Source organism: Euleptes europaea, chromosome 17, assembly GCF_029931775.1.
Source record: "Euleptes europaea isolate rEulEur1 chromosome 17, rEulEur1.hap1, whole genome shotgun sequence".
Taxonomy (NCBI): domain Eukaryota; kingdom Metazoa; phylum Chordata; class Lepidosauria; order Squamata; family Sphaerodactylidae; genus Euleptes; species Euleptes europaea.
The window spans coordinates 28,214,626-28,357,725 of record NC_079328.1 but is presented as its reverse complement, the minus strand read 5'-3'; the positions used below and the strand labels follow the sequence as shown (position 1 = coordinate 28,357,725).

The following is a 143,100-nucleotide window of genomic DNA, read 5'->3' as shown; positions in this document are numbered from 1 at the left end:
TGCCTTAATCTCCCCCGCCAATCTATGGAGAGGTGGCAGAGGTTGGGGTTATCTAGCACAAAGATATGCAGGACTGAATATTACAGCAGGGACATGTTAACTCCTCTAGCCCTGGACTGATTAAAAGTTCATCAGCTGCTTGATTAACAAAACTGACATTTTAATAAGGGTCACAACGGTAAACACTGGGAGCCTTTTAGTTACTCCATTTGGTTTCCAGCATACTGGAATGGTAACTAGCAAAATTCTTAAATGTTATGTTCAGCTTTGCATTTTGTTTGCATTGACCAACTCGTCCTGTTTCTATTTTTTGATTAAAACACCACAGTATCCCACACAATCTGTGGTTTAATGTAACTTTCATTAGGCTGCTCAGCAAAGCACCCACAAAAAGGAAGGAAGGGCATGGTTTAAATTCACCAAGAGCAGCCTAGATTTTTGCTAGCCCTGGAGGCAGTAAGGGGATGGGACACACAGAAGAACTCCCATTTTGCAAAACAGTCGGTACAAGTGAAAATCCTTCACCTGATGCTAGAATCTAAATCAAATAAAGCCCAAGTAAATATTCATCCCCAATGTCTGATTCAGCCCAAGGAATTACACTTGGAACGCACACAGGCATCTGTTTGGAAGAGGAGAGTCAAGGCTGGAGATACCCCAAAAGCTACAGATGTCGACATCTGCCCGGAGACAAACACAGATAAGCAATGGAACTACATTCTTCACATTTTTTCAAATGTGATGGAACAGTCTTGGGTGGCCCCTCTCAAGACCGAACTGGAGAGCACCAGGAAAGGGGGATGAAGACTCCGACAGAAAATGTTGTTCCAAATTCTCATGATCTCTCCACTGATCTTTGGCATGTGAGGTGAGCAAGAAACGATACTGAATTCCTCTTCCAGACAGCCAAGTTCGGGGACGCAGGAGCATTTGTGTTTTTAACCATTATGTTTATTAATCCTCTCCTCAACAAGGAGAAGGGCCACACATGTAACCCCCTTTTACCTTAATAACCCCCTGCAAGGTAGGCTATGGCAAAGGTGGCTGGTTTAGGTTTAAAGCAATCCAACTGTACTGTAATCCTAAACAGAGTGACATCCATCTAAGTCCATTAAAAGGAAGGGACTTAGAAGGGTATAACTCTGTTTAGGATTGCACTGTAAGTTTTGAGGCCAAGAGGGGAGGCCAAATCCAGGGCTCCCCGGTTTAAATCCTCCACTCAAGCCATGATGCTGGTTGCAGCCCCCAACAATTGCTGGATTCTGTTGTATTTATAAAATGTATACTTCACCTTTCTGCCATCATCAGGACCACCAAAGTGGCCAACAGATTTTTAAAAATACATAATAAAAACACACCTTTAAAACCATAGAAAACAAACAAAAACACATCATTAAAAGGAAAGCTAAAATATTCATGCAAACATAAACACAATTAAAACAGTGGGCAGAAAGGAGAGATCATTGAGGGAACAGTCAATAAAACAAGAAGGAGGAAGAGGGCAACAGGAAGATGGCAACAGATGCAGACAGATGAATCTCCCTGGGGAAAGTTCCAGAGTTTTTGTGCTAGTAACACAAGAAGGCCCTCTCCCAGGTTGGCACCTACCTAATCTCAGAAGATGACCGCAATGGTCAGGCTCTTAAGGGATCAGGCAGTCTTTCAGGTATGTTGGTTGCAAACCATATAGGGCTTTAAAGGTCAACACAAGCACCTTGAATTGTGCCTGGAAACAGATTAGGAGCCAGTAAACATGGGCCAAGACTGGAGTGATATGGTCCCAATGGCCCACTCCAGTCAACCTCCTGGCAGCAGCCTTCTCCACCACTGGGATTTTCTGAACACTCATCAAGGGCAGCCCTATGCAGAGCGCACTGCAGTAATCTAATCTAGATGTAACCAGGGCATGCACTACAGTGGCCAGATCTTTTCTGCCCAGGAAAGGCCACAGGTGGCCCACAGACTACTAAAAGGCACTCCTGGTCACTGTTGCCACCTGCTTATCCAGCAGTAGGCCTGGATCCAAGAGCATCCCTAAACTATGTACCTGTTCCTTCAAGGGAATTGCAGCCCCATCCAGGGATTTAATCCCAGGGTCAGACCTTCCACTCACCAGTAGTACTTCTCTCTGCAATCATGCTACGCCTTTAATTTTCTGATCCCAAAATCAGAACTGTGGGGTTTTATTCATGTTTTGCCCCAGTAGGTCTATATTACCCAGAGAAAGAGCGCACACGCTGGAAACAGAGTGCACACGCTCTTTCTAGAGCAAGAAAACAGAGTACTGTGCTGTAGAGTTGAGAAGCCAGAACAGAAAACTGTCTTACGGTGGAAAGTTTTGGAAATAGCTGTACCGAGTATGTAGACAAAAGAAATGTCTATCCACTGAAAACATCATTAACAGTTCTGCTTAGATTATGGATTTAATTAAGTGCTACAACTAGGAGGCATATTTGGCTGGAGAGAGCCAGCAGAATTTTAGTTGGAATTCTCCTCCTCAGGGTTTGCATACTTATCTCATTTTTCTGTAGCTGGGAGTGTGTTGCTGGGGAACAGGCTTACCAAACCCCCACTAGTGGCAGGAAACCGGGGGGGGGGGACACATCAACAGCATCTCAATGTGCTGATGTCACCTCCCTGTGCGCCCAGAGGTGACATCAGCACATCGCCAAGGGATGCCTTGGCATTTGGACAAATCTCTGTGGTTTAACCATACAGTTTGTCCAAATGCCAGAATGTCCCTGGTGATATGCTGACATCACTTCCACGTGCACATTACTGCATCACCTGTGATTTCCCCCCCCCACACACACACACACATTTTATTCAATGTATACCCCACCCTCCCCCAACACAATTCAGGCTCATTATGTCCCAAGCGAGGGCCCGTCAGCAAGGTAAGCCTCCTTCTGGCTTAGGGTTGCCAACTGCCAGGTAGTAGCAGGAGATCTCCTGCTAGTTTAGCTGATCTCCAGCCGACAGAGATCAGTTCACCTGGAGAAAATGGCCGCTTTGGCAATTGAACTCTATGGCATTGAAGTCCCTCCCCTCCTCAAACCCCGCCCTCAGACTCCGCCCCAAAAATCTCCCACCGGTGGCAAAGAGGGACCTGGCAACCCTATTCTGGCTGCTAGGGGGACCTGGCAACCCCACCGGGGAATGAGTCAGGATCGTACCAGGACAGCTATGTTCATCCATCACGCAATACTGTAGTTGATACTGTGGTTAACCAACCCAATTCATTCTGGTGTGATGGGCCCTAGCTAACAATAGCCAATGGAGCTGCCTGCATTCAGATACACGATCACGCTAACCGTCATTCGTTTTAATTAAACTGTGGTTTCATGCAATGTCAATTCACATGATACAAAGTCCTTGTAGCTGCCAACGCTTTTGCATTAGACACGAGAAGGGAGAGGAGAAAAACGTAAGCCAGTTTGGGTCCCCATGGGGAGAAAGTCAGGGTATAAATGAAGTAGTAAATAAACACAGAAAAGTCAGAAAGAACCACACCATTTCCAGGGAAGACAGAAAAGGTAAACTAGCACATCCTGATGCTATCTACTTGGGTATGGGGAAGGTGGAAAGAACTCAAAAGGATGAGTTTAGAAAGTCAGGCATAATCACTTGGGAATCAACGGTCCTACAGAAATTGTCTTTCCATTACCACAGCTCAATGCTTGGGCTACAGGGAAGAATCAGAAAGTTGGCATTTCCCAACAGAACCCAGTTTCTCATCTCATTTCCCCTGCCCCTACAGTTTCTCATTTTCTAGAAATAAGTCTTGCTTGAAACATTTGAAGTAAACAGAAGGCCAACAATGGGACTTCCTTCGGCATAAGCTCAGTGAGGGCTGGGTGCTCTCCGTCTTCCCAGGCAGGTCACTCCGTACAAGTCCTTGAACGGATTCTTTTGGCACTTACCAGCTCCACGAGGACAGCCGGGGTGATTCCTCCAGCCTTATTGAACGCCCAGGGGAAGTTGAGAAGTCCTGCTCCCAAAGCCGATTTCAACAGAATAAAGACAGCCCCGGCCGAGGAGAGGTTGGGGCTATCTGACTCCAAGGTGGGTCTGGCTAACAAGCTGATGCTCTCTCTAGCCAGCTCTTCCATGTCTGAAACAGAAAGGAGGGCTGTTTGTTTTATGGGACTTGAAGCAGAGAAGATTCAAGGAGCTATTAAAAGTCAATAGGTTCCTCAGCCAGATCTTCGAAGAATCACTTCAGTTCCATGGCTTTGCAAAGTTTGCAGAGATTCTTCTCACCACCCAGGAAGGACGGGAAGATAAACAGGAGGGGGGCCCACCTTCTACCCTTCATAGACCTTACTGGGGGGGTAAGCAATGAGGGAGAAGAAATCTGAAGGCAGATTAGCCACCAATTGAAGGCCAGGAGAAGGCACAATTTTTATAAAAAAAAGCTTTAAAAATCAGCCAGGGTAAGTTCAGAGCAGATTTCCTCCAGATGTTGCTTAATTCAATTAGCACGTTCAGCTCTGGAGAGGTTTAAAATGAAGTCGCAGCTCTGCTTGAGATTTCGCAGGCGGGCGTCTGCAAACAAACAGAAAGTCAAACACAAGCAACTCCGGAGAGCAGCAAAAGGGGGCAAAAGGTATTGCTACATATAGGGTTGAGAAATACCTGGAGATTTTGGAGGTGCAGCCTGAGGAGGGCAGGGTTCAGGGAGGGGAGGGACTTCAACGGGGCATAATGCCATAGCTTCCACCTTCCAAAACAGCCATTTTCTCAAAGTGAACTGATCTCTGGAGTCACAGGTCTCTTAGAGCTCTCTCAGCCCCACCTACCTCACAGGGTGTCTGTTGTGGGAAGGGGAAGGCAATTGTTAGCCGGTTTGATTCTTCCCTAAGTGGTAGACAAAGTCGGCATATATAAAAACCAACTCTTCTTCTTCTATACCTTGCTGACAATAACAGCAAAACAAAAAACTGTCCCCATGCAGACGAATTTGGGTTTGCAAAACAATGGATTAAATGTGCATTTCCCTGGAAGCCTGGCCAGACACACTGAAAGACGAAAGTTAAATAGCAGAAAGTAATTTAAATGGCTGTGTTACGTATGCTAAAAACGGAGGCTTAGTACAAGCAGGAGCCTGGTGTGCCCACTTTCACAGTGTCAGAAGCAGTATGGATGATGCTGGCTTCCCCATCAACCTGGGCTCGGCAGCAAAACATAAGATTGACCCAGTTTGTTCACATCTTGAAGATGGCCAGTTGGAACTGGACGGAGCGCACAAGAGCCGCTTGTCCACCTCAACAGCCATTGTACTCAAGGACACAAGATTAGCAGCAGATAACAGGGGAATGGGTTTTGCACTCTGTCAATACATGAATTGGAGGTGGAACTCAAGGATGCTGAGAATCCTGTTGCGAATATACATATATACACTGTAAAACTGGGAACCAAAACTCTATTTAAACTGAACAAGGATGACACCAAATGGCAGAATAAAACAGGAAGAGTAACATCAAACTTTTAACACTGGCTTGTCAGAAGAAGAAGAGTTGGTTTTTATATGCCGACTTTCTCTACCACTTAAGGGAGACTCAAACCGGTTTACAATCACCTTCCTTTCCCCTCCCCACAACAGACACCCTGTGAGGTAGGTGGGGCTGAGAGAGCTCTAAGAGAGCTATAACTAGCCCAAGGTCACCCAGCTGGTTTCGTGTGTAGGAGTAGGGAAACAAATCCAGTTCACCAGATTAGCCTCCGCCGCTCACGTGGAGGAGTGGGGAATCAAACCCGGTTCTCCAGATCAGACTCCACTGTTCCAAACCACCGCTCTTCACCACTGCACCACGCACTACACTCTGCTGGTCAGGGCAGAACATGGCCACCACATGAATTGCAGGCGTGTTTATGCCACAACAAGTTCATTAGTCCAAGATCTCCCACAACTGTCAGTTTTTACAGGCAACAAAATGCAGATGCCCAAGCAAGGGTGTAGGCGTTCTAACAGTATCCCAGTTCCATTCGTGTAGGCATAGAACCATTCGTGTAGACATAGAACCAGTAGATATATTAATCTATTTGAGTAAACAAAATTAAAAGCATGGTTTTACCCAAGGAAAAAGAAAGCAACTGCCTTCTATTGAGGGATACCCCAAGAGAAGAGCCTGACCATCTTAATTCATTTTGCATTTCCCAACTATAGGACCTTTTGATCTCAGTAAGCAGGATAAAGAGACTTTAATCAGCTGCTATGGGGAATTATGAATGGCTAATTGTGTCTGTCATCCCAATTATATCTTTGCAGCCTAAAGGTGTTCCTAACCATTTAAAGTGTCCTTTTCGACCCCCATCATCATTAGCTGCCCACAAAAGAATTTGGGCATAATTGGCTTGTATGCCTTAGAAATTAGCCGCTGGGCTGTAAAAGAAACTCAGCCAATGGGAAAGTCTCAGCCCCGGCTGGTGCGCTTTGATACAATTTGGGTCTGGTTTTCAAAGGCTCTGCAATGGTCTCTAATCTTTCATTAGAGACATGGTGAGAAGATGCATCTCTCTTATTAGCAGCGATTAGGAAAAAGAAAGCTTGTCCTAATGAAAGTGCGTGCACATTTCAGAGTAGCTGGTGGATAGAGACTGGGGAGGCGAGGGGGGTCTCAAGTTGCCAACTGGCCATCACTAGCCCCATATTGTGTACCAGATAGACCCCTTTACACTCATTCTGATTCAGACATTCAAGGTTCCCGTTCGCTTTTTAAAGGAAAAGATAACATTTTTGTTAAAATGCCTAACAAGTGAACGAATTCTGAATTGTAAACCAAGCAGAGGTTGAAGGGTTAAACCGTCACACCCTTCTCTGAGCAGCCCCATGGCAAATAGAGGCTGCACAAGCCTGCAGTCTGCATTTTATGGATGGATATACACATATCTTCTGGCATGTCTTGCAGGGCTCTTGTCAGGATACCACTCGATGAGCAAACCCATCCAGTGGCTGCCCCAATAAGGGCAGGTGCTTAGCCATAACGCTGCTCACCTCCAATTCAAAATAAGTGATGAACAAAGTAAATAACACCGGACCCAGTACTGATCCATCTGGGACACCACTGCTCACTTCCCTCCATTGTGCAAATGGTCCATTTATTCCTACTATTTGCTTCCTGTAATTTAACCATTTCTTAATCCACAAGAGGACCTGTCCTCTTATCCCATGACTGCAAAACTTACTCAGGAGCCTGTGGTGAGGTGCCTTGTCAGAAGCCTTCTGGAAGTCCAAGTAGATAATGTCTACCAGATCACTCTTATCCACAGGCCGGATAACCTGCTCTTAAAATCTCCAAATGTTTGGTGAGGCAGGTCTTCCCTTCACCAAACCAATGCTGATGTTTCCTCAGCATTTGTTCCTTGATGCATTTAGTACCAGTTTCTACTAATTTATCTAGGACCAATTTAAGCTAACTAGCCTGTAACTCTTTGGATCCCCTCTGGGGCCCTTTTTAAAAATCTGAACTTGCTGTGCAAAAAAAAAAAAAAAAAGAATCCTAAGAAGAATCCAATAAAGGCAGCATAATGAGTCCCACATAATGGATTTCACAATAGGACCACAATATCAAATAAAGAATACAGTACATCAAAGAAGACTACCTAAAATTTTCACAGGCAATCAAAATTAAAGATCTGTTACTCTTATCTGTAGTTTTCCACATCCCCATTTTAATTGAGCAAGACCCTGGAGAGTACAACATCATTTATTAGGGAGGTTGCTAACTTCCAGGTTAGGGTTGCCAGGTCCCTCTTTGCCACCGGTGGGAGGTTTTTGCGGGGGAGCCTGAGGAAGGTGGGGTTTGGGGAGGGGAGGGACTTCAATGCCATAGAGTCCAATGGCCAAAGCAGCCATTTTCTCCAGGGGAACTGATCTCTATCAGCTGGAGGTCAGTTGTAAGAGCAGGAGATCTCCAGGTAGTACTTGGAGTTTGGTAACCCTACTCCAGGTGGGGCTTTACAACCGACTTCCAGACTATAGAGATCAGTTCCCCTGCAGAAAATGGCTGCTTTGAAGGAGGAACTCTAACACATTATACCCTGCTAAGATTCCTCCCCAGACCCCACACTCCCCAGACTCCACCCCCAAATTTCTAGTGATTTCCCAATCCAGACTTGGCAACCCTACCTTCGGCCCACACATCTACTGGAATGGCTCTCCCAGAATGCTCCACTAAGCTTGATCCGGTCGGCTGATTTGGCATTATCTGTAAAAATTCCATCTTTAGTTCCATGTTGACTAGAAACTGAGCCTTTTTTTTTGTGTTGGCCCCATCTTTAGGCTATGAGGAATGCTCCCAGCTTGTTGATTTTTCAGAGGTGATGTAAGGTGAAAAATTTCAGTGTATGTTTGTTTGGACCACAGAAGAGGTTGAGCCCAGAGAGTTGGTAAGAACTCCAGCCTTGATCCAATATTGGTCGAGTCATGCCCTTTTATTCGGTTCCATATTTTTTATTGTATTTTTATACAACATTCTAACCCACCTTGAACCTTCTGTTCAGGACAGACAGGTTGAAAATGTTGTCATAAAACCAAACCACCACTGTTTTATCACAAAGTCACAGCATCATCCTCAGCAGAGATGCCTTCTAAAGTCCATTGAAGCCAAAGGGCTTCAAAGGGTGCAACTCTGCTTAGAATTGCACTGTTAGTAGACTTCACAGCTGAGTAGAGATTTGAACCCTGATCTCCAAGTCCACCACCATGGCCGCCACTTTCGGCGTGGCTGATATCCCAGAGAACCTACAGGACTTCCAGAAAAGAGATTCGAAACTGCTGCTTCAGAAGAAAAAAAAACCCTCCAAAAACCAAAACTATTTTATTCTACAAGTGCTTTCACGCATCCTGAATAATGCACTTTCAATCCACTTTGCAGCTGGATTTTACGGTGTGAAATGGCAAAATCCACTTGCAAGCCATCATTAAAGTGCATTGAAAGTGGATTGAAAGTGCATTATTCTTCCATTTCTCCCCCTTTAATTGCCCCTGCCCTTGTATAAATTTATCAGTTCAACAAGCGCCTTACAAGGCATTTTGCACCTTAAATTTCTTCTTTGCTGCAACCTGTCTGTACTGAGCGGCTGAAGACTGGTCAAGCTTGCAACATCTTGGATAAATGATTTTTAAACAAAGAATAGAAGTGAACCAGACATATTACTTCCAACTATGGTCAAACAGCTTGGCTGCAGAAGAGCTCGCGCAACGTAGGAAAGGCAAAATCTGATCTTTGCAGCCAGCCGCATAAAGGAAGAGCTTTCTTCTGTCAGCTATTTATAATTGCATCCAGGCGAAGCTTGGTATGCAAAATGTCACCCTGATTTGAGGTCATTTCATGAAATATCTTTTGCCTCCATTAAGCTATTTAACCTCTTTTGTAATCCTCCCCGAGCCAATGACTGCCTGGATAACCTTTGGCAAGTCCCCTGACCTTGCTGATCCGTGGTCAAAGTAGGTGGAAAATTTGTTAAGCTGACTTTTTTTGGCGAGGGGCAGCGGCAGGGAAGGGGCAATCCCACACCAAGTGAACATCGCAGTTTTCTTTATGTACACATTTATAGCATGCCTTACCACCACCACCCCAAAAAAGATTATGGATTTATCTAACATGGATTCAGACTGCCATTTCCACTGAGTTTGATGAAACCTGAACAAAACTGAACCTTTTTACTACATCTTTTTTTAATTAAAATTTATTGGATAATAGCAATAACAATAAACAATAACAGCAACTGAAAGAAGCAGAAAAAAGGTCAATCTTCATGATTTAAAATACAGGATATCTATATACACAATAAGATAACAACAGGATTCCTATGTTACAGCTTATTTCTTTGTCTTCATATTCATCATTCCGTCCTGACTGAGCAAAATTCATTCCCCTTTCTCGCCCTTATTTATAAAATTCTCTATTTTATTTATAGTTTGTGACCATAACTCATCTAAACTTATTGTACCTCTATTTTTCTGATATGCTGTTAGCTTAATTACTTTTTACTACATCTGAGATATTTTATTAATCCAGAAGTATCCCAAGATGTTTATTTCGAAAAAGGTCCCCCCCAACTTTCCCAAGAGCTTTCCATAAAACAGTCTAACTTAAAAATCACAAGATACAAAGGTGAAGAAAACAGAACCAGTTAAATCCAGTACAACCAAAATCCATCGTATTGAGATTAAAAACAGCAGGACAAAAACCTCACTGTCATCACCAACAGATCTTAAGATGAATGGGGCCAGAAGGACACCCCAAGGGAAGGATTCAGAGATTCGTTGCCATCACCAAGAAGGCCCTGTTACACAGCCCTGCAGGGGCAGACTGGAAGGAAAAATGGCCCTGGGAAACGGCTCCCCCAAACCTGCCCTACACCCCCCAAAAGATGGTGAAAGAGTCTGCCCTGCCATCCCCACAAACCTTGGCCAGGCGTCTCCTGGGCATAGTGTGGCTGCATGGTCTCTTCCCCACCCGGCACAGAGTGAGAAGTGTTGGTAGAGGTTGCCACCTGCCGCACACTGGTGAGGGCCACCTCTCATTTGGGGCCAGGGTAGCCTGGGTGGGGACAGCTCCTCAGGCCATTGACCCACCACCACTTTTCCTTAATGGCCAATCCGGCCCTGCATGTCTGCCCAAACCTCTGACAGAAGGAACATGAAGTAAGACCTTTCCCAACCAATCCAAAATTACAGGTCGGTCCATCCGACAGTTAATGCAGCGCAATGGTTTCAGTGTTCTACTGGGAGACTCACGTTCACCCAGGTTCACACCTCCATTCTGCCATGAAGTTTTCTGGGGGACCCTGGACCAGTCATGGTCTCAGCATAATTTACCTCACAGGCAAAGGAAGAATCACACATGCTGAAAATGTACTAGGACTACGATGGAGAAGATTGTTGAAGTTTTAGGATTCTCAGTCAGTTTAGAGATTCTGATGACCACAGCATACAATAAAAAAGAAAGAATCCAAATCACTTAATATTGCAGTACACTCAAAATGAGTTAGGAACAGAAGCTTGCATCTCAGAGATACGTTTAGACTTTTATATGGGCTTCTCTATTCTGTATTTAAAGGACTAGGATACAGCAGGAAGTAAAAGCATGAATATTAAGGATGCTATCCATCACACTGAAATCGTACACTTTTGTTTAAAAAAAGAAAGAACCAGAGCATTTGTTTCATCCATGTTTCGCAGTGGGTGATGGTTAATGCTCAAGCAGGTATTCATCATTATGAGGGGAGAAGGTCTGAGATGAAAATGGCTGGCCCCATTTCCAGCTTCCATATATGCCAGTCTTGATCCTTATAGAGATCGAAATGCATCTGAGTGTATTCCCTGTGCAGACCTGACCTCAAACATGTGGCGACTGAAAATCTACTCACACATGACACAGTACTTGTGCCTGCTAGGGTTGCCAGCTCTGGGTTGGGAAATTCCTGTAGATTTGGGAGGTGGAGCATTGGGAAGGCGGGGTTTGAGGAAGGGAGGGACCTCAGTGAGGGAGTCCACCCTCCAAAGCAGCCATTTTCTCCAGGGGAACTGATCTGTTGTATGAAGATCAGTCGTAATTCCAGGAGCTCTCCGGTCCCCACCTAGAGGTTTCCAGTAGGATTGCCAGCTCCAGGTTGGAAATACCTGGAGATTTTGGGGGTGGAGCCTGAGGACAGCACGGTTTGGAGAGGGGAGGGACTTCAGTGCCATAGAGTCCAATTGCCAAAATGGCTATTTTATCCAGGGGAACTGGAGATCAGTTGTAATAGCAGGAGATCTCCAGGCACTGCCTAGCCACTGCCTAGAGGTTGGCAACCCTAGTTCCCAGGTGCACATTGGCTCAATTTAGACTGAAAATACAGCATGTGGGGAGAGGGGACAAGCCTCCCCCCACAGACATCATTTCCCCCAACAGCCCCGAGGAGCTACTGTTTGCCCTGTGGACGGAGGGACTTCCATGTAGCCATCAGTACAAGGGCAACCCCCAATGGGGCAATCAGTGGCTCCCCAGAGTCAGGTAAATGGGATGGGGGAACTTCAGCCCCCACTCCCCATGAGCCATGGCCCTGATACAAATTGATCCTGATCCTACATGCCTGATCCTACATCCTGATCCTACATGATCCAAATTGATCCTGATCCTACATGCCTGATCCTACATCCTGATCAATTCCAAGCAGGGAACTCCCAGGAGTACAGAAATTTCTTGAACCAGATTTTGGTCCAGACCGGAAACCTCAAGATAAGCTTCTCTCTCTCTCTCTCTAAGCCTTAAGAACAAGCAGTTGGTTTGCTGTGGCTGTTCATTAACATGGAGATTGTGTCATTCTCCTCCAAGCCACATTGCCTTTTCCTCCTCCTGCTGGCAGGGAAGAAAGGGGCTGACGCTAATGTCTAAAGTCCTTGCCGTCATACCTTATACGCTAACTCTGCTCCTGTGGCTAACCAACGCGAGCGCACCTATTAAGGGGTTTTCAAAACCTACGCAGGATTCAATCCTTAAGCAGGCTGTTCTGGATTCTTGGGGCACACTGCCCAACTCCTAACAGCACACTGAGGCTGGCTCGAGGCACATAGTGTTGGGCCTATGAAGGCTTCATTATGCCCAAATCCCTGTTAAGTTAGCAGAGTACACAAAGGCTGTTGTGCGCAGAGAAGCTCATCCAAACCTCTGTGTGTGCCAGTTAAAAAATTGCTAGGAGCCTTTTGTCTATTTAACTCATATACTGCATTTATTGTAGGAAAACCATTGCTGGTTAGGATAAAGTACGGTTGCCTGTCTATTCTAACTAACTAGGATGGAGGGAGAATCCAGGTCATGCGTCCTTCCCTCATGGTGGCAAGATGGAGAAGAGTGCCAGAGTGTGTGAGGAGGTGAGGAAGAAGCAGGAAGGAAGGAAGTTTCCCTAAGAATAGCAATCCTCACATCAAAGGGATAGTTCAGAGCAGCAGAGAAAGGATGACCCAGTGTCTTGTCCCCTCTATCTCTCTGACTAACTAGTCTTGTCCCCCTCTGGAGTCTGAGGTTAAGAGATAACACAAAGTCCTTGACTTCCAACACATAGAAAACGGACTTCCAATGATGGCAAGTGTGGTGTTGGCAGCAATGTGGAAACAAGATGTAATCCCCGAAATAGAAAGATGGAGAGAGAAAATGGCTGAATATGGGGTGATGGCAAAGCTCTCCCATCTAATAAAAAACCACCTATGGGAGAATTTCAGAAAAAATGGAAGCTTTATTTTAACTACGCTCAACTGAACTTTTAACTGTTTAGAATAGAATATATCGAGCTGGAATATTAATTCTGATAGAGCAGGTAATATTATAAGAGCCCTGTGGCGCAGAGTGGCAAGCTGCAGTACTGCAGTCCAAGCTCTGCTCATGACCTGAGTTCAATCCCGACGGAAGTCGGTTTCAGGTAGCCGGCTAAAGGTTGACTCAGCCTTCCATCCTTCCGAGGTTGGTCAAATGAGAACCCGGCTTGCTGGGGGTAAAGGGAAGATGACTGGGGAAGGCACTGGCAAACCACCCCGTAAATGAAGTCTGCCTAGTAAATGTCGGGTCAGGAATGACTTGGTGCTTGTACAGGCAACCTTTACCTTTAGGTAATATTATGAAATTGTTGAAGACTTTCTATTCCTTGGCTCCATCATCAACCAAAAGGGAGACTGCAGCCAAGAAAACAGAAGGAGATTGAGACTGAGAAGGGCAGCCATGAAGAAGCTAGAAAAGATTCTGAAGTGTAAGGATGTGTCACTGGCCATCAAGATCAGGTTAATTCATGCCATCGTATTCCCTATTACTATGTATGGGTGTGAAAGCTGGACAATGAAGAAAGCTGACAGGAAGAAAGTAGACTCCTTTGAAATGTGATGTTGGAGGAGAGTGTTACAGATACCGTGGACTGCCAACAAAACAAATCAGTGGGTTATAGATCAAATCAAGCCTGAACTGACCCTAGAAGCTAAAATGACTAAACTGAGGCTATCGTATTTTGGTCACATTATGGGAAGGCAAGAGTCACTGGAAAAGACAGTCATGCTAGGAAAAGTGGAGGGCAGCAGGAAAAGAGGAAGACCCAACAAGAGATGGACTGACTCAATAAAGGAAGCCACGGCCCTCAATTTGCAAGACCTGAGCAAGGCTGTCAAAGCTAGGGCATTTTGGAGGACATTGATTCATAGGGTCGCCATGAGTCGGAAGCGACTTGACAGCACTTAACACACACACACACAATATTATGCAGGGCTGAGCTTAGAGGCGATTTAACAGAAACGGGAATCAGCAATGCATAATTTGATTAACTATGTATGCTAGGTTAAATCTTTAATACAAACAGGCAATTATTTATTATATTGAATAGTAAAAAGCTGTTAAGAAAACTGGCTCTTAATAATAGCAGCTATCTTATCTTATGAGAGTAATCTACTGATATGCGGCTAGTATGCTGCTAATACTCGACACCCCTTTGGAAGGCTTAATACACTGGATGTACGGATAGTATGTATGTTATATTTCTTTTCTTTTTTTAATTAAAAAAATATTTAAAAAAAGAAAAGAAAGCGGACTTCCAACCTCAGATTCTCTCTGGTTCTTTGCATCCCATTCACCTGGTGGAATCAGACACAGGGGGATTTAAGCCTAGTTCTCCGACAGTTGAGACAAGATCGCACATGCCTAGGTCCGTCTATAAAATGCAGCCTGCAGGCATGTGCAACCTCAATTTGCCTGAAGGCCGTGCAGAAAGGGGAAGATGGAGCTTAATCCTTTAGACCAGTGGTTCCCAAATTTTGCAGGTTACTGCCCCCTTGGTTCCACAAACTCAACCCCTGCGCCCCCTATCTTATAAAAAACATTATTCAAAATAGGGGTTTGCATGACTCACTAAAGAAGATAATAACAACAAATTTTCAAAACAGTAACAATTAATTGCACATCTATTAAAAATCAAATTAAAACTTTTTAGTTGAAATTGATTCAACAAAACTGATGAACTTGATCCAGTGGTACCAGCTCTTCAAAGTCTGGGGGGGGGGGAATTCTGATAGTTTCCACCAAATTTGCCAGCATGGTGCCATAGCTTGATCTATTGTAAATTAGTGAACAACACAGTTGAAGGGGCCCACCTCTAGAGCCCCCTTGCTGCGTCCTTGCCTTTTAGTTTCCCCCTAGATAATCCCACCGCCCCCCAGGGGGTGATACTGCCCACTTTGGGAACCACTGCTTTAGACTTTATAGAGTCTAATTGCTAAAGCGACCATTTTCTCCAGGTGGACTGATCTCTATCGGCAGGAGATCAGTTGTAATAGCAGGAGATCTCCAGCCACCACCTGGAGGTTGGCAATCCTACAGACAAATGATGTTATCCTAGAAGAAATAAAACCTCAAGAAAGACAAAACACTATGTACTGCAATAGATTTAAGGCACACATTTATACCAGATCACTTTGGTGGCAGCATACAAGGGCTTAAAGCACATAATTGTTAAAAATAACCGTAATTAAGTCACAAGGCATTCCTTTAAAAATCCTGCTAATTCTTAGAATCCAGCCCACTGTGATCGGACCAGGAAGCTCTGCATCCCAGGAACTGGGCTCTGAGATTGCTCTTTAGCGTCTTCTAATCCACCAAACTCAGTGACGGCCAATGAACAATTGGTTATTGAATCTTTCTCTGGGTTTCTGTAGGAGCCAAATTATAAGGGGTTCCAGCCACTTACAGACACTACTCACATCTTGATATAAAGTTGAACACTGTTAATTATTGTGACGACCGTCCTGGAGTTTCTCTGCTTCCACAAGAAGCTAAATCTTTTTGTTTAAAGAGAAACTGTGTGTGATGTAGTAGTAGGGTTGCCAGGTCCCTCTTTGCCACCGGCGGGAGATTTTTGGAGCGGAGCCTGAGGAGGGCGGGGTTTGGGGAGGGGAGGGGTTTCAATGCCATAGAGTTCAATTGCCAAAGTGGCCATTTTTCTCCAGGGGATCTGATCTCTATCCACTGGAGATCAGTTGAATTAGCAGGAGATCTCCTGCTACTACCTGGCAGTGAAGCAATCAAAAATATAACCTGTGCCAGTATTAAGAATACTTTAAAGAAGAGGCAGCACGAAGGCTCATAAATCAACATTAGCAATAGCTAATGCCACGGGAGAAACAGGGTGCACGCTTTACAGTCTTGGACTCATAGACGCACATGTTGGGCTTCAGGAGGCATCCGACAGCATGCAGTAAATGTGAAATTGACATACACTCGGAGCCTATAAACATTGAATGAGCTGATGAAGCATAGCGAAACGTGCTACAGCTGGCTACACGTTCTCTTTGTGTTATATTGTTTTGCCTATGGGCTCTCCCTTGGACTTACCTGCACCCTAGAAGGACTAGAACCTTCGGGCACCATCTGGAACCGTCGTGGTCAAGAACGGGTGCAGAAGCGTTTGCATGCCAATCATTTGGACTCTCTCGTGTCGTTGTGGAATTGCAATTCTTTTCAAAATATTGTCGAAGGCTTTCACGGTCAGAGTTCATAGGTTCTTGTAGGTTATCCGGGTTGTGTGACCGTGGTCTTGGTATTTTCTTTCCTGACGTTTCGCCAGCAGCTGGCGGCCACAGCTGCTGGCGAAACGCCAGGAAAGAAAATACCAAGACCACTGTCACACAGCTCGGATAACCTACAAGAACCTATGCAATTCTTTTCCCTTGTATGTTTTGTGACGTTGTTGTCTTAGGTAGATAGGGGATATTTATGTTGTGTTAGTATCGTGTTGAGGCAACAGCATGAAGTAATGCTGGATTTGCCTAGAAATAAAAGACACAAAATGTATATTTACCTCTTATAGATTGTTGATTTATGAGCCTTCGTACTACCTGGCAGTTGGCAACCCTATGTAGTAGGCCATCTTTTCACAAACTTAGGAACATCAACACACAACTTCCTCAAGAAATAATTAAAATTAAAAAATATCCAGTGGTGGGTGGGGTGATCACAGGATGGGGGCAAATAGCCCCCCTTGCCAAACTGGGCCTCTTAAGTCCATTTTTTCATTCTCATATAAAATAAGTTGCCATTTACTCTATGAGAGAAAAGTAAAGGACTATGCGTGGGGGGTGATTTTAACGGATGGGAGAAAATCCTGTCCTGCACACACACACGCAGATTCTGTTGGCATCATGAATCAATGGATACAATTCACACATTACAGGGTACAGAGCTTGGGTCTGGGTAACAGGACACAAGTCTCGGGTTCTCAGCAATTCCTGGATGCATAGGGTTGCCAACTGCCAGGTGGTGGCTGGAGATCTCCTACTAATACAACTGATCTCCAGCTGATAGGGATCAGTTCCCCTGGAGAAAATGGCCGCTTTGGCAATTGGACTCTATGGCATTGAAGTCCCTCCCCTCCCCAAACCCTACCCTCCTCAGGCTCTGCCCCAAAAACCTCCTGCCGGTGGGGAAGAGGGACCTGGCAACCCTATGGATGCAGGGTACTGACTGAAATCAGGACCCCGGCATCTGCAGGGAAGAGGATTAACCCCCGTGCTCCACTGACATTTTCCCAACCCAGGCTTACACATTATGTGGCTGCGCACATAGATTATTAACCTGCGCACTTCGATTATTAATTCCTCAAGGGTTCTTCCAATATACAAACCCCACACTTTCACACATGCTGAATAATGCACTGTCAATCCACTTTCAATACACTTTAACAATCGTTTGCAAGTGGATTTTGCCAATTCACACAGTAAAATCCATCCACAAAGTGCATTGGAAGTGGATTGAAAGTGCATTATTCGGCATGTGTGAATGTGCCCGATGAGTCAATCATTGTCCTAGCACAGGATTATAGGGAAAAATTGTCCTTCATATCCCCCTTTATGCTCGCCAAGGGATCATGCGTTTATTTCATGAGCTAGAAGAGTTAAAGAGAAATACTCCCCCCCACACAACTTTGCTCCAAGTTGCCACACTATGGAGAAAAGCTCAGATGCATACATGCCCGACAGCCACAAAATCACAGTCTCTGCTTCACAAATGGGAAATCGTGGGCTGAACGTTACAAGTGGAGATTTTACTGTGGCCAACTCCCCCTCCCATGTGGAGCAACCTCCAGTGAAATCCCACGCAGAGTTGCTCCAGCCTAAGCCCATGAACTTTACTGGACTTAGCTGGAAGTTAACGCTGCCTAGGATTGCAACGTCACACACACTGCTACCAAGCCTGTATCTGATACTCTAGCATCGCTGAAGCCAACACAAGTTGCAACCAGAACGCAAGCCAGTTCGCAAACCTTTCCAGGTGATGCACATATTGTTTCCAAGGGACACATCTGTGCCTACGGAACGAGCCGAGCCATAACCGAAAAGACAAAAACCATAACATGCCACAGTGAAAGGCACCCAGAGGATTGCCAACAGGCCTGGAGAAAAACACCCTGCACCTCTGATAGAAACTTAACAGGATGCTATTCACCTAATACCATTTACCTGCGTGTCATGACAGCCTTCAGCTGCCCGTTTCCACACATTTAAGCCTCTATTAAAGGCAAAGGAGGATTCTTCAGGCTGCTGGCAGCCCTACCCAGAAACCACGTTATCAACCCAACCCCTGATAAGAGAGAAGGAGAAGGCGGTACCCATGTTGAGGCTGCCGTAGCCGCCACTCGGGATCTCTTCTTGCAGCATCTAAACGGAGAGCGGGACCTTGACGATGAACCTCAGTAAGGAGAGATGCCCCCACCCCCTAGTCTGGCTTCGCTAGGCTGCAGGCAGGCTCTCTCAGGTTGCATCCCAAATTCTGGCTGCGTGGCCCCTCCTCCTTTTCTGCCTTCATGCCTTCTTGGAGGGCCTTGGGGTTGTGCCTCCACTTTAACAACTCCCAGCTGTCTCTGCTTGCCAGCTTAATCCTCGATTAGCCTCGCTCCATCCCCTTCCAGAGCTGGCAACGGGAAGCAGGCCACAGGGATTGGTTTCTTCAGCCAAACTGCCTGGGAGGCCTCACCAGAGGCTGACCCGTTGGGAGGGGGAATCCCTTCAGGTGTTTTCTGAACTCACCTTGGCCACTTTCCGCAGGTGAAGTCTGGGTGGTCTCTGCTCTGCTGTTGCGATTGCCTTGCCCTCTCCTGCTGAAATCCCGGTCTGCCCCCTTGTTTATTGTACGAAATGTGGTTGTTTCACCACCTCATTCTTCTCTTGTTAACGCTACTTTATTGCATGCCTTGCATTGTGTTTTAGTGCGTTGTCTCTTGAAATCCAGCTGTGTTGTTTGTTGCATCATACCGTTCTTATGGTCTTTTTTTTAAAAAAAATGTGATCTGCCGTATCAGCAAGAAAATATACCAATAGGGGAGTGGTACCCAAAGAACATATATACAGAAAAACACATAGAAATACTATCCATACAGAGTAAAAAACTTTGTGATTTAAAAAAAATGTTTAAATATAAGTATATTGGTGTAGAATTATAGGTACAAGTATTCCTATGTTGTAATTTTTGTTTTGAGATATAAGTGTATTTATGTTGTAAATTTTGTTTTAAAATAACAGGATTAGAATCAGAGAGACTAAATGAAGCGGGTCAAGATTCTCCTGTAAATAGCAAGATATAAAGCAACAGACTTCTGACAAAACGAGGATATAATCGCAAACCCTTGTGTGGATAGTTTGCATTGTTTGGACATAAGTATTTTGAATGTTATAAGTGTACGTTTGGAATTATAAATCACCTTTTTGAAATTATATAATTGATCACATTCAGGTGTATAGTGGTATTTTTTTCTGTATATTTATCAGCAAGAAAGGCAGATAGGGTTGCCAGGTCCCTCTTCACCACTGGCGGGAGGTTTTTGGGGCAGAGCCTGAGGAGGGTGGGGTTTGGGGAGGGACTTCAATGTCATAGAGTCCAATGGCGAAAGCGACCATTTTCTCCAGGTGAACTGATCTCTATCGGCTGGAGATCAGTTTTAATAGCAGGCGCTCTCCAGCTACTACCTGGAGGTTGGCAACCCTAAAGGCAGACTAGAAGTAGATAAAGCCTTTTTCTATGGAAATCCTGAAAGGGTCAGGAGGGATATATAAAAATTCAGCTCCTGGATGCTCATGGTTTGGAGAAGGGCCATGGCTCAGTCATAGGGCATCTCCTTGGCACGCAGGTCCCAGGTTTGATCCCTAGTGAAAAGAATCAGATGGCAGGTGAAGTAACAGACCTCTGCCAGAGACCCTGGAGAGCCACTGCCAGTCTGAGTAGACAAGCCTGACCTCAATAGAGGCCTGGGCAGCTTCATGGATTAATTAATCTGTCAATTGCTTACAGGGTTGCCAAAAAACAAACAAACCCTGAGCCAGTTGCCGGAATTCTTTGTGTAAAAACCAGAATTTTAAGCTGCTTGTCAGACATTTTTTTAACCAATATTTTTTTTTCCAGAAGGAAAAGCGAGTAGCTTTATTTGAGAGCTGTTGTGTTATAGCCATTAAAGTGTCCTTCGAGGGTGGGGGAAGACTCAGATTCAAATCCATACTCTGTCGTGGAAGAATGGTCAAAGACTTTGGGCTGCTCGTCCTCTCTCATCCTAATCTACCTCACAGGATAGTCATGAGGATAAACTGAAGGAAGGAGAGGACCTAGGGTTGCTAGCCTCCAGGTGGTGGCTGGAGATCTCCTGGGATTACAACTGATCTCCAGGCAACAGGGACTCTAAGGTGGACTCTATGGCATTCTACCCCATTGAAGTCCCTCCCCTCCTCAAACCCCACCTTCCTTAGGCTCCACCCCAAAAACTCCAAGTATTTCCCAGCCTGGAGCAAGCAACCCTGAGAGGACCATGTATGCTGCCTGAACTTTATAAAGAAAGGGTAGGATTCTTTTTAAAAAAGTAAAAATAAGCATTATCCCTTAGCATTAGGGTTACCAGGTCCCTCTTCGCCATCAGCGGGAGGTTTTTGGGGTGGAGCCTGAGGAGGGTGGGGTTTGGGGAGGGGAGGGACTTCAATGCCATGGAGTCCAATGGCCAAAGCGGCCATTTTCTCCAGGTGAACTGATCTCTGTTGGCTGGAGATCAGTTGTAATAGTGGGAGATCTTCTGCTATTACCTGGAGGTTGGAAACAAACAAACACCTCTGTACTCATACCAAAAGGTTTGGAAATTAGCACAGAACCAAGGTTGTATAACAATGTGCAAAATATATATTAAGTGCTAAATAATACAATAATATGCAGAAGGATTTGTATTCTATTCTAAAATATAAAAAATGCCCTGTATACAATATATAAGTCCTTTAGACTTCGTTCATGTAATTCATCTATATTTCATTCAACAGGTACCAGCATTGAACACACTGCCTTCTACTGAATCAGACCCTTGGTCCATCAAAGTCAGTATTGTCTACTCAGACCGGCAGCAGCTCTCCAGGGTCTCAGGCAGAGGTCTTTCACATCACCTGCTTGCATAGTCCCTTTTAACTGGAGATGCCAGGGATTGAACCTGGGACCTTCTGCATGCCAAGCTGATGCTCTACCACTGATCTACAGTCCTTCCCCTTGTACCATTCAATGTACAAGCACTGGACCCCTGTTGAATGAAATATAGATGAATTACATGAACAAAGTCTAAAGGTCTTATATATTGTATACAGGACATTTTTTTATATTTTGGAATAGAATACAAGTCCTTCTGCATATTATTGTAGCACTTAATATACATTTTGCACATTGTTATACAACCTTGGTTCTGTGCTAATTACCTGGAGGTTGGCAACCCTACTTAGCATGCATGCTTGACATGTGTAGCTCACAAATGGTTCCTAAGGAGCTACGTTTTGTTCTGTTCGGTTCCTACACATCCTTGCAAATGTTGTTGCCCAAGAAGGCACATGCTTCTTCCACAGCCACACTTCACGGGTTCAGTTCAAACAAGGCCAAGAAGGGCAACGTATCAACAGCGATGGGGATGCCTGCTGTCTCCCCTCCCTGTGCAACTAACGCTGCAATCCTAAAGACATTTTCCTGGGAGTAAGCCCTACTGAATAACATGGGATTTACTTCTGAGTAGACCTGCTTAGGCTTGCACTCTAAGTTACCATAATTAATAAGCAGTAATTATTAGTAGTAATTAGTTACTAAGTAGTTACTTAGTAATTAGTTATTAAGTTGCTAGGATACTATAATTGCTGGCCTCCCTATCCCCTTATATATTTTGACAGTTTGGTATGGGGGGTGCCTGCCCTGTGCTTGGCCAATCTGAGTTGATATTGAGGGCCAACTTGGGACTTTGTTGAATTTTAATTGGGTTTTATTGTCTTAAGTTTTTTAATATTATTGATGTAAAATTTTAAACATTGTGACCCACCCTGAGCCTGGCTTTGGCCAGGAAGGGCAGGCTAGAAATCTCTAAATAAATAAAGTCAACCATCAGCACCAGCCACTGACACAAAGAGAAACCTTTTGCCATTCATTCTGCTCTTGAGTAAGGTTGCCAGCTCTGGGTTGGGAAATACCTGAAGATCTTTGGAGTGGAGCCTGAGGAGGGCGAGGTTTGAGGAGGGACTTCAATGCCATAGAGTCCAACGGCCAAAGCAGCCATTTTCTCCAGGTGAACTGATCTCTATCGGCTGGAGATCAGTTGTAATAGCAGGAGATCTCCAGCTAGTACCTGGAAGTTGGCAGCCCTACCCTTGTGGGACCTAAAATTCCTGATCATGTTGTACCCGATAGTTAAGAATTCAGGTAGGTTTTCAAAAACGAATGTCATCTGGGCTGTTTCCAGTGTCAAGGTTGCAATAGCCATCCTTGCTGAATGCCACACTGTCCTTTTTGGCAAGGAAAAAAAAACAGATAAGCAACCATGGTGTTGATAAACAGAAAAAAATATACAGTGCCCCAGCAAACACTGTGAATAAATTCAGGATGATTGTTGCCATTCTTGCAGAGGAATATACAGTAACAAGAGTTACAGACTACAATGACTGAGGAACATCAAATCACATGGTCGCTTTAGCCTCCTTTATTCCCTGTTTTAGTCAGGATCGAACGCACGTTCGGCGAAACGCATGTGTTTGATCCTGGCTGAATCCTGGCTGGAACAGGGAATAAAGGAGGCTAAAGCGACCATGCGTTTTCGCCCAAAGTCACAAATCTGGATGTAGTCCTGCTTCAATGGATTCTTCTTCAGTATACAAATACCAAGTAGACAAAAATGTTCTTCTGACCCCTTAATGAAGAAGAATATACTCAGAGAAACTTCCTTCAAACAAACTCAGACTTCTAAGTCTTCATCTGAACGTGAATAGTCATGCCTCGGACATGGTAATCTTTAAACTAACATATTTTATACATCTTTTATACATAATAGATCCATTTAAGAATTTCAGGAAAAATTGAATGTCTTTTTCAATTATATAGCTAAAAATTTAGCATAGAAATAGAATATGAAAATGTAGGGAATACATGTTTAAGAATATATTACCCGATATGAAAAGATATTGGGAACATAAAGTGTAATTCAAAGAAGTTAATAATTGAAATGTACTTTCAAAGTAAACTCCATATATAATGTAATAATTTGTTTATGTGACTTTGGGCTAGTGAGTGACCTTGGACTAGTCACAGCTCTCTTAGAGCTCTCTCAGCCCCACCTACCTCACAGGGTGTCTGTTGTGGGGAGGGGAAGGGAAGGTGATTGTAAGCCGGTTTGAGTCTCCCTTAAGTGGTAGAGAAAGTCGCCATATAAAAACCAACTCTTCTTCTATGTTTATATGTTCATGTTTATGTTTGATGTTTAAAAATAAAACTGTATTTTAAAAATAGAAGCCATAGATCTTCCATAACCAAAAAAGCCTCAAGTATGTGCATGAGGTGTCATTTCTATTATGCCTAGGAATAAGTTTTAACTTTTCAATATATTTCACTGCAACTTCATGATCCTTGTGCATATTCAAGGATAAACCTAATTTCTTCATTAAATCATCCAGGGCGTGCAGCTTTTCTGGTGAGCTTAAAACTCTGCAGTCCTATACATTGCTACCTTATTCTGAGCCAATTGATTTCCATGAGCTTACACTGGAGTAACTCTGCATGGGATTGCATCACCAGAGGCTTTTCTCATTTTACAAGGAGTCTTTTGGCCAACTTATCAAGAAAACGTAGGGAGCTGGGCGATTTGACACCATCTACTGACAGTCAGGCAGACCTCTAATATTACGTTGTTGCTGTGTTTTATCCCACCCCTCCTCTAAGGAGCTCAGGATGGGATATGTAGTTTCCCGTCCCACTGTATTCTCAAAGCAAGCCTGCTAGGTAGGTTACACTAAGAAATAGCAATGGGCCCAAGATCATCCAGTGTCACAAGCTTCAGGCCAAGTGAACCTGGACCTCCCTGGTCCAGTGGTCTCCAACGTGGTGCACATGGACACCATGATGCCTAACCATGTGTTTCATGATGTCCATTTGCTTCTTGGCTTTCCTCCACCACCCTGAAGAAGAGACTCCCTCAGATTTCCCCAGGAAGCAATACCCTTGGGAGGGTCCATTCAGAAGAAGCTCCCCCACCGTGGCAGGATTCTTAGCTGGGAGCCTCCCAATATTCTGTAAATGCCCCTCCCCAAGGCAGCCATTTTTTGACTGATCCCACCTCTGATGGTTGACTTTTTGTGGTAGCATCAACTACCTTTCTTCAAAATTCCAAAGGCTCGAAAATTCAAGGGACCTCCAGTAAAAGATAGCAGGTGGTAGAAAAGATGTCTTTGCCAGAGATAGAGTACTGAACTATGAGGCAGTTTCATATGTTCTCTAATTCTTCCATGGCTTACTGCCAAGGAATGTGCTTCTGCCTGTACACATTCCCTGGTTCATCTTTTGCATCTTCTGCTAAAATGATCTCAGCCCTGTGACAGTCTGATGAGCCAGTGGTCTGGAAATGCACAAGGCAACTTCATATGTTCACATCATTCTCAATCTCCCACCTCCATTCATGGAGATGAACTGAGATAACCCTATGAGGGAAGGTCTCAGCTTCAGACCCTGCCAACTCCACTAAATGCTCTCAGAGAGCAAGCATACAGGAAGAACTTCCTTTTCCTGAAGCACTGGAGATCCAGACTTTGACTATATAAAAGGCAACTTCATCGTGTCACGTAGTTTTAGGTGGGTAGCCGTTTGGCCCTCATACAAATCACACTTGGAATACTGCGTCCAGTTCTGGTTACCACACCTAAAAAAGGATATTGCAGAGCTTGGGAAGGTGCAGAAAAGAGCAACCAAAATGATCAGTGGGCTAGAGCAGCTGCCCTATGAGGAACGGTTAAAATGCTAAGGGCTGTTTAGCTTGAAAATAAGGCAGTTAAGGGAAGCCAGCTGGGTGGCCCCGCGTTCTAGTATTATGAGAGAGGGAGACAAGCTTCTCCCTGTCCACTCTCTCCTTACCATGCATAATTTTATAGACCTCTATCATGTCTCCCCTTAACCACCTTCTTTCCAAGCTAAACAGCCTTTAGTCTGCAACTCAACAAGGCTGAGTTTCTCCTGTTTGGAATGAAGTTATGGTTATGTACATATGCAAGTGCTATCAAGATGCAACCAACTTATGACGATACCAGCTAGTGGTAAGTGAGAAGCAGAGGTGGTTTGCCATTGCCTTCTTCTACAGTCTTCCTTGGTAGACTCCCAACCAAGTTCCGAGATAGGACTATACAATGCTGTCTTCCCTCACAGTTATGCTTCCCCTTAAAAAAAAAATGAAACCAAAAAACAGCACCACAGATTGGTTTGGACCTAACCCTACAAGAGGATGTTCAAGGGGCATCCGTAGCATAAAGGGCTTCTTATGAACTTGTGCTCATACGCCAGCTATGCCCCCCCCCCTTGAACAGAAATTATCTTGCTCTGGTTACATCTGAGTTCAATTACTTGCTGCCTTGAAATACTATTCAGATGGGGGAGGGGCTGCGGCTCAGTGGTAGATCCTCTGTTGGGCATGCAGAAGGTCCCAGGTTCAATCCCCGGCATCTCCAGTTGAAGGCCCTGGAGAGCCGCTGCTGGTCTGAGTAGACAATACTGACTCTGATGGACTGAGGGTCTGATTCAATATAAGGCAGCTTCGTGTGTTCATATTAGCCAGTCCAATGCCCAGCAGCCAGATTACTGATTGGGGCTAGGTATCAGGAAAACATTCTGAAGGAACTTCAATAACTTCCCGTTTTTTTTCTGGGCACAATGCATTTATACAATGCTAAAATGACCTTGGACCAGGGTCTCTCGAGAACTCCTTGCTTCCATGTGGAGGAGATTGTAAACTAGCTAGTTAAAAGGTAGAGAAAATTGGAACATAAAAACCAACTCTTCTTCTTGTCAACCTCATTTTACATTTGAGAACCAGTGTGGTGTAGTGGTTAAGAGTGGTGGTTTGGAGCGGTGGACTCTAATCTGGAAAACTAGGTTTGATTTCCCAATCCTCCACTTGAGTAGCGGATGCTAATCTGGTGAAGTGGGTTGGTTTCCCCACTCTTCCACATGAAGCCAGCTGGGTGACCATGAGCTAGTCACAGCTCTTAGAGCTTTCTCAGCCCCATCTACCTCACAGGATGTCTGTTGTGGGGAGGGGAAGGTAAGGTGATTGTAAGCCGGTTTGAATCTTCTTTAAGTGGTAGAGAAAGTCAGCGTATAAAAACCAACTCTTATTTCTTCTAATCTGGTAACTGGGTTGGTTTCCCCACTCCTACACATGAAGCCAGCTGGGTGACTGTGGGCTAGTCACAGCTCTCTTAGATTCTTTGTTAAGTGGTAGAGCAAGTCAGCATATAAAAACCAACTCTTCTTCTTCATCATTTAAACATACCTTGGCAGCCACACCTGCTGTCACTCCTCTGGTTGCACCTGTGCCACTCTGGGTACCTGTAAAGACTTCCTGTGCAGATAAACTCCTCTGCCCATATGACTTCTCCGCTCGCATGTTTATATAATACACAAGGGAATCACACACAACCCTTGCTGTCAAGGGGTTTCCTGTCCCTTGTGTTAAACAAACAAAGCAATCCAAGACGAACCACACGGGTGAATGGCACAGGAACAAAGATGGAGGCCATGCAGCCATGCCAGTGAAAAGCACATATACGGGGAAGGGGTTACTAGTTGAACTGAAGTTAAGGCTCATTTATTTAAGTCAACTAGCCTTGGGTGGATTGGGCCTAGAATCTCTAATGTGGTCAACCAATTATGAAACTGAAACCTAGGATTTAGTGCTAGCCAAAGCAAACAAAAGGACTGCAGATATACTATTTGGAATGGCTTAGTTTTCTACTCAAGGGGGGGGGAATTGATTATTTTTCCCCCAGCTTCATTATAGATAACATATTTATTGAAAATTTTCTCCACCAACCATGGTGAAATCATGCCAAAAAATTACAAAAATGTCATGGTAAGTTGCTTTATAAAAATAAATGGAAGGATTACACCTCACTGATTTGTCCCTGCTTTCCTCAAGTGCCAGTTTCTCTCTCATCCTTTACAGGAGGATGGTGCAAATTCTAGTCCTCATTATAATATTTTATATTATATATTTATATAGCTTTAGAAAACTGCATTCCATTCAGAAAAATGGTTCTGCCATCAGAGAAACTGAGGGCCTTGAAGAGGTCCTTCTCCTTGCTCCTCCTACAATAAATATAGAAAATAGCCTCTAATGAAAAGGTTTGGTCAGTTTAAAATAAAAAGGGAAAAAGAGAGAGAGAGAGAGAGATCCTTTTCTCCCATTCTTGGGACACTGAGCAACTGAGCAGCTCTGTTTAAATATATTCCAGCCTTTGGTTGAGTTCAAGCTTCTGAAAAAGTTCATAATCTCTAGATGATCCAATGAGTTCTTGATTAACAGGAACCAAAGACGACATGACAAAATTGCAGGCATCAGTCAACTAACTACCGGGTATTCATCAATTATCCTTTATCGTAGTTATCGTGATTCCATAAAGCAGCCAACGAGAGGAGGTCATCTTTGGCAACGGAGGTCAAACGGAAGGCGTCTTTGGTGGGTGGCCCTGTTGAATAATTTGCGGCCGCTTGACTCTCGGCTTCCTTCTCTTTGGTCTGCTCTTAGCTTTGATCTGCACCACAAAGAACGCCAGGACCACCATGGCACCAAGGAATGCAAAGACAGGGATCGACCCTCCCACGTCCTGGTTGTAGCGTCCGGGCATTATCCCTGTGCAGGAAAGCAAAGGATGCGTTTTCAACCGTTCAAAAACAAGCTACAGAGTTTGAAAGCCACTTTTCTAAGATATTACAGATAGCAACTGCTATTATTAGAACTTTCTGGTGATTCACCAATTTAGTTTAGAGAGCCAGCGTGGTGTAGTGGTTAAGAGCGGTGGTTTGGAGCAGTGGACTCTGATCTGGAGAACCGGGTTTGATTCCACACTCCTCCATATGAGGGGCGGAGGCTACTCTGGGGAACCGGGTTGGTTTCCCCACTCCTACACACGAAGCCAGCTGGGTGACCTTGGGCAAGTTACTCTCGCTCAGCCTCACCTACCTCACAGGGTGTCTGTTGTGGGGAGGGGAAGGGAAGGTGATTGTAAGCCGGTTTGAGTCTCCCTTAAGTGGTAGAGAAAGTCGGCATATAAAAACCAACTCCTCTTCTTATATTCAGAGGAAGCCCTACTTGCTCTGGCTCCTCTTCCTACATTGCTACCAAGGACAGGGCCTTCTCTGCTGTTGCCCTCGATTTATGGAAACTCCTTCCTTCTATCTGTTCTTCTGCTGCCTACTGTTGAGTTCTGGGTGCCACACGAGGACAATTCTATTCCTCTGGACTGCCAGTGAGAGATGCTTTGTTTCATTCTTTTTCCCCTGTGCCTTTGGATCACCCTCTATACTGTGTTGTTTCTGTGGTTAGGTTTGGGGTGGCTTCTTACTTAAATTATATTGCTGATGTAGCCAATTCAGCCTTGAACAGTGTCATGCTGAGACTGAAACTAAAGAAAAAGGAACAATATATTTTTATATCTGTATATAAATAAATATCTAGATAACCAATAACAGAATATTTTTAAATTTTATTTGACTAGGGAAAAACGTGGCAACTGCCTATGTAGTATTTAAATCCACCCCTGCTAAAAGGACCCTCAGATTATCCAATTTGCACACAGGGTCCCGGATAAAAGGTTTTATCCATCTGTTTCTAGCCTCATTGAGCAGGGCACAACTAAATAAAGAATGCTGGAGAGTATCTGTTTGGCCAGAACCACACTGACATATTTGGGGTGCTGCTATTTTAGCAGGTTTTCCATTTCGAAAACGGCTTAGATTAATTTCATCATTTCAACAGATTCATCAGCATTTTTCTGTCATTGCTTTATTATAAGACTGCCTCTAGAATGGGCCATTGACAGAACAAAAAAATTGTTTTAAAACAAAGTGTCATTCATGATTGGCCATAGTTGCAGGACCGACAAAAGGAAATACTTCTTTGTTCAAGCAGTAATTAAATTGGGGGATTCACTGCCAGTGGATGTAGTGATGGCCGCAAGTGGCGATGGCTTTAAAAGGGGATTGGGTAGATTCATGAAAGACCCATCACTGGCTACTAGCCATGGGGAGTAAAGGGAACTTCCACATGAAGAGGTAGAAAACCTCCCAAACCAGTACCAGGAGGAAACATCAGTGGGAGGCCTCAGCCTCTAGGCCCTGTTTGTTGGACCTCAAGGACAACTGATTAGGTACCATATGGCCATTTATGCAGGGTCAATTTTGATGCTCGCTCAAAGCTGTTTTTTTAAATGTGACCTTTAAAATGCCTAATCCTGATGCAAAAGGAGAAATTCCACACACACCCCACTCGCCTGCTCCTTCCCTCCTTTGTTCGCATGCCCACTGGGCAATGGTCGTTTGCATAGCTAAGCCACGTTTGTGATTTTTCATGGTTCCTTCAGTAAATGCTTCGGTGCAGGGGCGGAGCAAAGACAAAAGGTCGCATTAAAGGGGCTCTTAAGAAATGCGAAGCAGGTATGCGCCGGCTTCGCAGTCACTTCCTGAATGACGGTTCAGCGTGAAAAACTAAAAAAAAACATATGTGGGGCACTTCAGCTTGGAATGCGCTGCTAATTACCAAGCATAATCTCCTTGTGACTCAAGGTGGCCACTGTGTGGATTAGATGGACCACTAGTCCAACCCTGCAGGGTTCTTTTATTATTCTTGCCAAAACACCATATTACAAAGGAGCATTAAATGACCTGGAAAGCGGATAACAAAAGCCCCTGTTTTCCCACAGCTGTATCATTCTGGAATTCTCTTCTTCTGCACAGCTATGTGCACTATATATTGCAAGAAACAGTGATGGGGAAGGGCCGTAGCTCAGTGGTAGAGCATCTGCTTGGCATGCAGAAGGTTCCAGGTTCAATCCCCGGCATCTCCAGTTAAAGGGACTAGGCAAGTAGGCGATGTGAAAAACCTCTGCCTGAGACCCTGGAGAGCCGCTGCTGGTCTGAGTAGACAATATTGACTTTGATGGACCAAGGGTCTGATCCAGTATAAGGCAGCTTCATGTGTTCATGTGAGGCCTTGTTCAGTGCTTACCCCCTGGAATGTCCCACGCTCCGCTTTCTCCAGGCGACAAGGGCCTTACTTGGGGTCGGCTCTGACGGAAGCTGGGTAAAGCCACCTTGTCTAGGTCGATAGATAATAACTTCTGATGTTTCCAAAGGTTGCTGGGGGGAAATAAAAATAAAATTGAAACATCGGACAAACCTCCTCGAGAGAGACTGGAGGGAAGGATCTTGAGTACATCAAACCAAACAAAGGGATCAAGGAATGGGAGTGAAAACTGTCCAGCTCTTGGTGGCGTCTGGCCCCAAACTTGCAGTGGGTCTTGAACAGGTAACCTAAGGGGATGCTGTGATGGATGGCCTCTAGTTCTGCTCTCCAAGCATCCCAGCAAATCCCTGCCTACAAGGGGAGTAGGCAGTTGCTAAGTAGCATCACTCTATGAAGGGCTGTGGAATACCTGGGAGGGGGGAGCAGAATTATGCAGAGATAAAGTCTGTCAGCAGCTAAGAGAGGGCTTGGGGAAGCGCAGAAAAGGAAAGAGAACTACCAGAAGATTAGTTAGGTAGTTGGGCTTCACCCAGTGAAGGAAAAAAACTCAGACATCTACAGTGTAGGTACATAAGGCGCTTTCCTTTATTGACCTGAATTCAACTGTGCTGATCTTCCCTTTAGTGACCGCCTGTGTGATTGCGGAACCAGTGAAATAGAAACCTTAGGGCATTTACTTCTATTTTGCAAAAACTGGAACAAGGAGAGAACTATGTGGATCACACCTATCTTAACAAAGTACAATCTTCCCTCTGAACCCTGGATCGTTCCCTTTCTCCTATCAGATTTAGAGGTGGATATCGAGAAAACCCAACGGGCTGCCAAATACTTAACCCAAGTAATGGTTTCAAGCCCTGGCCTGGATGGCCCAGGCTAGCCTGATCTCGTCAGATCTCAGAAGCTAAGCAGGGTCAGCCCTGGTTAGTATTTGAATGGGAGACCACCAAGGAAGTCCAGGGTTGCTATACAGAGGAAGGCACTGGCAAACCACCTCTGTTAGTCTCTTGCCTTGAAAACCCCATAAGGGGTCGCCATAAGTCGGCTGCGATTTGATGGCACTTTACACACACACACAATGGTTTCAAAACTATCCCGGTAAATGACACTGGCATTTGGCCTAAGAGAGTGTGTTGAACATGTATAGTTTTATTATAAGCTTTATACACTTCATGTATTTTATACATTTTAGGCATCTATGTGTTATATGTATATGCTTATGTCTTTGTTAATGAGCAATAAATGACTACATATTAGGGATGCCAGCCTCTATTGGGGATGAGCCAGAATTGCAGCTCATCTCCAGACTACAGAGATCACTTCCCCTGGAGAAAATGGACGCTTTGGAGGGTGGACTCTGTGGCACTGTACCCCACTGAGCTCCCGGTCTTCCCCAGCCTCCATCCCCAAATCTCCAGGAGTTTCCCAGCCTGGATCTGGCAACTCTACCCCCCATCCCCCAACAATGGACAAAGGGGAACTGGCAACCCTATCTTCTATAATATTTTGGGATACTTCCAATATTTCGTATAATAAAAAGCCACAAAGAACAAAAACGGAAGAGACCCAACTGTCATTTGTTAGTGTTTTTCCACCACTGGCTATATAATCTGCCATCAGTAACCATTTAGGATGTGGAAGCAATCCCATGTTACTGGAGTGCTCAGATTCAAGAAGGAAGATCTGCTAAAGCCCTTTAGCCACAAACACACACAAAATCCCCACCTAGGAGCCGTTTCATTCAAAGGCTGTGGCTTGGCCCACGACAAGTGAGGACACGCGGGAAGCGAGCGTGGCTTGGGGTCACCGAGGTGAGCCTCTAGCACCTTCGAATATCGATGAAGATGGTTTCCTGAAAATCCAGACAGGCAGAATTAAAGCACATACATGCATTTTCCTGCCTGGCATTAGTTCCCCCCACGTAACACTTTCTGCCCTAGAACTCTATGGTACGAGGAGAAGCAATTGACTGGGAGAGGGACCGATGGCAGAAGAGGAACTGAAAACACCACAGCTGGTCTCTGCTTTAGCTGCAAAGCCAGAGAGGGGCCTCTCTGGAATAGCTCTCATTCTGAGGAAATCTGCTGCCTGCAGTATCTAATAACCTGAGATCCAGTGTTGTGTAGTGGTTAAGAGTGGTGGGAGTCTAATCTGGAGAACCCGGTTTGATTCCCCACTCTTCCACATGAGCGGGGGACTCTAATCTGGTGAACCGGGTTGGTTTCCCCACTCCTCCACATGAAGCCAGCTGGGTGACCCTGGGCCAGTCACAGCTCTCTTAGAGCTCTCAGCCCCACCTACCTCACAGGGTGTCTGTTGTGGGAAGGGAAAGGGGATTGTAAGCCACTTTGATTCTCCTTAAAAAGTAGAGAAAGTCAGCATATACAAACCAACTCTTCATCCTCTTCTTCTATTGAGGGGATGGAGGAGCTGGATAGAATGTGGCAGCAGCCCAGAACCCAGCCCTGTTTCCAATGTCTTCCTCCTCCCTTCCCCATATGACTTTACCAACACCTCTCCCAGTGTGCCTCAGCCCATCCAAGGTGAGCAAGGCTGATAGCAATGACTGCCACATCAATAAATGCACAGTCTTTCCCCACCCTTTCCCATCAAGAGCTCGTTCTTAACAAAGGGCAAACTAAATATCTCTGACTACAATTAGAAACCAATCACCTTCCATTCGCTCGGGAAGCGAATAGCCTGCACCCGTTGGGGGCCGCTGTCGGTTTTCTGAATGGCTGAGGCTCGGGGGCATCACTCCGTAGGAAGTGTACTGAAGAAGAGAATCCAGCAGCCAAAAGCAATCTGGGATTCAAGGATTGAAAACAACAAATAAACACACACAAATTACGAGATGGATCAGACACCTCCCTCTCATCTTGAACACATGAAGCTGCCTTCTACTGAATCAGACTCTTGGTCCATCAAAGTCAGTATTGTCTACTCAGACAGGCAGTGGCTCTCCAGGGTCCCAGGCATGTCTTTCACATCACCTACTTGCCTAGCCCCTTTAACTGGAGATGCCGGGGATTGAACCTGGGACCTTCTGCATGCCAAGCAGATGCTCTACCACTGAGCCACAGCCCCTCCCCTTCTATTCAAACAAGCCAGTTCTGCACTTTGACTGCACTCTCCTTGAACTTTTTGCCCCTGGCGGTCCAAGCTCAGCCTGTGTCGCCACGTCAATGAATGACCGCAATGAAGGCAATGAATGACCACAACTCAACCTTTTCTCCCGTGAACCAAGTAGCCAGAATGACCAAAGCATTGGTCTGTTTGACCCCGCATCACCTGCTCAGATTGGCAGAGGTTCTCCAACATCTCAAGCAGAGAGAGGCCTTTCTCAACACCTGAGATTCCCAGCCTACAGATGCCAAAGACTGACCCTTTCAGATGCCATTTGTCCGCCTGGGCCCGCACACAACCAGAGCTCCTCTGCGCCTGAAGAATGCAGAGCGGGGCTGCATGTGTGGGGCAGGTGGGGGACTAAACCTTCCTCTTTCCCCAGTAATGCCAGCATTCATTCACTGAGTGAGTGAGTGCGCGTGTGTGTGTGTGTGTGTGTGAGAGGGAGAGAGAGAGAGAGATTTCCCACCTCCCCTGTCTCAGCCGTACCCCATATTGAAGTCCATTCACTACATCCCATAGAACTCCCATAGAAGGGTGCCACTAACTTAAAAAAGAAGGGTTTCCATAGCTCAGTTCCAAAGCATTAAAAAAATCAGGGATCATGCTCATTTTGAACCTCCCAACCTACAGGCAAACTCCTAGTATAGAGCTGCTTTCATTTCCCATCTGCTCAGCACTCCTGTTTCTACAGCAAATGGGGCCTCTGGAAGCAGAGCTGCTTTGCTAACTACGCTTTGTTGGTTCAGACGCTATATTATCCCCATCATCAGCACGAGCATCTGGTCGACCAATCGGCTCCACACCTCGGTTCCCGGTTCTAGGGTGCCAGCAAAACACCCCCAATCACATAATGCCGATTCTGACACTGTGCCAAGGCCCAGCCACAGGCAGAGGGACATCCGAGTGGAACCATGCCGTCTGCTTCGTATAACTTCACTGCTTGGGCTCCAGGAAAGAAAAGGCCTCCCCACCCCCCGAGGCTCCCCAGTAGGCAGCGGCGTTGCTCTTCTCTATCGCACCGTGTTAGCTCACGTCAAAGCCAGCCTGGCTTAAGTTGCAAAGCGATGCTTGCAGTGAAGAGCGTACAGTTCATTAACACAGCGGGCAAAGGACAGCCCGGAAAAGATCGATTGCTGTTTGCAGCCTTCAAAAAAGGAGAATGGATTAATTCTGAGAAACGTGCCCTTCGGCTGTGCACCAAATTAATGGGCTTGAGAAGTAATGAGGAGGCAAGTTGTAATGGGCCAGAGCTTTCAGGCCTCTCTATGTCTTGGAAATCAAAACAGAAGGCTCAGTCTAGGCTTATGAGACCAAAATTTTCATCTTTTTTTTTAAAAAAAAATTGGGGTGAGAGGGTTTTTTAGATTTATAAATCAAATATGGGAGGAATTCTAGCCATGGTTACTGATGGCCCAGTAGAGGGTGTGGCTTTTAATTCATAACATAAAAGCCAGTCTGGCAATGCCAGCCTCCAGGTGTTACCTGGGGATCCCCTGGAATTACAGCTCATCTCCAGACTAAACAGATCAGTTCCCCTGGAGAAAATGGATGCTTTGGAGGGAGACTCTATGGGAGCCAGCCAGCCAGACTCTGCTCCCAATATGGGCTGGCGAGTCCGCTGCAGGCTTGCCAGCTGAGGCAGCCACCTCCCCCAGTCCCAAGGTGTCAATTATCAATGACTGTTAAATAAAATACCGTGAGAGAGTTATTGTATTTAAGAATGTTTGTATTTTAAGTTTTTTAAAAAGTACAAAATAATATCATTAATGGGCTTTGCTGGTGTCTTCTATAAAGTTTGTATCTCTGGTCCCCGGTATTACATTTCATGACACACATGGCCCGGCCAAGCGACATTTATGTCATATCTGGACCTCATAACAAATGAGTTCGACACCCCTGACTTGGAACATTCTGCCACCAGCGCATGTTGACATAAACTCATTCTGTAGCAGATGCTGTAACTTTACACACTCAACAGCTTTACTATCGGGAGTAGATAGCTGCTCTTCCAGTTGAACGTCCACAACTGAAAGCTCCCACAGACTGGGTTCAATGACTATCAAGCAATTTAATAATAAGCCATTAGTTAAAACTGTAATAAGCAAAAATGTAATTTTTCCTGCCAACACTGTTCTTAGGATGTGATTTAGGGCTCTTGTTGGAAGCACGGGGGCACAATTTGCAGTTTAGCACTCCAGAAAAAAACTCCTACACAGAAGCATGGCAACCCACGCCTTTCAATCGGGCTCATACAGGAAATCTTCCCAGCGGGTTGCGACTCTGGAGATTACAAATCCGTCAACACAACTGATGCTAATTTGCAGAAGTCATGGGACTCTGCTACACACCTTTTTGCCTGTGACTATCATCTAAGCAGTTAGAGTCGCCGTACAAAACTATCCTGCCCCCTCCGTCTGATGGAACTTGGTAGAGACCCAAGATGGGGACGTTCTCAATTATCGCGGACTCCTGCTTTAAAACTTCAAGACCTGGATGAAAAGATGGAAAGAAAATCTGTCAGACAACAGCGTTCCAATAATTTTGTACAAACTAAGCTTTAGTTGCAACAAATGCAACTTGGTGCTCTTAGATTTAAAGAGGAATCATGTTTCCAGAGGACAGGTTTATTATTTATTTACTTCATGTATACCCCACCTCCCCCCCCAGTGGAGACCCAAAGCACCTTGCAACATTCTTTTCTCCTCCACTTTATCCTCACAACCCTGTGACCCATGTCAGACTGAGAGTGTGCGACTGGCTCAAGATTACCCAAGGCAGAGTAGAGATGTGAACCCGGGTCTCCCAGATTCTTAATCCAACACTCTAACCACTATTCCGCACTAGTGTGTGTTCAACAAAACAGAGAAATTCTGGTCCATCTCCCAACCCTCTCCATCTGCAGGAAACCTCACACACTTCATCCAACAGTTTGAAGACAATGAAGATATGGTTGAAGATGAACGATATGGACATACAAATCTTGAACACAAACTTCCTCTACCCGGGAAATTGGGTGCTTATTTTGTAATATGTTGAGGCAGGGGTGTTGTTTTGACATTTTTTTAAACATCAAATAATAGAAGGGGGGAACCAACCATTACCCTGACTCCCCAAGGCACAGACAGATTAGTACAGAAAGGTTTTGTTTAATTGCAACGAAATGTACACATGTACTTCAATAAGCCTTCAGTGAAAAATGTGAAGTGACCGCCAAATCAGTTTCATAAACAGAACTGTAAAGGTTTCATAAAAGTAAATTACTTTTTCTAAAAAGGCCTTTATATAACTTCAATATATTTTTTTAAAAGGAATAAAAATCACTTTTGTAAATCTAAATAAGTTTCAAAGGGATCAGGAAGCAGAATGTAATATGACTAAATTGCCTGCATTTTTCCTTTTGTTTCAGTAGAAGATAAGGGCAAACACAATGAGCAGAGAGCAAAAAGAAAGGAAGATAAATGTTTCACCAAGTACTTTTTTATTATGGCTGCAATTCACAGGATCCCCCCCATTTATACTAATGGTTCAGCATAAAAGAAAGAAAATTGGTAGGCTCGTTGCAGAGATACTATAAAAACACAACCCAGCTTCAGCCTCTCTTATTAAGAGAATTTGAACAAAGGCCCCCAATCTCCAATCGAATGTGGAAAGCAGCTTGCCAATTGCTTTTTCAACTCCTGTAAGTTTCTAAAGCAGCTTCCAATGCAATTCGTTAACCAACTCATTAACCAAAAATATACATTCTTTTGAGGAGGGACACTCATCAAGCTGTATGACGGACTACCTGCTCTCTTCTCAACAAGGACCACCTCCCAACATTTTACCTGCATACCTACATAGTGCCCCTATCCCAACACATGCAGGCTAGACATTATCATTTACTTTTATTAGATTTTATCCTATCCATTCCCCATGGAGCTCAAGGCCTCACCCTTCATTTCATCCTTTTGACAACCCTGTAAGATAGGTTAGGTAGAGCATGTGTGACTGGCCCAAGGTCACCCAGAAAGCTTCCATGGAACAGTGGGGATCTGAACCCAGGTCTCCCTTGTCTTAGTCTTCTAAAGACGCTGAGGAATGACATGGAGAGGGTTTTGCAGGGGAAAGGGGGACTCGGTGGAAATTGGCAATTTACACTGGATCCAAACCACTAATCATCAGTTTATCACTTTTAGAAGATAATTCTCCACCTGGAAGGCAATAGGCAATAGGAAAAACAGGGAGCAAAAAACAAATTTAGGTTATAACTAGGGGTGTGCATTTGGCAAAGCCAAACCGGGGAAAAAAACCAAAAATACCTTATCAGCATTTTTTGGGTTTGTAAATCCCGAAAAAATGGGAGCGATTTAAAGGAGCTGAAAAGCGATCCTGAATAATGCCAAATTATTCAGGTGATCCTTTTTGGAAAGTTTCCGAATCTATTAAACCTGAATCCAAAAAATACTGGGGAAATGGTGCATACCCCTAGTTACAACATTTGAAGCCATATGGGCCTACAAAACTGCAATCATACAACAGATCCATGTAGTTCAGAACTGATTATGGTGGCTGGCAGCTGCTGTCTGGGGTGTCAGGCACTTCCACACTCTTGTTGCCTGAGATCAGTTAAGTGGAGGTCAGGGACTGAACCTGCTTGCAAAGCAGGTATTCTACCACTGAGCCACACAGCCTTTCCTCTCAATCCCAGCCTGCAGCATGTTCTGATTATCCTTCATGGGCGTGCCTCCTAAAGTCAAGCTTTAGGACAGCGTATCTGAGAGCTGTCACAAGAATACCGCATTCTCTACGAGTTGTAGTTCTACACCATTTGGGGTGCAGGTCCATCAGTGAAGATGGCCCTTGGGTTTTTCAAGGGATATAAAAGGTATGAGGAAAAAAGTAAGTGAAAGCTTGCACTCCGTAGGTCTAGAAAGGACCTTGGAAGTTATACCACCACGCTCAGTAGTTACCGACTACGTACCAAGAGGGAATCTAAAACGAAACGCAGCCCTGTACCTTGATCCTTAAAGGTCTGTGCGATTACAACGCCATCTTCTGGAAACTTTGCAATACTGCACCCTGAAGCATAGTTCACTACAAAGAAATAGATCGAATGCACATGAATTATATAATATGCCTGTATTTATTATATTTTAAATGAAAGGCTGGTTCGTTCCAGTTGGCTACTCTGCTCTGAGCCTTGCTGCCCTTTTAAAGTGGCCAGATCAACACTGAGGCAGCCTTTTAAGGGTCACACGAGCACACTTTTGCTAGGGATAGTATTTTCAATCACTGCAATGGTGGCAGATTTTGTGACTTAGGGATTTCCGTCTTCTGCATGCATCTGAAGAAGTTCAGAGGCAATCTTGGTCTCTAGACCAGACAACCCCCTGCCCCACTGGGCTATCTAACCCACAGTCTTCCCTTCCCTGCATAAAATCCGTCTTGTCCACAGCCCCTTTCTCCTTGGTCTCCACGTTCCCCGATGTCATGCTTATTTATTTAAATATTTATTTCCCACTTTTCTCCCCAATGGCGACCCAAACTGGCTTAAATCATTCTCCCCCTCACATTTTATCCTCATAACCACCTTGTAAAGTAGGGTATGATGAGGGAAAATGACAGATCCAGGGGCAGACAACCAACGTCCGTGGCAGAGCAGGGATTTGAACCTGGGTCTCCCAGATCCTCTAACCACTATACAACTCTGCCTCTTCTGCCCTCTTCTCAGTCCATACACCCATTACTCACATTCCTGTTCCTCAGTCTGCTGCCTACTCTATTCACTGCCTCCCTTCAGCTTCCATTTTCGTTAGCCTTCTGGGAACTCTTTCCCATTTAGCCATGGACTATTAATTCTAGCACTTGTTTTACAGCACAGGAAGCTGTTTAGCTACCAATAACTCTTCTTTACTTACTTTCATGGCTGGCCATGGTAAAGTCCCCTTCATACAACCCATCACTAAAAGCCATGCCCCAGACAGAGAGAAGATCGTTCAGAGCTGGGATATTGGCTCCTCCAGTATCAGGCATCCACCACTGCCTGCAGAAACAGGGGATAACAGTCATTTGGTCTTTTAAAGTGTCATGTTTGACTGAGGAGAAGAGTTGGTTTTTATATGCTGATTTTCTCTCCCACTTAAGGAAGAATCAAACTGGCATACAATCACCTTCCCTTCCCCTCCCCACAACAGACACCCTGTGAGGTAGGTGGGGCTGAGCTGTGACTAGCCCAAGGTCACCCAGCTGGCTGCATGTGTAGGACGGGGAAACAAATCCAGTTCACCAGATTAGCGTCCCCTGCTCATGTGGAGTGGGGAATCAAACCCGGTTCTTCAGATCAGAGTCCACCGCTCCAAACCACCGCTCTTAATCACTACACCACGCTGGAAGGGCTATGCACATATGCAGTGGCTGTTCTGAACAGACCTTCAGAGATGAATATTGGAACTCAGCATCTCTGGTTTTCCCTTAACTTTCCTCCTCACTTCTTAATCCAGAAGCGACCAAAAGGTAAATCGCCAGTAGTTTGCACAAGTTCCAAAAGACCCTGTTACCTCGTGTTCTCGTCGTAAAACTTGACCTTTCTCATCACCGATGTGTTGTACCAGTCGCTGAAGACTATGAGGGACAGTCCGTTATCAATGTCCCTCCTCAGCTTAGTGATTTCTTCCGGAAAATACTCTTCCTCACTGTCCACCATCAATAAAGTCCCTGAGGCAAGAACAAAAACAGTACAGAAATGAAAAAGCTATTCTGACATTCTCTTTCTTTCACAGATTATGTTTTTTTTAATATGATTGTTTTAATAAAGAAGTAAAGTTAGTGTAAAAGCTTCCTTAAACGTTCTCTTGCCATTTATGTTTATAGCAAATGCCAGGATCCCAAATGCTATTTTAGGTCCCTCAAGGGGTTTGGATTCTGCGGATCTCTTCCACTAGCTGAGGGACTTTCTCTTGGTGAAAGCAGCCTTGCCGTGACTCAAGAACCTGCATTTGAAGGAAGTCTCCTTCTACCTGAGGAAATCTCTTCTGCTGGCAGAACAGATCTGTGGAATTCATCCCAGGGGCTTGGACCTGCCAATGGTTTTATTTTTTAAATTTTCTTCCTTTGAAGGGAAGACTTCCATGCCAGGTCACAAACTTACAAGTGGCTTCCGCTCCCAAGACATTTATCACGCAGCGCAAGTTTTAAATACTCCCTTGGGCACAGGGAAGTAATGGTGCAAGTTTGAGGGACTGAGACCAAAACCTCATGCTCAATTCCAACATGCCCATAGGCATATTGTCACAAGCATATCTACACACTGACCCTTCAAAAATAGTAATTAGAACAGACCTTTTGGGCATTAAATTAATCACGATTTTCATTTAGTGTCTTCACTGGAATAACATTCAACATCTCTTTGGAATAAAATGGATGGGCTGTGTAAAATCTCTCAAGTTTCGAGCCCAATATTTACAAATATTTAATATCCATAAGTATGCCAAACTTATTCCAACGGTATTAGCTTGAGATAGCAAAGAAGTTCGAGCCCAGTTCAAGACAAACTTTCGTGACCGAGTCCACACCATCTCATGCTATGATAAACTTTAGGCTATGTCATTTTTTCCTCACGCCATCAAGAACTTGGGGAGGGGCTGTGGCTCAGAGGTAGAGCATCTGCTTGGCATACAGAAGGTCCTAAGTTCAATCCGCGGCATCTCCAGTTGAAAGGACCAGGCAGTAGGTGATGCAAAAGACCTCAGCCTGAGACCCTGGAGAGCCACCGGCAGTCAGAGTAGACAATACTGACCTTAATGGACCGAGGGTCTGATGCAGTAGAAGGCAGCTTCATGTGTTAAACTTAATATGTATGAGGATGACATTTTACATTAGGAAATGCTTTTGCAACCCGCTGTGAAGCTTTAAGATTTAAGTGAAGCTTCAGTGAAGACCAAGCAAGCTTGCTCCAAGACTTACCATACTGACTGGCATCAAAGCACATAAATGGGGAGCCCAGAACTTCAATGAAATATCCCATGCTTCTCAGATGTTGGTACATATCCCTGAAGTTTGTGTGAATATGATCACCATTCCTAAAAGGTTTTAAAAGGAGAACATTAAAATAGAACCTGATTTGCTACAAGGTTGCATATTCTTCTACACTGTACATATGCTTGAACATCTGAAAAGATTAGTTTAAGATGCTGCAGTAGATGTCCTTACTATAAAGCGGCTAGACTAAAAATTATTAATCCGCTATTAGTTAGGATTTCTGGCGAAATTGATAAAATTAAATTGGACTGTTTGCTATCAGATAACTCTCAGACATGGCGTCAAGCTGCCAGATTTTGTGTCCTGATAAGTAGGATCCGGAAAACTATAGTTGCAGAAGATTTTAAATAGTCTTTTAAAAGTTTGCATGCACAGGTGAGGTGTTGCCAAAGTGTTGTGGGAATTATTGCTGCAAACAGCACACACGTTTTACTTAGATTTTCCCATAGATTTATTTATCGAAGCAGGCTTGACTCCAGCACCCTCCAAGGAGCCTCCCTCCAATGTAAGCACCTCTTCAGCCACAGAAGGAGAGACTTCAGTTGGAAGAAGGCTCTCCTTAGGCTGTAAAGAAGGCTTCAATCTTTGCTCCGTGTAGGAGAAGAGATGCAGGGCCCGCCCGTCCCTCTTCAGAAACAGAGAGGGCAAGTCTCGGGATTCATGTCTGCACCAGGACTGAAACGCGTGACTGATCAGCTGATAATGAATTTTTAAATGCTTTTGATCTAAAAGAAAAGTATCCCGCTATTAATCAGGCAACAGATTGGAGTGGGGGGTTCAAATGATTCCCCCCCCCAGTATAATACAGACTGAAGGGGTGCCACCTGTACGGCGCTTGGTAATTAGTGTGCCATCTTGTTGTGGGGGGCTTTAGGGTTTTACTGTTGATTTTATTAGTGATTGTAAATATTATTGAATGTTATATTATGTTTCCAAAATGATGTCACTCGTTGGCTACAAATACGAAAATAAATAAAGTGCTCACAAAATCTGCCGGGGACAGGCACTGTCTTAGAAGAGAGGCATTCTGCTGCTTTCCTCTCACTACTGGAAGGAATGCCTCTTTGAGGACACATGCAGATATTCTCTCTCTGCTTGCTCCCCTTCCTTTCCCCCCCCTTCAGAACTATTTTTTTATTCTTATGAAAATATATGGAGATGAGCCAAACCAATATGGTTCCTCAACCAAGAGTCACTCCATTAAGAATCATCTACATATCTGTGGCCCCATACGCAACTCTGAGACAGCACAACAGTAGTCAGCCACCTCTTACACAATGAAAGCTAAGAGAAGGTGTCATGTTCAGAGAGCAAGGTGTGAACTGGAAGATTTGATTTTGTCTCAGTCATCCACAATATTTTTGTTTCCCCTAGAATAGAAAAACCCTATATTACAGGAGGAACAGAATCCGAACTTTTGGTTCCCGTCCTTCATTAATGGTTAGCACTGCATAAAAAATAAAGTATGCACCAATCTAAGGGATCATTCTTCATCCTCAGATTATCCCTTGGGAAATACCCGGGTGGATAGCGGAGATTGTGATACTGATCCCACAGGACTCGCTTGCTCCGAGGGGGGGTTGGGATCACTTTCACTTTTATGGGGAGTTTCACTGTTGAAGTCTGGTCGGCACCAGCTTTCGACTGAAAAAAATGGGAAAAACAAGATAAAAGCCCAAGCACCATGAAATTGTTCCTGTGAACACAACCAAATTCACAGCATGCTCTCCTGGGAATGGTTTTGACCCAGCCAACCTTTTCACTCCATCTCACCCAGTTACTCCACATTACTTCAGCTCCCATACCATGTAACTTTTACCCATGAAGGTCCCATGATCCTCAGCATAGTCTTCTGGGGGTGGTCAAGGGGGACCCCTCTTTCCCTTGCCACCTGATTGGATCTAACCCATGCATTTTGCCTCAGGTGACCAAACACACACATTGCATGCTACCCACCTACCTCACAATCCATGTTCCCTATGGGACAATCAGTCAGATATGAGAAACTACGGCTTAAATCTCAGTTTAGCTACAGAGCTCACTAGGTGGATCTTGGCCGAGAGACTATGCCATACAGCCTAACCTACCTCGCAGGGTTGTTCTGAGACCAAAGAGTACAGTCTCAGCACCTGGGATGAAAAAAGGTAGGCCATGTTCTTTTTCCTGATATCACTATACTATTTCGAATTAAGGTTTAATAGGCATTTATCATTTTTCAACTGTATAAGGCATCTTGTGATTCATACGCTGCCTCAAAAACCTATAATAGCTGTATATTGCTTAAAACACAGGAAGGAAGGAAGGAAGGAAGGAAGGAAGGAAGGAAGGAAGGAAGGAAGGAAGGAAGGAAGGAAGGAAGGAAGGAAGGAAGGAAGGAAGGAAGGAAGGAAGGAAGGAAGGAAGGAAGGAAGGAAGGAAGGAAGGAAGGAAGGAAGGAAGGAAGGAAGGAAGGAAGGAAGGAAGGAAGGAAGGAAGGAAGACAAATGGTTGTTTGGATTATAGCCGTCAGTCCAAAACAAAAAAACAACGCAATCTAAAGTGCGTTTGTTCTTGGGCTTCTCACAAAATAAGCTTTTAGCCACTGGATGCTGCTAAGCAAACAGGACTTCGTTTATTTAAAAGAGTTACACCAGCTGACCCCCAAGGTGAGTTATGCAAGCTTAGTGGACAGACACCCACATCAGTGTTACCATTAATGCTGGACTTCAGGGCAAAAGTCCAAGATTTCAGCAGGGGAAAGCGACAGCTGTGCTCCACCCTCGTTACTGTATTTTCTTCTCCCATTCTGGGAATTATGAACACATACATGAACACATGAAGCTGCCTTATAGTGAATCAGACCCTTGGTCCATCAAAGTCAGTATTGTCTACTCAGACCACCAGTGGCTCTCCAGGGTCTCAGGAAGAGGTCTTTCACATCACATACCTGCCTAGTCCCTTTAACTGGAGATGCCGGGGATTGAACCTGGGACCTTCTGCATGCCAAGCTGATGCTCTACCACTGAGCCACGGCCCCTCCCCATATATTATAGTTCTCAGAACACCTCACATTAATGATCCCCCACTCCCACTTCATGCCCAGAGTCTAAAATAACCTAACCACACTGCATGGATCTCACAATACTTCTTGACAACATCCAAGTCCACAGCAGAAAATGGAACTACAGCCCCAAGCAGTGCCACGGGAATCCGTTTTTCAGGACCGGAAACAGAAAACATCTGGCCGAGGTTTTGTCTTTCACAACATTCCTCGGTGCCAACAGCAATAAAGGCCCATTGCAGGAAGATGCTTCCTCGGGGTCCTCTCCCCCAAACACAGCAGTTGGACCACATTCACACAAGCGACCGACACATTCACAGCAAGCTGTTACAGGTTTGCTGAGCAGAAAATCCTCAAGCGCCAGCCGGAAAAGGAGGCCAGCTTACGTCGTTTTCTGCGGGGGAAGAGACGGTGATCATGACGTGTCCTTGCGCGACGCCCTCCCAGGAGGCCGCTTTCTTGGCTGCAGAGATGGAGATCGCTAGGTACCCTGACCAAGGCCATAAAACAGGGGAATAGGAGAAGGCCACCTCAATGTAGTCTCCGTTCTGCGGCAAATAAGGTTGCCAGTTGGGCTGCGTGGAGGAAAGAAAAATGCGGCTTGGTTAATTTTTGCACAAAGCTGATCTATGTTATATTTGGACGGTGGGGGGGGGGGGAGCAAAGAATTGGACCATAAGGTCACGGTGTTGATCACACAGACCTGGTGCAGACAGAAGGGTGCCTTCCTGCAAATTGCAGTTTGCAAACAGCGAGCCAGGAAAGGGTTTATGCACTAACTCCACTTCTCTGTCTCTATATGTAGCTTTAGTGTTAATAGAAGAGCCCCATGGTGCAGAGTGGTAAGCTGCAGTACTGCAGTCCAAGCTCTGCTCACGACCTGAGTTAGATCCCAATGGAAGTTGGTTTCAGGTAGCTGGCTCATGTTTGACTCAGCCTTCCTTCCTTCTGAGGTTGGTAAAATGAGTACCCAGCTTGCTGGGGGTAAAGGGAAGATGACTGTGCGCTGCACTGGCAAACCACCCCATAAACAAAGTCTGCCTAGTAAATGTTGAGATGTGACGTCACCCCATGGGTCAGGAATGACCCAGTGCTTGCACAGGGGACCTCTACCTTTTTTTTTTTTTAGTGTTAATACCAGCAGAGTTGCTAACCAGAGCTTTTCATCTTAAACAGGGTTTGAAGTAGTGTGCAAACTCGGTTAGTATTGACTAAGGGTAATGTTAATGTAGATGTTCATCATCATTATCACTACTGCAGCGATTAACTTCATTTATAGCCTGCCTTTCTCGCCGAGATTAAAGGGGGGTTTCAAAATATGAAAAACAATTCAATCAGACAGCAACAGTTCAGGCCTACAAGGAAAGGGAGGCGACAATCTACTCTGGAAGGGAACACTTGTTCCCAAGGCTGGCTCCTAATCTGCAAGCCACAGCCTGCAGGCAGACACCCAGCATTACATCAGCATTGAATGCAAAATCTCAGGATCTCTGCAGTTTTCCCTTCAGCAGCTTCAGTATCCAGTGAGATCCAGTATCCAGTGAGTATCCAGCATACAGTATCCAGTATGCAGCTCAGCCTTCAGAGGGGTTGGATTACAGGCTGACAGAACCCAAGAGTGGCCGGCATCCAACAAACAGTGCAATCCTAGAGATACTCCAGTCTAAGCCCACTCATTTCAGCATAGGACTGAACTGAAAGACACATCCAAAAGTCTGGTCTTCAAGCCCATTGAGATTTTGGACTTGTTCAGATGAGCAGACACCCACCCATCCCAGTCACGTAACAAAAGCGTTTGATAGTTCCCTCCATTTCAGAAGCAGTTTGCATTGTTATAAGGAGTTCCTGTTTGAAAAACATAAACGGGTGAAGCTGCCTTATAAGGAATCACACCATCAGTCCATCAAGGCCGGTACTGTCTATTCAAGCTGCGAGTGGCTGTCCAAAGTCTCAGGCCGATGTCTTCAGAGCACCAGTTCTACCCAAGATAACTCGGTTGTCTGTCAGATTTATTTTTAATGCAAATTACTGAATTGATGCTGCTTGATCTTTGGCCTACACGGGGGGGGGGGGGGGGGCTGGAATTCCAAGATCCTTAATTTACCTTGGAAGTGCAGACATGGGGAAATATAGCAACATGTTGACTTGATCAGGAATGCTAATGCAATATTTTGACAGATCCATCTCCATGAGAGTAAGATATATTACACTGTGTACAGTGGAAGGATGAAAATAAATGTATTTATTTAATTAGGATGAAAATAAATTTATTTAGATTTATATCCCACTCTTTCCTGACTACAGTCAGGCTCAGGGCAGCTACCAACAGAAGGAAACAATCAAAATAAAATACATATTATAAAATTTAAAACCGTGTACATTCTAAAATTCAGAAAGGTGCCCTAGCAATAGTCAACCAGGATGGGATAATCAAACAGAAAGGGATGGGGGGAAAAAGATGAGGGGAAACAACAACCAAATCCAGCCTATAAATAAATGAAAAATAAACCAAAAAGATCCCAAAACTCAGGGAAAAGACTGACTCCCTCCCGGCTGTAGTGATCTTAAAATACTGATTCTATATGCCTATAATAGCAACATTAAAAAATAGTAATGACATTGTATTGACCCCTGTCCTCAACAGTTCTCTGAGGAGGACTGGTATGATATCCTTAGGGAAGAAATACAAGTTTGTGAATGGTAGCTGCTCTTCAAGTTTAGCTATGCTACAACGATCTCAGATCCTACCTTGTCTACGATTCTCCCAGTGACTCCCATTCCGTTAAGGATGGTAACATTCACAATAGTTGGCATGCCTCCATAGTAGATCGGCTGGGAACAATAAGGCCACATGTACGGGCATTCCGTCAAGTCGACATAGCTTGGACTTAGACTGAACAGGCAAGAAAAATTAATAAATATGTTTGAAAGAGCAGAACAACCACCACCACAACAACAAAAACTGCCTTCATCCTCCCCAGTGGATCTTGGGTTGTAACAATCAAGATTAAATTTGAACAACACACCAGGATTGTTCAGAGATGTTTGTCTTATTTTAAGCTAATATGGCAGGAAATAATAGCACAGGTGGGGGGGAGGGGGGGAACTGTTCAGAACTGGAATAGCCAATTGGAAGCCCCTTCTACCCCTACCCATTGCAGACAATTTTAATCAAAGGGTAGCTAAAAGCTATTCAGTAGTTTCACATATATGTTTCCACCTGGCTGCAATGTACCAGTACCGATATTAATGGCGCCATTGGATCTCTGGGTTTTAATGTGTTAAATTAGGAGGGTCTGCTAACAGGTTTGAATAGAATTTTCACTGATATGGTATTTCTTTTTAATTAGTTGATAAAGGGTGTAGTCGATAAAGGGTGGGTTAAAATCTAAGTAAATAAATAAATACAGTCCTGATTATTCATTAAATGAATACCCAGCCTATTGTAAGCAATACTCAAACAGGCTGGAATCCCCACTCTGCCACAGACCCTCGGCCAGTTACTCTCTCTCTCAGCCTGAACTACCTATGTGGTTGTGTAGTGAAAACAGAGGGAGAGAATGATAGATCCACCCTCAGAGAAAGGGTAGGGGGAAAATGTGCTATAATTAAGTAAATCTTATTTTGTGGCAATGCAGTTGTGGTGGCTTTTCATGCTGCCTCACACAGGCTGGTTAGGTTGCCTGTTTGATTTCTCCTTCGCTGTAAAATAAAAATCATTTCCCAACAAAATTCCAGTATAAAAAGGAAATGTTCAGAGCTGGGGCTGGGTGGAGTGAGAACCCAGAAGCTAATAAAGGTCTTGGCTGAATAAACCTTTCAAAGAAGTTCAAACTGTAGCAAAGAGACTTGTACTCTGAGAGATTACTAAGTGCTCACCTGGCCTGGGGCTTATAGCTATTGAGAATCTGGTAAGCCCTGAGAAGATCCAGTTTGCCGTGCCCTTGCTCAAACATGTTGACTCCAGGAAGCCGGCGTGCAGATGCGATCAGAGCCTGTTTCATACTAGCTGGATTCACCATTTCCCGCTTCTGAACTGTGCTAAAAATGAGAAATGCCAGAAATATTATACTATCCTACGGGCACGGTACTGAAGCAACACGGCTAAAATGATAAAACTTTATTTTATTACTGAAAACCTAACCTGGACAGTTCTTTCACTGAGGGGAACACTGCAGACATTTGCATAAGCATCCTCTGCCAGACACCAGCAGCACTGACACTTAAAGAGAACGCCGAAACATCTGACTCCATTCCGATCACATCAGGAATAGAGCGCTCCCATTTTATTTCATTTTACATCCACCAGGGGTCAGATTTTCTGCTTAACAGCCTGATCCTGTGCATGTTTAAAAAGCTAAAGGTCCCCTGTGCAAGCACCAGGTCATTCCTGACCCATGTGGTGATGTCACATCCCGACGTTTTCTAGGCACATTGTTTACGGGGTGGTTTGCCAGTGCCTTCCCCAGTCATCTTCCCTTTAACCCCAGCAAGCTGGGTATTTTACCAACCTCGGAAGGATGGAAGGCTGAGCCAGCTACCTGAAACCAACTTCCCTCGGGATAGAACTCAGGTTGTGAGCAGAGCTTTTGACTGCAGTACTGCAGCTTACCACTCTGCGCCACGGGGCTCTTTGTGCATGTTTACTCAGAAGTAAGTCCCGCCATCTCTGATGGTACCCACTCACAAGTAAGTGTTACATGTTCAAACCTGTTCCTAAAATGTCTAGACAGCGAGATATTTTGTCCCCTAAAACATCAGAGCCTCCCTCTAAAATTAAGAGCTTCATATAGGGTGATAGATTCCTTGTTGGCTACAGTGAATTACAGCCCTATAACAACAGAAACAGCATCAGATAACATGAAATGGTAAAAGTAATGGCCGCGGATCTGAACATTTCAAAGACAAGTGTCGTTTTCATAGGGCAATGAAAAAAAGGGAAGTCATTTGGATTAAGAAGACCCCATAAATTTAGGTGTTGAACAAACAAGAGTCCATTGGCCCAATGAAGCATTTTCTACCTGAGGTACCACTTTTTAAAAAAACTACAAGGCTACATCATTAACACTCTTCACCTGAAACATGGTGCCTTTCCTTTTCTTTTTCAGGCTCCCTTGACCCAAAGGTCTTGAGCAGTAAATGGGGAGCCTTTATTTCTTTAAGGAAAATATGGTGGAGAGATACTTGGCCACCGCCAGTGTCATTTTTGGATCTCTATCCACCAGCAAAAAGGTAGATCTTTTGTTATGGGGGCAGGTAATTTAATTAAAACAGGGGCGATCCATTGATCGAGATAAGAATTGTACTGGGGACATTCCAACATCGTATGAAATAGTGTGTCAACTCTCTTCAGATCACGTGGACAAAGTCTATCTGAATAAGGTGAAACTCTGAAACTTATGCACTCTGAAACACGGTGCAAATGCTTCGAACTCTATTGGCCAAGATACTTCCAGTTCAGATCTCATATCATCCTCATCTCCTAGCCCTCCCTGTGCATTACTGGGATGCTGCTGCCCTACCTTATGAAGTTGTTCTAAGAATTATGGAGACCATGTATTGGAAAGTGCTTTGAATGCTCAAAGAAGCATCAAGTACTTCCACTCTTGGCAAACTCAGCTTCGCTTGACATCTGGAACAGCTTCCCGCAGTTACAAATAATTTTGCCTCAAGACTGTGGTTAAAGTGCCACCAAGTTGCAGCCGAATGATAATGACCCCGTAGCAGTTTCAAGGCAAGAGACATTCAGAGGTGGTTTGCCATCAGCTGCCTCTGGTCACCCCTCCAAGTACTAACCAGGGCCAACCCTGCTTAGCTTCCGAGATATGACAAGATCAGGCTAGCCTGGCCCACCCAGGTCAGGGTGCCCCAATACTAACTGCTCATAATCATGAATGAAAGCTGGTGTAAACTGAGCCACCTACCTTACTAGCAGAGTGACGGCACCTGCCACGACTGGGGAGGCCACGCTGGTCCCGGAGAGGGAGCGGCACCCACCTTTCATACCAGACCCTCTCACTCCAGAGCCATAGGTGACTATATCAGGCTTGATCCGACCATAACCTCCAGGTAATTCCTTGGGAGGGAAACAGAAGGAAGAAGAAAAAGAAAAAGAGTTGGGTTTTTATATGCCAACTTTCTCTACCACTTAAGGAAGAATCAAACCGGCTTACAATCACCTTCCCTTCCCCTCCCCACAACAGACACCCTGAGGTAGGTGGGGCTGAGAGAGCTCTCAGAGAGCTGTGACTAGCCCAAGGTCACCCAGCTAGCTTGATGTGGAGGAGTGGGGAAACCAACCCAGCTGATAAATAGGGGAGAGAGGAAATTAGCAGAACAACATTGTCATGAAAAGCAATTGTTTCCCCAGCCTTTCCCAACTTAACCCTGAGTCCCAAAGACCAGCCCTAACAGGTAGGACTTATTGTTTTTACTCAAAAGGATGACTAGGGTTTTTTTCCCAGGCCTGCCATCAAGAAAACGTTACAATAATTTAAAAAGTTTAACTCAACTCTGAACAAATCTAAGCATCACATAAACTGCACAAGCCTGTAATACTAGATTTTTGTGTTTAGAGTGATGGAGATGCACTTTAAAAAAGAAGAAGGATTTCCAAAGATGCTAACCCAAGTGGTCATTCCCCTGGATGAGAACCGTGCTATGTTATCTTCAAAGTCAATGCCACCAACCCCAATCACATCCATTTGGTCAGCAGGGTTGTTGAGTGTTCTGAAACAAGAAAGCATACCCAGTGAGAGAATCCAGATTAATGACTATTTCAAAAGAAACAGGCTTGTAAAATATTTTTTAAGATACAAGAGGTTGGCTTTTCTCCTGCAAAAAAGACTGTAATCCTACACACAGTTTCCTGGGAGCAAGACCTGCTGAAAACAATGGAAAGAGGGAGAAAGGGGCAACCTAACCAAGGTCATTCTAAAAATAAAAGACAAAATATTTATGTCATTTCTGAAGGGGAAAAAACAATAGTTTTTAATGGGAATTTCTGAGAATCGTGCAGTCCTTAGTCAATGTTGTCCAAGTGCTTACCCATATAATGGGCCATCATTTCCAATAGCAGAGACCATGATAACATTGTTCGCTGTCAGCTCCCAAACCTACAAAATTAAAAAAATTCCAGTTTTTGAAACATCATAAGTTACAGTCGGGTAGCCCAAGCCTAAAGGGGGGGCCAGATCTGTGGTGGCTGGGAGTGGCACAGCCACGCCAACTCATTAGAGACTTCCCAGCTACTGCGGAGGTGAAAAAAGGCTTTTCAAAAAATAAAAATTGAGAAAAAGGGGGAAATCCCCCATTGCCTCCAATGGGGCTGCACCACCAAAAAGGGTGGCACAGTATCGCCGCAGCGTGAGGGGGCATTCCTGGGGCAAAGGGGTGAGGAAGCTACCTAACAGCAGCTCCTTCCCCAGGAATGCCCCCCCACACCGGCACACTTTCCCTTCTGGCGGTGGGGGCTGGCGGCGGCTGGCTGCCGGTGTGTTTGCCCATGTGCCGGAGTAGGTGCCACCTTATTCCACAATAAGGTGGCACCTACGCCGGCGCGGGGCCACACTGGCTCCTAAGGAGCTTTGCCCCCCTCCTTCAGGAATGGGCTCTGAGTCACGTTCCCCATACCAAAAAATCCCAAAACTATCCATAGTGAAAACTAGTAAATCAGAGAGCAGAGTTCAGCCAATTTTTAAGTGATTTGGGGGAGAGGAACCCAGAAATATGTTTGATAATGCAAGCCCTACAAACATTCTGAAACAATACTGTCCAGACCCAGCAAAAAGTTGGCTCCTTAACAGTCTGAATCTCTAAAGAAGACCGTACTAAATAAAATGCTGCTATTCTGCCAAAGCAAAGGAATCACTCATCTAAAGCTAGGGCTTCCAAGGCAGTCCAGGGGAACAACATTCAGAAATGATGCTGCTGCTGCCAAAGAAGGATTCTCTTTTCCCTCTTCATACAAACCTTGTCAACAAAAGGATGGTCCATAAAGTCTGGGCCCCCAATACTGAGGTTTAAAACATCTATCTTCTTTAAGATGGCATAATTAAAGGCATCCAGAAACCAAGACGTATATGAGACCTAATTGTGAAGGAAAACTGATCACTAAGCAGCATTAAGGAAACAAAAACATTTTTTATCGTCGTAAATGCCATAACCTCTGCAAGATTAGTTTTTGCTAGATACTGGAAAAGGAACATAACTCCAAAGGAATGTGTAGAGTTGAGTAAACTAACTTCTTTGTTGCACAGTAAAAAGTGAGGTAAGTTTGATAAGTGGAATGTTATTCTGACTAGCATGGTGAAATAAACATAATAAAGTCTATATGATTTGTTTATGGAATTGAAGATGAATTTGTAAAGCTTTATATTCACTAAATATTTCATTAGAAAAGTTAAATTAAAAAACATACCCTGCCACAACTCCAACAGAATGCTCAAATAAACCACCCCCAAAAAAATTCCTATTGAATTTTCTCTTCAGTTATTATATTTTTAAAATGCCATTTTACCTTTAAACACAATACAAGAGTTTTCATACGATTTCATGCTATAAACTTTTAAAACAATGTTAGAACTGTGACATGCTGTTTCAAAATAGGTTATTTATTTTAGTCCTTCCCCCAAAGAGCACAGATGATATCTCCAGCATGATTTTATCCTTATAACGACGCTGCAAGTTCAGTTTGGCTGAACAGTAAGAATGAGTTCCATATAACCCGGTGAGTTTGTGTTTAGAGAGAGAGAACCTGAATCCAGATCTCTCCAAACCTAGTCAGGTACTACTCACTATACTGGCTTGAATACAGGAAACTGAACATTGCACAATGGAAATAAAATAACCTTTTAGCATATATATCCTCTCTCTGTTCACTCAAGGCTGCTTGTGTGTGTGTGTGTGTGTGTGTGTGTGTGTGTGTGTGTGTGTGTGTGTGTGTGTGTGTAAAGTGCCTTCAAGTCGCAACCAACCTATGGCGACCCCTTTTGGGGTTTTCATGGCAAGAGACTAACAGAGGTGGTTTGCCAGTGCCTTCCTCTGCACAGCAACCCTGGTATTCCTTGGTGGTCTCCCATCCAAATACTAACCAGGGCTGACCCTGCTTAGCTTCTGAGATCTGAGGAGATCAAGCTAGCCTGTTCCATCCAGGTCAGGGCCAAGGCTGCTTACAATAACATAAATGTACTTTAATGATAATGATACTGTTCATATGGCCAATTTGGCCCTGAACAACATCACACTGAGATCAGAATAAAGGGGGGGGGGGAGAAACTATCTAAATAGCCCATAAGATAATTAGTATTTTTAATCTTGATTGATGGGGGGGATTGGCAACTGCCAATGTAATATTAAAATCCACCCTGATAAAAGAACCCTCTGATTATCCAGTTTACAGACAGATTCCCAGATAAAAGTCTTTATCCATCTGTCTCTAGCCTTGTGAACAAGTCGCAGCTAAACAAGGAATGCTGAAGAGTGTCTATTTGGCCAGAACAGCACTGACATACTGTCTCACAATACGGTACCCTATTTAAACAACCCATTAACTCCCCTGATGGGATGGCATTGTCTAGCCAAAGTAAATAATCGTCTGTAACATAAATAACACACTTAAAATAGAACAGATAAATCCCAAATCGTTGCCCAAAGAAAATGTAAAATACAAACTCAGACACTAGAAGCATAATCCTATGCAGAGTAACTCCAAACTAAGTCCAAAGGGCTTCATCAAGACGCGCTCTGCACAGGACTGCAACAACAAATCTTCAGACTCAATCCTGCCTTTAAGAAATAGCAGCTACACAACAGGCCAATTCCCAACCTTCAGTGAACTGAACAGCATGTTTAATGACATGACCCTGCAGTCAGTTTAAGGAACGTACCTGGTTATTAGTGAAAACTCGAAATATGTGGAGTTCCGAGTCTGGTGCAAACCCTTGGCATTCCCTCATGCTAGCGATCACGCCCGCTACGAAAGTCCCATGGCCCAGGCCTGTCGAAAGAAGCGGCGGGTGAAATGCGACTCAAAACATTCTGTGGTCTCTGTCACAGATATTTAACACTCTTAACAGGAACCTGGGCACACCGACACCCTTGTGCTGATGATTCAGACTATTCAAATAAACCTTGCTATGCTTGTCTCCGCAAACAAACAAAAAAGCCACGAGGCTTCTTGCAGGCCAAAAGACAGCACAAAAAAATGAATTACTAATGAATTACTGTCAAGCTTTATTTCAAGAATAAGCGGTCAAATTCACCGTCGTCCAAGGTTCTCTCATTCGTCCAGTTGGTTCTCTCTTTTACATTCTTGAAGTGTGGGTGTTTCTCACTCAGTCCAGTGTCAAATACAGCCACACGCACTCCAGCTCCTGTTTGTAAAGATAAGAATATAAGCACATAAGAAAGGCCCTGCTGGATCAGACCAAGGCCCATCAAGTCCAGGAGCCTGCTCACACAGTGGCCAACCAAGTGCCTCTAGGAAGCCCACAAACAAGACTACTGCAGCAGCCCCATCCTGCCTGTGTTCCACAGCACCTAATATAATAGGCATGCTCCTCTGATACGAGAGAGAATAGGTATGCAGCATGACCAGTATCCATTTTAACTAATAGCCATGAATACCCCTTTCCTCCATGAATATGTCCACTCCCCTCTTAACTAATCCATTTTAACTAATAGCCATGAATACCCCTTTCCTCCATGAATATGAGGAGTTATGAAGTTACATCCAAGTAGGAGATGTTTTTGGAAGGCTACGTGTGTATGCAACTGGGCATGAGGTGACGTAAGACAGCAAGACACAGAGAGCTTATTAAATTTATTTTATTTTACAAAATTTATACCCTTCCTTTCTGCCCTCATAAGGGCCACCAAGGCGGCTAACAAATGAAAAACATACATCATAAAATCACATCTTAAATACCACTGACCCTCCTCAAAAAACCCATCATTAAAACCAGAGCCAAAATACATAACCTAAACATAACATAACATTAAAAAAAAAACATCGGGCAGGGAGTAGGGATCACTGAGGGTATGCCGAACAACACAAAAAAAAGTCTTCATCTGCTGGTGGCAGATGGCAGCAAAAGGGGGCAAAAGGACTCTCTCCTGGGGAGAGAGTCCAGAGTTTTGGTGCCACGACCAAGAAGGCCCTGTCCCAGGTTGCCACCCACCTAATCTAAGACAGCGGGGGCATCTGAAGCAGGGCCTCCTGACTGCTCTAGTTGGGTAGGCTCATGTAAATGTAAAGGAATAAGAACATAAGAACATAAGAAAGGCCCTGCTGGATCAGACCAAGGCCCATCAAGTCCAGCAGTCTGTTCACACAGTGGGCAACCAGGTGCCTCTAGGAAGCCACTAACAAGACGAGTACAGCAGCACCATCCTGCCTGTGTTCCACCGCACCCAAAATAATAGGCATGCTTCTCTGATACTAGAGAGAATAGGTATGCAGCATGACTAGTATCCATTCTAACTAACAGCCATGAATACCCCTCTCCTCCATGAATATGTCCACTCTCCTCTTAAAGCCCGCCAAGCTGGCAGCCATCCCCACATCCTGGGGCAGGGAGTTCCACAATTTAACTATGTGTTGTGTGAAAAAATACTTCTTTTTATCTGTTTTGAATCTCTCACCCTCCAGCTTTAGCAGATGACCTCATGTTCTAGTATTATGGGAGAGGGAGAAAAACTTCTCCCTCTCCCATAATAAAGTATATAATCTCATCAGTCTTAAAAAAATACTCCCAACAGCACTGTAATGAGAATAATTCAGTAGGTTCCAAATTGAGGGATTTGCTTCCTGTTGCAAACAAAAACAAAACATTGCAGTTTCTCTTTCCAAAACAACTTATAATGTTATAGAAAAGAATGTAAATGTTTACACAGCAGGAGCAGATCAATGTAATACAATGGAAAACAGACTTGCCTGCATTACCTTGTTGTGGCTTTCCCACATGGGCATATTAAAATACTGAGCAGCTTTACAATTAGCTCTGCCTTACAAAATCAGATCTCTTACCTGTACTATAAACTTAAAGAAGCTTTATCCCAGTTCAACCGTCATGGCTTCCCCAAAGAACTCCAGGAATTCTAGCTTAGAGAGGGTACCATGGAAGGAATTTCCTAACCCAGCCTTAACAGACTATAATGACTTTTAATACCAATTCGACTCTCTGGTGTGGCTATGCTTTAAGACTCTGCAGGAATACAGACTCCTATGGTACGCATTCTGCTGCTGTATGGAACCACTATCCACATGCTAGCCATTCCTGTAACACAGGGGTGGGGAATGTCAGGCCCGGGGGATGTTTAAGGCCTGCAAAATTATTTGACCCTTCGTGGGACCTGGCAGATCTCTAGCTCAGAAGGATCTAAGACTGGTGATCTGCCCCCTCCCGCAGACAGGAATAGCCTCTATTCAAGGCAGATGTGTTTGTTTTGATGAGAACATGAACCTTTTCCCCCCTTGCAGAAGAGTCAATAGCTATGGAGCTGCTAGGACCGCCCAAGAAGCTGTGTTAACCCTTTCCCACCTGGGCCATGGAGAAACATATTCCCTCTGTACTACAAGAGGGCTGGGGGCGGAAGTGGTGACAATGGAGGGGTTAAAGGAGGCAGGGCCAGAATGTGCGGGGGGGGGGGGTGGTTCTTAGCCAGTGTATCCTCATTTCATCACTGCAGGTGGAGGTAGCAGGAGCCGGCTGTAGAATCTGGCCCCGACCATGCAGAGCAGGAGCAACTCCAGCATGTGGCTGGACGGCTATTGTTGCCTACGGTGCAACAAACCATCCTGTGCCACCAGGTGGGCGAGTGCGCCACTGGTTGGATGCCTGCCTGCTTGCCCGCGGGGGGGGGGGGTCATCTGGGGCAGCTGCCTGCTTGGGGCTTGGTCGGCTAATTTTTAAGTTAATTTTGTGTGCCCCGCAAATGATGTTATAAATATACAAATGGCCCTTGGCAGAAAAAAGGTTCCCCACCCCTGCTGTAACACAATGACCGTGGTGGGAAAACGACTTGCGCTAAACTGGATTCTGCAGCAATCCAATCAGCTACATGCTTCCCGCCTTTATGGATTCCATTTATAGCTTTCACCAAGGCAAAAAGTACCTGTAAAACCCATCTGCCAGAGGACGTCTGCCTGAAGCGTCTGAGCGACTTGTCGGGGTATAGCTCTCAGCAAACGCCTGCTCGAGTGCCTGCCAGTCGCGTGCCAAAATCCGGAGCCCAGTGACAAACTTGCTCTTCTGAGAGGACGGGAGGACTGCCATTTTTGGGTCCACCGGGTTTCGTTGCAGGGAAACGCTGGATCGGCTATGCGTTTTGAGAGTTGTGGAAAGGATTAAAAAAAAAAACAGATCAAGGAGCCCTTAGATATATCTATATATCAAAGCCACGGAGTACCTTGCCCCATAGCTAAAGATGGTGCATGACCCTGCAGCCCCCGCACTGTCTATGCTTCCTGCCAGGGAGACCAAGTGGCAGGGCTCCTATCTGCCACCTAGGTCTGCAGGGCTGAAGGTGACCCCATCAACGGAGCCAGCGGAGGCCTCGTCCAGGAGCGCTCCCAAGAGGCCTCCGACTCCCTCAGCTAGGGGAGACGCCCAGACAAGGGAAAGAGGGCTGGCCTCAGGACAGCCAACCCCAGCACAAGCTGCAGCATGCCCAGCCCTGCCGATTGGTAGGGACAGGCCTGGGAGAGGCCTAGATATACTCAGTGAACCAAAGGCCTACCCCCATCCATCTCCCTGCCTAGCCAATGGTGCAAAGAAGGCTGGGGGGGGGGGAGAGAGCTGTCAAGCCAGGGAGGAGCAAGGGACGGGCCTAGCCAACATGGCCCAGGGTATAGTCTGAGGCTGCCAGGACGAGGAGGCAAGGAAAGGAAGGGTGGTGGGAATGGGGCATCTTAAAAGTAGGCTCCTGTAAAGGCTGAGGAGAAGGTGAGAACTGAGCTCTGGGGCGATAAGAGCTCCAGTCCTGGGGTGAGGAGAAAGAAATGGGTGACACAACCCCTTTCTCCCGTTCTGAGGCCTGGGGAGCCTGCCAGAGAAATCCAGCAAGAGGGTAGGCCACCTGTGCTGGAGATAGGGGAGTCTCACAGATACTTACTTTCAGTGTACTTGAGTGAGCGAAAGACTTTTCTTTGGGGGGTAACTCGTTTGATATTGGGATGGTCTTCCAGCGTCCGCACGCCGTCTTTCTGTTTCTCGTTGATCTGGATCACCTCAAAATCACTCGGGTAGTCGCTGGCTGGGTTGTTCCGAGGCACAATCCTCCAATTTTCGATGTCACTGTTCTTCAGTGCCCAGGAAATAAATTTGCTTCTTGCCTGGGCTGAGAAGTAGCCATTGAACGCCACAATGTATTCTGGAAGGAAACTGCCACATGTTAAGAAAGGGCGCCAGAAATGGAAACTGCCAAGTGCTATCCTGCAGAGAACGATGGATAAGGACCAACTTTGCTTCCGAGAGAAAAGCTAATGAAAGGAGGACCGTTGTGAATTATTAACTCAAGGTAAAGGCTCACCAAACCAAACCAGATAAAACAAGCATCAACTACATGATGTAAACATAACATTAACTGGGGTTTAGGGATTTGGATCTCAAAGTAAGTTCAGGAGAATCTTTGGAGACAATTTTGTTTGTGTAAAGTGCCGTCAAGTCGCAGCCGACTTATGGCGACCCCTTTTAGGGTTTTCATGGCAAGAGACTAACAGAGGTGGTTTGCCAGTGCCTTCCTCTGCACAGCAACCCTGGTATTCCTTGGTGGTCTCCTATCCAAATACTAACCAGGGCTGACCCCTGCTTAGCTTCTGAGATCTGACGGGATCAGGCTAGCCTGGGCCATCCAGGTCAGGGCCCCGGAGACAATTTTAGCCTGGGCTAATCACAATGCCAAACTTGGGTACAGAGAGTGCGGGAAATTTGCAACAGAGAACAAAGTAGTGCAGCCTGTTCCCAAACCCTGGTTAATCGTACATCTAAATGTGTAAGGGAAATAAGACAATGCAAGCTCTGAAGGGATCATGATATACAAAGTCATAAATAAATAAAACATTCCATACATACATATGTATCTCCATTCCCATAATGCTTCAGAAACCATCCCAAACATTTATACAGCAAGCTCTGCTATAGCAGCAGTCTTGGAGATATATAAACATCACCAGCTTGCTCACTTCCGGGCCTTCTGCAAACCCTACTCTCCAGCCTTTTCAGAACTGGCATCTGCACTTCTACCTTCCAGAAGGTGGCCATCCCAACCTAAAATATAAGTGCATTGTATACTTTGGATCAAATAAGAAGGGTCAGAAACTGTTCACTCGATGGAAGGAGCTAGCTGCCGCCTCCCTTGGCAACTTGGAGGCCAAAGAGGCAGTAGCAGCTATGGCAACAGGACTTATCAGCATGCCTCTTTGGTATCTGGGGAACTGGACTTGTCACCTTCCGCCCACTTCAAAAGGAGCCCCCTGGCAAAACTGACACATACATTAGGATCTGGGAGTCCCAGGTTTGAATCCTCACTCTGCCATGGAAGTGTGATGGGTGACTTTGGCCCAGTCACTCTCCCTGGACCTAACTTACCTCACAGGGCTTCTTGTTGGAAGGATAAAATGGAGGAGGGGAGAATAATATTGGAAGTGACTCTGGGTCCCCGTTGGGGAGAAATAGCTGTGTGATTTAGTATAGGGCAACTTCATGTGTGTATCGGCAGAGATGATTCTGTTCCAGCTAGCCTGTGGACAGCCTGCAGATGATTTCACTGCAGCTGTTATGCTACGTATTCCAAGGAATTCCAGGGGTTCCTCAGAAACTTATCTGAGAAGCTAATTAATATGGAAATATGAGCCTCTGAGTTCTCAGTACACATATTGATGGTAAAGGCCAACAAGCCTGAACGGCAACTCACGTGAATGTGTCATGCAACCTGGAATATGCCCCAGAATCCTTTGCAACACACAGGGATTTTGTGACAAATGCTTAGAGATCCCATGGGAGACCAGTCAATATGGAAAGGATTCATCATAACGGCTTGTAAGGTGGAATCTTTAAATTTTCTAAACACAGCCACCTTATCCTATACTTTTTAAAGGAAACTGAAACAACGGCGCATGTTCTACTGCGCTGTCCACTATACCAATAGGTTCGTTCTAAGTTTATCTCCCCCTGGCTTAGTCGGCATCCCAGCCATTCAGGTCCGGAGTATACTAAAATGTTGCTTATAGATTAAAATTTACAGGTTACAGTAGGAACGGCAAAGTTTTGTGCAGCGGCCTGTAGAATCTGTCAGACGCTGCTGAGAACATTGGTATGCCAATGATTTTAATGGGTAGTATGTATAGTTTGCAAATTGTGCAAATAACTTTTTTACTATTTGTATAAACCTGTGGGTAGAGTGTAATACTAAGGGTTTCAGTGGTAAATTGTGAAGAGCTGTGCTGGTCTATGACTGTTTTTAATAAAGATTGATTGATCCTATCCTTTTTAAAAAAAAAAACCCAGAACATAGAACACTATAAGCACTATAGCCCAACCTGCCACAAATAAATCATGGTTTCATTTATTATATATTTTTAAAACCACATTTACCGTGTTCCACTACTGTTGATGAAAATTCTACTTTCAGCGTATGATGAGAGCATTCAGGACACTGGGGGCTCTCGTGAGAAGAATTCCCCAGCCTGGTCCCCAGGTGGTGTCTGCCACAAAGTAGGATCGCAGTCAGGAACAACCAGATGTTTGCAAGCCTCATGGTCAACAAAGAATATGGTGTCATTCCAAAAATGCCATGAATTCAATTCACCCCTTGCTTCGCCATGAATCAGTTCTTTTTTTCCTGTTTCAGAAAACGGTGCCTTTCTAAGTGCTTCTCAACTGGACAGTCTTAATGTTTTGTCCAAGATAAGTAAAAGTCTTGCCTTCATGGTCTTTTCAGATAAAGCCTAGTAAACAGGCTCATTTCTTTCTACGTTTTTTCTCCATTTTTTGATCGAAGGGTCCTGTCATTCAGGAACCAACAGCTGAGTTCCATGCTCCATTCTGAAGAGAAAAGATGAGGCCAAAGCAGCAAAGGCTTGTCCCAGAAAATAAGCAATCCGACCTGTGGGAACAATCATACAATAATTGCTTAAATCAAACATTTTCTAACACAATATACTGCTGAGCCACAAGAAGATAAACACAAATGCAACCCTGCTTTTATTTACCCATGTGTGACTCTCATAGAGAAGTCAATGAACTTGACTGTAGCTAAACGTTGTCCAAGAATAAATGGAAAGTAAACTTTAACTGTTGCAATAATAGTAACACTTGCACAGGGCATTCAAGTGCTCAAAGCCTAGAGACGTTACTCTGTGGTGAGAGATCCAGGTTCAAACCCCACTCTGCCATGGAAGCTTGCTGGGTGACCTCGGGCCAGTCACACTCTCAGTCTAACCTACTTCACAGGGTTGTTGTAAGGATAAAATGGGGAAATGAATGAGGTAAGCCACTTTGGGTCCTCACTGGATAGAAATGTAGAGTATAAATGAAATAAATAAAATTTAAAAATAAACTATGCTTATTTGCAGGAAGATGTGAGACTGCAGTTCTTCCACTTTGTTCCATTCTGACCATGTAGTTTACAAGGGTTTTTTTTATAGTTACTTCTGCATTTCTTTTATTTATTTAAAACATTTCAACACTGTTGGTCCCAGGCTGTACAGGGCTATAAAGGTTATAAAGGTCAATACTGCATATTGAGCCCACATCTCCAGATGGCCTCTCCCTGCAGCTTTCACCTATGTTGAAAGGCATGGGGGAGGGGGGGCAAGACGGAACCTTAGGAAACCCCACAGGCCAAAGGTCTCCAAGGTGCAATGCAATGACTGGGTTCCACCCCAGTGCAACCAGCCCCACTGTACGCTCACAACACTCCTCCGAGGTGGTCTCAATCGACAACGACTGGCCCAAGGCCACCCAGAGAGTTCTGAGGTCGAACGAGGATTTGCACCAGGGTGTTTCTGAAGGAAATGGGAGTTTTTCTTAAGAATGATCCTGAGTCTGATTAAGGACTAAACAAAGTGAGTTTATTCAGAAATCACAAACTTGGTAAACGACTGAGAGCCAGGCTTATTTCTAACTAGGGTCCATAACTAACAGGGCAACGTGCGGCCTGTTGCTCCTCTCTTTCACTGTAACAAGAAGAGGAGGGGTGCATTATGGGAACGAACAAGAACACAGGAAGAGAAGGGAGAAGGATCACCACCTTTCTATCTATCCAACTTTCACCCTTGCTGCCCCCTGCTGATCTTCCTTTCTTTAATCAATCTTTGTGAAAACCTCCAGACAAAGACTACAGTCCACAATAGCCATGAAGATTAGCTTTGGATTTCACACATTAACAGATCACTTCAGGATACAATGGCTCCATATTAACATACCACACCCTCATTAGCACATTATCTTGATACTTACAGGACAATGATTAGCACATTACCTTTGATACTTTTTGCAGGACAATGATTCAGCTCAAAACCCAACCCCTTTCTGACTATAGATTACTCTTCCTACACACTTGACACTGAGAGACACTGTCCTTCAGTGTTACTTCTGTGAAGATGCCTGCCACAGCTGCTGGCGAAACGTCAGGAAAGAAAATACCAAGACTACGGTCACAGAGCCCGGATAACCCACAAGAACCAATGAACTCTGACCGTGAAAGCCTTCGACAATATTTCGTGCGCTAGACATTGTATTTCCAACAGTTTCCGCTCCCAGCCCACTGCTCCAACCGCGACATTAAGGGAATCCATTCCCCGCACGCTGAAAGCGAGCGTGTCAAGGAGGACGCAAGCCTTCCCCCCACCCTCAGACATGCTAGCTTTCTACACAAAGAGAAGTCCTGCCCTCCTTTCCCCCCCCCACTCCCAATCCACCCGTTTTGGATGGAAGAGCAGGCAGTCGTGCGACTGCAGCCTGAGGCGAGCTAGCCCAAGCGTGAAGGCCTGAAAAGCGGTCAAAGGAGCCCCTTCGCTGACCGGCCCCGCATGGACCCACCGCCGGCGGTTGAAACTTCGGGCCTCCGCCTCAGAGCCCCGAGACGACCCCGCGAGCCGAGCCCGCCTCAAGGGGACGCCGGTCCTGCCCTGCGTCCCCGGACCCGCGGCCAGCAGCTGGGCCGGGCGACTGAGGAGAAGCCGCTTGCCATGAACAACAGAAACGGCGAGCCTGGAGCATTCTGGGACGCGTAGTCTTCGCCTCGTTTTCTCCCGGCGAGGCTGTCGAAGCGTGGGACTACATCTCCCAGGGAGCGGTTGGGAAACCTCGGGGTATTGTGGGCCGAACGGATGGAGGCCGCGTTAGCTGTGAGGGCGGGGGTCGGCCCTAGGAGCGCGTGTGCCGCAAAGCCCTGTGGGAGATGTAGTCTTGTTCCGACTCATGGCGACCCTATGAATGAAAGTCCTCCAAAATGTCCTATCCTTAACAGCCTTGCTCAGATCTTGCAAACTGGAGGCTGTGGCTTCCTTTATTGAGTCCATCCATCTCTTCTTGGGTCTTCCTCTTTTCCCCTCTGCCCTCAACTTTTCCTAGCATGACTGTCTTTTCCAGTGACTCTTGTCGCCTCATGACAATAGCTTATGGCTATCTTTGCTTTATTAACAGTGCCACAAAAAGCAGAGTTACCCCGGGATTAAGAGTATACTCTGTTTAGTATGCTGCTTAAAGGGTACTGAAACATCTGTGAAGTCATCACTGCCTTTGGAAGAGCGTGGGGTTCAAATCTATATCAGTTTAACTAAATTTTCACTTCCAATTTTTTATTGATGCACAGTCAGATACATTTCACCTATATTGGAAATGCTTAATATTTTGCTTAGTGGGCTCATTCAATTAAATCCAATTTTCTTCTGACTAGGGATGATCAGGTGGTCATTGACGAATTAACTGTGCACCCCAAACATTGTTAATTTGGAAATGTCCCCTTGCTTTTAGTGGCACTTACATTAAATTAAAAAGGCTTATGATTACAACTTATAAACAGAGCTGCATGGGCTTTTGGCTGACACTTGAAAGCCCATAATGCCTTAAAGAGAGTGCTTTTCAGATGTCCACTTATATTAATCAGTCCTGCATTCATTAATCACATTTTGTTATCAACCATCAATTCAGCAGCTTTTGTAGAAAAGAGCTTCAAGAATCTTTCTCCTCCAAGTGGCAGCTTTGAAGGGGAAGAGCAATAGAAATGCAAACTGCTGGATGTTTGTAGCATTTATTCCCAAAGCTCTAAAAATCTGACGAAGGTTTTCACGGACAAATTACTGGTATGTCCTTTGCCATATTTCAATTCAAATGTAAAGCATGTAGGGGAGAAAAGACTTCAATCACAACTGGCAGGAGACACAAAACCCCTTCCATTGAGTTTGGATCAATCGTCTGGCTTCTCCTATTCTTAAATAATATGCCTGTGGCCAGTCACCATTCAGCTGGGAGAAGAAGAATGTGAAAATCCTTGTCCTACTTAGACCAAGGCCTCTATGCATGGCTGTTTCGCTTGCAGTCACCCCTCCGACAACTTCGGGTCTTTGTTTTGATTACACATGCTGTTTCCGACCGTCAGAGGTTGCCTCGCTCTCGCTCTGCCTTTCCTCTCATTTTGAAATTTGAGATAAAACAGGTCCCTCGAAAGACAGGGGGAGGCCAAGGCGACCTCTGACAGTCGGAAATGGCATGCATAATCAAAACAAAGACCCAAAGTCATTGGAGGGGTGACTGCAAGGGGAACAGCCATGCATAAAAGGCCAAATTTCAGAAAAAAGGGGGGAAATATGTGAAACATAAGTAAAGCACCACATATATTGATAGAACTATAAAAATGCCATGCGCACTAGCTGGTACCTGTTTTCTGACATCATTCCCTGACAAATCCCTTTGCTGATTTGTTTTTCCTTTGGGGGACTGGCATGTTAAAATTTTCTAAGTATGACTTTCTTTCATTGTAATTCTTAAGGGGGACCTCCTCTAGGTCTCTTGAATTAAAATCTGAGTGGATGGGAAAATGCATCTGCTTCCGGGTGTGCTAGAGAAGATGCATCATCCTGACCACCCAGATCTAAATATATGGAAATGTGAATGCACGAAACACTGCAGCACCAGGCAGTGAAATGGCCAGCTATTTCATACACTGAGCAGAGATGCCCTGTGAACAACTACGGCTCAATCTACATATGTTTATGTGTAAGTCAGGTCTGAGTTCTCCCTCCTCAACTCACATTCCCCACAGCCTGTAACGGCACAAGAAGTGGCCGTCTGGGCCCATTTTGGGTCAGAAAAACACTGCACTGTGATCCCAATCAGGCCCTGTGGCGTCTGGTGAAATATAAAAAGCGGTGTTGGTTTTTATATGCCGACTTTCTCTACCACTTAAGGAAGAATCAAACCAGTTTACAATCACCTTCCCTTCGCCTCCCCACAACAGACACCCTGTGAGGTAGGTGAGGCTGAGAGAGTTCTGAAAAAACTAACTTGCCCAAGGCCACCCAGCTGGCTTCATGTGTAGGAGTGGGGAAACAAATCCAGTTCACCAGATTAGCATCCACTGCTCATGTGAAGGAGTGGGGAATCAAACCCGGTTCTCCAGAATCAGAGTCTATTGCTCCAAACCAACGCTCTTAACCACTACCACACTGAAATAAATTCCCTACACTACAGCTACTATCTGGCTGTAGAGAATGATTGCAAGTACATACTATGTAGTTGGACCTCATAGAACCATTTTATTCTACCACTATCAGATCATCCTGACCTGGATATCTCCAGGCTAGCCTGATTAGCCCTAGTAAGTTTTTGGATGGGCAAACTCCAAGAAATACCAAAGTTGTGATGCACAGGCAGGCAAGGGCAAACCACCTCCAAATATCTCTTGGCTTAAAAACCCTACAGAGTTGCCATAAGTCGGCTGTGACTTGAAGACACACACACAAAAAGTATGCAAAAACAGGGTGCAAAAACATATTGCATGGTTGGGCTTTACAGAACAATTTTGTTCTACTAACGTTATCTTTAACCAAAAGGGTATTGTAGAATAATAGAAGATGGTACATGGCAGAGGTTTCAAATTTTGCTAAGCCCATGGGCACTTTTGGAATTGTAAAAATGGGAGTGGGCATTTCCTTAAAATAGCTGCCATGGGGGGCTGGGCTAATCATAAAACACTGAGGTGTAGCAAACCAACCATCTTATTGTGACAGAGGCAGCTGTTTCTGAACTGGTTTCTCCCCTGTGGACACAAAGGCACTGGGTTCTTCTGAAGTATCCCCTACTCAGAGTAGGTGGAAAAAACTAGGGATGGCAAATGGCTACCAGTAAACACAACAGTAAGACACCATGTTGGGGATAAACAGACCCAATGATAATTCTTCATCAGTGGAATGATGTATCCCATGATCCCTGCTAAGAGAATTTCGTTCAGGCAAGTATGTCTCCATTTTCATCCGTGAAAGACCAGAAGATATTACTACTACTCTGTATATAAGAAACACAAACACTTTTTTTTGCACGCTCAATAACACAGTTCAATATTTGAACACCAACGGGCTTCATACAAACCACAAGTTTACAGACACATCAAAGATGACTAACAGAATATTTCTAGACAGGCAAATAGGAATCCTGACATAATATGGAAAAAGGAATCATTTTCATCTGAAGCCTGACAGCTCTGCCATCCTGATCTTACAAAACACACAGCAGGGTCGTACAAACGGACCACTCAAGCTATTCACTAAAAAGGAAATCCCACCATACAATCCAAAAATACACCCCTTCCCACTTTCAAAAAATGGCCTCAGATGCTTTTGTAACACCACGTCCATCGTCCTAGTCAAAACATGATAATTTCTACAGAAAAAAGGGGATAGCAGTGAAGAAATCTAGTACACCACATTTTTAAAGTTGGACAGAATTTTGGTACCAAATAACTTCACACGGCCTGCAGTTCTCGCAGTCTGTGAAGCAGCATCTTTAATTTTCCTTCATCCAGCTTCCAAAGTATTCCTTCACTTCTGACCCCCACTGGGGCAACAACCGCTTAGTATGTAATGGAAACCGGAGCCTTTACATCATAGAATGAAAATTGGCTACTTGATCTAGACAGGTTTCTTCTCCCCTTCCCTGTTCAATTTCAGTGGGTCCTACAAACAAGAATACAAGCAGGATTGACAGTCTTTTGAAGCCTTCGTGACAGATATCATTTCTTGAGTACTCAGACTGGGTTTCCAGATCAACAGTCAGAGCAGGCTTCCAGGCGTTGGCTTTCCTCCAGGCTACGCTCTTAATGTGGTCTTTGCAAAGTTGCTTCTAGGCGCAAGGAGTTGTTCATTCGGTATGTTCCCCAGACCCAGAGCCATTCTGGTAGGTATTGTCCCAAGAGAAACTACGATGCAAGAGACGAATGGCAAATTAGAATTCAGAGCACACATCAAACAGTGAAGCATCCCCTCCTTCCTTCCACTCCCCCCCCCCAACATCATGTGTGTGACTACTTAATTATTTCTGCAGAGAAGACTAACAGCCCATTCCTGAGGGAAGGGGCTGCGCTGGTGGCTGGAGGATTCAGCCCCCCCCCAGGCAAAATCCTGCCCTTACCTTTGAGGCCCATGGAACCACTCCATTGGATTCCATGGGAATACACCACCAAAAAGGTGGCATATCTCGAGGTAAGGGCAAAGGGGGCGTTCCCAGGCCGAAAGGGCTTAGGAGGCCACCTAAAGGCGGCTCCTCCCTTGGACCGGTCAGGGAATGATTTGGGAACGCCCCGCAGAAGGACGGCACACAGAAGTGCGCCGTCAGGACACCAGCATGAGGCTGTGCCGGCATCCATAGGCCGCGCTGCCATGGCAGCACCAGGAGGATGGCGTCCATGCCACTCTGGGCTGCATAAGTGGCTCAGGTGCGGGCGGCCTGGACACCGGCCCTTCCTCGCCTCCTAACTATGGTCTTTCGCCCTTTCAGCTCACGAATGGGCTGTAACTGTAGAACTGGGGGAGGGGGGTAGGCAAGACAGATAATGAGTCACAAGACTAAACTGCATGTGCTGTTTGGTGACGTTTAAAAGTGGTCAAGATCCTGACTTGCTTCTGTTTTATAATCCAACTAGATTCTGCGGCATAATGACATTCTTGGAAAATCAAGAGGGGGAAAAAACATAGTTCAAAACCAATGAATTAACAATATTACCTGGACTGTATGTAGCCAGTAGCCGGTGGTCCTTCTGGAGATCCCAAGAGTGGTCACAGCGTGACGTGCATACTCTTCAGCGGAAGGCACTAAGAAACTCTTTTTGCTGAGATGCTTGCTATATGTCGTCAGGTTGGAGATGAAGAACGGAATTAAGCTCTGGACAAAGATGCCTTGGGGAGCGTATTCATAATAAAGCGCTCGGCTGAAATGGTCCAGGTAAGCCTACCAGGGGTAAGAGTGGGCAGTTAGGATTCTCTGTTTTTACATAGGGTAATAGCCAGCAGGTACACCCTCTCACCTGGATTACCAATTTCTCCTTCCTAAGATCTGGGGTGGGGGGAGATGTAGTTGTGACCTTTCCCGTCAACTAGAGTCATGGTTTTGGCTTGACAGGTTCCATTTGAAGTTTGTTTTTAAACAGGTGGACTTAAAAAAAAAATCAGCAATGAACAGTTCTCCCCCAAAGTGATAATGCCCCAATTTGTACCCAGCTGACCCCCACCCCAAGTTCACAGCCATCATTTCCCCCTAGTACAAAGTAGATTTTCAAGGTAACTCACCCTGAAGAAAATCCCCCTTAAAATACTATGATTCTGAGCATGTGAAGGTTTTTAGAAGGAGCAACCAAAGGAAGGTGTTGTTATGAAGAAAAGCTTCTGAACTTTAAAAAAACACACAAAACTATTCTTAGTAGTCATATACGGTTCTGATACCAGCCATTTATGAACACTGAAATACACCCTGCCATTTGAGCTTGGTAACAGTGTCATGCCCTGACCTGTGTGGCTCAGGCTAGCCTGATCTCGTCAGATCTCAGAAGCTAAGCAGGGTTGGCCCTGGTTAGTATTTGGATGGGAGACCACCAAGGAAGTCCAGGGTTGCTGTGCAGAGGAAGGCACTGGCAAACCACCTCTGTTAGTCTCTTGCCATGAAAACCCCAAAAAGGGGTTGCTGTCTGCGACTTGACGGCACTTTACACACACACAACAGTGTTATACCAGTGTCAACTAGATGTGAAGAAACCAATGGACTCTCCATTCATTTATTTTCAGCTCCATTTAAGCAATCAAGGCTTACTACAGCACCATTTTTTACATGGGGCACATGCAAAGGCCTGGCCTAAATGGCCCAGCTTAGCCTGATTGCAGAAACAAGGGGTCAGCCCCTTGAAACCCCTACTGAGTCGCCATGAGTTGTCTGCGATTTGATGGCACTTTCCAGCTCCACCCCAAGTAAGCAACATTTGCAGACCTGTCATTTCTTGAAGGCTTACATAAACCGTGGCTTTCATGGCAGTCAGGACAAAGAAGGGGGGGAGTGAAATCAAGGGCACCCCCCGTTTATCTGTCTTGCTACCATCTGCCGGGTGGAACAGCCAAACAAGTCCAAGCCAGAGGAGAACCTGGTGGGGGATATTTTCTTCTGGCTTTCTTGGTTCAGACCCTGACTGGGTGGATTGCAGCGTCAGATGTATCATGGGCAGGAAATGAGAATTAGAAACATGGTAAGCACCCGTTCCAGCATCTATAACCATTGCCTCTCAACCAAGAAACACAGTTTGTAAGATGCTCAAGCTATGGAACAAAACGGCATCGGACAAGGGACGTCATGCCTGGAGTGGGGAGGAGGGTGCCTACAACCTAGCACTCCTTAGGTGTGTCCCCTACCCCTTTTCTCCCACAGGCCGCTGAGCTCCATAGGCTGGAGGCAAGGCAGGTGTTAAAGAGATCCAGACCCGCAATTCTCACGCACACAAGCAGCCATGTCCTGTTTCAACTCTGCCTCACGAAATCGCCTCGCTCAAGCCACATAAAACCCCAACTCCCACCATTGTTTCAAATACCAGGGCGGGGTGGGGGGAGAGAGTACCAGAGCCAGCGTGGTAAAGTAGTTACAAGCATGTCACTAGTATCTGGAGGACCCAGGTTCAAATCTCCACTTCTGCCATGGAAGCCTGTTGGGCTGAGAGTGTGCGACTGGCCCAAGGTCAGCCAACTTGCCTCTCAAGGTTGTTGTAAGGATAAAACGGAGAAGAGATTGATGGCAAACCAAAAAGAAAGGGGGGAAAGGTGACAAGTGACAGCTTCATTTCGCTCTATAAGCTTCATCAGGGATATAAGAGTTCCTTTGTGCTGAACCTGAAAGGGGCTTTACATGACAAAGCTATCACTTGGCATCTTTTTTTCCTTTTTTTGGGTTGCTGGCACCTTGCTTGATGTAGTTCTAATTTTCTTTCTCTTAAGAAGAGGAGTTTGATGTAAGCAAGTCTGGGTATAAATGAAGCATATCACTATATTCTGAGAGCCTTTCCATCATACTAGCTCAACACCGGATTTACCCTTAGAAACAGGCAGTCTCCATGGAGATAAGACACCTACTTGCCATTTCGGAAGATAGTTTTGAAAAATAATTCTCTGCACTTATACTTTGAGGGAGGGGCTGTGGCTCAGTGGTAGAGCATCTGCTTGGCAAGCAGAAGGTTCCAGGTTCAATCCCCAGCATCTCCAGTTAAAGGGACTAGGCAGGTGGGTGATGTGAAGGACCTCTGCCTGAGACCCTGGAGAGCAGCTGCTGGTCTGAGTAGACAATACTGACTTTGATGGACCAAGGGTCTGATTCAGTATAAGGCAGCTTCATGTGTTCAACATAAGAAAAGCCATGCTGGATCAGACCAAGGCCCATCAAGTCCAGCAGTCTGTTCACACAGTGGCCAACCAGGTGCCTCTACGAAGCCCACGAACAAGACAACTGCAGCAGCACCCATCCTGCCTGTGTTCCACAGCACCTAATATATTCGGCATGCTCCTCTGATCATGGAGAGAATAGGTATGCATCATGACTAGTACCCATTTTAACTAGTAGCCATGAAAACCCCTCTCCTTCATGAACATGTCCACTCCTCTCTTAAAGCCTTCCAAGTTGGCAGCCATCACCTCATCTTGGGGCAGGGAGTTCCACAATTTAACTATGCGTTGTGTGAAGAATGCTGTTCATGTGACATTCACCTTGGAGGCTGAATACGCCGTCATCAGAGGGGTCGGCTGGCAGCAAGACATGGAGGAAACATTCACAATCGCCCCCTTCTTCCTCTGCACCATCCCCGGCAACACCATATGCACCATCATATTGGCTGACCCAATATTGACGTTGATGAGCTCCCAAATTTTATCCTGGGTCAGATTGGTGAAATAGTCTGGGTGAGTGTAGAACACGCAAACGTTGTTCACCAAGATGCCAATCTCTTTGCCCGCCAAGGCTCTCTCGATGGCAGGGTAGATCTCCCTGCCTTCGCTGAAGTCTGCCACGACGACAGCGGTCTCAACCTTGTAGGTGTCGGCTATCTCTTTGGCGAGGGCCTCCAACTTCTCCTGGTTCCGGCTAATTAAGATAATGTTAACCTTGCGGCTTGCCAGTTCTTTAGCGTAGTACTTGCCGATACCCGAAGTACCACCTGCAACAGATAAGAATGATGAAACCCTGGCACTCCAATACTCAATGTATTCCATTATAAGTCACTCCTATTGCTTTCAAGTAAATGGCTTAGGAAGTAAATGGCTTAGGAAGACAGGTTCAGACATCATGTGAAACTGGTTACATTTAACTAGGGTTAGTGTGATTGTCTGAATGCAGACAACAAATGATTAGAGGGCCTGTCAAATCAGGATCTGAAGTTGACTTATAAACCAGTTAGTGTCAACTATGGTTTTGTGTGATGTAAGAGCCCCGTGATGCAGAGTGGTAAGCTGCAGTATTGCAGTCCAAAGCTCTGCTCACGACTTGAGTTTGATCCCGACGGAAGTTGGTTTCAGGTAGCCGGCTCAAGGTTGACTCAGCCTTCCATCCTTCCGAGGTCAGTCAAATGAGTACCCAGCTTGCTGGGGGTAAAGGGAAGATGACTGGGGAAGGCACTGGCAAACCACCCCGTAAAACAAAAGTCTGCTTAGTAAACATCAGAATGTGACGTCACCCCATGGGTCAGGAATGACCTGGTGCTTGCACAGGGGACCTTTACCTTTAAGAACTCAAGACTTTAGTCACATTATGACCAAAGTACATTCATTCTTTGGTCACATTATGAGAAGACAAGAGTCACTGGAAAAGACAATAATGCTAGGAAAAGTTGAGGGCAGCAGGAAAAGAGGAAAACCCAACAAGAGATGGATTGACTCTATAAAGGAAGCCATGACCTTCAGTTTGCAAGACCTAAGCAACACTGTTATCGATAGGACGTTTTGGAGGACACTGATTCATAAGCTCGCCATGAGTCAGAAGCGACTTGACGGCACTGAACACACACACGAACTCAGACAGCCTGGTTTGATCCACGGCCATGCGGTCCCAGGCTACGGAGCAGGCAATGAAAGCAGAATGTGTCATGGCAAACCTGGATCAGACTGATCATCTTTATTTATACCCCAGGGGGAGACCCATTCTTCCACCATTCTCCTCTCCTCCATTGCTACCCTCACAACAACTCTGTGAGGCAGGTTAGGCTAAGTGTGCGTGACTAGCCCAAGGTCACACAGCCAACTTGCATGGCAGCATAAGGATTCAAACCTGAGTCTCCCAGATCCTAGTCTGACACTCTTAACTACAAAACTAAGCTGGGTCTGCCAGATGAATCCTGGTTTCACAAACTAACCGTAATTAAAATGCACAGAAATATTGTGTTATGTCTCTCAGTGTCCTAGTTCTACGCATTTTAATTTTAGTGGGGGGGAAATTATCAACCTCTTAAAAAAATGAAATTTTCTCAGGACAAGCCAACCACGTGAGTTATTAACTTAGGAATGCAAAGCTTGCAATGGATCACAAAATGATAATACGCCACACATGGCAGAGCCGTCCATTTATCTCTTCATCAGGCCTGCTCCCCTCTCAATGTCACGAGCCAGTCACAAGGCTGAACCGAAAGAGCAGCCTCCAGAGGTTCTGGATGAAAGGGCAGAAACAGGATCCAGGGAACAAAACAGCTAAAGCAGGGGTGTCAGACATAAGGCCCGCAGGCTAGATCCTGCCCTTTGAGAGCTCTTATCCAGCCCACACGCCTGCTGAGGCAGCCACTCCCCCCCTCTCAATCTGGGCTGGTGAGGCATGGCCCGGCCTGACCAAATGAAATTTATGTCATATCCGGCCCCTCATAACAATTGAGTTCAACACCCCTGAGCTAAAGGAACTGGCTCAAGAGTCCAGAGGCAGAAATGCAAAACAACCAGTAGCAGAGGAAACGGAAGCACATAATAGAATACGGCTTGACCACATTTACACTCATAGCTGCTGGAAAAATAGGTGTTGTTGGTGAGTTCCAGTTCATGTTACAGCCACCGTTTAAAACAGCAGTAGATTTAAATGCTATTCATACCTTTTTTAAAAAAAATATAGAAAAACGTACGGTGCTACAGTCCCACAACAAAATGCCAGTTAGATCAAACCAATGCATAAAATTTCAGCCTGTCATGATATCACCATTGCTGCTTCCGTGCCCATAGTAACAACCCAGCCCACAATCCAGCCAACAGCACACTGACTGGCCTCTCCCCCCTCAGCCCTGTATCTCCTTCATCCCTCTTTCCCTTCAGGTATCCAGCCTCCCTCCCCCCCTCACTTTGACCTACATTTTCAGGGCCAAGCTACACGCTTAATACCTGCATGGCTCCTCCCCCAGCTTCAATGAGGCTAATAGCAGCTCTTGGGGAGGGGGGCTGATTTAGTGGACGAAAATGACATGGAGGGGAAAGGCTTAACCCCTCTCCCCTCCCAGCACAACCACCCTGATCAAATCCAGACCTATCTGCACCTGGTTTTACACACACACAAAAACAGCATCAGAAGATCCAGATCTCCCACAAAAGACACAGCTTGGCCCTCAGTTGACTGCCTATATGAGCTTGCTTGGGAGAGATTTAAGTCAAAAATATAAAGAAACAAACACATATACTGCCCTTCCTGCAACCTGAGAAGACTATACTCTCCTATCTCCTGACACGGCCAGAATTCCTGTGTCCACCCTCCTGTTCCTACAACTCCTAATCTTTAAGTGAGGCTTTCCACCTGGCCTCTGCTTTCCGCAGTTCCTTGCTAATCTGTAGCTTTTCTCAGATCACTGGCTACCACCCCAGTTTCTAGCCTTCCTGTTTCTTCTCCCTCTTACCATCTGTCCTCAAATTGCACTCAGCTTTCCTAGTCTCTGTACTTGCCCAGCACTAGTGATTTACGCTGCCAAGTTTTCTCCCAGCTAAAATAACGGATCACTTCCTTTGGAAGAGATCCAGTATTTTAAGGGAGGACTTACTCAGCAGTTAGAATGTTTGGGAACATTCTATGAAAAAGCACAAGAGGTAATTGGTGGGGATGAAAAGACCACTTCAGCCAGTGACTGGGGTGGGTTATGAGCTACAGCCAATTATTATTCTTCTATCTACATAGAAGGCAAAATCCAAAAACAGATTGTTGCTTGGAGGATAATTCAATCTTTAAAAGAATAACAGGGCTATTGTTGTATTATGGGAAGGGGAAATGTGAAAAAAATCCTATTGTTTTTCCATCTCTTACCTGTGACAACAGCCCATTCTCCATACAGCTTGACGAGATCAGCCCTCCTAACTAACCTAGGAATAAAATGCAACCTGATCAGGGTGTAGGTATCATTCACAACGGTGAAGCACGTCTTGGCTGTATAAAGGGCTCCAATTAAAGCCAACGTCTCCATGTAGCAATTGCAGGACCGTCCAATCTCTCTGAGTAGGAGGGAGAAGCTATCCACAGCAGCCATGGCAATCAGACGTCTGGGGGGGAAAAAGCACAAGAGGTAATTGGTGGGGATGAAAAGAATACAAGGTAGGGGAGTCTGCTAATACTGCCCCTCATGGTCACCTGTCTACAGAAACAGGAGCATATGGAGGTTGCTGGCCCTACTGGGAGATGGAAAAAGGACATTTCATTTTTTAAAATCGTAAATTCTGCAAGTGATCTCTCTTGTGACAGAGATTAGGATGAAACATGATGGGATGAGAGCCTTGTCAAATTCCTTAGAATCCCCCCCCCAATTAAAAACACTGTTAATACAAATCCATTGCCTGTAGCAAAAGCTTCACAGCGCAGTATTAGAATCTGCAATACCAGCTCCCATGGAATGACTTATTAAAGCCGTGGCAGAAATTGATAAACTAATGTGCTTCCATCAATAAAAGCCTTTCCTATCAACTAAAGTTTTAGTTCATTAACCTGTCAATTGAGGAGTGCAGCCCTGCTCAACACATTTATTTAAATATTTATATTCCACGCTTCTCCCCAACGGGAGCCTAAAGTACATTACAACATCATTCTCCCCTTCTCTATTTCACCCTAACAACAACCCTGTGAGAGTTGTTAAGAGAGTGACTGGTCCAAGGTTGCCCACAAAGCTGGGTAAGAATTAGTATTCTTATAGCTGGACGCAGAGGGCAAGGCCCCTTTTCAAAACAAACCTGGTTATACACATAAATGTGCGTATTTAATATTTATATAATGAACACATGACGCTGCCTTCTACTGAATCAGAACCTCGGTCCATCAAAGTCAATTTTGTCCACTCAGACTGGCTGTGCCTCTCCCAGGGCCTCAGGCAGGGGTCTTTCACATCACTTACTTGCCTAGTCCCTTTAACTGGAGATGCCGGGGATTGAACCTGGGACCTTCTGCATGCCAAGCAGATGCTCTACCACTGAGTCACAGCCCCTCCCCAAATAATGTATGTATATATAATGTGTATACTGTGTATTTAATATTCATATAATGTATTTAGTGTACACACTTTCTCTCAAACACTGCCTATCTCCCAAAGGCATCCCAGGAAATCAACAAAAATAGCTTAAGGCAATAAAAATGCCATCTTCTCCAGCTATCAAATTTGAAATCATTCAGTCAGTCCTGGGGAAATTGCTCCTATTGTATCAACTGCATTAATCGTAAGCCTCACAGCACTAGGGGAAGTGCTATCGTTTCACAAGTTCATTCATTCACCCTAAACCTTAGTGTGCTTCTCAACTTTGTCTTGAAACCCAGCCCATTTTTCACCCCCCCACCCCCACACAAAATAACTGTGCTCCAAATATTTACCTGACAGTAAAGTAATACAGCCTATGCACATTTATCTGGACATAAACGAGAGTTATTCCAGTCTAAACACATTCATTTCAACGGGTTTAGCCTGGAGTAATTCTGCAGAGGGTCGCACTGTAAAAGTCTCACTGAGGGGAAAGAGGCTTGACTCTCAGGCGAGCCCAGGACTGCAGCCTTGGAGAACAAAAGGAAGGCCAGCCGTAGCAGAGCTTTCGCCATAGTTAAGTTAAATTATTAAATTATGAAATAGTTAATAAGCTTCAGGGAGAAACCTTGGGCGGCAATGCTACGGGAACAAAAGGGAATCCACTAACCAAGGCAGGGCATCGCCGATTTATCCTTTATGCGCCCCACTTAAAAAATGATTTACTCACCAATGCTTTTCTTTGCAAAGCAGAGAGGCAGCTACAGGTGTCCACCTCTCCCTTATCTCCGTTACCTGCTGTCCTTCCTTTATTCAGGCAGTCTTTTGCGTCGGAAAATCAACAATGAACACCTCGCGATGGGGTTTTTTTTCATAGTCCGAGGCTGTCATTGGTTAAACCCAGGAAGGAAATCCTCTCTCTCTCCGCCCATCTCTCTAGTCGACAACTTCCAGCTCAGAGAAAAATCTTGGAAGTGGATTTTTTTCCCCTTTTTTTGCAGAACGGGATGTAGCCGCACAAACTGATCCGCCAAGCCACACAGATCCACAATCTAAGTTTTCAGTTCCTGGCCTTAAAGGTCCAGCAGCTCCAACACAGACTCCAAGCCCTGAAGCCGCTATTTAAAAAAGTAAAATAAAAACATTAAAGTAAAATATTATCCTCTCCATATGCAAATATACTGCTGGAACGCCGCAAGAGCAAAAGCCAACCTTTTGCCTCAATTGTTAGCAAAAGAATCTAAGCGTTGCTATGTTAATACTGATACATGTCTCCTTATAGGACTTGTAAGAAGCCAACTGCAGACTGAGAAGCTGCCACTCACAACTCCCTGTAGCTAGAGGCGCCCTTCGGGGTTCTAAATGAAAGCCTGAGCAATCTTCATATGCGGGCCATGCAAGTGATTGTAGACCCGCAATCTTTCTTTCTTTCTTTCTTTCTTTCTTTCTTTCTTTTTAAAAGTACACCATTTGCACACCAACGCAAAATAAAATGCAACAGAAACAGGACGGAGTGGTGAGCGGGATACCTTTAATATGGAATAACGTCACAGCACCACACTCTCCTGCAAATGGAAAGCGACCTGCATTCAAGGAGACCCTTCAAGAGGACCACATTTGTTGTTTCCTCCAGTCTCTATGGAGCATTTATTCATGGAAGGTTTTGCATTGGATTTGCCACTCTTTCGATGCACTTTCCCCCCATCCATATTCTCAAAGCTCAACAATAAGCCTCCATGCAGAGTTTTGAGAATTCAGATGGGGAAAATGTGCATCCATAGAGTGGCAAATCCAATGCAAAACCTTCCATGAATAATGGAAGTATAGACGCCGCTCTAGTTGTTGACGCCTCCATAGACCAGCTTGGAAGCCAAGAGCTGGAACCCCGACTTTTACACCGGAAGTGCTAACAAAGACTCACGACCGTATCTCTTTGGGCGGCCGATGCCACTCTCACCCGCCCTCTTCCGCCTTCCAAGGGGGCTGCGGCGCACGCGCAGGAAGTCAGAGGCCCCGCCCCCCTCTGGCCATTGGCGGATGCGGCCTGAGAGCCGAGGAGGCTGTTGGGTTCAGTCAATAAGGTCCCGAGGAGGGGGCGGGGCTAAGAGGTACCCGACCTCGTGCGGCTCGGCCGTTCCGTCGTCATGGCAACGCGGGGACGCCGTTGGAAGAAGCCGTTGAAGCGAGCGGGTTTTGAGGGCTGGCGGGAGAGAGGATGGCGTCCTGAGGGGTACAGCGCGAGAGAGAAAAGGCAGCACACGCAGGACGGAGGTCGGGTTGTCACATCCTTTCGGAGCGGGGAGGCTTGTAAAAAGCACGGTCTGAGGCAGTTATGCGGCATCGGGCATTGTTCGGGGAGGAGAGGCGGTGAACTCTTCACATGCCCAGAGGCGCCCTGTCGGCGCTGGGGGGGGGGGGCTGCAACAACAAACCGAAACAAACAAGAGTCGCGGGCACCTATTCAAAGAAGCTTAACTGATTTTTTTTCTCTACTAAGAAGTCTCACTGTGTACAGTATAACCTACATCTGTGTAAAGGTGTATAATATTATAGCCTTACTGTGGCAGAAACGTTTATGAACCAGAGACCGCTTAGTCAGATGAAAGCTTATCAATATTACTTAATTTAAAATAAAAAAAAACTACTTGGGTGTGTAGTGGCACTTCAACGTCTTATTAGAGGTATTGCTATTCGTTTTAAAACGACCAGGAGTCTAGTGGCAGTTCTATTTATTCAGGGAATTACTATTTAGTAAAGCTGTCAAAGATGGCTCACAACAACAACAAAATTTTAAATTGTATAGTATGATAAAATTAAAAAAGAGCTTTAGGAAACCTCTCCGAGAATAAGAGGGGTAAAAATATGCATGCTTAGTGCTCGGCAGGCCTTTTTAATTTTAATGCATAAATTAAACTGAGGAGTCCCTTGAGTCTCCAGAAACATAGTTAACTTCTGCGCATTGACCCATTTTCACTGCCCTAATAATAGGCACAAGGAACCTGAAAGTTCATCATTAGGAATGAACACCACTAAGATTGTGTGACACCTTAAAGATGAACAACATTATTGTGGAGTGAACTTTTGCTAGCCAGAAATAATTTCAGATGGCTTGAACTGGAATGTGGCTCATGAAAGCTTATGCTACAATAAATCTGTCGAAATAGGAACGCTTTAAAATGCATCCGGTCCCTGAAGAACCTGGGTCAGGAGAAGCTGTTGCAGAAGAGAGAAATGAGCAAGAGATTGAAGGCTGTGGACCTACAAACGTCCTGCCCGAAAATGAGGACAGCCTAATAAAAGCAGGTAGCTATTACTTTGAAAATCTGCATTTATATGGGTGAGTTTAACACATTTTGGCAATATGTTTCTACTAAAATCAATGTTTACTTCTTACCGATACTTTGTCACTTTAATCTGCTCTGAACTGTTTGAATCAGTGTGGTTAGTCAGCAGAGCGTCTGACCAGGATGTGGGAGACTTCAGGTTCGAATCCCTCTTCTGCCATGGAAGCTTGCTGGGTGACCTCGGGCCAATCACACACTCTCAGCCTAACATACCTCTCAGTGTTGTTGTGAAGATAAAATGGAGAAGAGAACAATGTAAGCTGCTTTGGGTCCCCCGTGGGGATAAATGAAGCGAATAAAATAAACCCCCTCTTTGTAGTTTGGGTGCTACTTGGATATATGGCTATCATAATCTAAGAAAAGGTAATAGTTGGATACTTTATGCCAGAGATGCCCCATGGGATTCTGCTAAATCGAAAAACCCCAACCTCAAGCACTGCAAACTTGCTCTGTGTACCCCACCCTTAGTGGTTAGGAGGGTGACAGGGTCTTCTGTGTTGTGCCTTGTACTATTAAACATCTGCCAAGTCCATTCTCATCTCTCTCAATTCTAGAACCGCAACAGCCAGAGGGAGAACAGGCAACCAGGAAGGAAATTGTGGATGGTACAAACCAGGAGCAACATAAGTGGGAAAGTATTAGGAAAGACTATGGCACTGGAGAACCAGGTAATTACATGGACCCATTATAACAATATGCTCCAGTTTCAGAGCTAGGAATAAATTTGCCATCTTAATTCCCCAGTACAGCTTTGTTAAGTCAGGGTATTGGGCACCTAGTGATTTGTTCGTATGCTTGGCCTGCAAGAAATGCTGTATTCTTGCCACGATGTTCAGAAGCCAAGTAATGAAGTAGGAGCGTAATAGGATGGATTAGGAAAAATGTCTCCATTCACCTGTGTTTGTAACTGTAATGAGCTACTTCATGATTATATAGTATTGGCACTGTTTTTTTCATCACTGGCTCTGCTCCTGTTCTTTAACAATAGCCCAGTATGCAAAGTTTTAGCAGGTGCTTTTAAAAGCATGAGAATATCTTTAGCTTAGTATGCAGTGCAAATCCCTCCCCCAGCTGGGATTCTAAATGGTTTTCTATATGGCCGGGGAAAATGGCTGGGGCAAAGAGGCTGCAAGGGAAATATTTTGCTTGGGGGTAAAGGTTAAGTTCTGCTGTGCTAGAAATGGCATCTCTGCTTTAATGAGTGTTGTGCCACCTCTGGGTCTTCAGGATTGGGCCAAAAACCTGTGTCAATATTTTTATATTGAGGTTTCTCACTTTTGTTTAATACTTTTAGAATAATGCTAGCAAAAGTGTGGCATAAAACCACTGCTGACTGACTAATGTTTAACATACCCACATTTGTGGCTTTCTTCTTGGCAGCCAATATACAATGAAGTGCTCAAATAATTCTGTGCAGCCAGGAGAGTCTAAGACTCTTTTCAAACAGAGCCTCTTTGACAGAATACGACTTTGAAATTTTTTTCTGATTCCAAAAACATTTGGTTCCCATGTCTGAATTTTGATTTCTGTTGTTCAGCTGGATTTCTTGGATGTGTTCATTTAGACCAATAATGCTGTGTGCTTTGTTTTCATATAAACATATAATTGCTCAAGCACAAGAGAAAGGAAGCAGCTCAATGATCAACATACAACAGAATAAAGAGAAAGTACATGGTGATTATAAGCTAGTGACTGACGCACTCAGCAAAAAATCAGAGCTGAAACAATGTGGAATGAAGTAAGTTAATTTGCTAACAGTATTATGTACAACTTTGTATGAATAAGATGAGCAAAGTGTTCACTTAACAATATATTAAAGTGATCAAGAGCATTCTCCCTTGCTGTCCTTCTCTGGCCTGTTCCTTACATTGCTAGTATTAACCATAATGCAGTGTTATGTCTGCAAGGGAACTAATCAGAGTTAACAGGCTTAGCTTTTAACCAAAGTGTGAAGTTGGATCAGTGTCAGCAATTATTGTAATATTCCTAGATACTTTCAGAATCCAGGAAAAGAGCAGGAACCTAGTGATTGGTTGGGTTGGGGACAGACTCTAAGGATTGGTGAGGGGAGGAAATCTGATGATTGGGCACATTAGGAAAAAACCAGCCAATTCGGTGGGGGAGCAGAGGCAGAACAAGATGCAGGTAAAAAGGGGTTTCATGTCCCTGAATGGGCTTGTGGGTCTCCTTGTATAATATAGTAAACAAACAAAAGTGATAGAGAAACAGACTTCGTTTTGCTCTTTTTCTAGCACAGAGAATGTTGAGCTGCACATCCCTGTATAAACAGGTTGAAACAGAAAATACAGAAGATTTCTCAAGTCTTGGCAGAGGCAACTTGCTTAAGAATTAATTTATAGCAAAGATGAAGACTATTTACAAAAAGCATCTAGAATGTATATTTTAATGAAATATTTTTCTGTGGCTCACGCTTCCTGTTAATGTTTTAGAATGACCAAAAAGCTACTGAGGGATCTTTGCAAAGAGCATAAATTATACATGACCCCAAGCTTGAACGACACCCTCTATCTCCATTACAAAGGTAACAGTCGATTGTTGCATGTTACTGTTGCATGCTACGGTGCAACTAAGCAACATATATGTAAATTGTGATAATACAGACTGATAATTGGGTTTTGTTCAAGGAACAAATTGATCCATAGAAACATTTGTTTTATTTTTTAAATTATATGCCACTTTCCAACCTCATGGGACATTCAAGCTGCTTACAAATATAAAAGTAAAACAGTATAAAGCACAAAAACATGATTCTTTAATAATCTACTTACATATTTCAGAATGAGGAACACACTAGTCTCCCAGGTTAGTAAGAAGCTCAGAATTGCTTTTATGGATCAGATCCATCTGGTCCAGCACTCTGTTACCCACAGTGGTTAACCAGATGCCTCTTGAGGCAAACAAACAAGATGTAAAAGTAATTCTCTACCCTTGTTGATTGTCCCCAGAACATATGAGTTTTTTTGATGCTCATGTGCCCAATCTTGCAGGTATACTGAATTTTGTGACTTTTGAGTTTGCAGTTTGTTCCCAAGCCAACAAAAGTTAATCATGAGTAGTATTCTGATCCTCCCCATCTTCACTCAGAAACAGGCTTCTCTGAATTCTCCAAAAAAAAATGGGCCAGGACTGCAGCTTCTTCCTCACTGAAGCCATTTGAACAAGTGCTTCATGACTAGTTTGCTTTCAGTGAGGTATAGACATAGCTGACTGGCTGGACTGGGGTCAAGAAGTTTTGATTCAGCAAATGGGTAGGTGCAACCAGGCTGTGACTCCAGAAGGAAGCCTTGCTGGTAGAAATCCAGGGAGAAGAAACCCAGTGCTCTTCTCTCTCCCACTGTTCTTCAATAACAACTCTCCATGATGCAGCGACTTTGCTGAAGTTAAGCAAGTCTAGGCTGGTCTGGGTGGGAGACTGCCAGGGAGTTCTATGTATGCTGCCATGAGCCCCAATGAAGGCAGGTGGGATGTCTATAAAACATAGTATTTTACCTTTCTCTGCTGTAGTATAGGTGTGTCCCCATGATGTCTACTTAGGTCTCCCAATTCCACATCTTTACTTTCCCCCTCTAGGATTTGACCGTCTGGAGAATCTGGAAGAATATACTGGTCTAAAGTGCCTATGGTTGGAATGTAATGGCCTGACAAAGATTGAGAACTTGGATGCACAGAAAGATTTACGTTGCCTTTATTTGCAGCTCAATTTGATTCATAAAATGGAAAACCTTGAACCAATGGAAAAACTGGATTCTCTCAACCTCAGCAACAATTATGTCAAGACCATTGAGAACCTCTGTAAGAATCTCAGCCTTCAATGAAATAAGAGGCATTGTTTCAGAAATATATTTGGGTGCTCATGTGTTAAAATATAGGGAGAAGAACATTCATAGCAATTTTTGAATGGCCTCTGGGGAAGACAAAGTTAAAATTCACACATTTAGAAGGAAGAATAATTTAGTCAACAGAAGAGCATTAAGATGGAGCTGATCTCTGCAGTCTTTTACTTGAAAACGTTGACGGTCATTAAGCAGCTTCTTCAATTAGTCAGCTGTTCAGTACGGTTATTTTCTCGAATAACTTGCCATGAAATTTACCAGGCAATCTGGGACCAGAGGATTAAATGGGGGAGGAAGAATGCTGAAAGCTTCCCTGAGTTTCTTGTCACTAGATATAACCTGCCATATATACTGGCCTTTAACTAACTTTAGCTCTGTTGGTTTCAGTTTTCTATACATAGGACTGGGTTTGGAATTTTAATTCTCTAGTCAGCTACTTCTCATGGTGCCTGCTCAGATTATTGTTTGCTCCCCCGCCATTTGATCTAAGGCCTTCCGTCATTATACCAAGTCTCTGGAATGTGCTCCTGGAGAAAGTTTGGAGGATATCTTCATTGACTTTTTGAAAGATGTGCAAAGCCATCTTCATCTACAGGCTTTTTAGAGAAGCTTTTTGTGTGTGAATAATACTGAGGACATCCATTACATGGAAAAGGAATTATTATTACCAGGACCCTGTCTGTATTGCTGTTGTTGATTTCTGGTTTTGTGGGGGTGTGGGGGGTTTATTGTTCCATTGGCATTTGTTTGCCACTGCAGATCTTTGAAGAAAAGCAGAATGCATACATTATGATTAATAAATATCCAGGTCCTGGCCTTTAAATTTTGCTGGGAATCTTGCCTTCACTCCCAAAATAAAAAAATGACACCTTAAATTGGGCTCATGCTGTTCGGTGACCTAGAAATAGAGTCTTAACTACTTTTGCTATGGCACTTATACTGCAGCCCTAAGTCCATTTCTTTGGAAGTTCTGTTCATTTTGCAAAGAAGATGGTGTGTAAATGCTGTCAAGTTGCAGCCGACTTATGGTGATTTCACCAAGGGGCTTTCAAGACAAGTGAGAAGCAGAGGTGGTTTGCCATCGCCTTCCGCTGCAGAGCCTTCCTTGGAGGTCTCCTTTCCAAATACTGACCTTGCTTACCTTCCAAGATCTGACAAGATTGGGCTATTCTATGCCACCTTCCCTCCCCCAAAGAAGATTACTGGAATTAATTTTCTTTCATTTTATTGTTATTGTTCAACAGCTTGTTTGAAAGTTCTGCACACTCTGCAGCTTGCTCACAACAAGTTACAAACGGTAGAAGACATTCAGCACTTGCAGGAATGCCCAAGTATCAGTGTCCTCGACCTTTCTTACAACAAGCTAGATGATCCAGGTATTTTAAATGTCTTGGAGACCATGCCTGACCTGGTAAGCACAAAGTAACTCCAGATTCCATTGTTCTGATCTACCATTTTTTAGGCATAGTGCTGCCCTGTTCAACTACTGACAGCACTGTTGGGATGGTTGTTTTGCAGCCGTTGCTTGAGAATGATTGACATCACTGTGGCCCAATAGGCTATGATGCTGTGGGAAAAGGTCACAGTATTCTAGCAGATGACGAAGAAGCAGAACCCAAAAAGGGGCCATGCTGATAGGAATGGGCTTGATCCTCAATAGCTTACCTGGGGGCAGGGAGTGGATTTAGGTCCTATCCCAGTACTGTTGGTGAATGCACCCTTTTACTATCTCCCATTTATGGTTTCCATTCACTTATGTGTGGAAGAGTAAGCAGTGAACTTTAACAGTGAGGGCAGATTCTGCCCTCCATTGCTGGCACTAGGTAGTTGTACTCATTGACAAGAATCCTGCAGTGGGGTGCAACATGTCTCTATGTTCAAAGTTCCCAGAAATAAAACTGAGTTGTCAGGGGTCCTTTTCATGAACATTTTCACATCTACTGAAAATTACTTTTTTTTGACCATTTTCAGAGGCATTTGTAAGAGTGGGGGGGAAAACCGGTAAGTGGAAAGGAAGGAAGTCATCCCTTTGGGAAGGAAATCAGCCCCCCCACACACACGTCAACCTAGTTATCTTAACAATAGGGTATTCCTTCTATCCAGTTCTGATTTAAGCTAAGGGCAAAGCATTGATTTAATTTGCTGTCTGTCATGTCATCACATACCAAAATCTGCATGGTAACATTCCATCTCTAGCTAGTTGAGGTCACTTAGAGAAGATCCAAAAAATAAGACATCACATGCCACCAACGGCATATCAGTACACAGAAATAAGAAGAAGCCTCCCTTCCCAGCTTCCTTACAATAAAAAAACCTTTCCCGTATACACACCTCCTATACATAAGTGCCATTGAGTCACAACCGACTTATGGCAAGAGGCTTTCAAAGCAAATGAGAAGCAGAAGTGGTTTCCCATTGCCTTCCTCTGTAGTCTTCTTTGGTTGTCTCCCATCCAAGAACCGACCCTTCCTAGCTTCCAAGATCAGCTGTACCACACATACTCATAGCAATGGTAATTTTGCTGAGATGTAAATCTTTTCTACATCAGTAAATTCTATCACCGCTAACCCCACTGCTTTAGTTTATAGTACGTGTTATGGGAGCATGTTTTGAAACATGATATGCTCACGCTAAAAAAATCCATATCTAGTGCCTTCATAATGATGACTGGTGAAAATTATTATTGTGGAGTAAAACATGTTAATCTGTAGGTGTTAATCCATTTATACAATAGATTAAAATTGTAGATTTACATTTTAGCCTCTGATTGATATGTGGACGGAAATGACGGCTCAGGATACAGAAGTGCTTCTCTTCCCTGTGCCAAAGGATACAGCAAAAACTTTGAGGCTGCAATTTTAGACATGCTTACTTGGGAGTAAATCCCACTGGATGAAGCAGGAGTTACTTCTAAATAAACATACATAAAGATCATGTTGTTAACAATAGGCGGTAACTTGTCTATTAAATTATAAATAATCTCCCAACTGAGAAATCATTGTCTTCCTTCAGGCTTCTCAAAGAAGCATCCTCTAGGATTTTGCAGTGTTTTAGCGTCAATCATTATAATGAATTTATGTTGCACCATTGAGGAATGCCATAACATAAAAACAACAAGTCCCTCCCCAAAGAGTTTATGCAATCTAAATTTCTAAATGCTTACTCTTAAGAAAAAATTACCACTCAGTGTGGTACTTAATAGGTTTAATGTAAATTAGTTGGGATAAAAAACAACACCCATCAATTGGTACCCATGGCAACATGGCTTTGGATATGACTGAAAGTTCATTGAGAGCTGATCCTTGAGAAGAAGGGTATTTTAGTCTGCCTTGGTCATAGGTGCTGTCCAGAAATCATTTCTACTTTTAAAAACTATTTTGCTTCATCTTGCAGCGTGTATTAAACTTGATGGGAAATCAAGTAATTAAGAAAATAGCTAATTATAGAAGGACATTTACCATCCGATTGAAGCATCTGACGTATTTGGATGACAGGCCAGTTTTTCCGAGGGACAGGTAAAATAAGGGGTATCCTTCCTTAGCAAGTCTGATAAAATAATTAAGCACTTCGTCAGTACTGGCTACCTCATACTAACTGTTTCCCCACAGAATTCTTATAAGAATTAAAAAATAAGTCCTATAAAGCACTTACGAACTGAAATCCTGATTCTAAACAAATAAGGCAAGTTCCTGTATGTGGCCAATCCTAATACTGTTACCTCAGAAATGTAACCTGGACTAGCCTCAAACAGAGATATTGTTTACCTTCAGAGAGGTTGTGAATCCATGACCACCCCAAATCCTATAATGATGGTGGCATTTTTATGTGGGTAGACTAATGAAAGCCAATGGTCCTTGCCTGCACATGGCCAAACCGTAAGCCCTTCATTGGCCTTGCTCTTTCCTCCTGTGTAGGAGCTTTCAGATGCTCCACTTGGCACAAATAAATTCCACCGCAGTCAGCGGAATATGCTTTGGGGCAGCTGATGGAACTGTTGCTTGTTCCCATCAGGGCCTGTGCAGAAGCCTGGGCGAAGGGTGGCCATGAAGCCGAAAGAAAAGAAATGGAACTGTGGGAAGCCAGAGACCGAAAGAAGATCCAAGACAGCATTGACGCACTCAGTGCAATCCGTCGAAGAGCTGAAGAGAAGAAAAGACAATGGGAAATGGAAGAAAGAGGTGAGGTGTTGACCAACAACCAAGAAGGGTTGCTGTTGAGCTTCTGACCAAAGATTCTGTGCCACAGAGCTAATTTAGAATGCAATTTAAATGGAGCGGTCTGAAGGCAAAGCCAATTTATTATTAACATTTCTCTCCTGCCTTTGATCAAAATCCAAGGCAATTACAAATAAATAAAACAAAACATGAAAAATATTAATGAAACACTATAAAACAGCACTGTTTATGTCAGACCCTCCAAAATATCCTTTTGCAGAGGAAATGTGTACAGTTTTTGGAATGAAATCTGTCATCAAACAAATTTCCTAGTTCCACAGCAGAAAAAGCCCATTGTGGCTGCTGACCCTTGTAGGTGGCCGCACAGAGAAATCCGAGTCTCTGCAGGATCTAAGAATTAAAGTAAATTTATAGGAAAGTAGGACCATAAGTAGTGTGTAGTAGTTTAATGAATATTTGTTTTTATAAATAAAAAAAATCAGATTACAGCCATTGAATATATATTACTGAGTTATCCGATTAGTTAAAAGGACCCATAAAGATTCCAACTGAGGCAACATTTCCTTGTGGGTTGTGTTTTTCAGTGAAACAGCCATGTCCAAAACAAGAATTAGTACCCAAATTTACTCTGTGGGTAAACTCATTGGTTTTTATGGTTATTGGGCTATTCCAGGGGAGATTTTGTCTTCAAGCAGCGGCACTGTGACAGAAAATACCATAGAGGCATCAGCTACTTCCGAGGAATTAGAAACAAAGGAGAAGATTGAGAAATTTGTAAATGAAAGCATGAAGGCTCACGAGGAAGTTCTGGATACATTTGCAAACTTAAAAGACCAGATGGATAACTCAGAGAATATTAACCCATATAATACGCAGCAAGTGATACACAAACCAAGTATGAACTCCTGCTCAAACACTGGACCTGTTGAAGAAGGTAATGACATATTGCAGACTAAAAGAAGAGCGGTAAGGTGACTGGGCAAACACTATCATGATTTTGCTGGAACCAAAGGCAAAGTCACACATTTATTTACTTCAAATATTTGTATTTCTCGCCATTAAAAAAATCTTTGAGGTAGTTTACATGAAAACACATTTTTTAAAAGTATGAAGATAGCAGCATTAAAACTAGAAAAAAATCTGAGGAGGTAAAATACTATTAAAAGCAGCATCAGAGATAAAATGTTTAAAAGGATAACAGAAACAATGTGAAAACACATGTGAACCAGCACAGTAAAAGCCGGATGAATCTGTTAAAACTTCACAGGGGGTTGGGGGTAGATTGCTGAAGAGTTTAAAAAAAAACAAAAAACCTAACCCACCCCCCCCCACCAATAAAAGTAGAAAGTTGCCTGGCAGCTAAAAGTTTGTGTATTTGGAGCCAGGATACCATTGTGGGGAAGGACAGCAATTTGGGTGACAACAGGAAAGGTCCTATCACTGGTCCACACCCACCTTGCCTCCACCAGCAGGAACACTCAAGAGTAGGGGATGGGAAAATAATCCATTAGGCAACTTCATACAGAAGATGGCAACTCTTCCAAGCACCCTGCTGCCAGACTGTGCCAGACTTTATTGCTAATGAGCAGCACTTTGAATTGTGCCCATAAGCAAGTTGTCAGCCAGTGGAAATCTCTTTTTATAAAGGCCAGATGTGGTCCCTGTAGTTTAAATCTGTTCGTTGCCACGTTTCGAACCAGCTGAAATGTCCAGAGAGTCTTCAGAAGAAGCTATGCAGATCAGACAGTAGCAGTCCAACCTGGATGTCATCATAGTATGCTTAACTGGTTTGAACATGACTCTTAAGAAAGGACCACAGCTGGCACCCCAGCTGAAGCTTCTGGAAGATACTATGTGGTACAGAGGTCCGTATCTCCATCAGTAGACTTGGATCAGGTAGCATACCCGGGCTGCAAACTTGCTCCTTAAGAGGGAACACCATGCCATCCAAAACAGGGTGACTCTCCAAAGCCCAATGGCCTTGTTGCAGCTAGTAGCTCTACTAGTATCAGACCGCTCACCACCTCAAGGCAATGGTTAAGGATGTAATCTGACATCATAACCTAATTCAACTGAAAAGGAAAAACATCTGTATATCATCTACATATTGATACCAGATGCTAAATCTCTGACCCACCTTCCCCAGCAATGTCACGTAGACATTAAACAGCATGGAAGACAAAATAGAGCCCTGTGTGATCCCATAATTATTTCAATAAGGTTCCCAAACTCATGTTTTTTGAGGTAGTACAGGATGGAGCTTTTAAAATTTATTTATTTACATCATTTATATCAGGAGTGGGGAACCTTTTTTCTGCCAAGGGCTATTTGGATATTTATAACATCATTCGAGGGCCATACAAAATTATCAACTCAGAACTCGCCCCCACACATTCTGGCCCTGCCCCCTTTAACCCCTCCATTGTTGCCACTTCCGCCCCCAGCCCTCTTGTAGTACAGAGGGAATACGTTTCTCCATGGCCCAGGTGGGAAAGGGTTAATACAGCTTCTTGGGCAGTCCTAGCAGCTCCATAGCTAACGACTCTTCTGCAAGGGGGAAAGAAGATCCCTTTTCTTGGCAAAACAAACTCGAATCCACCTTGAAGAGAGGCTGTTCCTGTCCACGGGAGGGGGCAGATTGCCAGTCTTAGATCCTTCTGAGCTAGAGATCTGCCAGGACCCACAAAGGGCCAGACCAAATGATTTCACGGGCCTTATTCGGCCCCCAGGCCTGACGTTCCCCACCCCTGATTTATATCCTACCTTTCTGCCCAATTAGGGCCTTTAAGGCAGCAAAAAAAATCAACTTTAAAAACATCAAGTGTATACATTTAAAAAACCAGCCATTAAAAAACAAGGTCAGTCATGGAGGGTACATGACAAAACAGAAAAGTCCTCACCCACGGGCAGAAGACAGTGATCGGGGGGGGGGGGGTAGGTAGATCTTCCTGGAGAGGGAATTCCATAATTTTGGTGCCACCACTGAGAAGACCCATTTATCCCCAGATGCCAGGGGCACCCAAAGCAGGGACTCTGAAGATGATCTTAATGGTTGGGTAGGTTTGTGTTTTTAAAGGGAGAATGGCCATGCCTCTGCTTGCCTCTGGTTATGTCCCCTGTAAAACACCTACCCCCCCCCCCCCACACACACACTTTTCCTTCCCTAAACATTGCCAGTCAGTCAGAGATTAGCTAGGGGGAATAATGCATAGGGGCACTTGCTGGAAACAGTCAACCGAAGGGAACTCCTTCCCTCGCTAGTTCTTCCCTTCAAATGCTTCATTTCCCCCTCCCCCAACATTGAAGTTAGAAGGTGCGTGTTTGCTTTGGCAAGGGTCATTCCATTCAGAGGTGAATGTGAAACCCATGTTTCAGCATCTTCTCCATCATAATTTTTACAAACTGGTGGAGTGTATGGTTAAGTTTGAGCTGTGAGTCCAGTTCAGCTCTCACTCTAAGCCCCTTAGTAAAGGCAGTCTAAGTGCCCCCCATGGGGAGGGTCATAATACTGACCTCCAAGCTTGTTACAGTTTTTGATATAATGTAGTTGAACACTTTTTATAAAATATAAAGTACAGTTGTCACCAGAATGTGGAAAGTAACAAGTATCTCAGTTCATTGCTATTAGGAAAACTTTGTTATGTATTAATTAACACAGAGCAGAAATGTATAACATATACAATGCAGTTCTAAACAGAGTTTCATCATTGTAAGTCCCTTAAGTCAGTGGGCTTAGGATGGTGTGACTATGGTTCGAATTGCACTGTGAATCTAACATGTCCATTGAGAACCCTTAACATAGAACCAAGTCCTATTGATTTCACTGGGGGTTATTTCTGGATTAGCAGAACTGGTGTTTAAATACAATCAGGCAATTAAAAAGAATAATGCCTTGAAACGTAAAGAAATCATTAGCTCCCCTGCCTCTGGAGCAAAGTGCCATTAGTCTTGTGGATTAATGGGATAAGAGAAGGGTGCCAGGCCCTGTATTAATGCAGGAAAAGGAGGAGATACTCAAGGATTTGAGGGGAGTCAAGACCTAGAATGTAACTCAGTATCGCTCCTCCACACTATGTAATTGTCTCTCTTTTTTTAGAGGTGCCAGTAAAGATGGCTGTACCAGGACCACTGCTTACTGACCTGGATGAGTCTGCGGAGATTGAACAAATTGAGCTGGATGTATCAGAGAAGCTTTTCCTTGATGTATGTATTAAGGCGGGAGGTGGGATTGGGATGGAGAAGCCAGCATTTTATTTTCTCCACCTCTTACACATTCCCTAATTTTAAAAGTGCGTTAATCAGTAAATGGCTGGCTCAATTTAATTTTTAGGAACTGCCCGATTTGGAAGATGTGGATGTCAGTGAAGCCTCCCTGTGCAATGAGATCCTCACCAGCCAGGCAAGTTTTCCCAATTTATTGTCATCAGGTGGAGGTCCTTTGATTGCTGAGTATGTGGGGCAAATGCAGGGATGTTTCTGAAAGGGTCACAATGACCCATTTGGAGGCCAGGCATCCCTTGGAGCCTTTTGAAATTGGCCCATGGGTCACACAAGCGTTGCATGCACCAGTGCTCATGCAGGTATCCTTCTCCATCAAGGACAGCCAGCATGGTGTAGTGGTTAAGAGCGGTGGACTTTAATCTGGAGAACCGGGGTTCATTCCCCACTTCTCATGAGCGGCAGAGGCTAATCTGGTGAACTGGGCTTGTTTCCCCACTCCTACACTTGAAGCCTGCTTGGTGACCTTAGGCTAGTCACACACTCATCCCCACCTACCTCACAGGGTGTCTGTTGCAGGGAAGGGAAGGTGATTGTAAGCTGGTTTGATCCTTCCTTAAGTGGTAGAGAAAGTTGGCATATGAAAACCAACTCTTCTTGTTCCCATTTGCTCCAGCAGACAGGGTTTCTTCAAATTGGCTACTTTGTTATCCCTTGCAATTAGAGAAAGTCCGTTGGTCTCAACTCTACCAAAAACAGTCACTTCAGTGCTTCTGTTCTGTTTTTTTCTCATTTGTCATCCTAAAAAGCACCTTTATGGAGCCTGCCTTTCCTATCCCCCATCCAGATACCTTGTCACGCGCACAGGTTTCTGAAGGACTGTGTCCACATGATAGCTATGGGGAAAGCCATCTCACTGGCTTCCAGGGTAGCAACTTCTGTTGAAAGAAATGTTTTCAAGCTGGTTATTTTACCTTTCTAGCAAACCTGCCCTCCAAAGATTGAAGTAATTTCCGAAGCAAGTGATAGTAGCGACTGCACAACAATAAAAAGCAAGACCACTACTTCTGGCAACACAGCCGCAGAGGAGATTCCAGCTGCCATCTTTTCAAGCGTATATAAGGAACCGGAAGGCTGTAGAAAGGAAGCCATAAAGCCCCTGATAGAAGACTTACTAGCACGAAAAGAGGAGAGCTTCGAAACTGAAAGACAACTGGCAAAACCTTTGAAGCCCTTGATTGAAGAGATTGTGTCGGAGCCTTTGGATTCATCACTGAAGCCATCAGAACCTGATAAAACTACTGAACTGACCTCAGAGGGAGTGGGAAGTGGAGAAAGCCAAGCTACATTCTCAAACCCAGGTGAAGTAACACATGCAGGGTAAAGGGGATAATCCCCACCATTTGGTGAGCACCTGTTCCAATGCTGTTCATTATATGTTCTGAGAAAAGTGGCTGAGTGGCATCTTTGCCTCTTCCCAAGGTTGTTTGTTGAATGCATGGATGTCTTCTCACTGCACTGTATGCACACCAAAATCCTGGCCACCTTTACTTGTTTTTAAAGTCTCATTGATTACAGTGGCACTTTCTACAAGAAAGTGTGCTTAAGTCCCACCATAAATGAACTTCTACATGGGTAGAAGCTGCGTGAGCTAAAGGAGTGAGATCACGCCTGCCCACTAGGTGTGCCCCCCTTACCACATGAGCACACCTTGGGCTTGTTGGCAGCACATATAAACCTAGACCACATGAGAAACTGGCCTTGCCTGTCAAGTCGTGGTGCAGAAAATTTAAAGGGGTGGTGCTCTTGCTCAAAGCCTCTCAGCGTGATATTGTTGAATGAGCTTTTGATTGTGTCTCTTCCTCCTCTCGAGACCCCTTGGAGAACAAATTACTTTGAACTTCCCCACCAGTGCTCAGATCTGGCTACACTGTCCTCTTCAAAAAGGTCTTTAGGGGAATTCTACCCCAGATTCCAGGTCTGCAGGATTCAAGAGAGCCAGTGTGGTGTAGTCATTAGAATATTGGACTAGAGTTTGGGGGCCCCAGGGTCAAATCCCCACTCTGCCATGGAAGGTCACTGGGTGATTTTGGGCCAGGCACACAATTTTAGCCTAACCTACCACACAGGGTTGTTGTGAGGATATAATGGAGGAGAGGAGATCAGCATCAGCCACTTTGGGTCCCCAGTAAAGAGAAAGATAGGATATAAATGAACTAAATAAAGGTCTAGATCATCTGCTGGGAAAATTGTTCTTGCTCAGTGTACACTTCAGTGCTATTTGCTCTTCAAGGCAAAATGTACCTTTGGGTTAAATAGCATTGGTAGGGCTATTTAAATGGAGAAAATGTCATAAAGAGGAAGGGTTAACACTACCTTCCCTCAGGGATATGGCCCCAGTCCAATCTTAGTGCCCCCCGCCAGGTGGGGTCTCTGAATTTTAAAAAACTCTACAGATCAGTTAACAGTTCTCCCAGTATCTATCTCATCTACTTTGGCCTCAAGGAGTCCAGTTGAAAAATACGCTTTCGCAAAGAAAAATCTTCTGAAGAAAGTTGCATTTGCAGGAAGTTTTTCTTTGCAACACCTAAAAGAAAAACTTTTCTTCCCGCAAATGCAACAGTCTTCAGAAGAGGGTTTTTTTGCAATTTTTAAAAGTGACAATGGTAAAGAAAACCTTACAATTTCCTCTCTTAATAGGGTTTGACTCTGAAGCAGCTTCTGAACCATGCTGCCCAGAACATGTAGGATCCTGCTACATCCCAGGAAGTAACACTGAAGACACAGAGTATGGATTAGATTGAGCAGCGAAGAAACTGAGCCCAAGCTACGTAGATTTGTTCTTTTGCCTACAGCAATACATCAGGTGGCATTAGTCATTCCCTGATGCTGTCACACTGCTCTGACAGCAACACTGATAGTGCCACAGTGCATACAGAGGGCACCTCTTTCGATCTTGATTTTGGTCTAAGGCCCGAGATCTACTCTGTGGCAAGTGACTGTGAAGGCTCGCACCACCATTCAAAGTATTGATTTAGTTCTTGACTAGTTTCTTACTCCTTTGTAGGAATACAAGTGTCCATATTAGCATGATCCGGGAAAAGTGAAATACATTCAAGGTAGTGGAACTTAAAATATGCTTCACTTTGCTGGATTGCGCCCTGTGTTTGTAGAAGTAATTGCTGTTAGTTGTTTATTTCAGTGATATGTTTGCCTTTATTTGTAATTCAGTGATATGCTTGCCTTTATCTGTAATTCATTCTAAGTAAAAAATTTCATCCTTAATTTACTGGACCTGCCTGGTTGCATAAGAGAACTCTGCCATGCACACCTCTTTAAATCCCATGGGAGAAAGATGAAAAACACATGAGGTGGCCTTAATACTGAATGAGACCCTTGGCCCACCAAGGTCAGTATTGTCTACTCAAACTGGCAATGGCTCTCCAGGGACTCAGTCAAGGTCATTCACATCATTTACTTCCTAATCCTTTTAAACTGAAGATGTGGCAGATTGAACCTGGGACCTTCTGTGTTCCAAGCAGATGCTCTACCATGGAGCCACGGCTCTGCCTTTATGATATGAATGGATAACCTGTTCTTACTGAAATCAAGCAGAAGGATTCACACCGCTGTGGGCTTTTCATTTGGCAAGTAAGTGGGAGAATTACTGGGCCCATTCCAGCAAAACCTATCCTATTCTGTCTAAACAAGATGTGGTTTCAGCGAGAGGGAATGGAGATTAATTCAGTCACCACCACCCGCAGCTGCTTCCTGCCACCTTCATGGACTGCAGCCAGAGCACTGGTTATTTTATTAAAATATTCATTTACTGCATCTCAACTGCAAGGTCTCTGCGTTGCCTTATGAAGCAATATATTGAAAACAATTTAGTACATCATTGCATACAATTCACATACAACATGGCCAGCTGAACAAGAATCATCACAAGTACAGCAAAATTAATCACACGCTAGCTTAAATGCCTGGAAGAAAGGCCACATTTTACTCAGGTATCTAAATGCTAAAAGCACCAGTACTTGGCAAACTGATCTGGACAAACAGGGCACTACCACCAAGAAGGTCCTTTTCTAGATCACCATCACCTTCCTGCTGATAGCTGGGGCACCCAACATGTGCCTTCCACTCAGTATCTTAACAGTTGCCCAGGTTTATATGGGAGCAGGCAGGTCTTCTGCTGCCCCAGACTCAAAGCATCCAGTGCTGTCAGAGCCAGCAATTGGAACTGATCGAGCTGCAGATTTTATGTCTGACCAACAAGAGGACTGTCCCTTCACACTGCATATTTAATGTTACAAGGAGGTCTTTCATGCAATGTAAGCTGGTATTTCTCATGTGTCTGCCAGCTCTGCCAATATGGCCATGCCCTGAGAGAGTAGCCAGTTGTATATTGCCTGTAAATTAAAATTTGGGAGATGCTTAATAAACAGAAGCCTTTACACCACTGTGGTTCCAAGTTGTGCACACCTGTGCAGATTGGAAAACAGCAGTGGTGGACATAGAATACCTTCCCCCAACTTTACAGATACAAGTAACTAGCTGTTTTGGAGGAGACGTGTAAGGCTTCTCTATCGGCTTTGGTTTATCACGGCTTTTGTTTGTCAAAGCAGCATCTAGTTGAAGGGTGCTTCAACAAGTTCTCTATTTATGAGCCATCAAATTAACCCTCCCCAAGCCAGTTCATCATTGGTAACATCACTAGCAAGGCCTAAATGTTATTACAAGATTAAAAATGGGACACGCCCTGATCCACTCCCCAGAGCCCTTGGAGAAGGGCAAGGTCCACAGTATGATGGGTCGGCAGAGAGACAAGCCTGCCCTTCTTTCTAGCACAGGACACCTGATATACTCACCTGGATTACACAAAAGAAAATAATAGCCAAAACAACTAAATGAGGACAAAAGAAAACCTCTTTAATTAGCATACATTGTAAAACTTTACAAATGTACAGCATAGTGCAAAATGGTAGGCTCAGCGAATCAATTTCAAGTAACCTTAAGAAAGCATCAAATAGCCAACAGATTTAATCGCACAATGCCTTTTAAGAAAAACGCCTGGAGGAAGGTATTAGTCTTAGCCCCGTTTATTTTAGTTCTAATTAAGCAGCGTTTCCAAGAAAACCAGAAATGGAGGTACAATGTCTCTAGAAACTTTACTCTTAACCTTCATTGTAAAAGTTATGTGTTTTTTTGTGTGGGGGGGTGGAGATTGCAACTGTATATGTAAAATTTGTTAAAGGCATCTAAGAGATCTAGAAAAAATTGTCTACAAGTGCTGGGTTGAGCTTCAAACAGGCCAGGGGGAAGGGCTGAGCGCATGGCCTCACCTCCTGCCATTCTGTCTTGCCCCTTCCTTTCAGTCACTGGCAGTGAACTCACTCAATGGATGGATCAGCAGGGTTGATAAGCAAAAGGTACTTAGAAAATACTGGAAGAGCTAGAGGACACATAAATTATGCCATTATGTATTATAAGAAGCCTGGTTTAAGAAGTGAACTACATTTACTGCACACAAACCTTTGCTGTGCACCAGAGAAGAGTTTAAGATGCAGAAAAAAGACCTCAGAATCAAGCCGTCGAAACGTCCCTTCTTTCTTTTCCCATGCACAATACTACCAGCTGTGCTGAATTCAATGGTCCCGGGGGGGGGGGGAGTCAAACCTCCCCAGAAGTCATGTCCTCCTAATACAGATGTGTGAAGGCCGGCATGCTCACTCGCAGTGAGGAAAAGACACTTTGCACATGCCCAAAGGTATTCTTAATTATGAGATCACATGTTCTGGGTCTTATCATTTGCACTGAGTGCTGTATTTTCAGGACTGGGCCCTTTTGAGCCCTCTTTCAAATCAATCTGCTTGCAGCCCATTCATTCATGCAGGGTTGTTAAAGGGTGTCTCTATGCTACATTCTTTATTTAACTGACTTTCCCTTTTCCCAGGGAACCTGTGGTGACTCTGGTATGAGGAAGGGCTCTCTAAAGATAGCATTGTCAGCCCCACAATTTGAAATAGCCCAGAGTGCAAAAGGCGCCGTGACCTGGATAGCCCCAGGCTAGCCCAATCTCAGATCTCAGAAGCTAATCAGGGTCAGCCCTGGCTAGTATTTGGATGGGAGACCTCCAAGGAAAACCAGGGTTGTGATGTGGAGGCAGGCAATGGAAAATCGCCTCCAAATGTCTCTTGCCTTGAAAACCCTATGGGGTCACCATAAGTCAGCTGGGACTTGACGGCAAAAAAATAAAATGCAAAAGGCTTCCCATTACTAGGGTCATTCAGGAGTTCGCTTACTATCCCACACCTGCCAAGTAGGAACATTTTATAGAAACTCACTTTCCCTGAGGTGACGGAGCCCTGTTATAGGATTTTTACACTTGTCGGGTATACTGATCCAGCACAGCAGATCCCTGCCAACAGCACCAAGAATGCTGCTGATGGTCACGGTTGTTTTTGCAATTTTTTGGGTGGACCATGGATGACAAATCCAAAACTGGGGTTGCTCAGGAATTTTTTCAACTTGTGTTACTCTACAAGTGCCTTCAGGTAACTGTGTGGTCAAGGAACCAGGGTGACTGGACAAGGGAAAAGAGAGAGCATTTGGATTGGAGGAAGGAAGCAGAAGAGTATTGTAGGCAACATCTAAATACTCCTTCGCCGGTTTCTGAAGAGACCCAGTATTCCCCCACCTCACCCCCCTCCATCCTGAGTTGCCACACACCTTAGATGAATGCAAACAGGAGGAAAATCCAACATTCAAGTACATTCAGAATTCAGCAACATTTTCAAATTTTGCCTTTTGAAATTCAGCTTTGCAAGATACTACTTAAAATATTCAATGAGCTAGGTTGCAAGTTTAAGGTGATAAAAGACTTTTGCAACTTAACACCCCCCAGACTAACATTCAATAGTGCCCATAATTATGAATGCTAGAAAGTTAATATTAGAATATAAAAGCATGCAAACATTCACTACATCAAAGACTTTTTTCCTCCAAATACCTCTCAGTTCCAGTGCAACTCTCTTGTCTGAACAAGTAACAGACTCGGATTGAGCCTCTAGGCTAGATCGATCCACGGCCAACCTGATCCTGACACATCACATTTGTGCCCTTGTGGATTCTCAACCAAAGTAGACCCATCCTAAGCACTTACTAGTGCAACAAGTCTCAAACACGATCAGGTCCATAAGATAGATGCTCAAGTTCTGATAACGAAGCAGGAGGAGTAGGGAAATAATTAGGAAGAACGACTGGGTGAGACCGATCGATCGTGGGAAGTTTGCAGCTTTTTGCAGAGGCACAAGATTCCAGGAAAAAAAACTGGTTGTGAGAGTTAATCAGCAGCAAAGGGATGTCAAAGGAGTGACCACCTCCTCACCTGATTTTCCGTAGCAGATCATGCAAAAGTGGGGGGAAATAAGTTTGGATGCTCCTGTAGCATTCCGGTATCACACGGTGGGAGATCCAGAAAACAGCGACAGGTAATCCCCTTTCATCACCAAAGAAGATGCACAGTGAAAATGAGGCTGGTAATCAGGATAACTTTTGAGCAAGAAGCCGCAGCGGCAGGCTCCATACTGTGATGGACATCCACTCCTTGACATTCAGCTGGGTAAATGTTCCTACAGTAGGAAAGGAAAGGCACAAACTGTCTCATCAAGCTAAGCAAAAGCTCACTCGTCATTCTCATACGGAGAGGTCAGCTGTAACGGGAGGCTTTTCCCGGAGTCTGCAAAGTTCACGGCGGAATCTGCGGTTCCAGACTGAGCAGAAGAAGGTGGAACTTTGAGGTACATTCACAAAGTCGCTTCTCAAAGGCTTTGTGGTTTGCCAGCAAGGTGCCGTTGGGTGCTTCCCAGATTGACATCTCTCCTTAAGAATGGAAACAGAAAATGGAGAACATTGGTTCCGTCTGTGAACAGACTTTGCTCAAAGTAAGAAATGTTGAACAATTCAGTACACTTTTATCCCCTCCATCCTCCAAGGAGCTCAGGAAGTTGTTCTCCTTTCCATATTTTATCCTCAGAACAACCAGCCTGAGATACCCAACAGGCGTCCACCAGGCAGGGCATGAACCCGGGCCTCTAGGTAGGGTTGCCAACCTCCAGGTGGCAGCTGGAGATCTCATGCTATTACTGCTGATCTCCAGCCGATATAAATCAGTTCCCCAAGAGAAAACGGCCGCTTTTGCAATTGGACTCTACGGCACTGAAGTCCCCCCCAAGCCCCGCCCTCCCCAGGCTCCACCCCCAGAATCTGCATGGAATTTCCCAACCATACCTATAGGCCCCCAGGACCCACTTCCACTCTGCAGGAACGGCAGCAGCAGATGTCCCAGCGCAAAGGTGGCGTAAAGAAGGGGCAGAGCCAGGCTGGCTGCACGTAGTCCCACCCACAGATCTAGAACTGCTCTCTGAGAACAGCGCTTATTCACCGGATCCTGGCCAGAGCACAGCACAGCTTCGTGAGTTCCAGCACTCTAGCGCAGTTGGAACCCAGTTTACCTCCCAGCCTACTTCAGAAGAGGCTTGGGAAAACAGTCTTGCTGGACCTGTCAGTCCACTAGACGCAAGGCCTGTGCTCCAGCTCCTTGCCTCCAGCTCCAGCCTACGCCCCCAAGTCTCACTAGCTAGGCCTGAGGCTGCTACTCTAGAGAAGACTAGACCAGGCCTGCCTACAGAGCAGGGTTGGCAACCTCCAGGTAATAGCTGGAGATCTCCTGCTATTACAACTAATCTCCAGCCAATAGAGATCAGTTCACCTGGAGAAAATGGCCGCCTTGGCAATTGGACTCTATGGGATTGAAGTCCCTCCCCAAACCACGTCCTCTTCAGGCTCCACCCCCAAAACCTCCTGCTGGTGGTGAAGAGGGTCCTGGCAACCCTACTACAGAGTGCAGGACAGCATCTACGAATGTAAATCAGCACACGCAAACTTTGACTTCTCTTTTTTGGTCATCCGTCTTGGCCTACCACATAGTCACAGAGACTGTGCATTGCTAAAGATACTGGCACGGGAGGCAAAAGAAAGAGATCAGAGCATTTGCCAAGCCCTCCAGAAATCTCTTCAGATACTAAGCAGCGCCGGGCCAAAGAGGTAGCGAAGCCAGTTTGGAATAGAAACATGCCTATTCATCATCTCTAGTTTCTGTTGTTTCCAAAGTCAGCTCTTGGTGGTACCTGGGCAGAGGGCATCAGACTGAGGCTTTCACACTCGGGAAGACGTCTCAGTTGCATTCTTCTCCGGATCCACAACGGGATTCTGCATCTTGATGCAAAAATACAAACTGCAGCCAAGGTGCCGTGACACAGAGAAAAACAGTTTAGAACACCGTTCAAGCAATCGCAGCCTCTCAGTTAATACTTACACCTCTGTACAGTTGGGCAGATTGTCCCAGTATTATAGACGGGATGGGGAGACCCACAAGCTGAGGAAATGCAAGCTACCAAGGCTGTTCAGGGCTGAGTTTAGGGTTGCCAACTTCCAGGTGGTGGCTGGAAATCTCCCACTATTACAACTGTCTCCAGGCGACAGAAATCAGTTCCCTTGGAGAAAATGGCCGCTTTGGCAATTGGACTCTATGGCATTGAAGTCCCTCCCCTCTCCAAACCCCGCCTTCCTCAGGCTCCACCCACAAAATCTCCAGGTATTTCCCAATCCAGAGCTGACAACCCTAGCTGAAGTGGAGACCGGAACATGAAATTTCTGGTTCACAACTTGAGAGGTCGGCAAGAGTCTTTGTAATAGTGGGGGTGTGGAAAGCTCAGAACTTTGGGGTAAGAATTAAGGTCTCCCAAGTACATAAAGCCCTGACTTGGATGGCCCAGGCTAGCCCAACCTATTCAGATCTCAGAAGGTAAACAGGGCTGGCTCTGGTTAGTACTTGGATGGGGGACCACCAAGGAAGTCCAGGGATGCTACACAGAGGCAGGCCATGGCAAACCACCTCTGAAAGTCTCTTGCCTTGGAAACTCCAAAAAGGGTCACTCCAAGTCAGCTGCGACGGTGTCGCTTTCTACCAAGTGCACAAATGTTTTCATCTGTGAAATGCTGACTATCTGTGAAATGCTGACTACTGTGAAATGCTGATATGGATGTAATTCTGATCCCTAGCCTTCCCCAAATCCTTTTTCACGTGTGTTCCCCTCCCCTTCCTTTCATCTCCCCATCCTGCACATACAATGCCTTACCGAGGACAAACTTGCCTCTACGTCATTCAGATTCCATTCATTTGCAGAAACAGGGTTGAAGACCTGCAGGAAATAAGGCGCACGGTCTTCTTAGAAAGAGAAGATGTGGAAAAACCCAACACACCAGACATCACAATAAATCATGTGTTATTTAAGCCAGGAGAGCCAGCATGGTGTAGTGGTTAAGGTGTCAGACTACGACCTGGGAAATCCTGGTTCGAATCCAGGGAAGCTTGCTGGGTGACCTTGGGCCAGTCACACACTTTCAGCCCTGACCCTGACTAGTATTTGGATGGGAGGCCTCCAAGGAATACCAGGGGTGTGACGCAGAGGCAGGCAATGGCGAACCGCCTCCCATCTCTTGTCTGGAAAACCCTATGGGGTCGCCATAAGTCAGCTGTGACTTGATGGCAAAAAAGCAAGTTTAAGCCAGTGAGAACTGACTTCAGAGTGAGAAGGTTATTCTTCCACTATGCAACTCCAACTTGGCCAACCAAGCTGGGAATATGCCAGGATTGCTTCATTCAGACATAATGATTAACCAGAGTTACTGCAAGCCAGGACTCGCAAGGTCGGATGCAACCCTGCCTAAGAATTTTGGTTTGTGGGTCTCTTACTAAACAGAGTTAGTTGGGTGGCCAGCATTCATGTGTCACACTAAACGAGGGTTAATCACGCTGTGATTTAGAAATCAACCTGTGATTTAACATGAAATGGGTGGGGCCACAACTCAGGGCTTTTCATGCAGAGTCCCAGGTTCAATCCCCAGCATCTCCACTTAAAAGGATCAGATGAATGAGACGCTGGAGTAGGAAATGCTTACTTTCATAGATCCATAGTCAGATTCAGGAGAAAGCAGTTTCACGTGCGTTCATCCGAATGCTTTAACGCACCTTTGACCTACTACACATTATCGCCGTGCTCGAACTGCACGGTTTGGCTGTGCTTTCAAATTTCCCCTCCGCATCTTGACTTTTCCCTCGCTGTATTTTAACTCTGCCGGTCTGCGTTTCTCCCTGGGGAGAGTCGCATAATCAATGACATCATGGTTTTTAATTGGTGGTGGAAAGTGCCGTCAAGTCACAGCTGATTTATGGTGACTCCATAGGGTTTTTAAGGCAAGAGATTTTTGGAGGTGGTTTGCCATTGCCTGCCTCCACGTGGGCTGAGAGAGTTCTGAGACAACTGTGACTGGCCCAAGGTCACCCAGCAGGCTTTATGTGCAGGAGTGGGGAATCGAACCTGGTTCTCCAGATTACAGCCCGCTGCTCTTGACCACTACACCACAGTGACTAAACCACTGCAGGCCCTGGAATACCCCCTTTTTTTGTATATTAAGCATACAGCCTGATGAATAGTTCTGTGGAACCTGAAAGGTTCCATACTGTTTAGTGATAGTTTGGTCGGTCCTAATAAAATGGTAAGAATGTACTATAGTTAAAAAACAACAACATACATCCAAAGAGCTGGCAGCTTCCAGATTGTACTGCTGGCTTCTCAACAAGATCTGAAGGCCTTCCAGATTCAAATCAGCGCCATCTAAAGGATCGCACATTTCTGCTCTACAAAAACACAAGATGATCATCTGTCACGTGGATTCAACAGATAAGGTTCGATAACAAATGTCCAGCTCAAGTTTCTGTTATGGTTTTTAATATATATACATGGTTAAAAGTATAGATATTAACAAACTGCAGCATTGATTTAAACTTTAAGTGAAGATTTAAGGCTATAAATTTGGGCTTGCACGAGAAAGTGGATTGTTTGTGGGAAACAGTAGATTGTTTGTGGGAAAGGAAGCCTAAAAGGAATTCGAAAAACTACAAATCAGAGTTAGCTGAAGTTTGGGAATCGAGACAAACATTGTACTCCAGTTTTATGCCCCAGAATTTTTCTCCGTCACAAAACTGACCTGCAGTTCTCTCTCTCTCCTGATATTCCAGGAACTCAAGACAAATACACTGATGTGTTTCCCACCCCCTTTTTATTCTCACCCTAAGGAGTACAAAAGACCCACTGAGGCAGGATCCTAACCTTCATGGCTGGTTCAATATCTGAGCCATGGCTCCTTCCTTAAATCATCCCCTCTACCCCAATGTTTCAAACTGTCCCCACAAAAAGATCACGCCCTTATAGGAGAGGGTTCACAGCAGTGGCACCACCAATATTTTCTTTTCTAAGGGTTGGATTCAGCCAGCTTTCTGCTGCTGAAAAAGGAAGGGTCCTAGACCACCAAACAAGGCTAGGGTGGTATAATGGGACCTGTATGGACAAAAAAAAATGTGGGTTGGGTGCTGTTGCAAGGAAGGAAATTGGGAGGGTGAACAAGAAGAAGAGCTGGTTTTTATATGCCAACTTTCTCTACCACTTAAGGCAAAATCAAACCTGCTTACAATTACCTTTCCTTCCCCTCCCCACAACAGACACCCTGGGAGGTAGGTGGGGCTGAGAGAGCTGTGAGTAGCCCAAGGTCACCCAGCTGGCTCCATGTGTGGGAGTGGGGAAACAAATCCAATTCACCAGATTAGCCTCCGCCGCTCATGTGGAGGAGTGAGGATTCAAACCCTGTTATCCAGACCAGAGCCCACAGCTCCACCACTGCTCTTAACCACTACACCATGCTGGCTGGCTGGATTGCTCCCTAAAGGTGGTTTTGGTCAGGTTTGGAGTTATCATTGGGGTTTCGATTTAGTGTGTGTGTTTGAGAACAATAGGGAAGAACAGAGCAGAAGACAGAAAAAATATACAGTAAAAAAGAATCAGCATAGGTTCATATTACAGAGTGGGCTTTATCTGACTTGCTTCCTATACTACACCAGTTACCTAATGGTGAATGGAATACTGATTTTTTATAAAGTTCCTTCTTTTGTCTCCTGTATAGATCCGTATTATCACTGGAAGGCTCTTTTTTACCTTTCGCTGTCAGGAGGAGGCTGCATTACCACTGCATTTGACGGTGATGCTTCAGAAACATCCGATATGACTGGCCCTCCAGTGATGGCTGGGCTGTTTAAGCAGGACGCAGGTTCTGCAGAGGGCTGGAGTGGAAGGCAGGAAAGGGGGTAGTATAAATGTAGCATAAAGCAGTGGTGCCAAACGTGGCTCCTGCTAACGGGTTCCCAGCATCCATTTGCTTCTTTCCCAAAGCATCTCTTCCACAAACCAAAGAGCCAGTCCTGGTTTTCCTCACACATTTGTGCCTGCAGGAAGCACCCATTTAGAAACAGCCTGCCTCCATTACAGGAGGATGCTTGGCTTGCAACTTCCCAGCATTTTGTGACTGGCCTCCCCGATGGCAGCCATTTTGTGATTGGCTCCAGCCTCCATGGATGCCAGTTTGTGGCAGAGCCCTCTACTAGGGTTGCCGACCTCCAGGTCCTAGCTGGAGATCTCCTGCTGTTACAACTGATCTCCATCCGATAGAGATCAGTTCACCTGGAGAAAATGGCCAGTTTGGCAATTGGACTCTACGGCACTGAAGTCCTCCCCAAACTCCACCCTCCTCACATTCTGCCCCCAAAACCTTCCACTGGTGGTGAAAAGGGACCTGGCTACTCTACCCTCTACCCATTCTCAATATTCCAAAAGTGGCCACAAGCTCATCGCTTTACTCTGCTCTGGTTAGACCTCAACTAGAGTACTGGGTTCAGTTTTGGGCACCACAATTTAAGAAAGATGTAGACAAGCTGGAACGTGTCCAGAGAAGGGCAACAAAGATGGTGAGGGGTCTGGAGACCAAGTCCTATGAGGAAAGGTTAAAGGAGCTGGGTATGTTTAGCCTGAAGAGAAGACTGAGAGGGGATATGATAACCATGTTCAAGTACTTGAAGGGCTGTCATATAGAGGAGGGTGCTGAGTTGTTTTCTGTTGCTCAAGAAGGTCGGACCAGAACCAACGGGTTGAAATTAAATCAAAAGAGTTTCCGTCTAGACATTAGGAAGAATTTTCTAACAGTTAGAGCGGTTCCTCAGTGGAACAGGCTTCCTCTGTCCTTCAGTGTTACTCCTCTGAAGATGCCTGCCACAGCTGCTCGCGAAACGTCAGGAAAGTAAATACCAAGACCACGGTCACACAGCCCGGATAACCCAAAAGAACCAATGTATGAGCTCCACTTCTTTGCTGTTCATTGAATTGCAAATGTGGGGCTTGGTTGAGGATGTGTATTGGCAAATAGAGCCAAGTTGTTTAATGAGCGATCGCGTTGTTGTTTCTTTTGTACCTTTGTTCAACGTGAAGGTATATTGTATTTTTGTCATCAAAACTGGGGACTAGTGCTGTAAAGAATCTCACTGAGAGTATTCTTCCTCTTGAGACTTGACCCTACACAGGATTGTGCTGGGGGCACTTTTGAAAAGCATGGCTGCATCCTTAATAGATGCAGTCTGAAAATCTACCAGAAAGGGATTCCAGAGCTTTCGTAAGTCGCAGCCACTGACCCTACCTGCTTGCCACAGAGAAGGAGGAGGGCTTTACCTTAAATAATTTACTTTCACAGCATGCGGAAGAGCCTTACTTGTTACCTCTAAATATCAAACAAACTGCACTTCTGGCAACTGGTTACTTTCCAAGTTGGCGTCAAAGCACACCAAAGGAGTAAACAGAACCAAATTCGCAGGTGAACCTTAAAAACACTCCTCAGCCCCGCAGCTGGTATGTATGTGCAAAAAACAAACATGGAAGCACTAAAGGAGCCAGAGTCAGGTTGCTGATGTATGAAAGATGGAATGGCAGGTTTGAATGTGCTTGCTTTAGGTTTCTGAGCTGGGCAACGCCCAGGCATTTCTCCATGCTTGCACTTTACAGAACACACACGATTTAAGTCAAAGACTGCTGGTGTGACTCAGCTTACCGACTGAATGAAGTAGGACTCGTGGAGCGGGTCCATCGACAAATGCCTCCTGAACTTTGACACTTGAGCAGAGTTTCCATCATCCAGCATAAGAGGTCTGTAGAGAAAAACACATCATCACATCCCTTGCACTAGTCCATTGAGATTCTATTTTTCCTCTCTCGTGATTCGCAAGAACATTAAAAACACGCTCAATATTTCTGTGAATGAATGTTAAATCCTTCTGGTTGCCAATTGACTAGAAACATCTGGAAGAGGGAGAAAGGAGAGTTGGTTAAAGGCCAGTTACTGCAACTGTCCTGACCTGGATGATGCAGGCTAGCCTGATCCTGTTCGATCTTGGAAGCTAAGCAGGGTCAGCCCTGGTTAGTACTTGGATGGGAGACAACCAAGGAAGTCCAGGGTCGCTACGCAGAACCAGGCAATGGCAAACCACTTCTGTTCATCTCTTGCCTTGAAAACCCCATGAGGGTTTGCCATAAACTGGCTGTGACTTGATGGCACTTAATTATAACCCTGACCTGGATGACCCAGGCTAGCCTGATCTCACCAGACCTCAGAAGCTAAGCAAGGTCAGCCCTGGTTAGTACTTGCATGAGAGTCCATCAAGGAAGTCCAGGGCTGCTGCGCAGAGGCAGGCAATGGCAAACCACCTCTGTTCATCTCTTGCCTTGAAAACCCCATAAGGGGGTCTCCATAAGTCAACTGCAACTTGACGGAAATTTTTTAAAAAACCTGCATTGTGTAAAAGCAAGAGATTGGGGGCTGGTTACCAGACTCTTTTGGGGAAAGGCAGAATTCTTCAGACTGCAAGTCAGCGGCATCATTTCATACGCATGCATCAATTGAATCATCCACACAAGCACGTTAAGGAGTCAGGTCACCAGGCTCAGCCCCAGTGCACCATTTTGCAGGCTTGTAGAGTTGCCAGCGTGGTGTAGTGGTTAAGAGCGGTGGTTAGGAGCAGTGGACTCTGATCTGAAGAACCGGGTTTGATTCCCTGCTCCTCCACATGAGCGGCGGAGGCTAATCTAGTGAACTGGATTTGTTTCCCCACTCCTACACACGAAGCCAGCTGGGTGACCTTGGGCTACTCACAACTCTCTTAGAGCTCTTTCAGCCTCACCTACCTCCCAGGGTGTCTGTTGTGGGGAGGGAAAGGGAAGGTGATTGTAAGCCGGTTTGAGTCTCCCTTAAGTGGTAGAGAAAGTCGGCATATAACAACCAACTCTTCTTCATAAGTCAGCCATGACTAGACAGCACTTTACCAATACATTGCTAGGGACGCTCCACAACCGCCAGTTCAGCTCCCTCCTTTTTGCCAGCTGTGATCAGGAAGAGGATTTATCGACAGAATGCTCTGCTGTTCACGACCCATTTGTGCTTGTCTAACACGAACAAGCTACATGCAGTGAAGTCGGGGTGGGTGGGTTGGAAAATTAGAAGCTGACTGTTAGCTCATCCCTCATCATCTTGGAGCTAGATTCTAATCTCCCGTTGGGAAACTTCACTGTGTCCCAGTCCGGTGAGTAAAACTCCAGTTACTTGTGGCAAAAATCTTGTATTATTCCCTTCAGTGATTTCTGATTTCACCTAATCAAGGTTCTCCATATTCATTCCAAGCTTATCAATGAAATTTTCCACTCTGTCAGCAGATCCTTTAATCTGGGTCCCGAGGCACTCAGGAGAAAGGCAGGCATATAAATATTGTACATCAATTCATAGCCATTTGTGAGAGTCACTGCCCGCATTGGGGGCAGGAGGAAACCACAGGCCAACATTTTCAGAATAAGAGAGGGAGTGTGTGTGTGTGGGGGGGGGAGATGTGAAAAGCAGGTTTTCTTCCTTAAACTTGGGCTAGTGTCGATTTAGGCCAAATTGGAAAGTGGGCCACATTCACACTGACACCATGTCTCCTTGAACACACATGGGCATAAGGGTGGGGAGAGGCTTAATATTAGGGTTGCCAATCTCCAGGTGGTGGCAGGAGATCTCCTGCTATTACAATTGATCTCCAGCCGATAGAGATCCATTCATAGGGTTGCCAGGTCCCTCTTCGTCACTGGCAGGAGATTTTTTTTGGGCGGAGCCTGAGGAGGGCGGGGTTTGGAGAGGGGAGAGACTTCAATGCCATAGTCCAATTGCCAAAGTGGCCATTTTCTCCAGGTGAACTGATCTCTATCAGCTGGAGATCAGTTGTAATAGCAGGAGATCACCTGCCACCACCTGGAGGTTGGCAACCCTGGAGAAAATGGCCACTTTGGCAATTGGACTCTATGGCATTGAAGTCTCTCCCCTCCCCAAACCCCGCCCTTTTCAGGCTCTGCCCCAAAAACCTCCCACTCGTGAGGGACCTGGCAGCCCTACTTAAAATTAAGCATCGTTTTGACAAGGTTGAAGCGCTGCATTTGACTCAACACAGGTTTTTTTTTTGCTGAGTCTGCAGGAAGCACAAATGCTGTCAAAAATACAACGTTGTGTAATCCAACTATTGTTACAGTTTGATGGAGAATCCAGATGGCACTTTGCCATGCAGAGTTTCCCATTTACCCCACGTGCTATATTTCTTTTCTTTTTTTTAAGCGGGCAAAAGGGACAAGAGGTCACCACAGAGTGTGAAGCAAAAATCTTCATACGAACCTCCAGAGAATGCAGGAAATATGGACATATTTGTTAGAAGGAGGGGAAAAGAGAGTATTCTTTCAAGTGAGAGACTTTCCCTGGGCACTTGCAAGCTGGTAGAATCATAAAGTTGGAAGGTGCCACCAGGGTCATCCAGTCCAACCCCCTGCACAATGCAGGAACTTCACAACTACCGCCCCCATGCCCCCAGTGACCCCTACTCCATGCCCATGGCAAAAAAAACCCTCCAGGATCCCTGGCCAATCTGGCTTGGGGGGAAATTGCTTCCTGACTCCAAAGTGGCGCTGGGCATTACCCTGGGGATGTAAGAAAGGGCCACGAGAGCCAAGCACTGACACAACCCTTCCTGCCCTCCCTCTCATGATCTGCCTAAGTTCACAGAATCAACATTGCTGACAGATGGCCATCTAGCCTCTGCTTAAAAAACCTCCAAAGAAGGAGAGCCCAAAGGTACTATGGGCCATTTTCAAAAGAGCTGTCTTTCCTCATGTTATCTCGCAGTGACTCCCAAACGAGAGTGGAAGCTCATTTTCTCATTCACACGCTTGCATGCACTCAGCGTTCCTGAGCATTTTTGACTGAGACATTTAGACTGGAAGACTGAGCACATGTGCTGAGGGCCAAACAGAGCCCTTTGGGAATTCCTGCTCAGATCCCCAGTTGTACAACTAAACTATGAAAAGCACCCATGCAGGGACCTGATTCGAATCAAGCCATGGTGCTGTGGGAGGTTGACTCTTTCTCCATTTCATTTCTCTAACATCAAGTGGACACCATTCCTCTGGCACCATTTTATGCCCAGGGAGGAAAAACACAAGCCAGCATTGTATAGTGGTTAGAATGTCAGACTAGATCCGGGAGACCTGGATTCATCAGAACAGTGTGGGAAGCAGTTTGATGAGACATCTCTGCAGAAGTGCGTTTTTCAAGTGGGTGACATGTGTTGGCTTCATGGGTGAATGAGAACATAGAAACATGGAGCTAGAAATTCACGATAGCTAAATGGAAACCCATATCCAGGTAGGACAATTCATGAACACATGAAGCTGCCTTATACTGAATCAGAGCCTTGGTCCATCAAAGTCAGTATTGTCTATGCAGACAGACAATGACTCTCCAGGGTCTCAGGCAGAGGTCTTTCACATCACCAGCTTGCCTAGTCCCTTTAACTGGAGATGCCAGGGATCGAACCTGGGACCTTTTACATGCCAAGCAGAGGCTCTACCACTGAGCCACAGGCCCTCCCTAATGACCAGTTGCTAGAGGATGGTTATTTCCACCATGGTCGGCCTAGCCTACAGGCATCAGGCCAGCCAGTAAGCTACAGTCCTAGATGGATCTCTGGCCTGACCAACCAGGGCTGTCCTTACCTGTGGATTCAGCACAGAAGGCAGTTCTGCTGAACCCTCTATGCTCCCTTGTCCTCTGCCTTCTTTGCAGTTCCCAGACGTTATTATGCCAATAAAGGTTTATGTATGTGTCTATGTGCAGTTCCCAGATGACCTCTCATAGTGCCCCAAGTACCATTCTACACCCATAGAATGCTCACGCATGACTCCCTGATGGTCCCCTTTTAGATCCCAGCATGGCCCCCAATAATATTAGTGGGAAAACCTCTTTGGATTTAATGAGCAAAGCTTGCCTACTCTCTCTCCCCATTTCTCTCCAGATGTCCTCCTTTTGCTTCCCTGTATATTGCCCAAACAAGGGTCGCATCAAGCTGACAGGGTGGTTCTCTATGGGTTCCTGAATAGACCAGGTCAGCAGCTCTGACTCATCAGTTTGTCCTCATTCACCAACCATCTCCATGGCGCCCAGGTCCGGTGACCTACCACGCCACTTGGAGCTGAGCTCGGGTGTTCTGAAACGAAGGGCCAGCCCCACCCTCGCTCCTTGCTTGCGCATGCGTCGCACAGAGGACACTTACAGTTTTCTCTTTATTCCAGCGTTGCTGGGGTTTGATTGGAGCTGGCCAAACAGAAACTGAATTAGCTGTTGGGGGAAATCAAGGTCAGGCATTGGTCAGTCGGCAGTGATTCAGCACTCCAGCCCTTCACAGCTGTCCCCTTTGTCAGTAATGCTCGCTGAAGATCTTCCATTTTGCCCTAAGTGGCAAGGGATGGGGTGCTGCCCTTTTTCTCAGCAGGAATTTAAAGTGTGGGTTCCCGGGGGGGGGGTCAAGTTACACCTTACAAAGCCCTTGCGGTTGCTGACGGACAACTCCAGGACTTGGTATCAGACTGCAACAGGAGTTTTGTGCCTCCCGGATGCAAGCCCGCTCTTTTCTGCTTGCAACAGTGGCACATGGGAATGGAAAAAAGTGGTTTCAGCCTGTATCCCCCCTATGGCATCTTCAAACTGTCCTGTGGAGTTTGTAGGGTCCATTGCAAAATTCACATTACTTACATTGCTACTAGGGGAAGACTGAGAACACAAGGATGGTGCAGGGGGGAAGGCCAAAGCTCCTTCTCCCCACAAGCCATGTGCTTCTGAGAGGCACAAAACTCCCATCATTCATCTGATACAGTTTTTGCATCAGCCCCCAACAAATACAAGAACTGGCCCCCAGGTTCTCCCTGAGGATCCTTCCTTCTTGTTACCCCAGGTCGTTTAACCTGGAGATGCTGCAGACTGAATCTAGGTTTTTGGGTGCGGTGGAACACAGGCCGGATGGGGCTGCTGCAATCGTCTTGTTTGTGGCTTCCTAGAGGCACCTGGTTGGCCACTGTGTGAACAGACTGCTGGACTTGATGGGCCTTGGTCTGATCCAGCAGGGCCTTTCTTATGTTCTTATGACACCTGCATGGGACTTGGACATGGTCTCCTACTGAAGTGCAACTGTATTTGCTACTTCTGCAGGTTCTCCAATATCTGTCATTGGTCTTTTATGCGTGGCTGTTTCCCTCGGAGTCACCCCTCTGACAAATCCAGGTCTTTGTTGTGATTATGCATCCCGTTTCTGACCGTCAGAGGGCGCCGCAATCTACCCCTGCATTTCCCCACATTTTGCCTGCGTTTTCAGGGACCTGTTTTATCTCGAATTTGAAAATGTGGGCAAAACACGAGGAAAGGCAGGGGGAGAGCGAGACAACCTCTGACGGTTGGAAACAACATCCATAATCACAGCAAAGATCTGAAGTCCTCCGGAGGGGTAACCATGAGGGAAGCAGCCATGCATAAAAGGCCATTGCAATTATTTTCTTTTTGATCCAGGACAGACACAATAACGTAAATAAATCTGGGGCCAATTGAGTATTTATGACCTGATAAGCACTAGGTCAGATTCTGGCAATAACACAAGGGCACTGTGTGTTGTCACTATATAGGTACTGGTACTGTCGCCCTTGATCCTAGGCATACTTGGATTCTGGAATCCAGCTCTGAGTTTACAGAATTCCAAGATGTATTGACTGGCAAATCTATGGTTAACCGTCATGGCTTCCTCCTCCACCCCGAGGACCTCAAAGAAACTGCGGTTGTGTGAAAGTGCCAAATCTCTAGAAATGTGCACACATGGTTCTTTACGTGAACATAAAACAGACACCTTAGTGTGAACATAAAACATACTCATTAGCATTAGAAGCACTTCTCTTAATAAAGAGGTGTTGTATAGACAAAATTCTAGAAATCTATTCAACATTCAAGACAATGTTTTGTTCCCACATTAACAGCACTCAGACATTGAAATAAATTGTATAGGAGGTGTTCCAGGTTTATTCCCCATGTCAAAATGTTCTTTATTTAATGGACTCAGTGACACATTACAATTCTGTTTTATCTTAAGCAGTCATGGGGAGAGAAGAAAACTTTAACTTCCCCTTCCCCTGCCATTTTCTCACTGGAAAAAGCCACCTCCGTTGTTTTTACCTCTATTTGTTTTTTTTTTTTTAAAGAGTTACTGTAAGCTTTCCCCAACAGGTACAGAAGCTGCTCTTGCATGGCTTTATCTAGGGATGAAAGGGTTACTGTTTCCCTTTCCTGCCCTGCTGTTCTCCCACTTTGTGAAGCACTTCTGGCAGCTAAATTAGCCAAAGAAAAGAAAAAGTTGTAGAAAATTAACCCTGTGTCGAATGTCTGATTGTACATCTCTAGTCCCAGACGGGCAAACAGTTAAACCTTTGCAGACATATCCTCTTTCAGCAGTGGGCAGATTCCTCCGTTCCAGTAACTACAGATTAAAAGTTTCTTACAAATGCTGCTAAGTATCGGGGAAGTAAGAACCCAGCTGACAGCTTTTGAAAAATCTGCATTAGCTGGCGAAAGGAATATTCTCTACTGCAGGTTGAGAATAAACGGCCGGGGGGAAAAATGGGAAAGCTCAGGACAAAAGATCTGAAAGGCCCAGTAAATCCAGAGGTTTGGGCATTTGTGTTAAGAAGTGGTTTAACATTTTCTGTGAGAGCCAGCGTGGTGTAGTGGTTAAGAGCAGTGGTTTGGAGAGGTGGATTCTGATCTGGAGAACCGGGTTTGATTCCCCACTCCCCCACATGAACGGCGGAGGCTAATCTGGTGAACTGGATTTGTTTCCCCACTCCTACACACGAAGCCAGCTGGGTGCCCTTGGGCAAGTCACAGCTCTCTTAGAGCTCTCTCAGCCCCACCTACCTCACAGGGTGTCTGTTGTGAGGAGGGGAAGGTTTGAGTCTCCCTTAAGTGGTATAGAAAGTCGGCATATAAAAACTAACTCTTCTTCTTCTTCTGTAAACATCTCTACCAAATAAAATTTAATAAAAATACTATACTAGTGGCACCTGTCCCCCTCTAAATTGACAAATAATTATCAAGGGGCTAAAGGGGACTGTTGGATATGTGGAACAGCTAAAGCAAATTTCATACATTTATACATTTATGGTGGGAATGCAGCAGAGTGGTAGAATACTGGAATATGATCTCACAAGGTATAAAGAAAGAGTTACCACTATCCCCTAAGGTTTTATTGTTGAATTATGTGGATTTTCTTCTGAAGTCCATGAATTTGTGCTTAATATAGTAACATCAGCAAGGTTAATACTGGCCCAAAATTGGAAAAAAGAGATAATCCCAAAGAAAAAAGAGCGGCTGGAGAAATTGTCAGAGTATATTCATCTGACTAAATTAACCTGTCTTTTAGCCAAAAGTCCAAAATGTTTGAAAAATTGAATGTTTTTTTGGTCTAGAACATGCAGTTAGTTTGAGCTTATGTATTTTGATATTGATGTATTTAGTAATTTTTGTTCTTTGACCCTTGTATTTTATTTGATTTATTTTAATAAAGTATTTTTTAAAAATAACCCTGTGTTGATAAGCCTACAGGTGATGCCCAGCTCTGCATTTCTCAGAGTTTTCTAGGGAAGACCTGTCTGGGGAACCTTTCTTGTGACTGGTGCAGAAACCACAGTGGAGTAAACCTCACAACTATACAATCCATGGCCATTTATGAAGGGCTGTTTCCCTCATGGTCACCCTGCCGACTGCTCCAGTGCTTCTGTTTGATTATGCATGCCTTTCCCGACCATCAGAAGTCGCCTCGCTCTCCCCACGCATTTTGCCTGTGTTTTCCGAATGCTGTTTTAGCGAGAATCCAGCAAACGCAGGCAAAACATGCAGAAACACTCGGGGAGAGCAAGGCAACCTCTGATGGTCAGGAAAGGCAAGCATAATCAAATCGAAGCCCTGGAGCAGTCGGTGGGGGTGACTGCGGGGAAACAGCCCTGCATAAATGGCCTATGAGACATAACAACAATTAGCAAACGCCCACCAATTTGTGGCTTTGAGTGGCCTTGTGTGACATTCACATTTACCTTATTGATCACTTTCTGATGCTGTGAATGGTTCTGCCTGAGACACAACACTTCCCTCCACAGGACTTCATTCTGCCTGAAAGGAATACAGAACCCAACAATGAGTTGTGCAGTCCCACAAAGCATTCATTTGTGCATACTTGCAGTACAGTTTCAAAAATTGAAAGAGCCGGTAATCTGGCTTGAGGAAACATCTCCCCTGCTAGGAGCTCGTGTGCCACCTCGGACCCTCCCAGAGCGTCCTCCTGTTGGTGCACTCTCTCAGAGCCTAACTAGACATTACAATCTGCAGATTTCGCCATGGGGACTTGCAGCTATATTATAGCTGCTAGTTCCTTGTAGAAACTCAGATCACGACTGTTGTGCAGGAGAAGGCAGAATTCCTGCCTTCTCCCCTGTGCTGTTTTCGGTATCTGAAACAGCCCAGGGTCCCTTTTTTTTTTTTTGCTGTCAAGTCATAGCTGATTTATGGTGACCCCTTATGGGGTTTTCAAGGCAAGAGATGTTCAGAGGTGGTTTGCTATTGTCCTCCCCAGTCTCCACCCCACAAATCTCCATGAATTTCCCAGCCAAGAGTTGGCAACCCAGGACAGGTCTTCAGGCAAAGGCCTTTCACATCACCATCCATCTGATCCTTTTAACTGGAGGTGCTAGGGATTGAACCTGGGACCTTTGGCAAGCAAAACGGACACTCAGCTACTGAGTCCCACCTCATTGTTTCTCAACATATTTGCCATAAACAGACAGAAAGTGCTTAGCTAAGGATTCCCTTACTGCTTCATGTCCTGCACTTGACACTCCATTGTCTCCTGCTGACTCCTGAGGATCTGAATCTCATATAATAGCCTGCTCAGGTCTTCCTGGCGCATCTTGGTTTCTTCACTTTTCACAACTGATACCTGGAGAAATCACATAAGCTAAAATGAAAGAAGGAAACCTGCAACAGGCAGGGGAGCTTTGGCCTGACGATCCAGAAAAATTTAGCTGCCGCCAGTTGGGGCCTTTTCACCTGCCTACATTTTTAGGAGTACCCCTCCATTTCTGAAAGTGTGCTCCTAAAAGTGGAAGGTATAAAAGGTGTTTGAAAAATCATGTGTTACTTGTCAGAGAGCGGATATTGCTGAGCAACCCAATGTGTGAAATGAAGAAGAGCTGGTTTTTATATGCCGACTTTCTCCACCACTTAAGGAAGAATCAAACCGACTTACAACCACCTTCCCCTCCCCTCCCCACAACAGACACCCTGTGAGGTAGGTGGGTGGGGCTGAGAGAGCTCTAGGAGAACTGTGACTAGCCCAAGGTCACCCTGCTGGCTTCATGCGGAGGAGTGGGGAAACAAATCCAGTTGACCAGATTAGGGTCTGCCGCTCAGGTGGAGGAGTGGGGAATCAAACCCGGTTCTCCAGATCACTGCTCCAAACCACCACTCTTAGCCACTATACCACGCTGCCTCTCCTGCCAGAGCTACAGTCCTCAAGGTCCTCAAGTATGATTGGGAAGGCACATGATCCAGTGGTCTGGTTGATGCCCAGAAGGGAGACCTCCTGAGCTCCCTCAGCAACCTACTCTGAGTTCCACTGGAAGTACAGTAGGGCATAAATGTAATAAATAAAATAAAATAAGCTCAGTTACTTCGGAATTTCTTACTGAAATCAGTGGGGCATGCTTTTGAGTAAACTTGCGGACGCCTTCCAAGAAAGAAGTGTGCCAATTACTGGCTCGTGTGAGCTGAAAATTCCCATCTACTGAGGAGGCTGCCTGATGTGTCTCTGCATAATTTGCTGCTCTGGCCTTGTCTTTTTCCAATCTGCCTCGGTAAAGGGTGTGTACTTGCGCCTCCTTTCTGCTATGTAACAAGCAACCCTCAGAGAAAAGGCTCCCTTTGTGACTGTTCTAAACTGCTTCCAATTTTAAATCAGAAAAGAATTATGCCTCATCTATCTGAAATTTTGGGAGCATGCTGCTGAGTCATGTTCTCCTGCCAGAATTTTAGAGATTTATCGTTTATTTCATCTCATTTTAGTTTAATTTTAATTGGGGAGGTTGCTGTTTATTTCTAGCAGTCCCAGGCAATTAATTTCCTGTACTCCAGCTGGACTTATCTTTGCTGTAGTTGTAAACTGTGAGCCCGCGTCTGAGATGGAAAAGAAAATGGAGGAGGAACTCAGGCCAGCTTTCTCCAATGAAGTCTACAAAACCACTGAAAATTGATTATTTTATTCCTTCTAAAGATGATGTAAGTGGCTTATCAGCTTTTTACTCTTCAAATAGATACAAGGCACTTGATGTTTCAGAGACTGAGTACGATGTAGTAACAGAACAAGATTTACAATTTCAATCTCTGCTAGCATCTCTGAAATTTTGGGAAGGCTGAGAGTTTAAGGTTTTGGACTTTGTGGGTCGCAAGACAGCTGTGGTTTCTTTGTGAGGGCTACCATTGCTTTAGGAAGAGCACTACTTTTCCCTCGCCCTACTTGCTTCCCATCTGCTCGCCATGTACAGTTGTAAATTAAGAGGTATTACAAAACTTTAATCAATTCTCCTGTACTATTCATCTGACAGCCAGCATGGTGTATAGTTACGGTATTTGTCTAGGTTCTGGGAGTCCCAGGTTCGAATCCCCACTCTTCCACAGAAGCCTGCTGGGTGACCTTGGGCCAGTCACACTCTTATCCTAACATACCTCACAGGGTTGTAGTCAGGATAACATGAAGGAGAGGAGAATGATTTAAGCCGCTCTGGGTCCCCATTGGGGAGGAAGATGGGCTATACATAAAGAGAGAGCCAGCGTGGTATAGTGGTTAAGAGCAGTGGACTCTAATCTGGAGAGCCGGGTTTGATTCCCCACTCCACTCATGAAGCCTGCTGGATGACTTTGGGCTAGTCACAGTTCTCTCCAAACTCTCTCAGCTTTACCTACCTCACAGGGTGTCTGTTGTGGGGAGAGGAAGCGAAGGAGATTGTAACCCAGTTTGATTCTCCTTAAAAGGTAGAGAAAGTTGGCATATAAAAACCAACTCTCCTCCTTCTTCTTCTAAATAAAATGAACAAATAAATAATATACTTCTTCACAAGGGAACAAATCATGTAGAGCAGTTTCTGAGCATTTCTGAGTTTCCACTCAGAGCAGTGTGGAGCAACACCAAATCATCAGCTGGCTTTGTGGAATGCACCAGCAAAATGCAAATGCATCAACTACTCGCATTTCCTACCTTCCTTTTAATGTGTTCTAAGAGATGTTCATGGCCTTGGAGGAAATAGAGATGCTGGAACTCGGTGTCGTCCCGTTCAGGCTTGACAAGGCCGCCTTGCTCGATATTGACCACTTTCCTAAAGCCATCTAAATGGACAAACAGAAAACTGGTGAGAAGACTGGCGACCAATTTACACATTACCTTTTCCTTTTAAGTAGAAAAGAGCAAGAGTCCAGTAGCACCTTAAAGATTAACAAAATTTTCTGGCAGGGTATGAGCTTTGGGAAGGGACTGTGGCTCAGTGGCAGAGCATCCGCTTGGCTTGCAGAAGGTCCCAGGTTCAGTCCCCAGCATCTCCAGTTAAAGGGGCCAGGCAAGTAGGTGATGTGAAAGACCTCTGCCTGAGGCCCTGGAGAGCCACTGCTGGTCTGAGTAGACAATACTGACTTTGATGGACCGAGGGTCAGATTCAGTATAAGGCAGCTTTATGTGTTCATGCATACCCAGCTTTCATGACTCACGAAAACTCATACCCCTGCCAGAAATTTTGTTAGTCTTTAAAGTGCTACTGGACTCTTTTCTACTGCTACAGCCAGACTAGCATGGTAACCCATTGTGATTTCTCTTTTAAGGTGTACATGTTACACTCAAATGAGGAGGAAAGGAAAGATGAGTAGAGAATGTTGATTTTTATTTCTTAAGTACATGTCAAACCTGAACAAAAATACTTTCAGAACCAAAACCACTTCAGCGCTGAAGTCCCCTAACTGCCATCTCCACCTGCCACCAGAAGGCCACGTGGTTCAGTCTTAAAGGAGCAGCAGCTCATAAGCAATCAAATATAAAACTTACATCAACTACATGTTGACTATCCCTTATCCGAAAATCCAATATCCCAAATGATCCAAAATCCAAAACTTTTTGAATGCCCACAAAGGGTAATAAAATGTCTGGTGTGCAGGCTGGTCACGCCAATGGCAGGTTCCCCACAACGCCCATGCACAAAATTAGTTAAAATATTGTATAAAATTACTTTCAGGCTATGTGTATACGGGTGTATATAAAACATAAATGGAAGTTGTGTGTAGACTTGGGTCCCATCCCCAAGATATCTCATTGTATATATGCAAATATTCCAAAATCCAAAAAGTCCAAAATCTGAAACACTTCTGGTCCCAAACATTTCAGATAAGGGATACTCAACCTGTATTACTCCCTGTCATATCCACCTAAGAAGAGGAGTTGGTTTTTATATGCCGACTTTCTCTACCACTTAAGGAAGAATCAAGCCGGCTTACAATCACCTTCCCTTCCCCTCCCAACAACAGACACTCTGTGAGGTAGGTGGGGCTGAGAGAGCTCTAAGAGAGCTGTGACTAGCCCAAGGTTACCCAGCTGGCTTCATGTGTAGGAGTGGGGAAACCAACCCAGTTCACCCAAATAGTGTCCACTGCTCGTGTGGAGGAGTGGGGAATCAAACCAGGTTCTCCAGATTAGAGTCCACCACTCCAAACCACCACTCTTAACCACTACACCATGCTGGCTCTCGCATAAGAACACAAAGCATAAGTAAACAAAGTTCGAAGGCAGCCAGCGAAGTCCTTTTCCTGTGCCCCGAGTTGGGTGGTAGGTTCACGGTCTTTGTGGTTCCACTAATCTAATGAAATCAATAAATAAACACTCATTTTGCATGGAGCTCCTGAGTACGTCATAGGCAGTGCTAGAGAATTCTCATTTTTGATATCCCACTCCATTCAGATTTAGTTTGTTAATAATCTGCCTTTCTCACGGAGACTCATGGCGAGTTACAAAATGGAAAACAATGCAATAGGAATGGTACAAGATAATTTTTCATGTTCTTTTCCTTAGATCTGTAAATCAGGTGGCACGATAGTTATTTTCCCTGTCTTGTGCTCTAGCTTGTGCTGGAGCAACGAACATTTCCTGTTTTAGAGAGCAGCTGGCATTTCAGACTCCCCCTCATCCGCTTAGCCACTCGCTCATGCTCACACACATGCACAGGGGAAGGGCTGAAGTAATTGGGAACATGCACATGAATACACTAGAGCCCCGTGGCGCAGAGTAGTAAGCTGCAGTACTGCAGTAAAAGGTCTGCTCACAACCTGAGTTCGATCCTGACAGAAGTCGGTTTCAGGTAGCCAGCTCAAGGTTGATGCAGCCTTCCATCTCTCTGAGGTCGGTGAAATGAATTCCCGACTTGCTGGAGGTAAAGTGTAGATGACTGTGGAAGGCAATGGCAAACCACCCCGTAAACACAGTCTGCCTAGGAAATGCTGGGATGAGACGTCACCCCATGGGTCAGGAACGACCCAGTGCTTGCACAGGGGACTACCTTTACATGAACATGCTACACACGTGTAAACACACACAGACCCAGAGAGGGTTTATGACCAGCCCAAGTTAAATTCCATGTTACCAGTGACTTGGGAAACACTAGTAAAGGCTGCCTCTGAGCAAGTACAAAGGGCAGTTTCCCAATTGCTTCCACCCTCCCCAGTGCATGTGTGTGAGCTAATGGCTAAGGCATGGGATGGGGAGTTTGAAATATAGTCTGCTCTCTAAAACGGGAGAACTTTCTTGCTAAGGTTAAGCTAGAGCACAAGACAGGGAAAATACCTATCACGCCTACTGTGACAGACTTCTATTTCAGACTCTGGATAGCTACTGCCAGTCTGAGTAGACAAGACTGATGTTGATGGACCAATGGTCTGATTCAGTATAAGGCAGCTTCATGTGAGAAAATACCCTTGCCTGCAGACTTCTAAAATCCTGAAGCCAGGTGCAGCTGACATTGTAACAAACACATGCACCATGCAAGTCTTCTCATCAAGGTGACCTGATTCTTTGTATCTATGCAGTGTTTCTTTCTTTCTTAATTTCTGATGTTCCTGTCTGTTTGTTTGTTTGTTTGCACTTTCTAACAATAAAAAAACCTGATTGGCTGTCAACTCTTTGTACAAGTGGTTGGCCAACTTGCATTTGCCTCTGCACAAACTTGGGCTTGTAGAATGGCTTTGGAAAGAATGGCGAATCAAGCATGGATTGAACTCCTGTTATCTCAAGCTAGTAAAAACTGCTGTCAAATCCTCAAGGACCTCCCTGTTGGACCAGCCCAACAACTCGTCTAGTGGGCATTGGCCAATCACAGCCAGTTCTTACCATCCACAGAATGAAGAGAAACCTTTTCCGGGACTGTATTTGCAAGCAGTGGGGTATGGGGGTTACATCCCTGAAACACTGTATTCAATTCTGCTCATTTTGGTAACTGATCCAAAGCGGTCTTAGGGCAGCATTTCCCACTCTGTGGGTTCCAATCCAAAAGTGGATCAGAAAGCCCATGAAAGTGGATCTTAGGCTTTTGCAGTCTTATTGATTTGTGCGTGCTCTGTTTGTTTGTTTTTAAGTAGGCCACCATACCAAAAAAAAGAGCCCCGTGGCGCAGAATGGTAAGCTGCAGTACTGCAGTCCAAGCTCTGCTCACGACCTGAGTTCGATTCCAACGGAAGTCGGTTTCAAGTAGCCGGCTGAAGGTTGACTCAGCCTTCCATCCTTCCGGGGTCGGTAAAATGAGTACCCAGCTTGCTGGGGGTAAAGGGAAGATGACTGGGGAAGGCACTGGCAAACCACCCCATATACAGTCTGCCTAGTAAACGTTGGGATGTGACGTCATCCCGTGGGTCAGGAATGACCCGGTGCTTGCACAGGGGACCTTTACTTTTACTTTTTACCATACCAAAAAGATTGGGAACCACTGCCTTAGGGGTTAAAGCCACACGAGGCCATGGTAGTAAGATAAAGTCTAGATCTGAAACCAATTTGCAAAACAAAAACTACTGGTTTGCAGTTTGATATTCCCCAACTATTTTCCAAATATTTGCTGAATATTGTATGTGTATCTGACATATATTCTGACTTGGACAGCCCAGGATAGCCCAGTCTTGTCAGATCCTGGAAGCTAAGAAGGGTCAGCCCTGGATAGTACTTGGATGGGAGAACACCAAGGCTGCTATGCAGAGGCAGGCAATGGCAAACCACCTCTGTTCATCTCTTGCCTAGAAAACCCAACAAGGTCACCATGAGTCAGCTGTGACATCATAACACTTTGCACTGCTGGCCACACCAACGCTGTGTGGCAACATTCCTTCTCAATGCTGAGGCACCTGTGATGCCTTGGAGTGTTATGCGTGGATGTGCATGCAATGTAGCACTTACCAGTCTCTTTTTCTTCTTCCCCCATTACACCAGTACAATTGCCCCTTTTGGATCTTGAAGTGTTACTTACACATATTCAGCTGCCGAACAAAACTGGCCATGTTGTTGTGTTTGAAGTATTTGGGTAAGACCTCCTTTGCAAACCGGCCTTGATCAAAAACATGGAAGCTGGTGCCATTCTAAAAGAAAAGGAGTTAAAACAGTATTAGGGACCTCACTTGCACGTGAATAGAGAGTACTAAGGGCAATTTAAGATTCTGCCCATATGTAGCCCAGGTGGACGAGGCTGGCCTATTCAAATACAGAATGGTCCAAATGTTAATTTCTGAGACTCACCTATTGGTACTTTAGCCCAGATTTTGACAGCAGAAAAATTAGGATTCACTGGGGGTTACCGCAGTATGTATTCCCAGCGATGTATTAAGAGTTTGAAACGGTTATAAAAAATACTGTTCGCACTTTCTGTGTATTCCCACCAATGTATTAAGAGTTTGAACATGTTATAAAAAATACTGTTTGCACTTTGTTTGGCCCCTTTAACTGTGAAGACATTTTCCAACCATTTTTTAGCCGTAGTATCCAAAAACCCTTTAAAGCGATGTTTTTTATAACATTTTCAAACTCTTAATACATCGGTGGGAATACATAATGCGGTAACCCCCACTGTTGAGATCCGAATATTACGATATGCAACATCACCAAAAAAAGAAATATACTCCAAGACCTTACAAAACTCAGCACTGAAATAAATGTTTAAGATTTGAAACTGTGTGAAGGAGGGAGAATGCACTGGCCCATAAACACATTTAATAATTAGCATATAACAAATAGGTTTGCCGCCCTCCAGAGATCTCCCAGAATTACAACTGATCTCCAGACAACTGAGATCTGTTGTCCCTGGAGAAAAGGGTTGCTTTGGAGATTGGACTCTATAGCATTATACCCCACTAAGGTCCCTCCCCATCCCAAACCCTGCCCTCCCCAGACTCCCCCCCCCCAAAAAAAAAATCTTCAGGAATTTCCCAACCTAGAGTTGACAACCCTAATAGGTAGTGAAATTTTAATAATTGATGATTACATTATTTTGATTTGTACCTACAGATGTAACCCTTCTATTTGATCCCTGGGTGCAAGATAATCTTATTCTTGGTGTCTACAGTAGGTCACAAGACAATTGTTTTCCCTGAACTGCAATTTCCAAACAAGTCTTTCATTTAAGGCAGAAAAAGGAGATAATCATTTGGCATTCCACCATATTTATTGGGTGGGGGGGAACGACAAAAGTGATACAGACTGTTCAAACTTAGCTCCATAGTCCAAAGCAGTTCCCCAAGTCAAGATGTGAGGAAGAAATATATTATTATAGGTATGAAGGAGAAATATATTTCTCTGGTTTGGGGCCCTATTAGCAACTAAGGGGTCAGGACACTCTTTCCTTCTCAGGGCAAATGGAAATGTTCGTGTCAATGCCTGGATAGAACACAAAAGTTGTAAACAGTCATACTGGCCACAAAATCCCAAAAAAGAAACAAAATCATCTTCATAACATCTACCCGATGAAGGGATCAGTAGAACTCCAAAGCTCACACAATGTTTTGTGTCATTTGGGCTGGCCTCAATAAAAGGTATAAAACTCAAACAAGGAAGAAAGAAAACAAGCCCAACCCAAAAACCAGGTTAGGAACCAAAACGTTTGAGCTATCATAAAATAACAAAATAGTAATTCCTTTATTGTGTGAACAAATTCTTTAAAAGATTAAAAACCAAAGCTTCAATGAGATATTAAAGCCACCATATATCTAAAATAGGGTTGCCAACCTCCAGGTACTAGCTGGAGATCTGATCTCCAGGCGATAGAGATCAGTTCACCGGGAGAAAATGGCCGCTTTGGCAACTGGACTCTATGGCATTGAAGTCCCTCCCCTCCTCAAACCCCACCCTTCTCAGGCTCCGCCCTAAAAACCTCCCGTCAGTGGTGAAGAGTGACCTGGCAACCCTAATCTAAAATTATATAAGAACGTAAGAAAGGCATGCTGGATCAGACCAAGGTCCATCAAGTCCAGCAGTCTGTTCACACCGTGGCCAACCAGGTGCCTCCAGGAAGCCCCCAAACAAGACGACTGCAGCAGCACCATCCTGCCTGTGTTCCACAGCACCTAATATATTAGGCATGCTCCTCTGATCCTGGAGAGAACAGGTATGCATCATGACTACTATATGATTACTAGTAGCCATGAATACTCCTCTCCTCCATGAATATAGTTTGGTAACACACTGTAACCAGACGCGTTCCGGCCCAAAGGCCTTCCTCAGTGGTCTCAGAAAATGTATACACGCATACAAGGATAAATATACAGTTATTTTTCAAGTCAGAGAAGGTCGCATGTACAACTTTATATTATTATAATGATAAGGCCTCCAAAAGGAATTGTTTTATATCAGGCCTGAACTCGTCAAGGAGCCCCCATCCACACCGCTCGTCGCTGTAGATCCGTTAATGACGTGTGTCCACGCGTAAACCAGACTACATGCTCGGGACCCACTTGCCAAGGGCCGCCATGCTACTTTCACCTTCACTATATCAAGCACAGGAATCTCACATTAGTTAACACTGGACAAGTTTATAATTTATTTTTCATGTTTGGCGTTTATAAATATGCTGCACAACTGAGCAAAATCAGGGTCATTTTGAACATTACATTACATTACATTACACAGGGGAGACCCCAAATTTCTTCTGAAAAGCTATCAAACAGTGCTTCATAAACTAATTTGTGGCAGACAATTTAGAGACAATATTGAGTTGACAATATAAAAAACCAGAGTTGAGATTGTATTTTACAGGACACTTTCAGTGTCTCTTTATCCTGATTTTATTCTCTTTGTTCTTATTTGTAGGAGCCTGAACAGCCCAGCTTAGCCTGAGCTCGTTGGAGCCTGAGCTCGTTGGCCACGTTCAGTACTTGGATGAGAGACCACCAAGGAAGGCCAGGGTTGCTATGCGGAGGAAGGCAGAGGAAGGCGATGGCAAACCACCTGCTTATCTCTTGCCTGAAAACCCTACAACGGGTCTTGACTGCACTTATTATACTTTAGTCTTTGGGACTTGACTGCACTTATTATACTTTAGTCTTGTGCATTGAGGGGTCCGTTCTCTTCTACCCAAGAAAGGCACAGACTGGGGGTAGGGTGCTTGTTGGCCGCTGTAGAGTAGCTCATATATTCCCCCACCCCCACCCCAAGAAGACCCAAGAAAAGATCACGAAAAGATCTGCTCTAAAGTGTTGATTGCACAGGATTTAATCTTGGTTGTGACTGGACAGCACTTACATACATACGTAGCACCACCAATTAACGTTGACCAGATCAGCCTACCAATTCATAGAAATAGAGTTGGAAAGGACCACCAGGGTTGTCTAGTCCAACCCCCTGCACAATGCAGGAAATTCCAAACTACCACCCCCACACACACCCAGTGACCCATACTTCATGCCCACAAGATGGCCAAGGTGCCCTCCCTCTCATGATCTGTCTAAGGTCATAGAATCAACATTGCTAACAGATGGCCATCTAGCCTCTTCTTAAAAACCTCCAGGGAAGGAGAGCTTACCACCTACCGAGGAAGCCTGTTCCACTGAGGAACATGATGCTGTTTGGAACTTGTTGGGAATAAGTCCCACAGAACATCATTCTGAGAAACCAGGTACAGCACTAAGCTGCAAGAAGCTGAAATAATACCAAACGTTGTGAACCCAGCAGTTTGAACATTTGTTTCTGGTCAAGTTGCCCACGGCCAACACAGCCAGCAGCAGCTACAACCAAATAGAGGGTTCTGAGGACTGACTGTCTGATACACTGAAGGGTTGGTTTTTTTGTCCTTCTTTCCAATACCAAAACTCTGAGAAACAGCTCTACTCACTATGCTCCAGCAGATGAGATGGTTGGTCTCGGGATCCTCCACCAGCGTCCATAGCTTGGTGAGAAATGCCGGCACGTTGTTGGAGTAGCCATCCATAGCCAGGGAAGTGGGAGACTCCTGCATAGTTCTGTGAAGTGGCCCAGCTACACCGGTGCCATCCCTTTCCCACGGTGAGCCTCCCTCTCTCTCCGAACTGCGTATGTCAGAGGGAGGAAGAAACATTGCACGGTTTGGGCCCAGCAGAGAAAACACCCTCTCCGTTCCCCCCAACCAGTCACATCAGCAGGGTAGTTGGCACTCTCCCAAGCTCAACACAATGCACGGGGGCATGGCCAACCCACAGGGAACAATACGGAGAATGAAAGCGCACCGCATTTGATCTCACACAATGCCCTGAATAAAGATGCAGCCTCATGCAAAGAGAATACACTTGCTTGCACAAACGCCGTTCGGCCAGGAAGCCAGCAAACCGCTGGAAAGAGCCACGGGAAGCATCTGCTAGTTCATCTTCTAAGTACGCTGCTTCAAGAAGTAGGGGTGCCAACTCTGGGTTGGGAAACTCCTGGAGAGATGGGGTGGAGCCTAGGAAGAACAGGTTCGGGGAGGGGCAGCACCTCAGTGAAATATAATGCCATAGACCTAGGGTTGCCAGGTCCTTCTTCCCAACCAGCGGGAGGTTTTTGGGGTGGAGCATGAGGGAGCCAGGTTTGGGGAGGGGAGGGACTTCAATGCCATAGAGTCCAACTGCCAAAGCAGCCATTTTCTCCAGGTGAACTGATCTCTATCGGCTGGAGCTCCGTTGTAATAGCAGGAGATCTCCAGCTGGTATCTGGAGGTTGGCAACCCTACATAGACCCCAGCCTCCAAAGCAGCCATTTTCTCCAGGGGGAACTGATCTCTGTCATCTGGAGCTCAGTTGTAATTCCAGATCTCCACGCCCTACCTGGGGGTTGGCAACCCTACAAGAAGACAGAGGGACAGGGATGTAGGCCTGGCAGCTGTTTATAAGAGCCAACCTGCACCACTTTATAAATGAACCCTGGGACCAGCACTTGGATAAATGTGGGGCTTAAGATCACATGCTCAGCTGTGCATGCAATGAATGTCATGGGAGAATTATTCAATGCCCATATAAAGAAAAATCAAGTGTACACTTCTATGGATTGTATGTGTGTTCCCCTCAATTTGTGACTTATGGGTCATTTGAAAATTGACATGCTGAGGACCAAGCCACAGAAGAAATCTTATCTCCTGTCTACAATGGGGGACCAGCTGGAATACTGCTTGTGTAATCAGGCAGGAGGAGGCACTTTGGATTCATCGTGAAGTGGAGAAAGGTGGTATATAAATCTTTTAATGCATATGTACACTTTAGTAAACAAACCGCGGAACAGTCATGAGGGGAGATGCTACTGCAGCACACTCTTCTTGTACATGAAAGTGGTCCCTGGAACCACAGAATCAAGTTAAGGAGACTGTTAAATTCAAGGTCTACCAAATTTAGGATTGCCAGGTCCCTCTTCGCCACCAGCGGGAGATTTTTGGGGTAGAGCCTGAGGAAGGCAGGGGAAGGACTTCAATGCCATAGAGTCCAATTGGCAAAGCGGCCATTTTCTCCAGGTGATCTGATCTCTATCGGCTGGAGATCAGTTGTAATATCAGTAGATCTCGAGCCACCACCTGCAGGTTGGCAACCCTAACGAAACTCAGTTTCACTTTCCTGGGATCCTCAGGCACACCAATGCTCCTTAGCTTTTGCTGCTCATTAAAAATTAGCATGGAAAAAACCTCAGCTCATTCCACCCCAATACTCACAACAGCTCTTTCACGGTAGCCATTTTGAGAGCCTTTGGTAGACAGCGTTGGTCGCCATCTCTTGGTCCATCCTCCTCTTCTCCTCTTCCTGGTCTTATGTTATTTATTTTACATTTATGCCAGCTCTTCACTCAACTTGCAGTGCAAGCCTATGCAGAGTTATTCCAGTCTAAGCCCACTGAAATCTGAAGAAGTGAGCTGTGGCTCACGAAAGCTCATATCCTGCCAGAAAATATTTTTGTTAGTCTTTAAGGTGCTACTGGACTCTTACTCTTTTCTACTATTGCAGACAGACTAACATGGCTACCCTCTGTGAAAAAAAAGTTTATCAGTCAGTAAATAATTCACTTGTGGAACATACTTCCACTGGATGTAGTGATGGCTAGATAGATAGTTTGTGCGTGTGTAAAGTGCTGTCAAGTCGCAGCCGACTTATGGCAACCCAGTAGTTTTCAAGGCAAGAGACTACTGCCTTTTATGCATGGCTGTTTCCCTCACCGTCACCCTTCCAACGCCTTTATGTCTTTGGATTATGCATGCCGTTTCTGACCGTCAGAGGTCACTCGCTCTACCCTTTGTTTCCCCGCGTTTTTAGAGACCGGTTTTATCTCGAATTTGAAAATGCGGGCAAAATGCAGGGAGACGCAGGGGGAGTGGAAGGCGACCTCTGATGGTCAGAAACAGCATGCATAATCAACACAAAGACCTGAGGTCATCAGAGGGGTGACCGCAAGGGAAACAGCCATGCATAAAACATCTAACAGAGGTGGTTTGCCATTGCCTTTCTCTGCATAGTGACCTTGGTCTTCCTCTGTGGTCTCCCATCCAAGTACTAACCAGGGCTGACCCTGTTAGTTTCTGCAATCTGACAAGATGAAGGCAGCCCGGGCCATCCAGGTCAGGGTGGTTAGTAGTTTAGGTGTCTTTAAAAGGGGATTTGATGAACTCATGGACGGTGGGATCATCAGTTGCTCTTGACCATGGGGACTAAATGAAACCGACACTGCAAAATGCTAATCAGCACCACACTGTGAACAACTTGTGGATATTCTAAATATACCATTTCATACCATCAAAATGAGAGTCCAAATGATGCGATATGTAGTCTACAGGCAATTTAAATGTGCGTTTTACAGACAGTATTGTATATTGTCACATATTATTTTTTACCAACGCTTCATTTTCACATGCACAATAGGAATCCAGCATTCAGCCCATTTCGATAGATTTCTTCATCAGATTAATGCAAAGTTAAAGGCAGATGAATTACCTTTGTCTGTTACTATAAGAAAAGCACCACTCCCAAATACAATAACTCCTTCCCACTGGTGGAAAACTCCAAGGCACTGGTTCTTAAAACAGCAAAGAACATTCTTCAGACAGCAGCTGGTAAACTGTAGTTACACTTGAGACAAATATTTATTGTGCATTATGAATGATCATAAATTATCACAATTGTACAAATTACTGCAATCACACAAGAACTAGAAAACATATATTATTTATATATCAGGTGCAGATTTATATATCTATATATCTGCACCTGATATATAAATAATTCACATTCATTGAAGCAATGTTGTGTTCATACTGATTTGAACTAATGGGTTCACTTAGCTGTGTGTTAGATGCTAATTGCATAGCCTATTGTCCACATGACTTCCACCCACCACGATCATGAAGGTTACTTTTAGGGTGCCTTGGGACCTATGCTCTAAAGTGGCAGCCGATTCCTCCAGCAGCAGCTCAGCAGTGAAGCATTTCAGCTCTATACAGTCTGCACTGCCCACACATTTTTAAACCACACAGCAGTCCCTTCCATGCCTCACTTTGGCAGCAAAGTACATTGCACTGTCTGCGATACCAGTTCAGTGGGGAATAAACAGAGTTGGCACCGTGCAAGCACCTGGTTGCTGCAGTAAGATACTGCTTTCTGAGGGCCTAGTGACACTTGACAAAGCCCCCTCTTTGGATCAGACATGCACTTTGTTTCGTGCTCAGAATGTAATTCCCAGGCACACTGGAGACCAACTTGGATCGTGAGGGGAGGGGGCTAATGCCTTCCCCCTCCACGCTGTTTTCCCAGCTTGAAATGGTCCTGAGGAGCCATTAATTGCCCCACTGGGGAAACTTTCATGTGGCCATCGGTCTCCCCAGTTGTGTAAAGAGCAGCTCCTGGGGAAGCATTTCAGGCTGGGGAAAATGACACAAAGGAGAAGCCTTAACGCCTCTGCTTCCTGTAGTGCCAATGCACACCTGGCCCCTGCACACCTGGGAAGTTCTGAACGCACCTGCTCAGAAGGGGGACTTGAGGATTTTGTAATGTATGAACTGGCGGAGCAGGTTGTTGCAAACGAGCTCTTTATTCAAATCATGAGACTATTACTGGCTGCCAAGGGTGACGTTCTTTGGTGATTTTTAGAGTGTATCTTTTCAGGCCAGTGCAATGAGACAAGAAAGTCTCGATCACGGCTTGGCTAACTGTGCAATAGCAGTGGACCTCTTTCAAACGCACACACTTCTTTGCCAGATCTATTAAGGAGGAGTCGAGGTCCTCCGATGGAGTGGTGTGAAGGACCAGCCTCTCCAAACTCCCGCTGTAGTTGCTGGTGACAAACCTAACCTGGTTCACCATGTACGTAAAGGTGTTCAGCTGCAGAGTGGTCACAGGGATATTTGGCTTCAGGATCCGAGGTATCTTCCAGGCAGGGACCGTGTGCTCAAACTCCAGTTCAACATAGAGTTGCGGATGCTTCTCAGTCACTGCCGCCCAGAGCTCTTCCGTGATGACCGGGACGTATTTGTCCAGACGTTCACAGAAAAGGTCCAGGCAACTGAAAGGTTCTCGATTTGGCTTCATCAGTTCCAGAAAGACTTCCTCAGACAGGCTGGCATAATAGATGCCCAAAGTAGACAATTTTGGACAAGCCCTGAGGAGCGTAACAATGGCTTCTGGCTTGACATTACAAACCAGGGTGCGGTTGTTGATGAACAAGGTGTGCAAGTTCGGGCTAGAGGTTGCGATCAGCTCCACAATCCCATCGTCAAGGGTGAAAGGCATTTGCCGAAAATCGATCTTCTGAAGGTTGATCTTGCTCTTGCAGATGTTCTTGATGCCCTGCAAGATGTCATGGCCTGCATAGAAATAAGGATTCTCCCCCGTGCAGGCAATGCACAGAGCCTGCAACTTGTGGTTCTGCTGGGCCAGCATGTCTAAAATGTGGGAGACGTTCCTCCGGATTACCTCCTTGGACTGATCAAACACAATCTTCAGATGTTTGATAAGGGGCAGGAACTGGTGCAAACTTTGCAACGTGCCGTCCTCATTCCCATCCTTGCAACTGAAAGAGCATTGGGAGAAAAAAACCCGTAACTGGAAATTTCCGGAGATGTATCAAGTGAAAGCATAACAGCGTTGTATGACGTGGTTAAGTGCCGCCAAGTCACAACTGATTTATGGCGACCCCGCATGGGGTTTTCAAGACAAAAGATGAACAGAGGTGGTTTTGCCATTGCCTGCATCTATACAGCAACCCTGGTCTTCCTTGGTGATCTCCCATCCAGGTACTAACTATGAACACATGAAGCTGCCTTATACTGAATCAGGCCCTTGGTCCATTGAAGTCAGTATTGTCTGCTCAGACCGGCAGTGGCTCTCCAGGGTCTCAGGTAGAGATCTTTCACATCACCTACTTGTCTAGTCCCTTTAACTGGAGATGCTAGGGATTGAATCTGGGATCTTCTGCCTGCCAAGCCGATGCTCTACCACTGAGCCACGGCCCCTCCCCTGACCCTGCTTACCTTCCAATCTTGGGCTAGTCTGGATTGGGCTATTCAGGCTGCTATTATTAACACTATTACAAGTCATTTTTTTACTGCTTTACTCTAAAATAAGGCACACCCCAGCAAGCATACAGTGTGTGTGTCTATCTGTGTCTATGCTTCTCCTTTCAAAGTACGAAGCATGGAAATAGAACTGGAAAAGGAGACAAGGCAACAGGGGGGAGGGGGTTAACAGATGAGTTGGGCTGCCATGCCTTACCTGACCTCTGTGAAGTTCCAGACGGAACTGGCAGAAACTGCTGCAGCCCAGAGCCGACACACCTGGAAGGCCATGTGTCTGTCCTTGAGAGGGAGGTAGCGAAATATATGGGACAGAACTTCTTCGGGGATCATGCTCCAAATGTCCGGTGTTGGCATCCTCTTCAGGCAGCCGGTTTCAAACTCCAACAGCAGATCTCTACACTAAATAAGAACGATAACAACAAGAACAATTTGCCCCCAAAGCAGAAATATCAGCTGAAACTTGGAGGGGGAAGGGGGGAGGTTAAGGATAATCAAGTAAAATTCACGAAACCATTTCAGAGACGGATGAGTGGCGAATTCTTCTTCGGTAATCACATGATGAAGTTTTTGTCCCAGAACGTCTCTCTTTTCCCCAAGAATGAACCCGGAGAGAGATGAGAGAATTGTTGAGAGATTTAAGGCAGGATGACAGAGCTCGCAGTGCTTGTGGTCAGGACACGAAACCCCAAACCCTTTAAACCAATTAACTCGAAGGGTCTGGCATACACGTGCACTGTACGGACAGGCTTCTTTTACATTTTCTCGGCCTCTCCAGGGTCATTTCTAATTGAAAGCTGGGTGGAGAAGGTAAAATGATACCATCGGCCTTCATCAGTGGTCAAATAAAAACCTATATAGTGGCCATGTTGGGTTTAACGCTGGGGCCTAGTTTGATTGGCAGGGGGCTCTGTGCTCCTGTGGAGTCGACCCCTCCCTTCAGGTGGCAGTTGGTTCTAACCGACGCTTCCAACTGTCAGTCAGGCTCAGATTCACTCAGACTCACAAGTTTCAGTCAGGAAGTCTCACTTTGTGCAACATAAGTCTGACATCAGAAACCACAATATTCAAAAACCGGTGGGAGAACATTTCAACCTTCCAGGACATTCCGTTGCAGATTTAAGAGTTGCAGTTCTCTTACAAAGATTTAAGAGTAGCAGTTCTCTTACAAAGGAATTTCAAAGGGAGATTGGAAAGAGAAACTGCTGAATTACAGTTGATATTCAAACTAAAGCCAATGAATTTACCTGGGCTGGATAAAGACCTTGCATTCCTGGCTCATGACCAATGCTGATTTCTCCACACCCATCTCTCCCCTGGACATCACTGACTCTTCTGCATACCACACCTAATCCCATCATGCCTGCTATTCACACTTACATACGGTTAACATTTACATACTAATACTTGTCTGAATTCACTCTCCTCTACTTAAAGACAGATGGATTCACATTCTAGCTGTATCTGAAGAAGTGAGCTGTGGCTCACAAAAGCTCATACCCTACCAGAAAATATTCTTGTTCGTCTTTAAGGTGCTACTGGACTCTTGCCCTTTTCTACTTTGTGTACCTCTGTGTTCACTCTCTGCCTCCCACTCAAGAAGTAACAATGTTTCAGCTGACTTGACAAAAGTAGTACACACCTGTTAAGAAAATGTGGTTGATTTACAGAACTTTATCATCTGTCATTAAATGCAGTTTTTTTTATCCTAAATACGTGCACTGTCAATATTCCTCCACATAGCTTTTGGCCGTTTTTAACTCTGCTGAATAACACAGGTGGTATATCCTGCGACAAGCGAGTGCTGGGATATTGCCCCACATAAGGGACTTACCGGTAATTAATTTCCATTCCCCACCCCCAGCACATTCAAGTAATATACAAATGTAGGCTGAAATGCATATGGTGTGTGGTTTAAGTATCAACCTTATGAGTTGCCATTGTGCCTTGTTTTATCATTTTTAATGTTTTTAACCCTGATATAAGCACCTTAAAATAAAAATATTTTTCTATTATATCATTTTACCTTCTCTACCCAACCTTGGGTACCCAGCTCTCGTTTTTTTTAAGGTTGGGTTCCCCCTAGGGTTGCCAACCTCCAGGTAGTAAGTACAGGAAAGGCTGATGATATTCAATCAATCAATCACAAGTTTACAAAAACAAGGTGTATTAAGTGCAGTGAATGACATACAACACACAAATCTATATACAATCCTATGTTAACAGTCCTAAGGTGTACAAGTCTCAAAAGTTCCACTATGAGTAATCTTCATAGAAGAATGGCGAGGGATTTGTGTGTTGTATGTCATTCACTGCACTTAATACACCTTGTTTTTGTAAACTTGTGATTGATTGATTGAATATCATCAGCCTTTCCTGTACTTACCTTACCTGTACGTTCCTTACCTGTGGCAGTAGTACAGAGGTGCTTATTTTGGTTGCTTAACCTCCAGGTAGCAGCAGGAGATCTGCTATTACAAGTGATCTCCAGCCGATATAAATCAGGTCACCTGGAGAAAATGGCCGCCTTTGGCAATTGGACTCTATGGCATTGAAGTCCCTCCATTCCCCAAACCCCGCCCTCCTCAGGTTCCGCCCCAAAAACCTCCCGCCCGTTGTGAAGAGGGACCTGGCAACCCTAGTTCCCCTTTTTTGTTTATTGATCATTTCTAATTGACTCATTTGCCTGCTCCCACTTAGGAAGAGCCCTGATCTGGATGGCCCTGGCTAGCCCGATCTCATATCTTGGAATCTTAGCGGAGTTGGCCCTGGTTAGTACTTGGATGGGAGACAAGCTAGGAAGTCCAGGGTTGCTGCACAGAGCCAGGCAATGACAAACCACCTCTGTTCATCTCTTGCCTTGAACACTCTACAGGGCCAATATGCTTTATCACTGATTGATGATAGACACATCCTGACAAAACAGGAAATACATTATAAGACCTCAGTGCGAGCCAATTTAAATGGTGAATAATCCAGGCTTTACACCAATAACCGACACCAGGCCACACAATATAGAAGACAATTACTTTTCAGCATACCTTATATGTATTTCAAGATGTGTTTCTAAAATATGGAAATGTATGTACGACCACTGAAGATGGCCCCCTAGGCTGAAACGCATTTGATTCTCTACTGGTCAATTACATATATTTATGATCATCAACCATGTTTGTAAATTAGCCATTATCTTTTTAGAGTCTTTTAATTGAACAGCCTAATTTTGGGGCCTAGTGTTTTAATTGGGTGTACACCATATAATAAACAATATCAGCATTTTGTATAAATTTTAAGCTCAACGTTTAGGTCCTCTGTATACTCCACAGGGGTCAACGGGAGTCAGCTGCGCTTTGATGGCACTTCACACAGATCCATCAGCAAGAGTCACCAGCAAGAGTCACCAGACAAAGAAAGATCTTTCTGAGCATCAGGTTGTGCCAGGGCAATACCATGCGTTTTCTTCCCTTTTTATTTATTTAAAATATTTGTATTCTGCTTCTCTGCTGATCAACAGGACTCAAAGCAGCTTACACCAATTTAAAAAACAAATATCACACTGGCAAAAAATACAAATAAAAGAAAGGGAGCCATCACCATTGCCCGAGGGCTCCAAAAGGCACGATAAAAGAGCTCCCTTTTACAGCACCTTCAAAACCTGTGAAGGCTCCGGTTCTTCCACACATCAGTTATTTCCACATGGGTTACTTGCCCCAGGTTCCATGCTGTTGGGAAATGGATTTCTCCCCTGATTCCCCACAAGGCTGTGGTGCTTTCATACACCTCCATGAGTTTATCTAGCTTTTATCCAGTTTTGCCCAAACCTGCTTTGCTATTTAACTCAAACCTCCTGTTCTTGCACCGAGGTCTTGAACAATACAACCATAAAACGTTAATAAGACCCATATCTAAGAAAACATTCCTTCGATTCTTCTCTGCAGCCTCTAAAAAAAAAAAAAAACGAGCAACAAAATAAGTACATTTGAGGGTCAGAGGAACTGAACCTTTTGCTCTGAAGTTGCTTGAGAAAACCTTTTAGCGCCATCCCTACTTAATTTGTATCTATCTAATTTCTATCAATTTTGGTTACATCATGAGACGACAAGAGTCACTAGAAAAGACAGTCATGCTAGGAAAAGTTGAGGGCAGCAGGAAAAGAGAAAGACCCAACAAGAGATGGACTGACTCAATAAAAGAAGCCACAGCCCTCAATTTGCAAGATCTGAATGAGGCTGTCAAAGATAGGACATTTTGGAGGACTTACATTCATAGGGTCGCCATGAGTTGGAAGCGACTTGACGGCACTTAAAACACACACACACACCTAATTTGCCAGACTTTTTTATCAATCTTTCTTTCCATTCGCCTAAATTACTGGGTATTTCAGTCTCTCTTTTACTTTATGCAGATGACTCCGTTTCACTTTTCGAACCGGGGTTGGGTTTCTTTGGGCTCTGAAAAGGTTCCATACTTATTGCTTGCATGAGGAATTATCTATAAAAGTTTACTAAAACTAAAATTATTTAAGTTTGCTCCTCACTCTTAGGCCAAAAGAGATACATGGATAATTAACAAGCTTTGCTACAACTTTTGGGAAAGATGGCCGCAATGCCCAGATGGCTGGCATGTGGATGAGAAAATTCAGATCTCCCCAGTTCTGCCCACATGGCAGCCATTTCCCCTAACCATCCTTACGGCAGCTGCCCCCTCCCCATGACTCTTTTTTAAAAAACCAGCAACTGAATATCATTATAAAAATCTGTCTATCACGTCCTTGGAAATCTCATCTTTCATGTAAGCCAAAAACTCTTTAGTCCTTTTCATTGAAGAGATATAAGGGGGAAAGCATCTCTCTGTAATGAAAGGGGTTACTTCCTTATCTTTTTAAATGAAAGCTGGGAATTTAGAGAAACTTATACATAGATTATAATATTCAATTGCTGATTTTCTTCAAAAAATTAAAAAAGCCCTAGTTGCGGGGGAGGGGGGCGTGCTGGCCACTGCCGGGGAATGGAGGCAGGGAAATGGGCCGTGTGGAAGCCCTGTTGCTTCTGGGCTGTACTGGCAGCTACACAAGCCTGTCCCCATCCTCAGAAAGCCCGCTCCGCAGCACAGGCGCAGCCAGAGAACTCAAGCCAGCTCAAGAAGAAGAAGAGTTGGTTTTATATGCCGACTTTCTCAACCACTTAAGGAAGATTCAAACCAGCTTACAATCCCCTCCCCCTCCCCACAACAGACACCCTGTGAGGTAGGTGGGGCTGAAAGAGCTGTGACTAGCCCAAGGTCACCCAGCAGGCTTCATGCGTAGGAGTGGGGAAACCAACCCGGTTCACCAAATTAGCATCCGCCGCTCATGTGGAAGAGTAAGGAAGCAAACCCAGTTCTCCAGATTACAGTCCATAGCTCCAAACCACCGCTCTTAACCACTACACCATGCTGGCTCTCAAGTGGGGGAAGAGCTAACAACAACCCCTCATCTGGCGCTGGAAGCCACCTGATGTGCTCACCCTGGCAGAGGCGTTCCTGCCACTTCCGAGTTGCCCAGAAGACTTCAGTCGCGACTAGTTCAGCAACTCGAGCCGTGGGGTCACCAAGAATGCGGCCAACAACCTGACAGTTGCGTTCTGTAACCCTGAAAAGGACGTGGAACTCACTTCTCGGGTTGCAGGGTGTGTGTGCTCTTCGTCACTGGGCGGGAGAGATGGAGAGCTAACCCACAGCTGCGGAAAGCGCAAAGCAGCACACCGGTGCCAACCAGCTTGGGACGCTCCCTCTGTTCTTCCGCTCGCTAGATGCGCTATCAGTATTTCGTGTTGCACCTACCAGTCAAGGTTAAGATCTCCCTCCCTTGTCTGCCTGCTCCAGCAGCCAGCTCTTCTTCAGGGGTGAGAGAGATTACTCATCACCCCAGCCAGCCGGCCCACCGCAGCAGCCAGGAAGAGGCAGCCAGCTGGCCCCCCACAGCAGCCAGGCTACTGTTAGCTTTCCGAAAAAGAATGAGGTCAGCTCTCTGCATCTGAGACAAGGGTGAATTTTTATAGGTTTTATGTCAAACAGAAATCTCCGGTTTCTTGTCTGCCCTGTCAGCACCTTTCCTTGCCGCTCCCCGTGTGATAAACCAGGAGGTAGAAACCACCCCTTAGTGAGGATGATCTGGACCAAAAGGCAGTAGATGGAACCCCTTGGCAAGGTACAGCCTTTCACAGGGTGGCAAGCTTAGCTTTATTGCGGAGGTAATCCAAGCCGTGAGTTAGATCCAGGCTCAGTTTTCCAACGGCAGAAGGGAACTTCCCTGCCTCCCCTCTTCCCTGATCTCCACAAAATGCCGCTTTTGCAGGACAGAGGACCCCAAAGAATGACATGGGGTGTGTGTCTGCAGTTAGGGTTGCCAGGTACTGAGAAAACACATGCAGCACGCAGGCCCAAAGTAAAATGATCCAAATATGTTACAATCTTCAACAAACCCCAGAAACTAATATTTAATACTCAATGTACTTTACTAGAATGTGCAGATCAATTAGTACATTGAGTATTAAATATTCGTTTCTGAGGTTTGTTGAAGATTGTAACATATTGGATCATTTTAATTTGAGCCTGCATGCGGCATGTGTTTTCTCAGCTTTTCTGGTTTTACAGCATAGGTTGTTCAATTTCGGATTTAGCTAATCTCCAGGTACTAGCTGGTGATCTCTTGCTATTACAACTGTTCTGCAGCCAAAAGAGATCAGTTCGCCTGGAAAAAATGGCAGCTTTGGCAATTGGACTCTATGGCATTTAAGTCCCTCCCCTCCCCAAACCCCACCCTCCTCTGCCTCCACCCAAAAAACCTCCCGCCAGTGGCAAACAGAGACCTGGCAACCCTATCTGCAGTGGAAAGGGGAATCAGAGGAAATTGCCAATATAGATAGTCTGGATCCAAACCAGCTGCTTGATGGAGAAATATTATTCAGAGAGGAGAAACAAAGCCAGATAGCCATACCAGCCCATTACATACATTTTAGAAAATTATTTGATTAGGACCAATTCAGGTTCACAATATGTCATGTAGGTTTTTGAGCTATACAGAACGCTTCTTCAGGGTGATGTTAAACTAAATTGCTGAAGGGAGAAAAAGATACTTCAAGGGTGGCGAAAGATGTTCAGAGGCTCTCTTAATACGTTTTTCTTCCTTCAGTTTTTCTTGATGTAACCTCCAGCCGGAGAAAGAGCTGTGTGTGCAGTATTTAGTCCAATGCAAGACTAGGTTCTTTCTCAGGTACAAAATAAAAGAAAGAAACGGAGGTTGTCTTACATTCACATACAAGTTACAGTTATGTCCAGTAAAAAACCATCCTTGCTGTGTAACTTTTTAAAGCTTTATTGTGGATCACTTTTTAAAGTTACACAGGGTCACCTTCCTTTGGAGTAAATACAGTATCTCAAAAGCTTACACGTTTTGACCTAGGACACTGTCAAAATCACAGGCTGTTTACCTGCATAAAGCAGATACTATGTAGTGGGGACCAACTCCCCATGAGCAGTAGCAAATCACATAATCTAGAATGATCAGGCAGACATTCGGGGTAGGCATGTGGGCACTGCAGGGGTAGGATGATAATATAAGTCGTGAAAATATAAGAAGAGCCCTGCTGGATCAGACCAGTGGCCCATCTGGGAGGCTAAGCAGTGGTCAGCAGCACTTCATGCTTCTCCTCAGCTGCCCAGCAGTGCTTATGTGTTTGGAAAATTCAGCCTCTGGTTTGAAAGTATGTGGAGGGCGAGTTGTGGTTATTCAGTGGTATGCGCCCTTAGCACATGCTCAGAGGCACCCTGTTATGAGGCCTGGCATGAAAGATGGGTTCCAGGGCTAAGCTTGAGCTGAACTCTAAGCCGCATGAACACACATGAAGCTGCCTTAACACTGAATGAACAAGGTCAGCAATAGCCTTTGTTTTTTCCTGCTCTTTTTTTGAAGGAAATAAAAAGGGGGGGGAGTTTTATCACCACTCTAGTCTGCTGCTGTGGCTGCTATTCATGTTTGGTGCTGCCCAGGACACCCAGGGAGCAGAAACCCCGGCGCAGGGGAAGGACTGTGGCTCAGTGGTAGAGCCTCTGCTTGGCATGCAGAAGGTCCCAGGTTCGATCCCCGGCATCTCCAGTTAAAGGGACTAGGCAAGTAGGTGATGTGAAAGACCCCTGCCTGAGACCCTGGAGAGTCGCTACTGGTCTGAGTAGACAATACTGACTTTGGTGGACCAAGAGTCTGATTCAGTATAAAGCAGCATCATATGGCACATTTCACTGTGTGTGTGTGTGTGTGTGTGTGTGTGTGTAAAGTGCCATGAAGTTGCAGATAACTTAGAATCATAGAGTTGAAAGGGGCCATACAGGTCATCTCACCCAACCGCCTGATCAATGTAGGATCAGAGAGCATCCCTGACGAGTGATGGTCCAGCTGCTGTTTAAACGTATGGCGACCCAGTAGGATTTTCAAGGCAAGAGACGAACAGAGGTGGTTTACCATGATGTTTCACAGCCCCCCAATGACTCTTTAACCTATTAGCATTATAAATTATAATTGCCGCATTGGTGGATTTCAGCAGCCTCCGAGTATGCCTTCCCCCGCTACAGACTCAGTGAGCGTGTCATTCCTAGCAGGGGCAAAGGATCCCTTTAGCTTGCAGATCAGTAATGAGGCAGGTTCCTGCTTTTAGGTTAACCCACAGAGATGGGCGTGTTCAAAACAACATCCACATTAGCAAGACACAAGGATGGGAGCACCCCCTTTCGGGACAAGGAAGCGCCTACTAACTAAAAAACAGAACTAACTGAGCAGAGACTCCACCTCAGGACTCTAAACCAAAACCCACAAAAATCAAAGGGGGGGGGAGCTAACGGTTCCATCGCAATGCATACAATAAAGATACCGCCAAGGCCAAGTCCAGTGGGGCCGGATGCCAAGCCAGTCTCTGTGGGTCTCAGCTCCCTCCCCAAGCAGAGAGTAACTTTTGGGACTCCTGGAAACCTGATGTTATACCTGCTGCCGCCCCCCTAATCCACAAGGCATTCTGCATTCCAAGCCTGCAGGCTTCAGAGACCCACCGTCTCCTGAAACAGCTGCCCTCTCATTTAGCTTGACGAAGAACCCTACAATCGGCACGCTGGTTTGGAACACGTTTAACGTAACGACAAAGCCTTTAGTAGGGTTGCCAACCTCCAGGTGGGGGCTGGAGTTCTCCTGGAATTACAACTGATCTCCAGACTACACAAATTACTCAAAAATAAATTCATTCCATTTCTCCCGGCGAAAATAGCTGCTTTGGAAAGTGGACTGCATAGCATCATACCCTGTCCAGGTCTCCCCCCTCCCTAGATCCCACTCTCCGAAGCTTCACTCTCGAATCTCCAGGTATTTCTGAACCTGGAGTTGGCAACCCTACGAGGAAACCCTTCCAAAGGCTGAAGCCCTCCACCGGCTTCCCGGGCAGAGCTCGCAGTGCAAATCAAGCCCATCCTTTACCTTTCCCCGTCCGGAAAGACCCCGCTTACCTGCACCGCCCTCAACTAACGGTCTTTGGGGACGCCTCTGATTGGCTGCCTGAACTTCCTGGTGTGGCTTCAACGGGGAGGACCTTTGCCGAATGGCAAAGGGAGGCTCGTTTCGACGGGCAGATCACGGAGCCAGTAAGAAGGGATCCCTGCAAGCCGCGACAAGCGAGGCGGCTCCCTTAACAGGCGAAGAAAATGATCCTTTTTAGGAGCCCCTACAAAAAAATAATCCAGCTTTCCCCAAGTTTTTGCAAAAAGACGCTTTCCAGAATCCCCATGCATTCCCTATTAACCCTTTCCACGCAACTGGGGACCACGGCGTTGCGGAGGGATCTGGTCATCCCTCCCTTTAATAGCCACATGATCCCGCGATTGGAGTCCACGGTGCTAATGCGCAGGGGCGGAAGGCGGCGTTTGCTGGTTCGGGACGCGTGCGGGGAGGGAGAGGGGGCGCCCACGGCCGAGGAAGGTAAGGGGGGGCCGCCTCTCCATCGGGGAAGGGCGGCGGCAAAGCGAATGCAGCCCTTGGAGTTTGGGGGGGGGGGGTCGGAGATCTAGCAAGGGCGATCCCGTGGTGCCAAAGGGCAACCCGACCGGGGGTTCCGGGACACCTCTGGGCGTGATCTCTTCCTTTGCGTTGGCCCCAGAGGAAAGAGAAAGCAAGGGGGGAAAATGGTGTGTGTGCGGATTTTCTATACGGCAGCTATTTTTTAAAAAACAAAATTTCCAGCAAGATCGGGAGGAGGAAAGTGAGGTTTTAATCGTACTGTTTGGATATTATATGTTTGCATG

At 45.0% G+C, this 143,100-nt stretch overlaps 6 protein-coding genes across 6 annotated transcripts in view; 1 reads left to right on the top strand and 5 right to left on the bottom strand.

Annotated features, from left to right (window-relative positions):
• Positions 1-18,631, bottom strand: part of SLC38A8 (solute carrier family 38 member 8) — a 32,649-nt gene extending 14,018 nt beyond the window's left edge. The window contains exons 1-2 of the mRNA XM_056862810.1: positions 18,625-18,631; positions 3,924-4,114 (exon numbers count right to left, since the gene is read on the bottom strand). Of these exons, the coding sequence (XP_056718788.1) occupies positions 3,924-4,114; positions 18,625-18,628 (195 nt within the window). The 5' untranslated portion in view covers positions 18,629-18,631. The remainder of the gene's footprint in view (positions 1-3,923; positions 4,115-18,624) is intronic.
• A 9,279-nt stretch (positions 18,632-27,910) lies between these two features.
• Positions 27,911-61,818, bottom strand: MBTPS1 (membrane bound transcription factor peptidase, site 1). Its single transcript, XM_056862500.1, has 22 exons — positions 61,342-61,818; positions 58,862-59,119; positions 57,863-58,066; positions 55,009-55,119; positions 54,634-54,743; positions 52,718-52,834; positions 51,794-51,861; positions 51,373-51,475; positions 50,671-50,822; positions 48,626-48,787; positions 47,495-47,639; positions 45,133-45,321; positions 43,178-43,350; positions 41,632-41,747; positions 40,227-40,383; positions 39,588-39,712; positions 38,686-38,763; positions 36,039-36,179; positions 33,235-33,366; positions 32,287-32,413; positions 30,547-30,677; positions 27,911-28,173 (listed from the first exon to the last, which is right to left on the bottom strand). Exons 1-22 carry the CDS (start codon positions 61,526-61,528, stop codon positions 27,980-27,982), a joined length of 3,180 nt encoding a protein of 1,059 aa, XP_056718478.1. The 5' UTR covers positions 61,529-61,818; the 3' UTR covers positions 27,911-27,979.
• Positions 61,819-68,001: 6,183 nt separating this feature from the next.
• On the bottom strand, positions 68,002-77,481 carry HSDL1 (hydroxysteroid dehydrogenase like 1). Its single transcript, XM_056862585.1, has 5 exons — positions 77,445-77,481; positions 75,523-75,755; positions 71,976-72,421; positions 68,968-69,192; positions 68,002-68,164 (listed from the first exon to the last, which is right to left on the bottom strand). Exons 2-5 carry the CDS (start codon positions 75,740-75,742, stop codon positions 68,063-68,065), a joined length of 993 nt encoding a protein of 330 aa, XP_056718563.1. The 5' UTR covers positions 75,743-75,755; positions 77,445-77,481; the 3' UTR covers positions 68,002-68,062.
• Positions 77,482-80,621: 3,140 nt separating this feature from the next.
• DNAAF1 (dynein axonemal assembly factor 1) lies at positions 80,622-100,703 on the top strand. Its single transcript, XM_056862349.1, has 12 exons — positions 80,622-80,726; positions 81,673-81,796; positions 82,509-82,600; positions 83,650-83,871; positions 85,157-85,323; positions 87,306-87,427; positions 87,924-88,090; positions 88,761-89,021; positions 92,184-92,290; positions 92,418-92,486; positions 93,288-93,671; positions 100,632-100,703. Exons 2-12 carry the CDS (start codon positions 81,696-81,698, stop codon positions 100,701-100,703), a joined length of 1,764 nt encoding a protein of 587 aa, XP_056718327.1. The 5' UTR covers positions 80,622-80,726; positions 81,673-81,695.
• Positions 100,704-101,513: 810 nt separating this feature from the next.
• HSF4 (heat shock transcription factor 4) lies at positions 101,514-127,248 on the bottom strand. Its single transcript, XM_056862854.1, has 11 exons — positions 127,126-127,248; positions 123,277-123,385; positions 118,992-119,119; positions 116,554-116,678; positions 115,780-115,855; positions 111,927-111,991; positions 107,357-107,453; positions 105,421-105,545; positions 103,964-104,069; positions 102,508-102,570; positions 101,514-101,603 (listed from the first exon to the last, which is right to left on the bottom strand). Exons 1-11 carry the CDS (start codon positions 127,246-127,248, stop codon positions 101,544-101,546), a joined length of 1,077 nt encoding a protein of 358 aa, XP_056718832.1. The 3' UTR covers positions 101,514-101,543.
• A 4,063-nt stretch (positions 127,249-131,311) lies between these two features.
• FBXL8 (F-box and leucine rich repeat protein 8) lies at positions 131,312-133,140 on the bottom strand. Its single transcript, XM_056862765.1, has 2 exons — positions 132,983-133,140; positions 131,312-132,281 (listed from the first exon to the last, which is right to left on the bottom strand). Exons 1-2 carry the CDS (start codon positions 133,138-133,140, stop codon positions 131,312-131,314), a joined length of 1,128 nt encoding a protein of 375 aa, XP_056718743.1.
• Between the last annotated feature and the right edge of the window lie 9,960 nt (positions 133,141-143,100).

Coding starts and splice junctions, on each gene's coding strand:
- MBTPS1 (XM_056862500.1), bottom strand. CDS start 61,528: ATGACACCATATTCTTTGTTGACCATGAGGCTTGCAAACATCTGGTTG. Junction 51,476..51,793: donor AATGATGGCCCATTATATGG/GTAAGCACTTGG, acceptor TTCTTGTTTCAG/AACACTCAACAACCCTGCTG. Junction 36,180..38,685: donor ACAGACCTTTAAGGATCAAG/GTACAGGGCTGC, acceptor CTTTTCATCCAG/GTCTTGAAGTTTTAAAGCAG.
- HSDL1 (XM_056862585.1), bottom strand. CDS start 75,742: ATGGCTGCTGTGGATAGCTTCTCCCTCCTACTCAGAGAGATTGGACGG. Junction 69,193..71,975: donor CGGCGTATTCAGCCTCCAAG/GTGAATGTCACA, acceptor TACCCCTGGTAG/GCTTACCTGGACCATTTCAG. Junction 68,165..68,967: donor ACTGGCTACATACAGTCCAG/GTAATATTGTTA, acceptor CTTGCATCGTAG/TTTCTCTTGGGACAATACCT.
- DNAAF1 (XM_056862349.1), top strand. CDS start 81,696: ATGATCAACATACAACAGAATAAAGAGAAAGTACATGGTGATTATAAG. Junction 83,872..85,156: donor CAAGACCATTGAGAACCTCT/GTAAGAATCTCA, acceptor ATTGTTCAACAG/CTTGTTTGAAAGTTCTGCAC. Junction 92,291..92,417: donor CAGAGAAGCTTTTCCTTGAT/GTATGTATTAAG, acceptor TTTAATTTTTAG/GAACTGCCCGATTTGGAAGA.
- HSF4 (XM_056862854.1), bottom strand. CDS start 127,248: ATGCAGGAGTCTCCCACTTCCCTGGCTATGGATGGCTACTCCAACAAC. Junction 119,120..123,276: donor TGTTCGGCAGCTGAATATGT/GTAAGTAACACT, acceptor TTGTCCATTTAG/ATGGCTTTAGGAAAGTGGTC. Junction 104,070..105,420: donor CCTCCTCCTGACAGCGAAAG/GTAAAAAAGAGC, acceptor GTGTTTTTGTAG/AGCAGAAATGTGCGATCCTT.
- FBXL8 (XM_056862765.1), bottom strand. CDS start 133,140: ATGCCAACACCGGACATTTGGAGCATGATCCCCGAAGAAGTTCTGTCC. Junction 132,282..132,982: donor TGGAACTTCACAGAGGTCAG/GTAAGGCATGGC, acceptor ATGCTCTTTCAG/TTGCAAGGATGGGAATGAGG.